General features: G+C 43.2%; 1 protein-coding gene across 8 annotated transcripts; it reads left to right on the top strand.

Annotated features, from left to right (window-relative positions):
- Positions 1–35849: 35849 nt before the first annotated feature.
- slc20a2 (solute carrier family 20 member 2) lies at positions 35850–121507 on the top strand. Of its 8 annotated transcripts, none has more exons than XM_068030336.1 (11): positions 35850–36058; positions 82941–83515; positions 93329–93469; positions 95724–95809; positions 95914–96010; positions 98969–99088; positions 99180–99377; positions 101745–102333; positions 112203–112388; positions 114504–114588; positions 118503–121507. In XM_068030336.1, exons 2-11 carry the CDS (start codon positions 83227–83229, stop codon positions 118665–118667), a joined length of 1956 nt encoding a protein of 651 aa, XP_067886437.1. In that variant the 5' UTR covers positions 35850–36058; positions 82941–83226; the 3' UTR covers positions 118668–121507. The 8 variants fall into 8 exon arrangements, with proteins under 8 accessions (XP_067886437.1, XP_067886440.1, XP_067886436.1 ...); XM_068030339.1 differs by lacking the exons at positions 35850–36058; positions 114504–114588 and adding exons at positions 77377–77579; positions 116351–116435; XM_068030335.1 differs by lacking the exon at positions 35850–36058 and adding an exon at positions 77378–77579.
- The last annotated feature ends 22672 nt before the right edge of the window (positions 121508–144179 follow it).

Genomic DNA, 144179 nt, shown 5'->3' with positions numbered 1-144179 from the left:
GATTGTGGCAGACTAGTCTTTATGGCTTAGATATATACTAGTCAGAGCCTTTGGTCATTGAGCTAGGTTACATAGAGTAAATTTCACCAATGCCTGCTCCAGGTGAAGAATCTCACCTGGGGGGAGCACACGTCAAGGAATACATGTGTGTGATTCCCAACATTTGAGAGAAAATCATGGGAGGATGACACCAGTGAAAATTCCTGAAATCTGCTTCCAGGAGACAAGACTCTTGCAATAGGAGTGTACACTTGTAAAATGTAGCCTTTGTTATGAGATTATGATCTTCTCACCCACAAGATGGAGCAATAATGAGCAGACAACTTCAGAATTTACAAAGTCTGAAAATGTAGTTCCTCCAAATACCTTTTTGCTTTGACAATCCTATCTTCTCTGGAAAATATCTTTATTGCTTCAATTATTTCAGTGTTGATTTACTACAAGACTATTATGAAAGAGAGTAAGGCTGGTGGGTCACAAAGAAATGTGTGGTGCCAGACTGCCTTATAACTAACTGTTTATCTTTAATCTAATCCAACATTTTACAGATCACTGTGTAACCTTCTCCATTACTTCAGATTGAGATTCAATTTCATTAGATAATCAAAACAGGGTTAATAACAGAAGTTTTGGTTTAAAAAAGGGATTAAACTATTAAAAGTAGGAATGCACTCCTGATTTCAGGCTGTAGTATCCTTGTACGTATACAGCACTATTTACATTACACATGATTATGTACTGACTCCTGAACCGTTCTGTCTAAATGGGAATATGATATTGCTATCATAGAGACATGGCTGAGGGAAGGGCAGGACTGGCAGTTCAATATTCCAATATGACCAGAAGCAGCAGCGACGTTGAGAGGAGCTGGGGTATAAAAGGAGCGGCGAGCGAGGCCCGAGACCTGTGGTAGTGGTGAGAGGAGTCGGGGTACAAAAGGAGCAGAGAGCAAAGAGCGAGGCCCGAGACCAGAAGCAGTGGCGGCGGTGAGAATGCTTTGTTCTGTTCTGTGGAAGTACTTGACCAGCAAAAAATCGAAGTGTGACGTCACAGGAGGGCTAGTAAGTGATTGGGTATTTCTTTCCTCCTTCCATGTCTCGTGTTTTTTCTTTTTTTTTGGTTTTGACCAAGTAATTTGAATCGGGCGACGTCGTTACAGGTTAAGAGTACACTTAAATATTTTTTTTCCGAAAATACTGTGATCCTAATTAATTAATTTAAATCGAATAGAGATGGCTGGGCAGGCGATGTGTTGCAGCTGTAGTGTGTGGGAGCTGATGGACGCCAGTCCAATCCACAGTGACCACATCTGCAGCAAGTGGCTGCTCGAGGAACTTCGGCTCAGAGTTGATGAGCTGGGGTCCGAGCTGCAGACACTGCGACACATCAGGGAGGGGGAGTTACCTGGATACTGTTTCAGGAGACAGTCACACCCCTTAGATTAACTATATCCAATTTGGTCCATGGTCAGGGACAGGAGGGTGTGACTGCAAGTGAGGCAGGTATGGGGATTCAGAATTTAGCTTTGGAGGAGCCTCAGCCAGTGCCCTTATCCAATAGGTATGAGGTTCTTGCTCCCAGTGTGGATGAGGGCACAGGCTGCAAGGAGGATGAGCGAACTGACCATGGTTCAGAGTGCCATTCAAGTGGGGGTAGAGAAGAGAAATGTAGTTGTAGTAGGGGATAGCATAGTTAGGGGAATAGATACTGTTCTCGGCAATAAAGATAGAGAGTCCCGAAGGCTCTGTTGCCTACCTGGTGCCAAGGTTAAGGACATCTCTTCTGGGTTGGAGAGGAACTTGGAGTGGGAGGGGAAGGATCCAGTTGTCGTGGTCCAGAGGGTGCCAACGACATAGGTTGGACTAGGAAAGAGGTTCTGCTGAGGGACTTTGAGCAGCTCGGGGCCAAATTAAAAAGCAGAACCACAAAAGTAATAATCTCCGGATTACTACCTGAGCCACGTGCTAATTGGCACAGGGTAAATAAAATTAGAGGTAAGTGTATGGCTCAAAGATTGGTGTGGGAGAAATGGTTTCCGATTCATGGGACACTGGCACCCGTACTAGGGAAAGAGAGCTGTTCCGTTGGGATCGGCTTCACTTGAACCATGCTGGAACCAGTGTCCTGGCAAGTCGTGTAACGAGGGTTGTAGATGAGGCTTTAAATTAAATAGTGGGGGGGAGAGTTCAATTGAAGGGAAATTTTAAAAAGTCGAATAGTAAAGGGAGAGCAGAGGTACAGAGTAGTGAAGGAACATTCATTAATCAGAGTGACAGGAAGGGACAGAGAATACAAGCACAAGAGTACAGCAGAAATTAGAACCAGAGGGGAAAAATGGTAAAAAGTCAAAGCTTAAGGCACCTTATCTGAAGGCATGTAGTATTTGTAACCATATAGATGAGCTGACGGCACAGATAGCTATCAAATCATATTCATTTGTTTCTATCACAGAGACATGGTTGCAGGGTGACCAGGACTGGAATCTCAATGTTCAAGGATATTCAATGTTCTGGAAGAATAGGCAGAAAGGAAAAGGAGGTGGGGTAGCTTTGTTAAAGGAAGGGATCAGTGCAGTTGTGAGTAATGATATAGGCGTAATAGATCATGATGTAGAATCAGTTTGGGTGGAAATAAGGAATAACAAGGGGAAGAAATCATGGGTGGGAGTGGTCTATAGGCCCCCAAGCAGTTGCCTCTGTAGGACAAAATATTAATCAGGAAATAATGGAGGCGTGTTAAAAAAAAAAATTATCATGGGTGATTTTAATCTGCATGTAGACTGGACAAGTCAAATTGGCAAGGGTAGCATGGAAGATGAATTTGTAGAGTGCATGAGGGATTGTTACTTGGAGCAATATGTTGCAGAACCTACCCGGGAACAGGCTATTCTAGATTTGGTATTGTGTAATGAGGTAGGATTAATAAGAGATCTCCTAGTTAAGGATCCGGTAGGGGGAAGCAATCAAAACATGGTAGAATTTCAAATTCAGTTTGAGGGTGAGCAACTCGGGTCTCAAACCAGTGTCTTCAACTTTAAACAAAGGTCAATTACAGAAGTGTGAAGAAAGAGTTGTCTAAAGTGGGCTGGGAAGATGGACTACAGGGGAAGTCAGTAGAGGAGCAGTGGCAGACTTTTAAGCAGATATTTCATAACACTCAGCAAACATTTATTCCAGTCAAAAGGAAGGACTCGAAGAGAACAATTAACCACCTGTGGATAACAAAGGAAGTTAAGGAGAGTATCAAATCAAAAACAAAGGCGTACAATGGGGCAAAAACGAGTGGCAGGCCAGAGGATTGGTCTGGTTTTAGAAACCAGCAGCAGATGACCAAAAATCTGATGGAGAAAATTGATTATGACAGTGAGTTGGCAAGAAATATAAAAACAAACAGTAAGAGCTTCTATGGGTATATTTAAAAAGAAGCGAGTAGCTAAAGTAAGTGTGGGTCCCTTAAAGGATGAGAATGGAGAATTAATAGGGAACAGGGAAAGGGCAGATAATTTAAACCAATATTTTGCATCAGTCTTCACGATGGAGGACACTACAAACATCCCAACAATAATAGATGAACAAAGTGTAAATGGGAGGGAGGAACTTGTAACAATCTCTATCACGAGGGAAAAGGTGCTGGACAAACTGGGACTAAAGACAGACAAGTCGCCAGGACCTGATGACCTGCATCCAAGGGTTTTAAAAGAAGTGGCTGCAGAGATAGTGGAGGCATTGGTCATAATATACCAAAACTCACTGGATTCCAGTATGGTACCAGTGGATTGGAAAACCGCTAATGTGACATCCCTATTCAAGAAAGGAGGGAGACAGAAAGCAGGAAACTAGACCAGTTAGCTTAACATCTGTCATTGGGGAAAATGCTTGAGTCAATTTATTAAGGAAGAAATAGCAGGACATAGAAAAACATAATGCAATCAGAGTCAACATGGTTTTATGAAAGGGAAATCATGTTTGACAAATTTGTTAGTGTTCTTTGAGGATATAACAAGCAGAGTGGATAAAGGGGAACCGGTAGCTGTTGTGTATTTGGATTTTCAGAAGGCGTTTGATAAGGTGTCACATAAAAGGTTATTGCACAAAATAGGAGCTCAGGGTGTTGGGGGTAACTGGTTGGCTTGGATTGAGGATTGGCTAACACACAGAAGGCAGAGAGTCGGGATCAATGGGTCTTTTTCAGGTTGGAAAGCCATAACTAGTGGGGTGCCACAAGGATCGGTCAGAGGGTCTCGGCTATTTGCTATCTAATATTAATGACTTAGAGGGAGGGACAGAGTGCAGTGTATCCAAATTTGCTGACTATACAAAAATAGGTGGGAAGGCATGTTGTGATGAGGACACAAAGAATCTGCAAAGGGATATGGATAGGTTAAGTGAGTGGGCAAAAATTTGGCAGATGGTGTTCAATGTGGGAAAGTGTGAGGTAATCCACTTTGGTAGGAAGAATAAAAAGGCAGATTATTATTTAGATGGAGAAAGACTACAAAATACTGCAGTACAGAGGGATCTGGGTGTTCTTGTGCATGAAACACAAAAGGTTAGCATGCAGGTGCAGCAAGTAATTAGGAAGGCAAATGGAATTTTGGCCTTTATTGCTAGTGGGTTAGTTTAAAAATAGGGAAGTCCTGTTACAACTGTACAGGGTGTAGGTGAGGCCGCATCTGGAGTATTGAGTACAGTTTTGGTCCCTGTATATAAAGAAGGATATACTAGCATTGGAGGAGGTTCAGAAAAGGTTCACTGGGCTGACTCCTGGAATGAAGGAACTGTCTTATCAAGAATGGCTAAACAGATTCGGGCTTCATTCATTGGAGTTTAGAAGAATGAAAGGTGATCTTATAGAAACATAAAGATTTTAAGGTGCTTGACTGAAGATGTTTCCACTAGTGGGGGAATCTCGAACTAGGGGACATAATTAAAGAATAAGGGGGCACACATTTAAAACTGAGATGCAAAGGAATTTCTTCTCTGAGGGTGGTGAATCTCTGGAATTCTCTGCCTCAGAGTTGTGGAGGCTACGTCACTAAATGTATTTAAGGAGGAGGTAGGTAGATTTTTGAAATCTCAGGGAGTTGAGGGTTAGGCAGAGCAGGCCTGAAAGAGAAGTTGAGGACTGGGACCGTTCAGCCATGATCTTATTGAATGGTGGGGCAGGCTTGAGGGCTGAATGGCCTACTCCTGCTCCTGTTTCTTATGTTCTTATTCCAGGATATAGAATTTTCAAGTGTGATGGGAGGGGTTTAAAAGAGGTGGCATTGCATTATTGATCAAAGAGCCAATTACTGCAGTAAGGAGGGATGATATCTTAGATGGTTCCTCAAATGAGGCCATATGGGTAGAACTTAAAAACAAAAAGGGAACCATCACTGGGCTGGGAGTTTACTACAGGCCTCCAAATAGTCAGGGAGAGATAGAGGAGCAGATATGTAGGCAAATTTTGGAGAGGTGTGGTAATAGTAGGGGATTTCAACTTCACCAATGTTAACTAGGATAGTCTTAGTGCAAAAGACTTAAAAGGGGTGGAATTCCTAAAGTGCATAGGGGAGAGCTTTTTGAACCAGCACGTAGAAAGCCCTATAAGAGAAGGGGCGGTACTGGACCTAATCCTAGGGAATGAAGCCAGCAAGAGGTAGAAGTGTCAGTGGGGGAACATTTCGGGGATAGTGACCATAACTCTGTCAGATTTAAGGTAGTTATGGAAAAGGACAAAGATGGATTGGAAATAAAGGTACTGAATTGGGGGAAGGCCAATTTAGATATGATAAAACAGGATCTGGCCAAAGTGGACCGGGAGCAGCTACTTGCAGGAAAGTCTACATCAGACCAGTGGGAGTCATTCAAAAAGGAAATAGTGAAAGTTCAGGGCCAACACGCTCCCATAAAGGTGAAGGGTAGGACCAACAAGTCCAGGGAACTCTGGATGTCAGGTGATATAGAGGATTGGATAAGGGGGAAAAAAAACTAGGCTTATGGCAGATTCAGCGGACTGAAAACAGCAGAGGCCCTAGCGGAATCTAGAAAATGTAGGGGTTACTTAAAGTAATCAGGAGAATGAAGAGGGGGCACAAAAAAACACTGGCGGGTAAGATAAAGGAAAATCCCAAGGCATTTTATAAGTATATTAAGGGCAAGAGGATAACCAGGGAAAGAGTAGGGCCCATTAGGGACCAAAGTGGAAATCTGTGTGGAGCCGGAAGATATAGGTGAGGTTTTAAATGAATACTTTTCATCTGCGTTCACTGTGGAGACGGACGATGTAGGTGTAGAGATCAGGGAGGGGGATTGTGATATACTTGAACAAATTAGCATTGAAAGGGAGGAGGTATTAGTGGTTTTAGTGGGCTTAAAAATGGATAAATCCCCAGGCCCAGATGAGATGTATCCCAGGCTGTTGAGAGGCAAAGGAGGAAATAGCAGGGGCTCTGACACACATTTTCAAATTCTATCTGGCCACAGGAGAGGTGCCAGAGGACTGGAGGACAGCAAACGTGGTACCATTATTCAAGAAGGGTCGCAGGGATAAACCAGGTAATTATAGGCTGGTGAGTCTAACATCAGTGGTAGGGAAACCATTGGAAAAAATTCTGAGACAGGATTAATCTCCACTTGGAGAGGCACGGATTAATCAAGGATAGTCAGCATGGCTTTGTCGGGGAGATCATGCTTGACAAACTTGATTGAATTTTTTGAGAAGGTGTCTAGATGTGTAGATGAGGGTAAAGCAGTTGATGTAGCCTACATGGACTTCAGGAAGGCTTTTGATAAGGTTCCGCATGGGAGATTGGTTAAGAAGGTACGAGCCCATGGGATCCAGGGCAATTTGGCAAAGTGGATCCAAAATTGGCTTAGTGGCAGGAGGCAGAGGGTAGTGGTTGAGGGTTGTTTTTGTGATTGGAAGCATGTGACCAGTGTACCGCAAGGATCAGTGCTGGAACCCTTGCTGTTTGTAGTGTACATAAATGATTTAGACATGAATATAGGAGGTATGATCAGTAAGTTCGCACATGACACAAAATTTGGCGGTGTCGTAAATAGTGAGGAGGAAAGCCTTAGATTACAGGACGATATAGATGGGCTGGTAAGATGGGCAGAGCAGTGGCAAATGGAATTTAATCCTGAGAAGTGTGAGGTGATGCATTTTGGGAGGACTAACAAGGCAAGGGAATATACAATGGATGGTAGGACCCTAGGAAGTACAGAGGGTCAGAGGGATCTTGGTGTTCTTGTCCATAGATCACTGAAGGCAGCAGCACACGTAGATAAGGTGGTTAGGAAGGCATATGAGATACTTGCCTTTATTAGCCAAGGCAAATAATATAAGAGCAGGGAGGTTATGATAGAGCTGTATAAAATGCTAGTTAGGCAACAGCTGGAGTACTGTGTGCAGTTCTGGGCACCACACTAGAGGAAGGATGTGATTGCACCGGAGAGGGTGCAGAGAAGATTCACCAGGATGTTGCCTGGGCTGGAGCATTTCAGCTACGAAGAGAGACTGGATAGGGTAGTGTTGCTTTCCTTAGAGCAGAGAAGGCTGAGGGGAGACCTGATAGAGGTATACAAAATTATCAGGGGCGTAGATAGGAAGAAACTTTTTTTTCCTTAGCGGACGTGTCAATAATCAGGGGGCATAGATTTAAGGTAAGGGACAGGAGGTTTAGAGGGGATTTGAGTAAAAATATTTTCACCCAAAGGGTGATTGGAATCTGGAACACACTGCCTGAAGGGGTAGTAGAGGCAGGGAACCCTCACAATATTTAAGAAGTATTTCGATGAGCATTTGAAACGCCATAGCATACAAGGCTACGGGCCTTTTCTAAACTTTCTGATAAGACAGTAAAAATTTAAAGGAAATATGTTTTTAATTGCCCTTGAATTCTAAAGTAAACAAAGGAAGGTGCTAATTAATGTCTCAATTTCCTCCTGTTGTCATGTTCCTTACATTCGTACTGCTGGCTGAAGCAGCCATTTTTACTGAAGTTCCGCCTCCTGTGACATCATGGTGCCAATATAGTTACATCACAAATGCAGAATTCCTTCCACAATCCATTGCTCTATTTATGACATCACTGGATGGAAGTTGCTGTGTCACAGTCTACTTCCATGTAGCCTCTAAACAGCAGTTTTAAAGCACAAAACACATTAACCAAGAGAGGAGGGAGCAGAACAGGTATGGGTACAGTGATCTATCTACTTTAGCATCAACTAGACTATGGGTAATTCAATTGACTATACTCCATTGTTAAGGCACAAAGGGGAACAATTGCTGCTGTTCAGTGAAAGCAAAGAAGTGCTGTAAAGATCTTTAAGCACCAGATCACCAGAGTCTTCAATTTCTTTCCCAGGCTACAAATATTGTTTATGCATTTTGATCCGAATACAATTGATGATCAGTCACTATCATACAAGTTGGTAACTGTAACAGTCCTCTGTTTCTCCAGCCTCATTTCCTCGATGGGAAACCTTCTTGGTTTTTCCCTCTACCTTTCCCCATGGGTGGGGTGGGAGGTTGGGGGGATGGTGGGTGCACAATTTACAACATCACCTTGCTATAACCCAGCCCTTCAGGATCATTGTAGCATATGTAATGAATGCATAGTCGCTGAAATCAACAAACTGCAGAGGCTTTGCACCCTCCCCCTTCCCATAGCCATGAAGATGAAACTTTATTTTAAGATAGCTGAGTGTTTAACACGCACAGGAAACCAATGCAATATTTAAGTTCCTTAAGTGACTGGAAAATTGTAGAATTCTGTTTGCTTAATTCAAAGTGAACAATGCCTTGCATTATGTGGTGCCTTTAGGCACTTTATAGAGACATAATCAAAAATGGTGAATGAAGCAAGAAAGAAGGGGTGCAACACAACTAGCAATTTAATTGTATCTTCTGGCTACAAAAACTTTTATAAATTTGTTCTATGTTTTAAAAATGTAAAATTTAGTGATTAGGAAGATAAGGGAGACCTCAGTTTAGTCAGTCTAACTAGTGTGTGTAAAAAAAAAAAAAAAAAAAAAATGCTGGAGGCAAAACTTTCTTACACACATGCAGTAAGGATGATATAAATGTGACTTGTTAAAAGAGCCGCATGATGTGGCAATAGTATTCTGTTGCATGCTTGGGCAGTTTGTCATGTAAACATTTGGCCCTCTGTTGTAATTGATATGAATCTGATCCCAAACCCCTTAGGGGTCAGAACACCTCCAGATGTTTACCCCCTGGGCTGGTCTTCATAGATTTATTGGTCAGTCTGTAGCTTCAGGTTGGATTTTTTTTTAGAATGCCAGCAGCTGTCCCATGATGTCAGTCATGATGACCTATTTTATGGCAATCGGAATGCTTACGCAGTTTAAGGAACAATATAGGGGTACAGGCATACTGTAGAATGTGGGGCTCTTTAACTTAATCCACCCTGCGGGAATCTAATGGGATTAGTTGGCCATCTGATTTGCACTGCACTTATTTTACACCCTGCCTGATTTTCATCCTGTCTATTTTTCATCCTGTCTGTTTTGCTACCAGCCTATTTTACACCCTGTTTCCTGATTTCAACAGAAAGTAAAATCAAACTGGTTCTAAAACATGTGGCCAACCATATCCTAATGGTTAAAATGACCCCTAATAAGTCAGATTGCAGCTTTATTAAAAGATATAATGAGATTTTTCCTGTTTTGGGTATCACCAGGAAAGGGCAAGGGTGGGAAGGAACGGGCAGTTGGGGCAGGAGGTAGTTGAAGGAGAACAAAGGGTTAATGGGTAGGAAGGAATAGGCGGCTAGCATGCTCAGTTTAGAAGTTGGTAGAAGAGGGAGGCAGTAAGCTTAGTGTTGGGAAATTACAGAACGAGTGGGGCTAGTACAGGGGATAGAGCAGAGGTGGGGGTGGGTGTGGTAGGGACAAGGCTGAGCACTAAGGTGTGGGATGGGACTAGGGCTGGAGCTGAGGTTCAAAGTCCCATTCCACCCATAGCACATCACAAAAGCTGGTTCCAGGCACTAAGCTGGGAAGCAACAAGATCTTAAAGTGGTTGTAGTGCTGACAATAAAAGATAGTGAAGGGGACAGGACATGTGATGAGGCTTTTTTTAATATAAAAAAGAGCATATGGGATCCTTGTCTTCTAAAATGTTATAAAACACTGGTTAGGCCTCAGCTGGAGTATCATGTTAAATTCAGGGCAGCACACTTTAGGAAGGATCCCATGACCTTGGAGATGGTGCACAGGAGATTTATTAAACTGATATCACAAATGATAATACTGTGGGTTCTTGGCTGTTTGTTGACATGTTAGGAAGCATGGAAGAGGAGGGGAATTGGCTCCTGGGCGGGAGCTGATGTGAGATGCTGGGTTGGCAGACTCCTTTGGAGAAGAAGTCTGAGGCCGGGCATGAAACCTGGCTGAGAAATGCAGTTCACACAGGAGAAGGCTTTGTGACGAGGCCGCAAAGTGAAGTAAGAAGTCAGCAAGAAAGACATTTAATTGCTGGTAGGGCAATTTAGCTTTGTAAAGGAAAATGGAGCACAGTTGGGAAACTTGAGTCTCCCTGCTATCTAGTGATCAAAGCCTGGAAATACAATGTGACAAACAACAGTTTACACAGGAAATGGCCATCATAAATATTGACAATATTAAAATCATAACCGTAGACATGAGTAGCTAAAAATTGTGACAACAGGGAGTAAGGTTTCTGCACAGTATGCCATAGGGAAGATTTTAATTGATTTTTTTTTTCTTTTTGTTAAGATATGACTTGTACAATTTGAAAGTCTGCCATATCATGACACAAATTTTCATCTTCGCACTCCTGGCACCAGGAACATATTGCGGGAAGCTGGGAGCATATCAGCATGCATTTTTTAATCTAATAACCTCTTCCTCCACCACACCACCCTGCCCGCGCCCCCACCCCCCAACATTTAAGTACCAAGCATGTTGGGGGAAAATCTTGCCTATGATTTGTATTGTAAACTTCTCTGAAGCATCTTGAGGTAATTGTTCTGCTTGAAAATCGCTGCAGACCACATTTTTGTTGTTATTTTTATTACAGTTCCTTTTGCTCTGGTTAGTGTTTTTAAAAATTTCCTCTTCGGATATGGGCAATGCTGGCAAGGCTGTATTCGATGCCCATCCTTAGTTAAAAAGGAAGAAGTGAAAGACTTGTATTTATATAGTGCCTTTTACATCCTCAAGATGTCCCAATGTACTTTCCAACCATTGAAGTACTTTGTGTAGTCACTGTCGGAAACGTGGCTATTAATCTGCGCACATCAAGGTCTCATGAACAGCAAAGACTGACCAGATAATGTTTTAGTGATGTTGGTTGAGGGATAAATATTGGCTGAGATATTGGAGCGAACTCCTCTCCTCTTCAAATAGTGCCAAGCGGTCTTTGAAAAAATTGGGCCTTGGTTTAACATCTCATCCAAAAGACACTATCTCCACTAGTGAAACACTCCTTTAGTGCTGCACCGAAGTGTCAGTTTCAATTTTGTGATCAGGTTTCTGGAGTGGAACTTGAACCCATGACCCTTATACTCCGAGGGAAGAATGCTACCACAGAGCATGGCTGACAGTGACAACCAGTTGCCCTGATGTGGCTCTTCTGCTTGAAGCACTGCTTTTTTTAAATTATTTCCAAAATTTACTTTATTCATAAACTGTGAAAAAAAAACTTTAAAAAAAACTACAAAAGTTCCAAAAAGCGCAAAGTCAAAACAATACAAAGTGCAAAAGAGATCAGTTTCCTTCCATACAGGAGTGAGTTGCCTCACAACCCTTTCATTTCATTTTACGTGCCATGTACATTTTACAGCAAAATAAATATTTTCTGGATACTTGAAGCACTGCAGTCCTTGTGCACACACAGTAGTGTTAAATTGGGAATTCCAAGGTTTTGATCCAGGATTGTGTATGATTTTGAAGGGGAACTTCAAGGTGATGGTGTTCTTATTACTTTGCTGCTCTTGTCCTGGTTAATCTTGTCGCTGCTGCTGTCTTTTCTTTTATAAGTTTCTTTTGTAACTAAACCTTTGAGGATGATTGGCCCATCATAGAATTTCTAATTCCCTGAAGATTTTATTCAGATTTCTTGAGAAGCAGTTGCAGTTAACCTTGTGGAAACAGGTCTGTTTTTTTTAAATTAACAATATTCAGAGGTACAATATTAGGACTCTTTTTCTACAAAGTGGAACTTAACCTGCTGGGAGCCTGTTTCAGGAATTCAGGTGTAGTGGTTAGGACACCCTGCAGGGTTTTTGTCCATTTAATTTTATCCTACTGGAATTTGTAAATGAATTCCTAGTATGTGCTCCTGGATAGGCAAAGCCCAAACTTGTAAAAATCTCAGCTGATGTGAGGAAAGAATCATAGAATGGTTACAGCACAGAAGGACGTGTCTGTGCTGGCTCTCTGCAAGAGAAACTCACCTAGTCCCACTGCCCCGCACTTTCCCTGTAGCCCTGAAAATTCTTTCTCTTCAGGTGCTCATCCAATTCCCTTCTGAAAGTCACAAGTGAATCTGCCTCCACCACACCCTCGGGCAGTGCGTTCCAGATCCTGACCCCTCGCTGCACAAAAAAAGATTTTCCTCATGTCGCCGTTTTTTTTTTTTAGTTTTAGAGATACAGCACTGAAACAGGCCCTTCGGCCCACTGAGTCTGTGCCAACCATCAACCACCCATTTATACTAATCCTACACTAATCCCATATTCCTACCACATCCCCACCTGTCCCTATATTTCCCTACCACCTACCTATACTAGGGGCAATTTATAATGGCCAATTAACCTACCAACCTGCAAGTCTTTGGCATGTGGGAGGAAACCGGAGCACCCGGAGGAAACCCACGCAAGACACAGGGAGAACTTGCAAACTCCACACAGGCAGTACCCAGAATTGAACCCGGGTCACTGGAGCTGTGAGGCTGCGGTGCTAACCACTGCGCCACTGTGCCGCGGTTCTTTTACCAATTATCTTAAATCAGTGTCCTCTGGTTCTCCACCCTTCCACCAATGGGAACAGTTTCTCTCTACTCTGTCCAGACCCCTCATGGCTTTGAACACCTCTATCAAATCTCTTCTCAACCTTCTCTTCCCTTGGGAGAACAACCCCAGCTTCACCAATCGATCCATGTTGACTGGTTCCAGGGATGAGGGATTTCATTCTCGTGAATCTTTTTTGGCACACTCTCAAGTCTTCAGATCCTTCCTAAAGTGCAATGCCCAGAATTGGACACATACACCAACTGAGTGAACCAGTGTTTTATAAAAGTTCATCATTAACTCCTTACTTTTGTACTGTTTGTTTATAAAACACAGGATCCCGTTTGCCTTTTTAACCACTTTCTCAACCTTTCTTCAACGATTTGTGCACATAAATCCCCAGGTGTCTCTGTTCCTGTACCCCTTTCTACGGTTGTATTGTTACGAACGACCACTCCTGTCAAAGTCCCCAATCAAAATATACGATTCTGATTGTGGTGAGACCAACACACTGTTAATTCAATCCCGTCATTCCACAGATCGGCTAACATATCATTTAAAAAAACTTCCCAAATTAAAGAAAGACCCAGTCAAATTGTACCATCTATTTAACCACCCCCCCCCCCCCCCCCACCCACCCCCCCAAATGAGGCTAACTAAATCAGGTGTCTTTAAATCAATAAATTAGCTCTTTAATTAGAAGAATTAAATTCTTAAACATTATGAAGATATAAGCAACATTTAAAATAGAAAAAATTAGAGTCCTTGCAAATTTACATTCCAGTGCTGCTTGAAGTCCTCACAGAATGTTGCTTTCCTTCTCCAGCAAATTTCAAAAAATAAAGACTTGCAAACACTTTCAACAGAATCAATCTGACTTTAGAGTTTTTGAAGGATAAAAGATTGTCACAGTCTAACTTCCCTTTCTTCAATTTAAATTACCAGAGATCTCTATTTTGGCTTGATATTTTAGAATTTTGAGAGATAATTAAACAGACTAAAATCCTCTTCCTTCAGTTTAAATGGTTGAGAGCACTTTTTCAGGTGTGCTCATCACAGCTCTGTGTCCATGTGTTAGAACAAACTGTCTTCCTAACAGCCAGTTCAAAACTGAATTGTAACAAATGTATCGCATCAGGCTCACTGCCAGTGGCTGTTTCTATGTTAACGAGAATGCACCCTTGAATCGCAGTCTTCAAATGGCTGTTTCTAAGGCAACAAAAATGCACCTTCCTATAACTCCTAAGGCTTGCCGAGTCTTAAAGCAATACTGATCCCTTGCAAGCCATAAAGGCAAACCGCATATTCCGGAAAAAAAAAACTACAGGACCTTGACAGTATCCTTTATTTTATATTGCCTCTCCTTATTCTTCCTACCGAAATGTATCACTTCACACTTCTCTGCATTAAATTTCAGTTGCCACGTGTCCCTACATTCCACCAGCCTATGTCCTCTTGCAGTTTACCACGATCCTCCTCACAGTTCACAATACTTCCCAGTTTTGCATCAGCTGCAAATTTTGAAATTGTACTCTGTACACCCAAGTCTAAGTTATTAATATATATTAAGAAAAGCATTGGTCCTAGTATCGACCCTTGGGGAACCCCACAGTATACCTTCCTCCAGTCCAAAACATATAATATTTTACCACTATATTCATGCTGCCACTGTCCCTTTTACTCCATGGGCTTCAACTTTGCTGACAAGCCTGTTATGTGGCACTTTATCAAATACCTTTTGGAAGTCCATGTACACCATATCAATCACATTCTCCTCAACAATCCTCTCTGTTCATCAAAAATCTAAATCAAGTTAGTTAAACACAATTTAACAAATCTGTGCTGGCATTACTTATTTAATCCACATTTGTCCAAGTGACTGTAAATATTGTCTCAGATTATCGTTTCTAAAAGCTTTCCCACCACCGGGGTTAAACTGACCGTCCTGCAGTTGCTGGGTTTATCCTTGCACCCTTTTTTTTTTTTGAACGAGGGTGTGACATTTGCAGTTCTCCAGTCCACTGATACCACCCCTCTATCTAAGGAAGATTATGGCCAGTGCCTCCGTAATTTCCAACCCTACTTCTCCCAGTGTCCTTGGATGCATCACATCCCTTCCTGGTGACTTGTCAACTTTACGCTAACCTTTCTAATACCTCCCCTTTCCCAATTGTTAGCCCATCCAGTATCTCAATTACCTCCTGTTTCACTGATTTTGGCAGCATCTTCTTCCTTGGTAAAGACAGATGGATATTACTCACTTACTACCTCAGCTATGCCTTCTGCCTCCATGTGCAGATACCCTTTTTGGTTCCTAATTGGATCCACCACTCCTCTTACAAGAACACAAGAAATAGAAATAGGAGCAGAAGTAGACCATATGGCCCATTGAGTCTGCTCCACCATTCTATACGATCATGGCTGATCTTGGGCTTCAATTCCACTTTCCTGCCTGCTCCCCATATCCCTTGATTCCTTGCGAGACCAAAAATCTATCTACCCCAGCCTTAAATGTATTCAAAGATGGAGCATCCACAACCCTCGGGTAGAGAATTCCAAAGATTCACAACCCTTTGAGTGAAGTAATTTCTCCTCATCTCAGCCCTGAATGATTGGCCCCTTATCCTGAGACTGTGTCCTTGTGTTCTAGACTCCCTGACCAGTGGGAACAATCAGCTTCTATCCCTTTCAGAATCTTGTTTGTTTCAATTAGATCGCCTCTCATTCTTCTAAACTCCAGAGAATATAGGCCCAATTTCCTCAGCCTCTCATCATAGGACTATCCCTCATCCTTGGGACCAATTTAGTCAATCTTTGCTGCACTGCCTCCAAATGCAAATATATCTTTTCTTAAATGTGGAGACCAAAACTGCACACAGTATTCTAGGTGCTGTCTCACCAAAGCCCTGTACAATTTTAGTAAGACTTCTTTATTCCTGTACTCCAATTTCTTTGCAATAAAGGCCAACATGCTATTTGCCCTCCTAATAGCCTGCTGCACCTGCATGTTATCTTTGTGCATTTCTTGTACGAGTATCCCCAAGTCTCTCTGAACATCAACACTTACCGGTTTCACACCTTTTTAAAAAAAAAAAAATATATTCTGCTTTTCTATTTTTATAACCAAAGTAAACAACTTCACACTTCCTGACATACTCCATTAGCCATCTTGTTGCCCACTCACTTAACCTGTCTATATCTCTTTGCAGTCCCTCTACATCCTCTCCGCAGCTTACCTTTCCACCGAGCTTTGTATTATTAGCAAACTTAGATACGTTACTCTCTGTCTCTTCATCCAAGTCATTAATATAGAGTATAAATAGCTGAGGCCCCAGCACTGATCTTTGCAGCACCCCACTATTCACTGCCTGCCAACTTGAAAATGCCCCATTTATGCTTCCTGTCTGTTAACCAATCCTCTATCCACGCTAATATATTACCTCCAATACCATGAGCCCTTATCTTACCTATTCTTTTTATGTGGCACCTTATCGAATATCTTCTGAAAATCCAGGTATACTGGTTCCCCTTTATCTACCCTACTAGTTACATCCTCGAAAAACTGTAATAAATTTGTCAAACAGGATCTCCCTTTTGTAAAACCATGCTGACTTGTTCTAATCATACTATGCTTTTTCCAAATGCAATGTTAAGACTTCCTTAATAGTTTCCAGCATCTTCCCAACAACTGATGTTAGGCTAACTGGCCTGTAGTTCCCTGTTTTCTCCCTACCTCCTTTCCTGAAAAGTGGCATAACATTTGCCAACTTCCAATCTGACAGGACCATTCCTGAATCTAAGGAATTCTGGAAAATCATAGGCAGTGCATCCAATATCTCTGCAACTGTCTCTTTTAGAACCCTAGGATGTAGGCCATCTGGTCCCAGAGACTTGTCAGATTTTAGTCCCTCAAGTTTCTCCAATACTTTTTTCTCGACTGATATCAATATCCTTAATTTCCTCAATCTTTTTAGCCCTAGGTTACTGCCTATTTCTGGTATGGAACTTGTGTCTTCTACTGCGAAGACAGACACAAAATATTTGTTCAATGCCTCTGCCATTTCCTCATTCCCCAAGATGGCTTCCTCTCGCGCTCGGACCAATGTTTACTTTAGCTATTCTCTTTTTATGTACTTAAAACAGGTTGTAAGACCTTTTATAATATTACTGGCTAGTTTACTCTCATTCTATTTTTTCCCTTTTTATCAACTTGTTGGCCTTTTGCTGGTTTCTAAAACACCCCCAATCCTCAGACTTGCTATTTTTTTGCAACATTGTGAGCTTCCTCTTTTAATTTAATACTCTCCTTAACTTCCTGAGTGAGCCACAAATGGGTCTTCCTGGATGAGTTTTTGTTTTTGAATGGAATGTACTTTTGTTGAACCCTTTGAATTGTTTATTTAAATGTTTCCCACTGCTCATTTACTGCCATACCTTCCAGTCTATTTCCCCAATTAACCTTAGCCAGTTCTCCCCCTCATACCTTCGTAATTGGCTTTGTTTAGGTTTAAGATTAGTGTTTGTGATAGAAATGTGTCACTTTCAAACTTAACATGAAATTCAATGGTATTATGATCACTATTCCCAGTGAATCTTTTACTATGACATTGCTTATTAACTCCACTTTATTACACAATGAGATCTAAGATCGCTTTATCCCTAGTTGGTTCTACAATATATTGCTCCAAGAAACTGTCACAAAAGCATTGCACAAATTCATCTTCTAGACCACTGTTGCCAATTTGATTGTCCCAGTCTATATGCAGATTAAAGCCCTCCACAATTAATACATTACCTTTTTTACATGCTCCAATAATTTCCTGTTTAATGTTCTGACCAATAACATAACTACTGTTGGGCCTGTAAATTACTCCCACTAATGTTTTCTGACTCCTGCTATTCCTAATTTCCACCCAAACTGATTTTACTTCATGATCTTCTGAGGCCAGATCCCTTCTTAATGTCCTTATGCCATCCTTTACTATCAGGGCTACCCCTCCTCCTTTGCCATTCTGTCTGTCTCTCTGAAATATTGTGTACCCTGGAATATTTATTTCCCAACCTTGATCTCCTTGTAATCATGTCTCAGTAATGGCAATTAGATCTAGATCATTTACCTCTATTCATGCCACGGGTTCATCTATCTTATTACAGATCCTTCATTCATTCAGATAAAGGAACTTCAATTTCATTTTTTTACCTGTATGTCCTGCAATTACCTTATTTGTCAATGTACAATTTTTGTTAAACTCTGTCCCTTCCTGTCCCATACTGTTGGGAGTTACCCACATCACTATCCTGCTCCGTTACCCTGACCCCTCTCTTTGGATTTCTATATTTCCCTTTACACAAACTCTTGCACCCCCCCCCCCCCCACCCCGCACTCTGTTAAAGCCCCGTCCACAGCCCTAGTTATGTGATTGGCCAGATCACTGGTTCCAGCCGGTTCAATTGAAGCCCATCCCAACAGAATAGCTCCATCTTCTGAGTACTGATGCCAGTGCCCCAAGAATTGAAACCCCACCAAGCTTTGAGCTACGCATTTAGTTCTCTAATCTGCTTGACCCTGTGCCAAATTTGCGGCTGGCTCAGATAACAATCCAGAGATGATTACCTTTGATGTTCTGTGTTTTAGTTTGGATCCTAACTCCTCAAATTCTCTAAGCAGAACATCATTTCTGTTCTACCTACGTCATTGGTTCCCACATGGACCACGACCCATTCCAGGTTCCTCTCCAGTTGCGAGGAGATGTCCTTTAACCCCGGCACCAGGCAGTCAACACAGCCATCAAAGCTCCTGGTCGAGGCTACAGAGAACAGTATACTGACTATACTGTCTCCTATCACTATCACATTCCTCTTCACTCTCCCCACTGGAATGGCATCTTTCACCATGGTGCCATCTACCTTGCAGTCCTTTTCTTCATCCACACACGTAGCAAAGACCTTGTAAGTGTTGGACAAGGTCAGGGGCTGAGGCTCCTCCATCACTACATGCTAATTCTCCCTACCTGCCTCACTCACAGTCATACCCTCCTGTCCCTGACCATTGGCCATCTCTAATGTTCTCTCTACTCTAAGGGATGTAACTGCCTCCTGGAACAGAGTGTCCAGGTAACTCTCTCCCCCTCCCTGATGCTCCGCAATGTCTGCAACTCAGTCTCCAACTCAGCAATTCTGAGCTGAAACCATGAAAGCTGCAGACATGGTTGTGCATTCCACAGATTCCCACATGCTGCAGTTGCAGCACACCACCGGCCCTGCCATCTCTCTACAGTCCTTTTTTAGTCAATTAATGATTCAACCTGAAGTAATGGAAAGTTGCACTCCCCTACCTTAGAGTCAGAGGAAGAAGACTCACCAACTGCTGGAGGCTGAAAGATAGGAAAAGGAACCCCTCTTTCCCCCTCTGCACCGAATTCCCACATGCACCAAATTTCCAAATTCACTCGGGCAACTTCTCTTCTCAACTGCGTCCCTTCATTGCGTTCGGCTAAGAAACTGTTCTGCTTTATATAAGAACTCTGATGACTCACTAGCTAGCTCAGCTTTCTGCTACAACAGTTAACACCTATTGAACCTAACTACTTCCAACTGATTGACATATAACTGCCAGTGCTGGCTGCTGCTTGTTGAAGGCTATTTACCTAACCAGTAGATTTAAGGCCTGACTCTTATTCTGACATTTAAACTGTACAAAAACTTACCAGACCTTATCACGTGCACCAGATTTCCAAATTCACTCTGGCAAATGTCTCAATCAGGCAACGGTCTCTTCTCAACTGCGTCCCCTCACTGACTCACTGTTACTACTGTCATGCAGGCCCCCACCTGCCAAGAATGAGCCACATTAATTTTGCCACATGGACATTAAATTTCAAATTGTTTCTGGGAAGAAGAGAAGGCATATTACAAGGGCTGCCAGACTGGCTGGAAAAAAATTTTTTTTGCATATTAACAGACAGTACTTGAAAGGCCAAAGGGGCTAATTCCCACTCCAATTTAACCCACAATGGACCTTTGGTCACCAGGTATTGTGTGTAGAGGTGACATTCCAAGGTCTGCTAGGACAAGATCATCCACAAGGGACAAGACTGGTTAGGTGAGCTGGTCACATGTCTAACTGGATGTTGCAGGTTTTTTTTGTACTTGCCACAGAGAATTTGAACTCAAAGCTCTTGGCTCCTGGATGGTGAAGATCTCTCCTGGCTGGCTCGTCGCAGCCTCTCTTGTCTGCTCCCATCTCTTTCTCACAGAACTCCAAAAACCCACTAGAGAAACATGAACCCCAAGAGTGAAAAGTCTCCGACTGTGAACAGGTTTAAGGAGAATATGGATTCCCAACGAAAAGCAAGTTCAAGCTTCGAAAGGATTCGACAGTTCGAAGAACCATAACAAACTCTTCAGATATTGCCTCAAACCTTTCCACTTTTATCTTCTGCCCTTTTATGTCTCTATTTGCACATGCATATCGTGTATGCATGCTAGCATGGGTGCATCGTGTATCCGTAGGCGTCAACCAAATTAGAGTTTAAGTTTAATAAATTTCACCTTTCTTCTTTTAACCTAAGAGAGCCTGTTTGTGCTCATTTCTACACCTTATTGGAAAGCAGTGAACAAGGATTTACACTTAAAAAAAACTTTAAAAAAAAACCCTGTTACAGTAAGACCAGGTGAAGGCTGAAAGGGAACCCTAGACCTTTCCACTTTATCTATCTTCTGCTCTTTTCTGTTTCTATTTGCATGTGCGCATCACATATGCATGCTAGCGTGGGCCCTTCGTGTATCTGTAGGCGTCAATCGAATTAGCGTTTTAAGTTTAATAAATTTCACCTTTCTTCTTTAAACCTAAGAAAGCCTGTTGGTACTCATTTCTTTACCTTATAATTGGAAAGTGGTGAACAAGGATTCACCAAGGGAGAGCTAAAAACAGTGTGTGTAAAAAATAAAACCCTGTTACAGTAAGACCGAGTGAAGGCTGAAAGGGACCCCTAGACAGCTTTCTCACCTGGTTGTAACACTACCTTTTTACTATTTATATGCCGATTAAAGACTTGGATTCCCTTTTATGGTAGCCGCCAGTCTCTTCTCGTAATCTCTTTGTCTCTCTTTCTTTTTTTTCTCTTCCCCCACCCTCCGCCCCGAACTTTCTATATGCAACCTGGTTCTCACTTGAATTATCAACCTAGCATCTGTCATATGCACTCTTTTTTTTTTTTTTTTTTTTTTGTTTCATCTTACTCTGTCTTTTTCGTCATCCAGGGAGCTCTGACTTTGGTATCCCTTCCTTTCGCTCTTGTGGGAATGTACCTCAAGTGTACCAGAGCCATCTCCTCGTTAAAGGCAGCCTATTGTTCTGTTACAGTTTTGCCTGCTAATCTTTAATTCCAGTTTACCTGGGACAAATCTGTTCTCATCCCACTGAAATTGGCCCTCCTCCTAACCTAAACCTAATGATACTGCGATCACTGTTCCCTAAATGTTCCCCCTACTGACACTTGATCCACTTATCCCACCTAATTCCCCAGAAGCCGGTCCAGTAATTCCTCCTTCCTCATTAGTCTGGAAACGTACTGATTATCATAATTGTTCTGAACACATTTCAGAAACACTTCTCCCTTTCTGCCTTACCAGTCTATATTAGGATAATTAAAGCCTCCCACTATCACTACTGTATTGTTTTTGTACCTCTCTGTAATTTCCCTATAAATTTGTTCCTCTGCATCTTTCCTACTATTTGACCTATAGAATACACCCAGTAGTGTGATGGTAGTACCTCTATTGTTTCTTAACTCTAAACAAATAGATTCTGTCTCTCCCCAGCACTATAATATTGAGAGGTAGGATAGTGGTGCAGGATTCAATTTTCCTATTGTATTCACTTATAATCTTGATAGTGATCTAGACAGCAATTTTAATCATTATGTCGCTTATTGCATGTTTTGTTTTATTGTATTATAAGCAGAATCATGTTCCACTTGCAGTGCCATAATATACAATGAGATTCACTAAACCTGTTTCATTCCTGTTAGTTGGAACAATCTTCTATTCACTCCAATGAATGCCAGTTCAGAATTTATCTGCACAACAAAACTCTTGAGGGCATGGGAACACACAAACCCTCTTTGACACTGTGGCGAAGGGATTCCAGTAGTTTTTCTAACATTTTAATATGTTTTTACATTGTTACATACGCACGCACACACAAACACCTCCCAGTCAATGAACAGTGATTAGGAACATTGACAATTCCACTCCCTTCCTTCCACCAGCCCAAGGACTCTAAGGCCAATTGTAGAGCCACTGGTGCTTTTCTGGGCTATGTCGACCTACTCCTCACACAGTAGGAATCAAGCATGAGCCTTTCCCAGTCTTCATGACTCAGATCCACATCAAGTAGTGCACTTAATTATATAGATTAGTGCAGCACCCTCATTATTTTGTTCCTCTCCAGATGCCCTATTTAGGACTTGGAGGATCAACATAACTAATTGCTTTCTGGAATTCTTTATACCAAATAAAATTAATAGAATTTTTTTTAACCAGTTAACATTCATTGTCAGGATGTGGTTTGAAATGTAGTACAGAACTTTGATACTTGCAAGTAAATGCAGCAAGGATCATGCATTTGATCAGAGTGTGGGTGCTCTGTGACACTGCCAGGGTCTTCCCTTGGCCAGGAATGCTAAGGGTATGGTAGCTGGGTGCGAAGTTACCTGGCCAAAGCCAGCAGGGTGCTAATTCACACATGCTAATTAGGGTCCAATGACATCATCAGGTCTTGATAGCAATTTTAAGTTTGGCCTGAGTGGGGAAGCCAACCTGGTGGATCAATGAGCTGAAGAGGCTTCCAGGTAAGTTTTTACACTTCTCTGGGCCCCACAAGGAATATTTAGGCCTCTTCTGCCCTGGACTCTTTCCCTGCCCACTTCCCTCACTACCATGAAATCCACCAAAGCCCCTTCCCCACACTCCTCTGACTGCTAGTGAGCAGTCAAGGGCTGCATGATTTTTCAAAGACCAGCAGCCACTTCTCAACAACTTACTACCAGGAAGTGGGGCCATGTCAGCCAAAATCCAAATTCAATCCAGTCTTCATCTGAAATCCACACCGGTAATTCATAGTCAGCAACAGCAATGTGCATTCACAGAGCAAAACAAATTCCAGTGAGTAGGATCCTGGCAGCTCTGCCATCTGCAGGAATCATTGGGTGATGATTGGAAGCTCAGTGTGGCTGTGAATGAGGCTGCTTTAACAGTAGAGACCAGGACACTTCCTGGTGTGACTGGTTCAGTGCCACGTCTTATGCTGTTTATCTCTAGTAAGTGAGAGGAGCATCAACGCTGTTATGTGGCTAATATTTTACTGAAGCTCAAGGAGAAAAGTATCTTGTTTGAATACCCATTTGGCGGAATGGGAGAGGGGGAGGGGGGGGGGGGAAGAGAGACCAAGCTGAGTGGGGACAGGGACAGAGAACAAAATCCTGTTGAAGGGGTGATGAGAACCTACTTAGGAAACTGGGTAAGACCTGTTGCAGTGAAGGGTGTGAACAGAGAATAAGAGAGAGAGAGATATGCCTTAGGTACTGGGACTTGCCCACTAATAATGTCATACAGCTTTGCAAGCAGCAAAAAGCTGTTGCAAACATTATATGTTACAGCAAGATATAAGCAATGGGTATACCTTGGAAGTGGTGATCAAATACCTCATTGACACTGAGGTAAGTTGCTGATGCACCATCTCCCTTCCCCCTTATCTACACAAGCTCCCAACTTTGCCCCCGCCAATCGCCTCCAGAAGGCTCAGATTTCTCAGCAGGACCAGGGGAAGTGAGATAGTTGGAATCATGATAATTAAAACAAAAATAGCAAAATAGCCTAAATTATGTCATTACCTTACCTCAGAAGAGAGGTTATGCCTTGGGCCAAAACGATAGGCTGCTAGAAACAGTGACGTTCAATTTATTTTATTTTATTCTGAAGTACTTCTTGAAATAGCAGAGTTGAAAAAAATCCAATTCTACTGAATTACCAAACTGTTGTTGTAGGACACTGGTGTATATTTGTTTAGCTTTGGAGTTGTTGCCAGCCTTATGGGTCATCGCAAGGACCACAGGGTATCATCCTATTTGGCCCTCATTGTGTTAGTCATGCCCACAAAGCTGACTGACCAATTCAAGACTAAACAAACAAAAACATCAGCTTTCCATGATTGTAGCTCAGTAATTAAATGCAATTAGAAGCTGGATATATTTTTCTAAGTTTGGGCTATTTTCGAAAGGACTGCTGAATTAAATAAAGATAGCTGTGACATCATGCAGCTTCTCATTTTAAACTTAAATCAGATGCTTAGCAAAGCACCCAAAAAAAAAGGCAGACAGCAGCACATAACATCAGGCAGAGAAGAAGCAAACCACTGTCGTCACAAATGTATTTTAGAGCACTAATCTGCCTCTGTGGAAAGTTGGTGAGCAAAAGTTGAATTAAGATAGCATTCTTCCCAAACCACACACTGCTATTTTCTTCTCTCAAAATGGATCAGGGACTATAAACTGCATGGATGATAACACTGTGCTTCAAAAAAGTTCTCACCTTCTTAGAAACCCACATTGTGAATAGGGTGTGCACTAAATTGCAATATATGAATGAAAAATTGTAAGGAGGGAAAGGGTGTGCCGAATTCTGCATTTCCATAAGGAGCACCGAGACAAACGCTTACCAGCTGTTGGTTGTGTACCTGAATCTTATTTGAATGTTGACACGGATGCTCCGGGCTGATTATTCTCCTCTTCATACCCAGGGTACACTTATCCTTGTCTCCTTTGTGCTAGGCATTTGCTTCTGGTGGTTTCCATAAGACCCTGCAGCAAGAAAGGAAAAATGCATCTATATAGCACCTTTTGCATCCTCAAGACATCCCAAAGTGCTTTACAGTCAATGCAGTACTTCTGTTGTAATATAGACAAACACAGTAGCCAGACAGGTCCCACAAAAGGCAATGAGATAAATGACCAGATAATCTCATTTGGCAATATTGATTGAGGGATAAATATTGGCAAGGACACTGGGCGAATTCTTTGAATAGTACTGTGGGATCTTTTACATCCAACTGAAAGGACAGATGGGGACCTTAGTTTACCATTTCAACACTCCCACTGTACTGAAGTGTCAGCCTACATTATCTGCTCAAGTCTCTGGAGTGGGGCTTGTACCGATAACATACTGACTCAAAGGCAAGAGCTCTACAGAGCCACAGTTGACATGAGAATTAAGTGAAATGATGATGAGATGTGAGTGATGGCACACCTTCCGCTTCATTTTCCTAGGTCTCTGCTTTGCAAATGGAACAGCACTGACAGCATTTGGGCCTTCTCTGATTGGCAGATCTGAGGTGTAGGTAATGAGCACAGGAGGTAATGAACTCCACTCACTTCCTTCAAGTAAAAGGTGTTGCTATGAGTACCCACATGGGTCCTAGTTATGCCTGTCTTTTTGTGGGATATGTTGAGCATTCTATGTTCCAGTCCTACTCAGGCCCCCTCCCCCAACTCTTTTTCTGGTACATTGATGACTGTATCGGTGCCGTTTCCTGCTCCCGCCCCGAACTGGAAAACTTTATCCACTTTGCTTCCAATTTCCACCCTTCTCTCACCTTTTACATGGTCCATCTCTGACACTTCCCTTCCCTACCTCAACTTCTCTGTCTCCATCTCTGGGGATAGGTTGTCTACTAATATCCATTATAAGCCCACTGACTCCCACAGCTACCTCGACTTCACTTCCTCACCCCTGCCTCCTGTAAGGACTCCATTCCATTCTCCCAGCTTCTCCGTCTCCGACGCATCTGCTCTGATGATGCTACCTTCCATGACAGCACTTCTGATATGTCTTCCTTTTTCCTCAACCGAGGATCCCCCGCCCCACCCCCCCCCACTGTATTGTTGACAGGGCCCTCAACCGTGTCCGGCCCATTTCCCGCACCTCTACGCTCACCCCTTCCCCTCCCTCCCAGAACCGTGACAGGGTTCCCTTTGACCTCACTTTCCACCCCATCAGCCTCCATATCTAAAGGATCATCCTCCGCCACCTCCAGCGTGATGCCACTACCAAATGCACCTTCCCCTCCCCTGTCAACATTTTGAAGGGATTGTTCCCTCTGCGACACCCTGGTCCACTCCTCCATTACCCCCACCACCTCATCCCCTTCCCATGGCACCTTCCCCTGCAATTGCAGGAGGTGTAATACCTGCCCATTTACCTCCTCTCTCCTCACTATCCAAGGCCCCAAACACTCCTTTCAGGTGAAGCAACGATTTACTTGTACTTCTTTCAGTGTAGTGTACAGTATTCGCTGCTCACAATGTGGTCTCCTCTACATTGGGGAGACCAAGGGCAGACTGGGTGACTGTTTTGCAGAACACCTCCACTCAGTCTGCAAGCAGGACCCTGAGCTTCCGGTTGCTTGCCATTTAAACACCCCACCCCCCCCCACCCCTTGCTCTCATGCTCACGTCGAGGAACAGCATCTCATTTATCGATTAGGCACACTACAGCCTGCCGGACTGAACATTGAGTTCAATAATTTCAGAGCATGACCGGCCCCCCATTTTACTTTTTTATTTTTAGTTTTTTTTTACATTTTCTTACATTTTTTTGTATGTTTATTTTATTTCATCTTAGTTTGTTCCATTTGCTTACCCACTTTTTTTCATGTTTGTACTTGCTGCTGTTCAGTCTTCAGTCCATTAACATCCTATCTGTACTAATGCTTTGTCTTTCAACACACCATTAACATATTGTTTGCCTTTGCTCCATGACCTTCTGGTCAGCTAATCTGCGGCCTTGTCCAATCTACACCTTCTCATTTGTTATCTCTTGCCCCACCCCCGCTTTACTTGCTTATAACCTTTGACATTTCTAATATTTGCCAGTTCCGAAGAAAGGTCACTGACCCGAAACGTTAACTTTGCTTCTCTCTCCATAGATGCTGCCAGACCTGCTGAGTATTTCCAGCATTTCTTGTTTTTATTTCAGATTTCCAGCATCTGCAGTATTTTGCTTTTATTATTATGAAATGGTAAGAACATTTTTTGTCAGAAGCAGCGACCTGGGGCCGGGGGCGAAATTGGGTTCAGTCGTGCCCACTTTTAGGCCCCTTAAGACTGCAACATGGCACATTCCCACACTTGTGATATGAAATGCCAGGTGTTGAAGTACTTTTTGCTGACTTTCTGTCTTCTGCACAAACCAGTTGTTCCAGCACCAGCAGGCCTTCCTAGTAATGCTCAATTCCAAGAGAAAAATGAGCAAAGTCCATGCAGTGCAGGAAAACCTGCTAGAAGAGGCATGAGGAGGATAGGGAAAAGTGCTCTCAGAAGGAGGCCACATTTTCCCAGGATGTTCAGGGAGCAATTATCGACCAGAACTTAAGCAATGTCCAATGTTTGAGATGTCTGCATTTCACTAAAGGAGGCCATCACTGAAATCTGTCACCTGCTGTCGCCACAACTTCAGCCTCAAAGCAGGGCAAGGTCCGCATTGCCAGTGACTATGACATTTTATGCGCCTGGATCCTTCTAGGCTGGAGATATTGGTAACATCGCACAGTTTGCAGTGCACTGTTGCATAAGGGAGGTCATTGATGTTGTCTATGCAAAGAGGGAAACTTCATTTCATTCCCTCTTGGCAGAGAGAAACAGGTGGAGCAAGCACAAGCGTTTGTAAGGATTTCAGGCTTCCCTATGGTGCAGGGTGCCATTGACTGCACACACATTGCATTGTGTGTGCCTCATGTCAACTCTGCCATGTACCTGAACATGGTTCACACTCCCTCAATGTGCAGCTGGTGTGTTACCATAAGTTGCGCATCATGAAGGTCAATGCCCAGTATCCTGCAGCGGTCCTCTGTGACAGCTGTACTTGAGCCACTACAACCTACCAAAGGGTAGCTACTGGGTGACGAGGGCTATCCGCTGATGACATGGCTTATAATTCTGGTGCGCAATCCACATTACGTGTGCAGCATGCATACAAAGAAAGTCAAGCTGCCACAAGGAATTTGACAGAGTAGATCACTGACGCAACAATTCCATTGCCTGGATTACTCTGGAGGAGCCCGGCTCAGCAGATCTCAAGATTTGTGCTGGTATGCTGCATGCTGCACACCCTTACCGTCATGAGGGAACAGCCCTTGCACCTCTGACCAGATGAGAAGCTGAGCTGCAGGAGCACAAAGACGAGGAGGAAGAAGAAGGGAAGCTGCAATCTAGACAACCCCTTTCTGCTGAATTGTACATGAAGACCTAATTCAAGTGCGATACCAGTAACCTGATCTCCAATTCCCCATTCACCGACAGGCCCACACTCCTTAGCTTCACTGTCACTGACCATCACAGTGTTCTCTTGGCCACAATGCAAAAATAAAAACCAACACAAATACACATTCCAATCCAAATTCATAAAGTAAATGTGCCATATTGCATATAAAAATAAACTAATCATCCTTGTGCATTCCCTTAGAGCCTGTCTTCCATATAACATTGTCTGTCCTAATGTTCCTATTAGATGTGACCCTACTGGCTGCAGCGTGGCTGGCGGAAGGTTGCTGACTTTCAGTGGAGGAGGCTGAAAATGGCCTTGAACAATGATCCTGAGCAGCTCTGGGCTTAGAAGGCCCAGTTTTAGAATGCACCATTTTGGCATTAGCAGCAGAAGCTTGGCCTGGCTGGGGTTTACCAGTAATGGCAAGGGCATAGCTGGGAGCACAAATGCTGTGTCCTGAGAGAGGGCAAGTAGGTGTGTGCTTAATGGAGCCCCTGCCACTCCCCAGGACCAGTGGCTTGGCAATCCTAGTAATTTGTTGGAAGACAGGTTGCTGAACTGCTGTGACGCCCTGAAAGCCCATTTGAACACTGGTATCCAAAGCCATGATGGCAGCAGTCTGAACTTCCACTGCAGCACTCCGATGTTGGGTGGCTGTTGCTTGTGCTGCAATGGAAGTTGAATAGCTAACAGTGTATGCAAGGTGTACGATATGGGGGTGAGGCTTGAAACAGTGAGATTGAAGTGAAGCATATGAATATTGGGTAGGTGAGTGATGGAGGCATGATGAATTTCACAGTGGCTGAGACTAGAGTTGCAGCTGGTAGGATATGACATTTGAGTTGGTTACCATGTTGGAAAAGATGAGCTCCAAACTCTGCACAAAGCCCTATGTCAAATTGGTGCTGGACTCTTTGGTGCTCCATGACATGGCAGGGTTCACAATATACCAAGCATTTCAGTGTGTATACCCATTAGCATTTTTCTGCACCCTTTTCAACCTGTCTGACCTTGTCCTCTGCCGAGCTGACACCTGCACTATCCTTGCCCCCTACCCTCGCGGCAGCGCTCATGCCCAGTGTTACAATACATGCAGATCCTGCCTCTTAAATTACACACAATGTCAGTATCTGAGCTGGTGGCTGCAAGTGTGAAATCGAGTGATGTGTGTCTTCATTATCGCTATCTTTCTGCTGTTCCGCTACTGCCTGGGCAGACTGCAGTTCTTGGGTGTCTGAAATGAAAAAAGGAGAAGGATTGGGCTGTGGTGCAGGGAGAGGAGAAAGTAGGAAGTACAGGCTTACACCATCTGCAGCTTGTAAGTCGGGAGTGAGTTAAGGACAAAGAAGGCAAGTGGGATTAGGTGTCGAGATACTGTCATCTTCAATGGATTCAGTCCTGTTGGTGCTTACGGCTTCAGCAATGGCCCTTCCTGTAATGGTCAGTGCTATCTCCTCCATGGGGGCAAGAACCTGCTGGTGTGTCTTCCTCCTTCCGGTTAATTCTTAATACCTCCAGTTGTGTGTCACCTTCTCCTGCAAGGAAAGGGTAAGTGTCTCAGTGAATGCTATGCAATATGCTTGGGTTATAGAATCATAGGTTTATGGCACATTATGTCTCTGTCATGGCTGAATAGCTAGCAGTGTGTGCAAGGTGTATGATATGGGTGTGAGGCTTGCAACAGTGAGGTTGAAGTGAAGCATATGAATGTTAGGTAGGCAAGTGATGGGGGTGCGATGAATTTCAGTGGCTGAGTCTAGAGTTGCAGTTGGCAGGATATGACATTTTAAGATGCATTCACTGATCTTGACAATTCATGTGATGTCATTAGATTTCTTGCACTGCATCCAGGTCCTTGGGGCTAAATTCCTGGCATTGACCACCACGGCTCTCTGTTCCCACAGCCTTCTCATCATATGTCTGGAGCAACTCCTAACCCCCTGAAGACACAGGACATCTCCCCTCCTTTCCATCTCCTCCTTCAAGACCTCCAGTGCAGTGAACGTAAATGTGGGTGTCTGCTCTCTCCCATGGTCAGCCACTTTTCACTCTTTTCCAGGTCAGATTCAATTGCAGAATGATTCTCAGCATCTGCTCCAACTACAATGCAACTCTAATTTAAGAGGTGCAGGCTAGATTTAAGTGGCGCAGGTTACTTAAGAACATAACATAAGAAAAAGGAGCAGGAGTAGGCTATTCGGCCCCTCAAACCTACTCCACCATTTCATAAAATCATGACTGATCTGATTGTGGCCTTAACTCCACTTTCCTGCCTGCCCCCCGTAACTCTTGAATCCCTTATAGATCAAAAATCAGTCGAACTCAGCCTTCAATATATTGTGACCCATCAGCCTTCAAAATATTGTGATCCAGCCTCCATTACTCTCTGGGGAAGAGAATTCCAAACATGAACGACCCTCTGACTTACTTTCAAACTCTGCCCCCTAGTTCTAGATTCCCCCATGAGGAAAAACATCCTCTCAGCATCTACCCTTTCAAGCCCCCTCAGAATCTTATGATTCAATAAGATCACCTCTCATTCTTCTAAACACCAATGAGTATAGGCCTAACCTGTTCAACCTTGCCTCATAAGGCAACCCCTTCATCCCAGGAATCAGCCTAGTGAACCTTCTCTGAACTGCTTCCAATGCAAGTACATCCCTCCTTAAGTAAGAAGACCAATACTGTACGCAGTACTTCAGGTCCGGTCTCACCAATGCCCTGTACAGTTGTAGCAAGACCTCCCTACTTTTATACTCCATTCCCCTTGCAATAAATGACAACATTCCATTTGCCTTCCTAATTATTTGCTGTACCTGCATGCTAACGTTTTGTGATGCATTTACAAGGGTACCCAGATCCTTTTGTACTGCAGCATTCTGCAGTCTCTCTCCATGTAAATAATATTCTGCTTTTCTATTCTTCCCACCAATGTGGGCAACCTCACATTTTACCACATTATACTCCATCTGCCAAATTTTGCTCATTCACTTAACCCATCTATATCTAGTCACTTGGTAGTACAGCACTTGAGTATTGCTGAAAAAAGAGACATGCTGTCGAAGCTTTTCTTCTTGCGCTCATCAGGACAGAAGCAAGAATGCCAAATTTCAACAATTTATACTGCATGAGAATAGGGTGTTATTGGTTTGAAAGTCAACTCTGATCGAGGCTTTGCCATGGAGAAGGCACCAGGGAACCTTTGTCCCCCATGCTTTTGCTTAATTTAAAAAAAGCACAACGGCTGGACACGTTCCTTTTGCCCACAGAGGACAGGGAGTTGTGTATAAATATATGTAGATTCTAGCAAGCATCCACGAACAGGATGCCACCATCAAGCCAAAAAGACGTTCTGCCTACCACACAAATGAGTAATGTGGTATATGAATTCCGGTGCCGATGCAATGCTATATCGGTAGGCCATTATCCCACTGGCTGGCAGATCATATGAAACTGCACGTCCCTTCAGCTGGTCGCAATAGGCAGAGTACTGACAGTACTCAACCAGCCATACTTGCAAAACTCAACACAATGTCTAACGTTAGATGTGATTTTGCGATTGGCCAGCACTTACTGAGCAATCCCAAGTGTGCTAAGAATTACACTAATAGCCAATTTAAGATTATCAGTTGGGCTCACAATGTGGCTCACTTATGCTTGCTAGAAGCTACCCTGCTTGTTACATCCTCAAAAAAACTCTAAATTTGTCAAATTTCCCTTTCATAAAACCATGTTGACTCTGCCTGATTGCACTATGATTTTCTAAATGTCTTGCTACTACTTCCTGAATAATGGATTCTAGCATTTTCCCAATGACCGATGTTAGACTAGCTGCCCCACCCCACCCCACCCCAATCTTTCTTGAATAGAGGTGTTATATTTGCAATTTTCCAATCCACAGGGACCTTTCCTAAATCTAGGGAATTTTGGAAGATTACAACCAATGCATCCACTCTCTGCAGCCATTCCTTTTAAGACCCTAGGATGCAGGCCATCAGGTCCAGGGGACTTGTCCCATTAGTTTTCTTAGTACTTTTTCTCTAGTGATTGTTTAAAAAGTTCCTCCCGTTTTCCCTCTTGATTTTCTGCTAGATTGGGATGCTTTTTGTGTCTTCTACTTGAAGACAGATAGAAAATACTTGTTCAAGGTATCTGCCATTTCCTTGTTTCTCATTATTAATTCCCCAGTCTGATCCTCCTAAGGGACTTTAGCTACTGTCTTTTTTATATATGTAGAAGCTTTTACTGTATGTTTTGATATTTCTTGCTAGTTTACTTTCGTACTCTAATTTCTCCCTTTTTTTTGTCATTCCCTGCCGGTTTCTAAAATTTTCCCAATCTTCTGGCCTACTGCTAATCTTTGCAGCATTGTATGCCTTTTCTTTCAATTTGATACCATCGTTGAGAGTTATGAAATATCTCCTTGAATGTCTGCCACTGTGTCTCTACTGTTTTACCTTTTAACTTATTTTCCCTGTCCAACTCTGTCTTTATACCATTGGAATTACCTTTATTTAAGTTTAAGTCACTAGTTTCAGGCCTAAGCCTCTCAGACTGAATGTGAAATTCATCATGTTATGATCACTCTTGCCTAGAGATCCTTTACTATGAGGTCATTTATTAATCCTGTCTCATTGCACATTACCAGGTCTAAATTAGCCTGTTCCTGGGTTGGTTCCAGAATGTATTGTTGTAAAAAAAAAAAAAAACTGTCCCTAATACACTTTATGAACTCTTCCTTCAGGCTACCTTTGCCAATTTGATTAGTCCAATCTATATGAAGATTAAAATTGGCCATGATTATTGCAGTAACTTTCCTAGAAGTCCCCATTATTGATTTTATATTCTGTCCTACAGTTTAGCTACTGTTGGAGGGCCTATAAACTACTCCCATCAGTGACTTAGCTTTAAGTAGTGCAAGTTACTAATGGTAGTGGGCCCATGCTGATGCATGTAAACAATGAAAAGCACTGTCAATGCTGGCTGCACCCAGAAATCATTATAATGAGCAGGCAGTGCAAACATGCCTCCGTTACATTGAATGGGCATGGATTGATCGCAATCTCCACTCCTGTTTTCAGAGATTATTCACTTTAATCCTTGGGATACAAACATTTTAATTGGGAGCAGGAGTAGGCCACTCAGCCCCTCGAGGCTGCTGAAGCTGGTAGACATACCGCTGATGCAGCTAGCTTGGTCTTATAAAAGCAATAGATCTTCTCCTCCGCTCTCTTACCCCCCCACCCCCACCCCGCAACCAGCCACCTCAACCTGACCTCTGCCGGGAAGCTCCCGCCAATGCAAATGACCTGAATCTGGAAAAATTAGTATGTTTGGATGTTAGGAAGCTGTTTTTGGGTATGGTCTGCTTACCTACCTGCACAGGCAAGTGGGTGGAGATAGAAAATTTGTCTTAGGAATTTTCTGTGATAGGCTTTTTAGGTTAAAGATGTATAATTGGGAGTTTCATCATTTCTTTGATCAGAATTATAGGCATATGGACAGGGAGAATTATTAATGGTTTGTGTAATTTTGTTTTGCTTTGCTATTAATTGCACTGTTAGAGAAGTAAGTGGGGATGTGAGGTTCAATGTTGACTGCTACTGGGAAATACTGGCAAGAAAAATTTGACAGTATCGGTGACAGAGGCAAGGGTAGATGTGAAGGAATAATGTTGACATTGCAGAATCCGGGTCCTTTTAACGATGGGGATTAACTACTTTTCGAGTTACACAAGGCAGTATAATGAAGGGATAGGTGATTTAAAAATGTATTTAAATGCAATGATGATGGGGAGAATCTCTTTAGAAGATTGAAGATTATTAATCTAAGTATAGATGCAGATGGTCAAATATTCAATACTGCATGATAGTTCCCGTGTTGTTGGGACCACAGAAATGCCATCTGTGAATGAAAACAGATTTGAATAATGCAGACTGCAAGGTTAGATTGACATGAAACATTGGGCTTGTTTTTGTTGGACAGAGGAGATTGAGATGATTTAACAGAAATGTTTTAAAATTATGGAGAGATGGGACAGAGTAGATTGAGAGAGACTATTTCCAGTAGTTGAACAGCCTAAAGTAAGGGGACATAGACTTAAGATTAATAGGTTTAGGGCAGAGAGCAGGAGAAATTTTATTTTACCGAGGATTGTAAGTCTGTTGAATCCACTACCAGAGTTAGTGATTGAAGCAGAGACCAGGTCAATATATAACAATTGGTTAGATGTTGGCAGAGAAATTTCACAACTTTCTCTTCTTAGAACTGTGACCCAACTTATTCACTTTCTCGAGGTTATTTAAATTGAGCAGAGTCCATGACGAGGGTAAAGTATGGACCATGGTTTGTGGAAGGGATACAGTTGAATGGCCTTTTCTGGGCCCATAGGTTTTGTTTGTGACTGAAGTTTGTACTTTGATACATCTGGGGGAATGGTCAATAAATGCATAACATCAGAAGACACCAGAGTGCATCAAGAAGCACTTGTGGAGAGAATAGATAATGCTTCAGATGAGGACCCTACACTACAGATGCTGACTGACCTGCTGAATGTTTTCTTTTCTCCCAGCATCTGCAGTTTTTTTTGTTTTTTGTATGAAGAGCTATGGTAATACCGTACTTCCTAACTATAACTATGGATGACATTCTGCATGAAAGGAGCCTGAATTCCCCTTCAGAATAGTTTAGTTTCCACCAAGACCTGTAAGCTTTCTACATCCATCTACTGGTCTGCAATACCCAGGTCACCTAGTTCAGTTCATCATTTTTTGTGAGCAGATGGTGCTGTTATGGTTGAACTGATCTTGATATTTATAGTACCATACAGTTGGAGCTGCTGTTGGTGCTTATGGTATGTTTGGAGCTGGTCCTGGAGAGAGAAGCAGAATTACTGTTTCAGGTCAGTGACCCCTCATCAGAACGGACCTGAAACGTTAACTCTGCTTCTCTCTCCACTGATGCTGCCAGACCTGTTGAGTATTTCCAGCATTTTTTGTTTGTATTTCAGATTTCCAGCATCTGCAGTATTTTATTTTTATTAAGTAAATGCTGGTGTTTGTTACTGGAGATGGCGTTTAAGGATACAACAACAAAAAACTTGCATTTATATAGTGCCTTTAATGTAGTATACTGTCCCGAGGCACTGTTGAGAGCTGATGGTATGACTGGGACTGGTGTTTCTGGTACGGGTGGCGCTAATGTTGGTGTGGATGTTGATGGTTGGGGCTGGTGCTGTAGTTTGAGATACAGTTGCTGCTGATGTTTAATATTGTGAATACCATACAGTTGGAGCTGCTGTTGGTGTTTATGTTTCGGATGGTGTTTAAGGTCCAGGTAGTGCCGGTAATTCTGGCATTGGTGTTTATGGTATGAGTGGTTTGTTCAGTTCAGCGTGTAATGTGTATGTGGGCGGTATGCGGTTTCCTTTCTTTCGGTAATAAGCAGTGTGTGACCCCGGTGTCTCCCTCGTTTCCATCCACAGGGGACTCAGTGACCGCTCCGCCTCCTCTCCAGCTGCTATAAAGCCAGACACAGCCGCTCCCTCCGCTCGCACTTGGGTTAACATGGCGGTTTAGACCATTTTCAAGTCCGGCATCTTGAGTGCAAGTTTGTGAAAAGCAGCAGCAGCCCCGGAGCGCCGGCATTCTCCCTTCCCAATTCAGGGAACCGGCACATTCCTACCGGAGCAACCCCCTCCCCGCTCACTCGACGCCGGCTTCTCACTGATAGTGACCGGAACCACTCATCCTGGTAAGCGACCGAGGCTCCCGGCACCGTTAAGTTTTTTTTTAAAAAAAGATATAATGAAACTTTTATTTTTGTTTTCGTTCCTCGGGTTAAATTCTCCCGGTTGAGGATTCCTTTCCCTTTCATGGCGGGATTCTGGTGTCGGTCCGGCTGCCTCTCTGCCCCAGTGAGTCACTTCCCCTCTCCTTTCTGCTCCATTTTCTGTGTAAAGTCAGGCTTGGGAGATGGCCGAGTGTCCCAGATCCTTCTGCTTCCTTTGTAAGGTGCGGGGAGTGTGTGTTGGGGGGTGTCGGCGCCGCCGCCGCCGCGACAGGAGCCACATGGTGGTGGGGCGGAGAAGGCGAGCGGTTCACCTGCCCGTGTGCGCTGAGCCCGCTCTGCAATTTTAAATGGGCTGGCGGGCGGGCGGGGGGCACACAGGGGGGTGGCGGTTGGCAGGGGCACCTTTCACCGGCCTGAGTCTCCAGCTGACTGCGCCACCGGGCGAAGTGTGGATAACCGGGGTGCTCTCGGATTTGACACGTTTTCTTATCCATTCACAGCAATCGGTGACTCTCTTTCCCCGGTCCCCCCCCTCCCCTCCCCTCCCCTCCCCTCCCCAACACGGCCCCCCACACAGAGTTGGTGCCGGTTCTCGAGTGGCGCTGGGTTTTTCTCCAGACCGTCCGGCACAGCGGGCCCGGGGGAGGAGGAGGAGGGGGGGGGAGGGGCAAGCAGTCAAGGGACTGAAGGGTGAGTACAGTGACAGGGCCCAGCCCTGATCTCCGGCTCTCTCTCTCTCCATCCCGTGCTGCTCCTACACAGCTTTTTTTTAAAATCCCGACCCCATTCCCGTATTGTGCCATTTAAGTGTAACATCTTCAGGATGTACTCCCGGATTCAGAAGACAAAAGTTTGCTAAAACGGAATGTTGAGGCAGTGGAATCGTGCTGTGTACCTGTATCTAGTCTGGCACCTGCTGTGATTTGTGCGGTGACATTTAAGACCTGCCCTTGGGGTACACCTCAGATGCCGTTGATGAGAACTGGGCCCAACCTTAAAGTAGATTGTAGTTGGCTGGAGTGCTCTGGACTCAATGTTGTGAGAAGGTGTTTTAAATGCTGCTTGTGCAGTTCTGTAGCTTGAGTTGTAGAATTCCACCAAGTTGATCTGTCAAAATTAAATTAGTTGACTCTTGTGCTATGGTTATTAAGTGCTTCTTTGAATACTTCCCACTGATTGTACATTTACCCATTTAGTGTGCAGCTTAGTTTACTGTGGTCAATTCATCTCCCACTCCTTAAAAGTTGCTGTAAAAAGAAAGACTTGCATTAATCTTGCACCTTTCATGACCACTGAACGTCTCAAGCCAATGAATTTTTGAAGTATAGTCACTGTTGCAATATAGGAAATACAGTGGCCAATTTGTTCACAGCAAACTCTCAAACAGCAATGTGATGATGACTAGATCATCTGTTTTTGTGATGTTGATTGAGGGATAAATATTGACCAGGACACTGGGGATAACTCCCCTACTCCTCATTGTCATAGTGCCATGAGATCTTTTACTGCCAGTCGAGCAGGCAGATGGGGCCTGTGCTTAACGTCTTATCTGAAAGACGACACCTCCAACAATGCAGCACTCCCTCAGTACTGCACTGGTGTGTCATGTTTGATTTCTGTGTTTAAGTCCTGGAGGAGGACTTAAACCCAGAACCTTGTGACTCAGGCAAGAGTGCTACCAATAGAATAACTGTACTTAAATTAAAAACAGTTTGTGACTCTCTCATTCTCAAATCCCATATCAAATCCAATCATATGATCATCACTATTTGCAGGATGCTCTCTTACCATCAGATTAACTAATTCTGGTTTGCTCTTCAACACTAAATCCAATATGGCTTGTTCCTTTGTCAATTCTAAAACATATAGTTCCTGAATACATTCTTGAATTCATAATTTTGACAGCTCAAATAGTAAAAGTAAATTTCTCCTATTATAACCACTTTGTTTTTGCTACACAAGGTTTTGGTCACCTGCCCTGATATCTCCTTGTGCAGCTTGGCACCCAATTTTGTTAACCTTTTTGTGAACGGCCTTGGTCTCCTTTACAGTATAAATAAAGGAGACCACTCCTTTATTTAAAGAAGGATGTAAATGCATTGGAAGCAGTTCAGAGAAAGTTTACTGGACTAAAACCTGGAATGGGCAGGTTGTCTTATGAGGAAAGGTTTGACAAGCTAGGCTTGTATCTGCTGCAGTTTAGAAGAGTAAGAGGTGACTTGATTGAAACATACAAGATCCTGATGGGCCTTGACAGGGTGGATGTGAAAAGGATGTTTCGCCTTGTGGGAGAATCTAGAACTAGGGGCTGTCCATTTAAGACAGACGAGAATTTTTTTTTCTCTGAGGGTCAGGAGTCTTTGGAACTCTCTTCCTCAAAAGGCGGTAGGAGCAGAGTCTTTGAATATTTTTAAGGCAGAGGTAGATAGATTCTTGATAAGCAATGGGGTGAAAGGTTATCGGGGGTAGGCGGGAATGTGGAGTTGAAGTTACAATCAGATCAGCCATGATTTTGTTGAATGGTGGAGCGGGCTCGAGGGGCTGAGTGGCCTCTCCTAATTCTTGTGTTCGTTTGTTTGTATGATGTTAAAGGTGTTATATAAATGAAATGTGGTAGTGGTGATAGTAGTAGATGCTTCTCTGATCTGTTTATATACCTCACCACTACATCACTCAAGTCTCTGGGCAACTACCAGATTGTGCACCATTTGCCATTCCTTAACTCTATCCGTGTTGTTACTGTCACCCTTTGAAATCCCATCCTTCCACTGTGGTAATTGCCTTTTATCAATATTGCTGCTACTCCTTTCCCAGTTTTCCTGTCTTATCTAAAAATTCTATGGCATGGAATATTTAGCTCCCAATCACACCCAGTTTGTAGCCAGGTCTCTGTCTACAATATACTCTTTAAGCTGTATTTATGATTTATTTTATTTCTTGTGCTTCATGTATTTATGCACCGAACTGTTATCTGGCTAACTGCCCCCATATATCCTACTGACTTTTACTATCTTGGAGGTTTTGCTTTATGGAGATTTAGTTCCTTGCACAACCTCACCTTGCTCTTATGTCATTGGTTCCCATGTGAACCATGACCTCTCACTGTTCACCTTCTGATTCCTGCACCTCTTGTAATTGCTTCCTGATATCATGAAGCATGGCACATGGGAAGCATATTCAGGACTCTGCATCATATCTGCAAAAGAAGCTATCAAACTCCACAATCATCCACAAAAATACTGTGAATGTTGGAAATCTGAAATAAAATCTGGAAATGCTCAGCAGATCTGACAGCATCCGTGGAAAGAGAAACAAAGTTAATGTTTCAGGCCAATGACTTTCATCAGACCTGGGAAAAGTTTGAGATGTGATGGATTTTAAGCCAGTAAAACAGGGAGAACTTGCAAACCCCACACAGGCAGTACCCAGAACCGAACCCGGGTCGCTGAAGCTGTGAGGTTGCAGTGCTAGCCACTGTGCCGCCGATTATGTGTATGTGTTTAAAAAAAAAAGCACAATTTTAGCATATCAAAGTGTGATACAGATGTGCCTATTACAGAATACAAAGAGTGCATTTAATTACTGTAGATATCAACTAATTGATCTTGAACCTATTTGATCCCTAGGTCTCATAACTTTTTCTGTTCAGTGTAAATAAGATTCTTTCTCCAAACAGCAACAAATGGCAGGTTTAAAGTACTATTAAATTCAATGGTAATGACTATTTATAAAAGGCATTAACACTTTTTCTGCATTTGAACTTGGGGCACAGGAATGTAATTCTGAATAAAATATGAAAAGACTCAACAAACAGGTAAGGAAGCTTATTGTGACAGACTAAGCTGTGATTGTGGAGCTTACATGCTCTCTGCAGACAGGTTTGAGATCTATGCATGCAAAGCCAACATAGTGACGCATGAAAATGAATTATGGTTTACTTTATCTGGATAGTGGCATTGTTGGATTATTGCCCATCTCTGGCTGCTCTGAGCAGGCTGCCTTGCTGAACTGCTGGTAGTGGTTTGATGTAACGTAGTAGCTTGCTAGGCTGCTTCAGAGGTCAGTTAAGAGTCAACCATGTTGGCGTGGGTCTGGAGTTGCATATATAGACAGTAAGGATGGCAGGTTTTCGCCCCAGAAAGAGGTTTTTACTTTTACTGATGCCAGCGTTTTTCCAGATTTAACAAAAATTTCAATTCTCAAACTGCCATTGTGGATTAGAACTTGTGTTCTCTGGTTTTTGTTTAGGCCTCTGGATTACTAGTCCAGTAACATAACTGCTATGTTACAATGCCCTTTATAATTCATTTAAAAGTAAATGGCATCTGGAAAAGCAAAATGTGTAAGAAAACTGTTTGTTCCTGGGATTTACCAAAGGCTTAAGTGGGTTGAGGGTAGTCCTACTACTTTGGAGTTGTGGAAGGTTTATCACTTCACTAAGTTCAAATCCACTCATGTTCCTTGATGGCTTGCTTGACTGTGATCTCAACACCAGGATAGAGCCTGGGACCTTCCTGGTCTGTGCAAGTTGTGACTACAGATATACTGGAGCATTGGATGAACTGTGTAATGCTGCAGTGCAAAAAGAAAATTACAATTTGCTAGTGGTGCCTACAAAACCTCCCTGCTGGAAGCATGATGTGTCTTGCTGTATAATGTCTCATGTCTTGTGATGTAGATTTATCCCCATCCTAATTCCTCGTGTAGTACAGAGCTGCTTTAGAAATGATTTTATAAAACATGTAGTTGTACGCACTTGATATCTTTTTGGGGGTTGGGGGAGGTGGTTGGAGAACCTTTTTGGTGTAGCAGAATGGCCCCCAGCAGTGTGGGTAGAAGGGAAGTGGTGGCCAAACCAACTTGAACCACTGACTTTTTCTGCTGCTTGGCTCAATAGGAGTATTGTGTGGATGGCTTTTTGTTGAACACAATTATTTTCAAGAAAAATGGATGATTTTCGGAGAAATTGATAACCGGAGCTCTCTGCTCAAAAGGCTGTGGATGCTGGGTCAGTTGAAACTTAAGATCAAGATTGATAGATTTTTGTTGGCAAATGAGTCCAGGGATATGGAGCAAAAGTGGGCAAATGGAGCCAAAATACAGATCAGCCATGATCTAACAACTGGAGCCTGGCCGAAGGTGAGATCACTGGGGAATGGCATCTTTGGCTTGGGTGGCTTAAGAATAAAAAGCTATGCTGGCAACTTTTCCCTACTCTAACCCACGTTGGTAATGCAGGTTCTACTGCCACATAATGCTGCTATTCAATGTGATGGTACAGTTTATGGTGACTCTTGCATTCTCGCGCTACTATACACCATTACTGGTATAGGAAGCAGTGGGACTTTTGTGACAGTTGGGTTGATTTTGTCCAGCCACAGCTGACATCATGGGTTTCCTTTTAAGGTTCGATTTAGGATATATTTTCCATAATACATGGAAACAGAATTGTGCATTGATTTCAAAACTATGGTGTTGTGAAGTGAGGTTGCATCTGGAGACCGTGACATCCTGGCTCCTGCTGAGTGCAAGTTTGTTTCTATATAGTCCTTGAGCGAGTCCAGATGTCCAAGTACATCAAATGGCCCCTGAAGTCTGCTCATTTAGTCAATAAGATCATGGCTGATCTGATTGTAGCCTTGACTCCACTTTCCTGCCAGCCAGCATGCCCCGCCCTGCCCCCATAACCCTTGACTCCCTTGTAGATCAAAAGTCTGTCTAACTTGGCTTTGAATATATTCAATGACCCAGCCTCCCCTCCTTTTGGGGGAAGAGAATTCCAAAGATTAATGACCCTCAGAAGAACTTCCTCATCTGTCTTAAATGAGCGACTCCTTATTTTGAAACTGTCTCCTAGTTCTAGATTCCATCATGAGGAAAAACATATTGTCAGCATCTATCAAGCCCCCTCAGAATCTTATGTTTCAATAAGATCACCTCTCATTCTACTAAATTCCAATGAGTATAGGCCCAACTTGCTCAACCTTTCCTCATAAAGACAATTCCTTAATCCCAGGAGCCTTCTCTGAACTGCTTCCAATGTAAGTATATCCTTCCTTAAGCAAGGAGACCAATACTGTGCACAGTACTCTAGGTGCAGTCTCACCAATGCCCTTGTACAGTTGGAGCAAAACTTCCCTAATTTTATACTCCATTCCCCTTGCAATAAATAACATTCCATTTGCCTTCCTAATTACTTGCTGTACCTGCATGCTAACTCTTTGTGATGTATGTGCAAAGGCACCCAGATCTCTTTTGTACTGCAGCATTCTGCAATGTGTCTCCATGTAAAGAATATTCTGCTCTTCTATTCTTCTGCCAAAGTGGGCAACCTTACATTTTCACACATTATACTTCATCTGCCAAATTTTAGCCCACTCAATTAAGCTATCTATATCCCTTTTGTTACGAGAGTCCATATTTCTTGTTGAAACTTGGAATCTATATTTTTAAAAACTAAAAACAATTAATGGGCATTGAAACATCTGGAGATAGCCAAACTTTATAGATGCTTTTTTTTTAAAAAGAGGAAGGTCAGCAAAAGGTTCCTGGTTTTGACCAGTAAACAAACACTGGAAACCACAGAGGGTTTTGACCTAAGAGTTACCCTTTTGTTGTGACGAGAGGATTTGTGATTGCCATAAGACTTTCTTGGAAAAGGAGTTTCACTTTAAAATGTTAAAAGATGCTGGTTTTGAACTAATGGTAGGCAGTTGGAATCTGCATATGGACCTGCCGGGAGATCAGAAGAAGAACAGACAAGTATTACCTCTCTTTGAAGAATTTTGCCAGCGAAAAGCAGAAGCCTGTATGAAGTAGTACTGTTGTCTCTTGCATTTTTGAAGAAACCCCGAATATTTGCAGAAACCTTGCATCTTTAAAAGGGCCTTTGTATTGAATGTGGGTGCGAACTGACCTGTTGCTGCACACCTGATGGAAGACCTTTGTGAAGCTTCTGCAGTTGAATTTCTTTGAACGCCTATCCAACACAGACTTTTCATCAGCCTCACCTGGAAAGACTTCGAGAGACATCCAAATATTCGAAAAGGACTTCCTTCCAGGTCATTGCAGTCTTAAGTTTCTTTTTTATTCCTCTTTTGAAACAGCTGTAAACAAAAATCCCCCCCCCAGTTAACCACTTTTTGGATGTGTGTGCATGAGGGCTAGGATAAAACGGGGCTTTAATATTTCAATTCGTGTATATACCTCATTGGTTAAGACTTGGTTTTATAATTGGATAATTTTGTTGTTTATTAAAGAAACCTGGTTGGTGTACTTTATTCTGGGGACCAATAGAGTATCTAATTGGCTGCTTTGGTAAGTAGGAAAATTTATTGATATACTGTGACCTGTGGAGAAGGGAGACTGAATTATCAGTGCACTCCTCCTACCTTGGTCATCACACTTTGCAAACACTCTCCTCCTCACAACTTGCTTTCCTATCTATCTTTTTGTGTCATCTGCAAATTTGGCTACAATACACTCAATCCCTTTGTCCAAGTCATTAATATCGATCGTAAATAGTTGAGGCCCTAGCTCTGATTCCCTGTGGCACTCCACTAGTTACTACACTCCACTGAAAATAACCCATTTATCTGTGTTTCCTGTTAGTTAGCCAATCCTTTATCTATGCTAATATATTATCCCAAACACCATGAGTTTTTATTTTGTGTAGTAACCTTTTATGTGGCACCTTTTATTGAATGCCTTTTTGAAATCCAAATGCACTTCAACTGCTGGTCCCCCTTTATCCCCCCCCCGTATGTAACATATCAAAGAACGCTAATACATTTGTCAAACACTGTTTCACTTTCATTAAAACCATGTTGACTCTGCCTGATTGCATTATGATTTTCTAAATGTCTTGCTACTACTTCCTTTAATAATGGACACAGAAAGTGCTGGGAATATTCAGCAGGTCAGGCAGCTTCTGTGGAGAGACAGAAGCAGATTTAACGTTTCAGGTCTGCGACCTTTCATCAGAACCTGTTCTGATGAAGGGTGACAGACCTGAAACGTTAACTCTGCTTCTGTCTCCACAGATGTTGTCTGACCTGGTGAGCATTTCCAACACTTTTGTTTTTATTTCAGATTTCCAGCCTCTGCAGTATTTTGCTTTTATCCTTAATAATGGATTTTAGCATATTCCCAACAACAGATGCCAAGCTAAGTGGCATATAGTGCCCTGCTTTCTGTTGTGCCCTCTTCCCACCCCCCCCCCCCCCCGGACAATTGCATATATAACACCTCTATTCAAATCTGCTGGGACCTTTCCAGAATCTAGGGAATTTTGGAAGATTACAACCAATGCATCCACTATCTGTACAGCCGCTTCTTTTAAAACCCGAGGAGGCAGGTCCAGGGGACTTGTCAGCCTTTAGTCCCATTAGTTTTCCTAGGACTTTTTCTCTAGTGATTTGTTTTAAGTTCCTCTCTCCCTTTTGTCTCTTGATTTTCTGCTATATTGGGATGCTGTTTGTGTCGTCTATTGTGACGACAGATACAAAATACTTGTTTAAAATCTCTGCCATTTCCTTGTTTCCCATTATTAATCTCCAGTCTCATCCTCTAAGGGACCAACACTTTAGCTACTATTTCTTTTTATATATTTGTAGAAGCTTTTACTGCCTTTTTATATTTTTTGCTAGTTTACTCTTTTTTTTTTAATATCTCCCTCTCTTTATTTAGTCATCCTCTGCTGCTTTCTAAAAATGTTCCCAATCTTCCAGCTTACCACTAATCTTTGCAGCATTGTATGCCTTTTCTTTCAATTTGATACCATCCTTAACTTCCTTAGTTAGCCACAGATAATGCATCCTTCTCAGCCATTCTTTTTCTCAATGGATTTTGAGAGTTTTGAAATATTTCCTTAAATGGCTGCCACTGCTTCTCTACCATCTTAACGTTTTAAACTTATTTTCCCAGTCCACTTTAGCCAACTCTGTCTTCATACCCTTGTAATTACCTTTATTTGACTTTAAGACGTTAGTTTCAGACCCAAACCTCTCCCCCTCAAACAATGTGAAATTCATTGTTATGATCACTCTTGCCTAGAGGATCATATAATAGGAGGTCATTTATTAATCCTATCTCATTACCAGGTCTAAAATAGCCTGCTCCCAGGTTGGTTCCAGAACATATTGTACGAAGAAACTGCCCCTAATGCACTCTGTGAACTCATCGTCCAGACTACCTTTGCCAATTTGATTAGTCCAATTTATATGAAGATTAAAATCACCCACGATTATTAAGTACCTTTCCTAGAAGACCTCTATTTCTGAATTTTTATGTTCTGTCCTACAGTAGAGCTACTGTTATGGGGGCCTATAAACTACTTCCACCAGTAATTTATTTCCTTAGCTACTTCTTATCACCACACAAACTGATTCTACATCTTTTTCTGAGCCAAAATCATTTCTCACTACTGTACTAATTTCATCTTTTATTAACAGAGCTACCCCACTCTTTTTCTCCCTGTCCTTCCAAAATGTCAAATACCCTTGAATATCTAGCTCCCAGCATTGAACACCATGCAACCACGTCTCTGTAATGGCTATCTTATCATATACCAATTTATTTCTATTTGTGCTATCAATTCATTCATCTTGTTATGACTGCTGTGTGCACTCAGATAAAGAGCCTTTAATTTGGTCTCTTTACCATTTTTCCCTCGTCTGACATTTGTTATTTGCTGGTGCACTCTTATGTTTGTATGCTCTGTCCCTTCCTGTCACACTCCTGGTTATCATCATCATTTATCCATATCGCTACCCTGCACTATTGCCTTTTCCTTTTTCATTAACTTTCTAAATTCTACCCCCCCCCCCCCCCTCCTCACTATTTAAGTGCCTTTGAGAAGGTGGCAGTGTGCCTTCTTGATTCATTACAGGAGTGAATCCATTGTACTCTCCCAATGCTGTTAGGTAAGGAGTTCCAGGATTCTGATGCAGTGACAATGAAGGAACAGTGATTTGTGTTCATCAGGATGGTCTGTCACTTGGAGGGGAATTTGGGGATGATGGTGTTTCCATGCACCTGCTGCCCTTGTCATTCTAGCTGGTAGAGGTTGCAGGTTTGGGAGATGCTGCTGAAGTGAAATAAAAACAAAAAGTGCTGGAAATACTCAGCAGGTCTGGCCACATCTGTGGAGAGAGAAGCAAAGTTCATGTTTCAGCTCTGTGACCTTTCATCAGAACTGGCAAAGGTTAGAAAAGATTTAGGTTTTAAGCAAGTGAAGGGGGGGAGGGGGAGAGAACAAAGGGGAAGGTGTTTGATAGGGCAGTGGGAGATTAAATAACAAAGCTGTTAATAATGAGCAACTCTGACCATGTGAAAAGCAGACACATGGTTAAAAATAAAATATTTAAAAAAAAAAAATGGGCCAGTCATGCCCTGAAGTTATTGAACTGCTTTTACCACTCTCTCTCTGGACTAATGCTTTGTCTTTCACCACAAGCATTAACACACTCTTTGCCTTTGTCCCAGGACAGCTTTGTTATATAATTTCTCATGCCCTATCAAAAATTTTACAGCTGAAGAAGTGAGTTGTTGCCAATGCTTCTTCGGCCTTTGAGATTTTAAACAGCTCAATAAAGATCACTTCAAAACTACCTGTTTCTAGCATAATCATCCCTACTACTTGTCGTCTTTGCTCATAGCACTGCTACCGAATCCCATTATCAACTTTGATTTCTCCAAGCCCATATGTCATATGGTTGCCAGACCTGTGCACAAAACCTGGTGCAGGAGTGGCTCCCAAAGGTTGCAAACCGAATAACCCCAAATTAGAATCATTAGCTGGGAATGTTCCTCCCACTGCGCTGATGTAACTTCTCTGGAAATGTGGCAGGAACACCATTTGTGCACGTAAATTGAGTTTGTGGCACACTTCTGGGTGGACTTTTGGCAGTGGGGCAGGAGTGTTCCAAGGATATTCAACTCCATTGTTTTCCTGATGAAGCTTTCTTTCACAATCAGTTCTCTCCCAGATTTCAACAGGATGAGAAAATCTTTGGTTACGGGTGGGGGACATTGTCTGTAAAGTGTTTGTTACAATACCAACCTTTACCAGCTCAGGCAGTGTCAGGGCATACAGGCTACAGCTCTTCAACTAGTTAACTTGATGCTGACAGTTGATTTTGAAAATAACTCAATCAATGTTTCATGCTTTGACTGGCAAGATGAAAGAAGGTGTTTGCTGCTATCTTGCACTGTGCCAGTAGCTGGAGATAGTTTACTGACAAATTTATTGCCAGTTTGTCCATATTTAAGATAATTGGCAAAACAGCTATAGGAGCCATGAGAATTTTTTTAATGCAGTGTGTATTGGATAAGCAGAAATTTCCTCCAATTAAATATTGGGAAGACTGAAGCCATTGTTTTTCAGACCATACTCCAAACCCCATTCCCTAGCTACTGACTCCATCCCTCTCCCTGGCAACAATCTGAGATTAAGCTAGTATGTTTGCAACCTTGGTGTCACATTTGATGGAGATAAGCTTTTGACCTCATGGGTGCCTTCACTAAGACCACCTATTTCTATCTCCGTAATATTGCCCAACCTCGCCCCATCTCAGCTCATCTGCTGCTGAAACTCTCATTCATGCCTTTGTTACCTCCTAAATGTGACTATTCCAACACATGGTCTTCCACATTCTACCCTCCGTAAACGTGAGGTCATCCAAAACTCTGCTGCCCTTATTTTAACTTGTACCAAGTCCTGTTCCCCTATCACACGAGTGCTCGCTAATCTGTTCTTGCTTCCATTCAAGCAACATCTTGATTTCAAATTCTCATTCTTGATCTCCAATCCCTCCACGGTCTTGCCCCCTCCTTATCTCTGTAATCTCCTCCAGCCCCACAGCCTTCCAAGATGCGCTCCTCTATTTCTGGCCTCTTATGCATCCCTGATTTTAATCACTCCACCATTGGCCATGCCTTCAGGTGCCTAGGGCCCAAGATCTAAATACCCACTTACACCTCTGCCTCAATTTCCTCCTCGCCCAACTGTAACCTTTGGAAGAGGGCTTCTAACTGGTTTAGATGGTCCCTCGAGATGTCACTGTACACTAACTGATCATCCAGGTACACTACACAATTGGGCAGGCCAGCCACTACCTGGTTCATCCACCTTTTGGAAGGTGGCTGGGGCATTTCTTAATCCAAAGGTCATCACTCGGCACTGGAATAAGCTGTTGGGGTGACGAAAGCCGAGATCACTTTAGCTCAGGTGGCTAAGGGGACCTGCCAGTATCCTTTTTAACAAGATTATTCTGGTTATGTAGGTGGCGTTTCCTACTCTATCGATACAGTCTTCCAATCGGGGAATTGGATAGGAGTCTGCTCTGCTCTGGTCACTGCATTAATCTTTCTGTAATCAGCGTAGAGCCTTGTTGAGCCATCGAGTTTGAGAACCAGCACAACTGGGGAATGCCACCTGCTCAGACTGGGCTCAGTCAGCTTGTGCTCCAGCATATACTGAATTTCTTCCCAAACCTGGGTCAGTTTCCTGGGATCTTGGCAATAGGGATTTTGTTTTATGGGAGGGGTCTCTCCTACATCCACATCATTGTGCACTCTGGTTTGTCCCTGCAGATTGCTTTAAATGCTGTGAACAGCCTTGTTGGGTTTTCTTTCAGTTCTGCATTTAAGTAGGAGAGTACAGTGTCTAATTTCAGAGTTGGCTAACCGGATGGTAGAGGGTTTGATTTGGGAATTCTCCAGGCCTCCTCCTAACACTCCCTCACTGCCCCTTTCTTCCTCCTCTTTTTCCTGACAGACCTGTATTTGTTTGTCCCCTTCCTGCTGTGATACTGTCATAATATATTGATGTGGCACAGCCTTTGCTTTTTCCTATGATCTGGGGTGTCAATTATGTAATTCACCAGGCTAATTCTCTTTACTACGCTATATGGGCCACTGAACCAGACTTTGTGGTTCACCCTGTTTTGGTAGCAGCACTAACACATGGTCTCCGGGCTGAAATGTTTTGGCCTTGGCACGTTTATCCACCTGCCTTTTCGTAGGTGTTCCTGAGCCACTGCATAGGCTCTCATGAGCCATTCTCTGAACATGGGAGATGTACTCTTAACAGGGAAGGTTCATCTGTGTCCTAAAAACCTCTCCTTGATTAGTTTAAGAAGACCTCTCTCCTCGTGTCCGTAAACTAATTCAAAGGGACTAAAGCCAGTGGTCTCATTAGGTAAGTCTCTGGTACAAACAGAAGAAATCCCAGCTTTGTGCCCCAGTCATGGAGCTACTCATAGCAGTATGCCCTGATCATTATCATTAGGGTTTGGTGGTACTGCTCCAAAACCCCTTGTGACTGAATAGTAGGCTGAGGACTTTGGCTGGGTTATGCCCAGATTACCCATGACTTTTTGAAAAATACTGGACATCAAATTTGTGCCCTGATCCGACTGGATCTCAGCAGGCAGCCCATATCTGGTGAAGAATTGGATTAGCCCCTCCACCACTACCTCGGCAGAGATAGTTTTTGAAGGGATGGAAATAGAGTAGCCACATCCAGAACGGTGAGAAGATACTGGTAGCCCCATTTTGTTTACAGCAGGGGCTCCACACAATCCACCAGCACTCTGTAGAATGGTTCCCCAAAAGCAGGTATGGGAATTGTGGGGGTATAGGTTTTATTGCAGGTTGAGGCTTCCCCACAGCCTGGCACGTGTCGCAAGTCTTTCAGAACTCCTCCACATCCTTATGGAATTGTGGCCAGTAAAAATGCTGTTTTCCTGATATCGACATGTCCAGTCATTGAAATCTCATGGACTGTTCTCAATATTTCCCTACAGTACCTGGGCAGCTCCACTACCTGGTAAACCACTCTTTGTCCGCAGGTCTGTGAGGAGGTCTCCACTTTCTCATCAGCACCTCATTCTTTAAATAGTGGAACTCCCTTTGCTTCAGCTTCAGTTTGGGCAGTCTGTGCTAACTTTCTTTTTAAACTCTGGGTTGGCTTGCTGAGTCTCGACCAAGGAAGACCTGTTTAACCCATCCTTTGGGTTCTCTAACTTCCCAAAGAAGGTTTCAGGTAACCAGGCAGTAGGATCATCTGTCTGCAGTGCCAGTTCAGCCTCCTCTGATGGAGCTTGTTTGGTTATGGACAGGGTCACCACACAATCAGGGAAAATGCCGGGGCTCTTCTCCTGCAACTGCTGTTTCCCTGACTTCTTTTGTTCTCTCTAAAACGACTGGGGAAGCTACCACCTTTGGCCCCGCCAGATCATTACCCAGGAGCAGGATGACTCCATCCACAGGTAAACTAGGGACAATCCCTATGGTTACCAGTCCTGAAACATAAAGTCATGCTCCAGGTGCACTCGGTATAAAGGTATAGGCCTATGCTTTCCTCCGATACTGTTTACTAGCACTCTAGCATTCAATGCAGTCTCTGGGGGAAAGACCATGCCTTTTCCCAGCAGAAGGGATTGGGTGACCCCTGTATCCTTAAGTATGACAATGGGCTTGCTTGCTTCACTTGAGGGGTATGGAGTCACTTTTCCTTGACACAATCCTGGTAATTCTCAAGGATTTTAAGTTTTTTCCCCCCCCACACTGTCAGCAGTAGGTTTACTGGGTCTTACTGCTGCAGTTAAAGCCACAGCCTGCTCTGCTGTGCTTTTCTATCCGGGCCCCTTTTCCTGCACTTGTCTGTTGTGTCCTGATTAATCCTACAGGTTTTCCCCATAACTTCCAGCAATTAGCTCGAAGGTGACCTGCCTGATTGCAATAGAAACACACAGGTTTTCAGGCGTCACTCCTGCTCTCAGCACCGTCCTTTTTGGCCTGAGGAGGACCCCGTGTGTTCCTAGCTTTCCCTTTATGCCCACGACTGCTCAGGTTCCTATCACCCTCCCACCTTGTATCCTATGGGTTTTTGGGGGTGACTGGGGAAGGGTTTCCCTTGTGGTAAGGGCTTGTGAACAAGCATAAATTCATCAGCCAGGGTTGCTGCCTGCCTGGCTCTTTGAACCTTTTTGTCTCTCTGTGGGCTTTAATGGGAAGAGGGAGAGAGTATTTTGAACTCCTCAAAGGATCACCGCTCTGAGGTTTTCATATGTGGGCTGTATCTTGAGTGCCTGTATCCATTGGTCAAAAGCAAGCTGCTTAACTCTTTCAAACTCGGTAAGTTCGTTCAGGTTGCTTCCGGAGGGTTTGAAATTTTTGGCAGTATGCCTCCGGTACTAGCTCATATGCGCCGAAGATAGCATTTTTAGTCATCTTGTAATCTGAGCCTCATCAGGCAACAAATAAACCTCATGGATCTTTCCTGTTAGTTTCCTTTGCAGTAACAGTGTCCAGCTCTCTGCCGGTTCTTTGCAAGCTTTTCAAAAGAGACGAAAAATGCCTCCACATCTCCCTATTGAACTTTGGTATCAGCACTTCGTCCTGAGCTAGGGGTAACTCCCTCACTAGCAGTGTCTTTGCTGGTTGTATTGGGTCTTCCCCTAGTTAGAGCTGCCTTAACTCCTTTTTCCTCCTCTTCCTTCTGGAAAGCTCTCTTTCCCTTTCCTGATTCTCGTGCTCTCTCTCCTCTTTCCCCTTCTGGAATTCTAATTCTAGTCTCCTCTGTTCTAGTTGTACCTTAGGTAAATTACTTTCGTCTGTTTGAGTCTTCAGGTTCAAGTGCAAAATGGTTGGCCACTTGTTTTAGGATTTTGGGTTTCCTAGCTTTTTGGATGGATAGTAATCCCTAACTGCCCAGGTAAATTGCTCAATTTTTCAATAGATGGGGCGTTTTAACCTGTCCCGAGTTACTTCACTCTGTTCTAGGAAGGTACTGGCCTCGAATGTGGACATTTTAGTACTCTAGAGCTGAAAACCTGTATTGAAGTTTTTAAATTATTGCTAGAGCTCAGTTTGGTTTCCTGCTTCCAATTTCCTGTTTGTCTTTATCTTTTGAGTTTAATCTAAACGTGAATCCCCAAATTTCTGTTAAGTGAGGAGGGTTGAATGGGCTTCCCTTTTTTTCCTCTCCTTGTTAGACCACAATATGTTTAATTTTTTTTTTTTAAGTATTTGTACTGGCCAGTTCACTAGGTGTGTGTTTACTTACCTGCTATGACCCCTTGGATCGGTTCATTTTGAGTTTAACAAAGAAAAAGGTCAACTTTATTGTCAGTTATACAGCACAGAAACAGGCCCATTGTACTTAACCAAACTAAGTAAAATAATAAACTATGCGCCAACTTTCTCACACTCTCGCGCACCCACGTTAGAGTGGGGAAGAGTAGATTGGTCGAGTTAGAGCCCATAGGGGGAAAAAAAGGGCTTCTAGCTGAATTTGGTGGTTCTGAGGCTTTTAGTTTGAAGAGATAGATGAGGATGATTTCCTCCAAAGGGGTTTCTGATTGTAGCCAGAGTGCGCGGCGGTGGTCAGTCAGCAGGCAGAGTTCGAAACTTGCAAGCTGCAATAGAGAGGCTTCTACTTAAGTCTGCACGTGTCTGAGCCCAGATGCTTCACTGCCTGCTGCAGAGAAACACCAGCTTAAAGAGCACAGATGTGGTGGGGGGGGGGCTTGTCAGATGGCAGTCACCCAGTGATTCAAGCATGATAGTTAGCAGTGTTTTTCTTATTGCTAAAGAGAATAGGCAGTTCCCTTAATCTTCCTGGGTCTTGGTTCTTGCTGGGATGAGCAGCCATTTCATCATCTCCTCACAGGCCTTGCAATGTAGGATACAGTGTAGCATATTAGGTGGCTATGTTCAGCTGCTAACAAAGCTGTCTTTTTTTAAAATCTGTTCCTTTTTAAAATTTCTTTGTAAAAAAAAAATATATAAATTCAGGTCTCCATCAGTGGATTACAGAAAATTATTCAACAAAGCATGTTGACGTGGCACCTGCGTCACCACAGCCAAAGAACAAATATTTTATATATAATGGAAAGTATATGAATACCAGCTACAGTTTATCTCATCATCTCGCCTTTTTCCTTGCCAGGTAGTGGGTAGTGTTAAATAGTGGAAGGCTTTATAGGCAAACTGTCTTACAGGCCACAACGTGAAATTCCTTCCATGACAATAACCATTTTTATACCGAGCACGAAGGTAGTTTGTCTTGCATGGTGGGAGGGTTTTATAGGCTTTTATAGGCATCCATACTTTCTGGATGTGGGAAACACTCACCAGAATTCAGAACTGGAGCTCCAGTCTTCACTCTTGCTATGTGGACCTTGGTTCAAACCCTGCACACTCTGACTCTGAGATGGACCTGGTCTGACTTGAATGCAGTTACAAACATCCCTCATTCTGTTTTTTCCTCTGATTTAAACTGTTTTATGACCCTGAGCTTATATTAATGTGGTCTGGTTTATCAAAAATAAGTGTCGTGGAAACATCGTACTGTAGAACTAGAATGGGTTTTGCATCAAGATGGGACTGTTGCCCCTTAACTGGCCTGTAATGCACCAAGCGGAGAGTTGGGTAGATAGTACATATTCCTTTTCAAGAAAAATGGACATTTTTGAAATGGTGCGCTTCATGTTTAAAGAACAATGATCTGGATTTTCTGAGAATTTTTGATTTTTTTTTTGATCTAATTGCTTTTGTGTCATAATAAAAGCAAAATACTGCAAATGCTGGAAATCTGAAATAAAACCAGAAATGCTGGAAATAAAGCTGGTCTGGCAGCATCTGTGGAGAGAGAAGCAGAGTTAACATTTCAGGTCAGTGACCCTTCTTCAGAACTGGCAAATATTAGAAATGTGAAAGGTTATAAGCAAGCAAGGGGTGGGGCAAGAGATAACAAATGAGGTGGTGTAGATAGGACCAGGTCATAGAATAGCTGACCAGAAGGTCATGGAGCAAAGGCAAACAATATGTTGATGGCTTTTGTGTCTTGTTGACTTGACTGTGGCAAAGATGGAGTGACCTAGGAAAACTGAAGTATGTGGAGATTGTGATCGTGCTGCTTAGGCAAATGTTGCAGCTCTTGCAGGAATAACATTTGCCTAGCTTTTCCGACTGTGCAATAAAACATTGTTTTGAAAACTTGGTTTTGTTTCACTTTGCGATGACTGACTGACTATCTGGATCGGGGAAAGTTTTTTAAAATTTTAAATTGTTTTGGTTTGAGAGGTGTAATGCAGATGCAGACATAATCATGTGGACTATAGTTGGTGTCTTTGCTTTCTTGTACTAAGACAGTGACAAGACTACATTTAATGCCCATTCCTTGTTGCCCTCAGAAGGTCCTGACTTCCTAAGCCATTGCAGAGGACACTGAGTCTGCCATGTAGTGTTAGTCTACAGTTCCATATAGATCATACTGCAGAGTGGTGTGGGGTGTGGTGGTAAGCAGGTTCCCTTCACTGGAGGATGTTGGTGAGCCAGTTGGGTATTCACAACTATCCATTTACTTTCATGATTATTTTTCTGGTACTGGTCCATAGTACCTGGGTCTTTTTGTTGATTTTACCTTAAATCTGTGTCCACTGGATACTGAACTTTCTGTTACTGAAAGACAGTTTCTCTTTGGTTATTCAGTTAAAACCCTTCAAGATTTTGAACACTTCTATCAAGTCTCATAACCTTCTCTGATCTAAGGAGAATGGCTCCAGTTTTCCTTGTTGCTGGTGCCATTCTAGTAAACCTATCTGCATCCTTTCTAAGGCCTTGTGATCCTTCCTTAAAAAGTCTGCCCAGAATTGGCCATCTGGGGCCTAACCAGTGTTTAACCAGAGCCTCACCATAACTTCCTTGCTTTTCTACTTTATGGATCTATTTATAAAGCAGGATCCTGTATGCCTTTTTAATGGCCTTACTATCTTCTTCCATCTTCAAACATTTCTGTATGCATACCCCCAGGTGTGTCTGTTCCTCAACCCCCTTTAAAATTGTACCCTGAGTTTATGTTGTCTCTGCTCATTCTTCCTACAAAAATGAATCACTTCACACTTTGTTTAAATTTTATCTGCCATGTGTCTGTCTATTTCACAAGTCTCTGTCCTTCCAAAGTCTATTGCTATCCTCTTTGTTTACTACTTTTTCTGAGTTCTTTGTCATCTGCGATAGTGGATGGTAGCATCATGGTGATGTTGCTGGACTAGTAATCCAGAGGCCTGGGTTAATGCTCTGGATTCATGAGATCAAATCCCACCACAGCAGCTGGGGGAGTTTAATTCAATTAATCTGGAATAAAATGCTAGTCTCAATCACGAAACTATTAGATTGTCATATAAACCCATCTGGTTTACCTAATGTCCTTCAGTGGTGAAAATATGCCTTGCTCACCTGATCCGGCCCACACGTGACTCCAGATCTCCAGCACTGTGGTTGACTAACAACTGGCCATTTCAGTGGGCAGTTAAGTCAAACTACTGCAGAAAAATGCACAGTGGGTGTACCTACACCACATGGACTGCAGCCATTCAAGAAGGTGGATCACCAGCACCACTACCCTCTCGAGGGCAATTAGGGATGGTGAATACATACTGGCCTTGCCAGCAGCACTCTCGTCCCAAGAATGTATTTTTAAAAAAAAAATCAAGTTCGCTTGGGATGGGTAATAACTGTCAAGTTGCTCACATCGCAAGAACAAATATTGAAAAGAAAGTTGTTCCCCTGTTAACTGTTCCTCTGGTATTGTCCTAGGCCCAACCATCATAAGGTTGCTTCATCAATGACCTTCCCTCCATCATAAGGTCAGAAGTGGGGATGTTCGCTGATTGCAGTGTTCAGTTCCATTTGCAACTCCTCAGGTACTGAAGCAGTCGGTACCCACATGCAGCAAGACTTGGACAATGTTCAGCCTTGGGCTCCAATGTTGGAAATATGTCAAATGCTAAGCAATGACCATCTCCAACAAGAGAGAATCTCTCCACCTCCTTGATATTTTAATGGCATTACCATTGCTGAATCCCCCAACATCATCATCCTGGGGGTCACCATTGGCCAGAATCTTAACTGGACCAGCCACATAAATACTATGGCTACAAGAATAGGTCAGAGGCTGGGTACTGTTAGGACCAAGGCAGGAGCAATGCACTGTCAATTCAGTCCCATCACTCCACAGGTCGCAGCATATTATTTAAGTTTTCCCACCCAACTGGAAAACAGCTAAATCAAACACCTTAGTAACCCCCGGAATAAAACAGACCAATCCAGGTATCTTTAGACAACAACAAATTAACTATTTATTTTAAAAAAAACGAAATCTTAAACTGTTATGGTAAACCCATGTCTAAAGACCTTATAACTTTTAACCTAACTTCCCCCATTCACATACATATACTCAAAAATCATGGTTAACCAGTTTCTTTTTAAAAAAAAATGGTTTAAAAATTAGCTGTTTCTTAAGTCTTTGTGGGTTATGTTCCTGGTGGATGAGGTATTCTAATTTGAAAATAATCAAATGTCACTCTAAGTCTCATGCGGATTTGATGAAATAGTCTGTTCTTGATAGGTGTTCAGAACACTTTGGCTGCAGCAGGCATCAGCCAGTTCTCTCAACAATGAGCACAGTAATAGGCCAACTTGAATTTTAAAACCGACAGAGTCTCAGTCGAAACTTTACTTAAAATTCCAGCAAATGCAATCAGTCAAGAGCGATTCAATCCTGAAGCAAATATTTCCTGGCTTGAAAGTAAAGAAAAATAGTTTTGCTCTTCAGCAATACAAATGGTCTATTTAAAAAAAAAAAAGGGCTTTTTCTTTCCTCAAGCTATTAACTCTGCCTGTAGTTCAGAGTGCTGAGAACAGTGGAGGCACTAGAGGAGTATAGAAAGTGTAGGCGGGTACTTAAAGTAATTAGGAGAGTGAAGAGGGGACATGAAAAAACACTGGTGGGCAAGATAAAGGAAAATACTAAGGTGTTTTATAAGTATATTAAGGGCAAGAGGATAACCAGGGAGAGAGTAGGGCCCATTAGAGACCAAAGTGGCAATCTGTGTATGGAGCCAGAGGACATAGGTGAGATCTTAAATGATTACATTTCATCTGTGTTCACTATGGAGAAGGACGATGTAGGTGTAGAGATCAGAGAGGGGGATTATAATATAATTGAACATATTAGCATTGAAAGGGAGGAAGTATTAGCTGTTTAGTGGGCTTAAAAGTGGATAAATCCCCAGGCATCGATGAGATGTATCCCAGGCTGATATGTGAGGCAAGGGAGGAGATTGCAGAGACTCTGACACAGATTTTCAAATCCTCTCTGGCCACAAGAAAGGTACCAGAGGATTGGAGGACAATGAATGTGGTACCATTATTTAAGAAGGGTAGCAGGGATAAACCAGGTAATTACAGGCCGGTAAGTCTAACATCAGTGGTTGGGAAACTATTGGGAGAAATTCTGAGGGACAGGATTAATATCCACTTGGACAGGTAGAGATTAATCAGGGATAGTCAGCATGGCTTTGTCAGGGGGACATCGTGTCTAACTAACTTGATTGAATTTTTCGAGGTAGTGACGAAATATGTAGATGAGGGTAAAGCAGTTGATGTAGTCTACATAGACCTCAGTAAGGCTTTTGATAATGTCCCGCATGGAAGATTAGTTAAAAAGGTAAGAGCCCATGGGATCCAGGGCAGTTTGGCGATTTGGATCCAAAATTGGCTTAGTGGCAGGAGGTAGAGGGTAATGGTCGAGGGTTGTTTTTGCGAGTGGGAGCCTGTGACCAGTGGTGTACCGCAGGGATCGGTGCTGGGACCCTTGCTGTTTGTAATCTATGTTAATGATTTAGACGTGAATATAGGAGGTATGATCAGTAAGTTCACAGATGTCACGAAAATTGGTGGTGTTGTAAATATTGAGGAGGAAAGCCTTAGATTACAGGACGATATAAATGGGCTGGTAAGATGGGCGGAGCAGTGGCAAATGGAATTTAATCCTGAGAAGTGTGAGGTGATGCATTTTGGGAGAACTAACCAGGCAAGGGAATATACAATGGATGGTAGGACCCTAGGAAGTACAGAGGGTCAGAGGGACCTTGGTGTACTTGTCCATAGATCACTGAAAGCAGCAGCACAGGTAGATGAGGTGGTTAGGAAGGCATATGGCTTACTTGCCTTTATTAGCCGAGGCATAGAATATAAGAGCAGGGAGGCTATGATGGAGCTGTATAAAATACTAGTTAGGCCACAGCTGGAGTATGTGTACAGTTCTGGGCACCACACTATGGGAAGGATGTGATTGCACTGGAGAGGGTGCAGAGGAGATTCACCAGGATGTTGCCTGGGCTGGAGCATTTCAGCTATGAAGAGAGACTGAAAAAGCTAAGGTTGTTTTCCTTGGAGCAGTGAAGGCTGAGGGGGAGATTTGATTGAGGTGTACAAAATTATGAGGGGCATTGATAGGTTAGATAGGAAGAAACTTTTTCCCTTAGCGGAGGGTCAATAACCAGGCAGCATATATTTAAGGTAAGGTGCAGGAGGTTTAGAGGGGATTTGAGAAGAAAATTTTCACCCAGAGTTGGAATCTGGAACACACTGCCTAAAGAGGTGGTAGAGGCAGGAACCCTCACAACCTTTAAGAAATATTTAGATAAGCACTTGAAATGCCATAGCATACAAGGCTATGGGCCAAGTGCTAGAAAATGGAATTAGAATAGTTAGGTGCTTGATGGCCAGCACAGACACGATGGGCCGAAGGGACTGTTTCTGTGCTGTATAACTCTATGACTCTAAATACAGTAAAGGGTGGCTACCCAAACCTGACCAGACCCGGTGACGTGTCTGGTTCAGGTTGGGTCTCTCTCTTCTGGGTCCAGCATTTGGGTTGGGTCAGGCTGGATGTGGACAGTGCTGCCTTGCTCCAGGAAGTAATTTTTAAATGAACCTTCAGGACGTCAAGGCGGGAAACATGTAGTCCGGACTCCGCACTCTGCAGTAAAGCCTGGCTACCTGACCAAACCCAACTAACTGTGTCGGGGCTGGGTCGGGCATTAAAATTTTTTTTTAATGTGCTTGGGCCCAGGTTGGCTGCTGTCGGGTCGCGTTTTAATTTTATCCCCGAGCCAGGCTTTCATAGGCAGCTCTTCTCTTCAGTAGCATACTTTCCTGGAGAGTCTCAAAACCAGTTCAGACCAGTTTTTACACAGTTGAGTGGAAACGTTAGACCATGTGACCCCTCCCTCTGTAGCTGGCACACTGTGCCTCAGAAATCCAGAAGCTTCTCTCTGTCTTAAAGGCACACCGTTTTAATCTGAGAAGAAAATAGATATGGTTCCAGAACACACATTTGTAGCAAGTAACACCACCTGACTCCCAAAGCCTTTCCATCATCTACAAGGTACAGGTCAGGAGTGTGATACATTATTCCTCACTTGCCTGGATGAGTACAGCTCCAGAAATGCTCAAGAGGCTCGACACCATCCAGGACAAAGCAGCCCACTTGATCGGGACCCTATCCACCACCTTAAACATTCACTCCCTCCACAGTGAGCACCATCTACACGATGCACTGCAGCAACTCGCCAAAGCTTCTTTGATAGCACCTTTGCAAACCTGCAACCTCTAGCACCTAGAAGAGCAAGGGAACACCCCACCACCTGCAAGACCCTCTTGCCACGCACCGTGCTGACTTGGAACAATATTTCTCCATTCCTTCATCATAGCTGTGTCAAAATCCTGGAAGTCCCTCCTTAACAGCACGCTGGGTGCACCTACACCACTCGGACTGCAGTGTTTCAAGAAGGTGTCTCGCCACTACTTTCTCAAGGGAAATTGGGGATTGGCAATAAATGTTGGCCTTGCCAGTGACACCCACGTTCTGAGAATGAATTATTAAGTAAAGTTGCAAAATTGAAGCTGGCAACTATGTAAAATCCAAATCGACTTGGGTGAGGGGCAATTATTAATTGTCGAGAACTAATGTCGGAATTGTGCCAATTCTTCTTGGGGAAGATAAATTTTGGTTATATTGTTGGAGTAGGATGGTTCAGCGTTTCCTATCTAAATTAAACTGTTTCAAAAGAAGTGTCTCCAGAGGGAGTAACGTCAGTGGAAACTGCACTTGCCAGCAAGGATCACTGTGCCACTGATTTTTACCGAGTCACCCAAACTGAGCTCATGAAGTGATCTGCCCTGGTCAAAAATGTACCTTCCTGATTTGGTAGCAAAGATCCAGAGTGGGCTCTCATATATATAAACCAGGAGGTTTCTGCTTTCTGGAGTGCCTCCATGATCAGTTTACTAGGTGATTTGTAATTAACAAGCTCTCCATGTTCACATCCCTGATTTTGTGTAGTGGTGAGTCTCTGCCAATTACTAGCGATCTCATTACCAAATAACAATGTGAAGAAATGGAAACCGCCACCTTTAAAACTGGAACATTTTGGATCAAAACCCTTTTACCAGGGGTGTTCTGACACTTTGCTCCGTGACCTTTTGGTCAGCTATGTGGCCTGGTCCAATCTAGACCTCCTTTGTTATCTCTTGCCCCACCCCCACCTCACTTGCTTATAACCTGTGACTTTTCTAATATTTGTCAGTTCCGAAGAAGGGTCACTGACCCGAAACGTTAACTCTGCTTCTCTTTTCACAGATGCTGCCAGACCTGCTGAGTGGTTCCAGCATTTCTTGTTTTTATTTCAGATTTCCAGCATCCGCAGTATTTTGCTTTTATTTTAGTGTTCTGACACAAGTTTATACTTCAAATGTTCACTTTTTTTTTCTGTACGGTTGTTGACAGTCCTGCTGTGTATTTCCAGCATTTTCAGTATTTCATATCATCTCCATCACAAAAACCACCTACTTCCACCTCCATTCAATCACTTGTTTTGACCCTTGCCTCAAGCCATCTGCTGCTGAAACCCTCACCCACGCTTTTGTTACCTCACAGTCTAGTGTTCCAATGCTGTCTTCTTAGCCAGCCTTCCATCTTCTACCCTCCATGAACTTGAGCTCATCCAAAAATTCTGCTGCCAATACCCCAAGACCCATTCACCCATCACCCATTAGCTCACTGATCAGTGTTAGCTCCCACCAACACCTCAAATTAAAAAAATTATCCTTGGGATCAAATCACTCAGTGGCCTCGACCCTCCTTTTTATCTCTATCACTATAACCTCCTCCAACTCTACAACCTTCTGAGAATGCTGCATTTCTCCAATTCTGACGTCTCTTGTGCATCCTCTACCCCCTTCACGCTGCCATTAGCAGCTGTGTCTTCAACCTGTCTCCTTCTTAAACTCTGAAATTCGCTCCCTAAATCTCTTTTTTGATTCTGTCATGCTCGCCTCTTAAAATCCACCTTCTTTTGACCAAGCTATTGGTTGTCACGTCTTTTATGGCTCAGTGTCAAATTTGTTGTCTGATATTTGTACTCCTGTGAAGCATCTTGAGACATTTTACTAGGTTAAAAAGGTGCCATATAAATGCAAGTTGTTTGTTTCATTTTGAAATTTGTATAGATGAGATTGCGTTAAATTAGATATTGGCAATTTGCAGAACAGTGTTAAAATTCAGTACTTATGAAGTGATTTCAGTATTCTTCCTGAAGAAATGTTTGATGTTTAATTGTGTTTTTTTTAAGCTTGCATAAAACCAAGAAAAACTTAAATCCCGCACATAGTGTTCATATATAGCACTGAAGTCGTAAAGCTTCCTACCAGCTTTGAGCCATGTTACACTTGTACTGACAGCCAATACCCACAGCAGGATTATTCTCCATTTATCGTAACCTCGTTGAATTTTTAACTCGCTTGATTTAACAAATTGAGCCACTGTACATGGGATTGTTTTTTTAAATACGTTTTACATAGAAACATAGAAAATAGGAGCAGGAGTAGGCCATTTGGCCCTTCGAGCCTGCTCTGCCATTCATTATGATCATGGCTGATTATCCAACTCCGTAATCTGTTCCTGCTTTCCCCCCATACCCTTTGATCCCTTTTGACCCAAGAGCTATATCTAATTCTTTCTTGAAAACATACAATGTTTTTTGGCCTCAACTGCTTTCTGTGGTAGCGAATTCCATAGGCTCACCACTCTCTGGGTGAACAAATTTCTCCACATCTCAGTCCCAAAAGGTTTACCCCGTATCCTTAGACTATGACCCCTGGTTCTGGACTCCCTCACCATCAGGAACATCCTTCCTGCATCTACCCTGTCAAATCCTGTTTGAATTTTCTAGATTTCTATGAGATTCTCCACCACCCCCCCCCCCCCCCCCCCCCGTGACTCTTCTGAACTCCAGTGAATGTAACCCTAACCGACTCAATCTCTCTCCTCATACGTCAGTCTCGCCATCTCAGGAATCAGTCTGGTAAACCTTTGCTGCACTCCCTCTAGCAAGAACATTCTTCCTCAGATAAGGAGACCAAAAGTGCACACAATATTCCAGGTGTGGCCTCACCAAGGCCCTGTATAATTGCAGTAAGACATCCCTGCTTCTATACTCGAATCCTCTCGCTATGAAGGCCAACATACCATTTACCTTTTTTACTGCCTGTTGCACCTGCATGCTTGCCTTCAGCGACTGGTGTACGAGAACACCCAGGTCTCGTTGCATATTCCCCTCTCTCAGTTTATAGCCGTTCAGATAATCTGCCTTCCTGCTTTTGCTACCAAAGTGGATAACCTCACATTTATCCACATTATACTGCATCTGCCATGCCTTTGCCCACTCACTCAACTTTGTCCAAATCACCCTGAAGCCTCTCTGCATCCTCCTCACAACTCACCCTCCCACCCAGTTTTGTGTCATCTGAAAATTTGGAGGTATTACATTTAGTTCCCTCATCTAAATCATTAATGTATTTTGTGAATAGCTGGGGTCCCAGTACCGATCCCTGAGGTACCCCACTAGTTGCTGCCTGCCATTTGGAAAAAGACCCATTTATCCCTGCTCTTTGTTTCCTGTCTACCAACCATTTTCTATCCATTGCAATACACTACCCCCAATCCCATGCGCTTTAATTTTACACGCTAATCTCTTATGTGGGACTTTGTCCAAAGACTTCTGAAAGTCCAAATAAACCACATCCTTTGGCTCCCCCTCATCAACTCTACTAGTTATATCCTCAAAGAATTCTAGTAGATTTGTCAAGCATAGAGTCATAGAGAGGTACAGCACTGAAACAGGCCCTTCGGCCCACCGAGTCTGTGCCGACCATCAACCTCCCACTTATATTAATCCTACATTAATCCCATATTCCCTACCACATCCCCACAATTCTCCTACCACCTACCTACACTAGGGGCAATTTACCATGGCCAATTTACCTATCAACCAGCAAGTCTTTTTTCTAAATAGCTCTCCACTGCTATGATTCCAATCAATGCTAAGATGTGATTGGACTTATCGGGGTTTGGCATTCCTTCCAGGAATTTGTCTCATTTATGTTTCATGTGGCTGTTTATTCGAAGAAAGGCTCAAAAATACTCCTTCAAGCAAATGAGACTGTACCTGCCAGTTTTAGGGCAGGAGGCATGGATGGGAGAGGTAGCAATTTTCTGGTGTTGAGTCGGCCGGCTACTGATTGTCTTCAGCTCCTGGAAAAAATCTACAGTGGTTTTTAAAAAAATTTCTTCTGCCCTTTTAATCTGAAATTTCCTATTGCGGAATACTGAATCACAAAGTCGTCTCAATACAATTAGCATTTATATAGCAGCTTTTTAATGCAGTAGAATGTCTCTAGGCACTTCACCAGACAACGAATGAGACAATAAATTTACACCATCCCAAAATTTGAGTCTTTAGGACAGGTGGCCAAAAACTTGGTCAGAGGTAGGCTTTAAGGAGAGAGGGAGGGAATTCCAGAAGTGCTGGGGCTTCACCACAGGGTGGTGCTGTTAGCTACAAGAGTCTCCTGCACTGCTGCTTTGACCTGATTAGGTTTAACTTTTGTTTTTCCCCCCAAGCCTTCTCTTGTCACCAGTATGCTTTTTGGGTTGTAGCTGTCGCACAAATTGAGATTTCAGTTTCAGCTTTCTGTCTATGACTCTGCTCCAGCAACACATTTGCTTGGGTAGTCAATACTTTTCCAACCAGCATGTTTGTGCTCTAATTTTTCCAAGATTGTGACTCCTTATTCTGTGAGGGGAAATAGGATAGATATGGAAAAGCTATCCAATCCTTTTCGTGCATTTTTAAAACCACAACAATTTATATTAGTGTATATTATTGTAATAAGATCGATGGCAAACAAAATTTGACATCTGTCTGCTCACTCCTCAATCTTCTATACTTGAGAGAATACTTTTATTGATTCTGTTTTGCTTTTCTTGTCCATTTTTAAGCAGGATTGCTGGTTTTGAATGCTGACTTGTTTGTATGCTGTATAGCTCCTCCCTCTATTACTGAAAAATTGAAACATTTCAAAATGACATATGTACTTTTCCTTTCATCTTGGTGCAAATGTTCAATTTTTACATTTTTTATTAAACTCTAACCATGGGATTCATCTGATGTGACTATTTCCCCACACTCTCTTGTCTCAAACTTGTAAGGCTTTCAGTTATGTAGTAATGGGTTAGGCTTTTCTTCTACCAGGCAGGGTTTGTACTATATATATATATATATATATATATATATATATATATATATATATATATATATATTGATTTTTGTTCCTCTGACATTGATGGCAATCAATCTTCGTTAAAAATGTTGGATATGCTCAAAAATAAAAGCTTAATTAAGGCACACTATTGATGGCGTACTGCACTGCCAGAGCTGTCATCTTTTGGGTGAGATGTTAAACTGCCTAACTGATCAGGCAGATGTCAAAGATCCCACAACACTATTTGAAGTGTAGGGGAGTGAATTCTCTGTGTCCTGACCAATATTTATCCCTCAATCAACATTGCTAAAATAGATTACCTGGATATTTAACTCCTTGCTGTGTCCAGGTTCGTTGCTATGTTTCCTATATTACAACAGTGACTACACTTCAAAAATAACTTCTAGGAGCTTTGAGGTGTCCAGAAGTTCTGAAAGGTGCTTTTATATGTACTTTTTTTTTTCTTGTATTGGAACTTGTGTTGAATTTTCACTCTAATTATCAACTGGACAAGACTCTGCTTTCTCTGTCTCTTTCTCTCACCCTCTACCCCAGTAATCTGGAGCTTTCTGTGGAAGCACCTTGAACATTGACATTAAAGGTATGCTTGTGAAATCTGACCACCAATGATGAGCTAATCATTGCCCGACCAGTTTGAAATGTAACTTTCTCCAGGAGCCTAAGACTGTAATTGTCTTAGCACAATTTCTAACACATTGATTTTGTTTGTTAATAAAAGACTGCCATTCATAAAATGGTTACAACACCGAAGGAGGCCATTCGGCCTGTCGAGCCTGTGCCAGCTCGCTGCAAGGCCATTTTCGCTAGTCCCTTTCTCTGTCGTCCTGCAAATTTTTTTTAACCTTCAGTTGTTGTTTATCCAATTCTCTTCTGAAAACCACAATTGAATCTTCATGCTCGCACACTCGCTCACACTCTTTCTCTCCCCCGCCCCCGCCCCCACCCCGTCTACACCCCTCTATCAAATCTTCCTCAGTTTTCTCCTCTTGATGGAGAACAATCCCAGCATCTCCAATGTATCCATGTAACTGAAGTTCCTCATCCCTGAAACCATTCACATAAATCTTTTCTGCAACCCCTGTAAAGCCTTCACATCCTTCTTAAAGTGTGGTGCCCAGAATTGGACGCAATACTGCAGTTGAGGCTGAACCAGTGTTTTACAAAGATTGTTCATGACTTCCTTGCTTCCTGTGGTTTTGTAAATCAATGTGAATCCCGTATGCCTTTTTAACTGCTGTCAGAATCTACCCTGCCACCTTCAATGATTTTGTGCATGCATACCCCCAAGTCTCTCTCTTCCTGAATCACCTTTTAGAATTGTATCCTTTTTATTTTCGCACTTCTCAGCATTAAATTTCATCTGCCACCTGTCTGCCTATTCCACCAGCCTGTCTATATATCCTCTTGAAGTCTATCGCTGTCATCCTCACAGTTCACTATACTTCCCTGTTTTGTCATCTGTAGATTTTGAAATTGGGCCCTGTACACCCAAGTCCAAATTAGTAATAAATACGAAGAAAAGCAGTGACCCTGGTACTGACCTCTGGGGAACCCCACTATATAACCTCCTGTAGTCTGAAAGACAATTTTTACCACCACTGCTCTGTTTCCGATCACTTAGCCAATTTTGTATCCAAGCTGCCGCTTTCCATTTTGTTCCATAGGCTTGGCAGCAAAGTTTGAAGCCAATTTATGTGGCATGTTATCAAATGCCTTTTGGAAGTCCATTATACAAGACATTAACAGCATTACCCTCATCAGCCAATTATATATAGATGGTGGTGTAGTAGTAATGTCACTGAGCTAGTAATCCAGAGGCCCAGGCTAATTCCCTGGGACATGGGTTCAAATCCCACTGTGGCAGCTGGTGGAATTTAAAATCAAATTAATTCATTTTAAAAATATGGAATTGAAAGCTAACCTCTGCAATGTTGCCATCAAACTATCATCGATTTGTTGTTAAAAACCCATCTGGGTCACTCATTTCCTTTTTAGGGAAGGAAATTTGTTGTGACCCACATGTGACTCCAGACCCACAGCAATGTGGTTGACTCTTAACTGTCCTTTGAAATGGCCTAGCAAGCCATTCCGTTTCAAGGGCAGTTAGGGATGGGCATCAAATGCGGGCCTTGCCAGTGATGACCACGTCCCATGAAAGAATAAAGAAAAAAAAATCAAGTTAGTTAAACCTGATTTGCCTTTATCAAATCTATGCTGGTTTTCCTTAATTAATCCACACTTGTTTGTGACTTTAATGTTGTCCCAGTTTATCATATCTAAAATTGTTCCTACCACTGAACTTCAATTGACTGGCCTATAGTTGCTGGATTTCTCCTTCCACCCTTTTTTTTTTGAACAGGGCATCATTTGCAATTCCACAGTCCTCTGGCAGCACCCCTGTATCTAAGGAGGTTTGGAATATTATGGTCAGTACCTCTGCAATTTCCACCCTTAGTTCCCTCAGCATCCCATCCAGTCCTTGTAACTTTTTAATTACAGCCAGCCTTCCTAGTATCTCCTTTTTTTTAATCAACATTTTAGCTCATCGGATATCTCAACTACCTCATCTTCAGTATGACTTTGGCAGCCTCCTCATCTTCCTTGGTAAAGACAGATGCAAAGTATTCATTTACTACCTCCGCCATGACCTCTGTCTCCATGCACAGGTCTCCTTTTTTGGTCCTTAATCAGCCCCACTTCTCTTGCTACCCATTTACTCTTTATATGCCTATAGAGGACTTTTGGATTCCCTTTTATGTTAGCTGCCAGGCTCTTGGGCAAAGTGTGAATATTTCTTCTTTACTTTTTCACTTCCCCTCTGAACTTTCTATATTCAACCTTGTTCTCACTTGTATTATTAACATCTCTCGTACGTCCCCTTTTCCTGCTTCATCTTGTTGTCTTTAGTCATCCAGGGAACTCTGAGTTTGTTTGTCCTACCTTTTCCCGCTCATGGGAATGTACCCTGACTATTCCCAAACCATTTCTTTTAAAGGTAGCCCGTTGTTCCGTATTGCCTGCCAATCTTTGATTCCAGTTTACCTGGGACAGATCTGTTCTCAACCCACTGAAATTGGCCATCCTCCAATTAAGTATTTTTACTCTAGATTGCTCTTGTCCTTTTCCATAACTAATCTAAACCTTTATGGTGCTATGATCGTTGTTACCCTACTGACACTTGATCCGCTTGACCCACCTCATTCCCCAGCACCAGATCCAGCAATGCTCCTTCCTCATTTAGTCTGGAAACATAATGATCAAGGAAGTTCTCCTAAACACGCTTCAGAAACTCTTTTCCTCCCCCCCACCCTTTACACTATTACTGTCGCAGTCCATATTAAAGGATAATTAAAGTCCCCCATTACTATATAATTCTTGCACCTCTCTGTAATTTCTCTGCGCATTTGCTCTTCTATATCTTTCCCACCAATTGGCCTATAGGGTGCATTCCTGTATTCAGGAATATTTAGTACCCAATCCTACCTTTTCTCCAGCTAAGTCTCCATAATTAGTCGCATGGGAATATGTTGTGACAGCTGAATCTGCAGCATACCAACATTATTTACCACACTTCATGCATTTAGACCCATGTACTGTCAACCTAATTTACACCTTTTTTTATTCTCGGTTGGTTTAACTCCACCTAATACCTTTTTACTGTTTCTCCCAATCCTTTGTGATATTGTTTCTTTCTAATGCTGCACCCTGATGCCCATCCCCCTACCAAACGAGTTGAAATCGTCTCCAAAAAAATTAACAAATCGCCCAGTGAGGACATTAGTTCCAGCTCTGCGGTGCTATTTGTCTGTTCAATTACCACACTATCTCTCTCCTCCTCCTTCTCAACTTGTCTGCAGCCTTTTACACAATTGATCACACCATCCTCCAATGGTGAGGGCTGCAAATGGGACTCTGCTCTTTGCAACTCGAGCAATTTCAAGATCTGCAAACTGTTGCTATTAATCTAAATTTTTTCTGGGTCGTAGCTGCAAGATGTACTTTTGACTTACAGTAGCAATTGGTGGATTGTCCCAGATGGGGTTTGGCGTCTTTGATAATGAGAGGGGAAGCCGTGGTTGTCTTACACAGGAGAAGGGTATAATCATCATCAGAAATGATAAATGGGCTATAATTGTTTCCTTGCTTTGCACTACATTTGGGTGATGGCTACTTGACCTGTTGAAAATACGACCCAAAAGATGCCAAACCTCTTGCTTATTTCCTGAAGTTTTAGAACTGGTCTGTAAACGTTTAATGTAGCTCTTTTTTTAAAGAAGTGTTTGAACGCCTGGTGGGAATACTGACTATTCCATTAAAATGTGTAGGCTTCACCCAGAGTAACTCCCATCATCTGCTTTTCGTATGAAATGTTCATCTGTCGAGTTTTTTTTCCCACATGTTCTACAAATGTCCTGTCTGCTGGTTCTGTTGAACATTTGAGATATACAGCATTGTTTAAAGAGTGAGTTCATTTGGATAAAGTTCCTTCCCTCTGAGCAGCACAAAAAGATTGAAAGGTCATTTCATCTCATTGTGTGTGGAAAATAGCTGCCATGTTTGCCTACAGAAGCAGATTAATTTGTGCTTCACACTCTTCTCAAAAGGTACAAATGCAGCCATGAACAGCTAAATGGGGCCCTCCCTTATTCTCCCTCTCCTCCATCAACACTGCAGGTTTGAGGAAGGTATTATTTTGCAACATGAGGAAGGCTTCTTCTATAACAGTTTCTCACCAATGCACAAGGTATTTTTTCTTCATTTTTGTTTTCTTTTGGGAGAGGCGGTTCAGTGAATCTCTCTGTTCATTGTGTTCTGCCCATCAGGCAGGATCCAACCCTAATCCCACATGAGATGTTTGAACCACTTAATGGGGAGGAATAACTGAGGTGGTTTCCTGTTGCCTTCTGCATGGGTTTTTTTTAAATCTTTGGATCACCTTCTCCTAGGTAGGCTGTATTCAAAGCCAAAGACCCCCACCTGCTGTTAAGAAGAGAGTTCCAGGATTTTGACTCCGTGACTGTGAAGGAAAGTTCCAAGACAGGATGGTGTGTGGCTTGGAGGGGAACTTGCAGGTGGTGGGGTTCCCATGCATCTGCTGCCCTTGTCCTTCAAGGTAGAGGTCGCAGGTTTGGAAGGTGCTGTCGAAGGAGCCTTGGCGAGTTGCTGTAGTGCATCTTTAGATGGTACACACTGCTGCCACTGTGTGTCGGTGGTGGAGGGAGTGAATGTGGATGGGGGTACCAATCAAGCGGGCTGCTTTGTCCTGGATGGTGTCGAGTGTTATTGGAGCTGCACCCATCCAGGCAAGTGGATGGTTATTCCATCACACTCCTGACTTGTAGATGGTGAACAGGCATGGGGGAGTAAGGAGAGTTACTTGCCACAGGATTCCCAGTCTCTGACCTGCTCTTGTAGCTACAGTATTTATGTGGCTGGTCCTGTCCAGTTCCCATTCAATGGTAACCCCAGGATGTTGATAGTGGGGGATTCAGTGAGGGTAATGCCATTGATCATCAAGGGGAGATGGTTGGATTCTCTCTTGTTTGAGATGGTCATTGCAAAGAGAGCGAGTTTGGACCAAGGTTGTAATGAGGTCAGGAACTGAGTGGCTCTGGCAGAACCCAAACTGAGCGTCAGTGAGCGCTGAACAAATGCTGCTTGATAGCACCGTTGATGATCCCCTTCTATCGCTTTGCTGATAGTGAGTAGATTGATTAGGTGCTAATTGGCCGGGTTGGATTTGTCCTGCTTTTTGTGGACAGGACATACCTGGGCAATTTTCCATGTTGCCGGGTAGGTGCCAGTTTTATTTTTGCTGTACTGGAACAGCTTGGCTAGGGGCGTGGCTGGTTCTGGAGCATAAGTCTTCAATGCTATTGCTGGAATGTCCCACACCAGATAGCCCCGATGAGCAAGTGCTGAGTTGACGTCCAGCGGAGATAAATGTGCCTGAAGAGTGTCGGTGGCCCCTCTTCCCCTTTCACCATTGTAAAGGGCAGGTGGGGGTCTTTAGCTTTGGTTACAGCTTACCTAGGAGAAGATGCTCCAAAGATTAAAAAACTGTGCAGAAGGCAACAGGAAACCACCTCAATTATTCCTCCCTATTAAGTGGCTCAAGCATCTCATGTGAGACTAGGGTTGGAACCTGCCTGATGGGCAGAACGCAATGAACAGAGAGATTCACTGAACCTCCTCTCCCAAAAGAAAAAGAAATGAACGAAAAATACCTCGTGCATTGGTGAGAAACTGTTATAGAAGAAGCCTTCTATCATGTTGCAAAATAATACCTTCCTCAAACCTGCAGTGTTGATAGAGGAGAGGGAGAATAAGGGAGGGTTCCGTTTAGATCTGCATGGCTGCATTTGTACCTTGCACCTTGTGCATTTGCACCTTGTGATGAAGCACAAATTAATCTGTAAACTGAGATGTTGTAAATAGCTCTAGCTCCAGCCTGGAAGGAGATAGATGCATAAATTAATGGCCATGGGCACCTTTTCACAATCACAGGCAATGCAGTCCTCTCCCTCCTGGAGGATGCAGTAGCAGTGGGTGGCAGATTTCAGTGAGGATGTCCTTACTGAAGCGCAGGCATCTCACACACTGTTCCTTGCTGGGATCCCAGATAGAAGAAACTGTTCGCTGAACACACTGGGCGAATGTGGCCTCCTGCTCAGTGCCCTTCTTCCCCATCCCCTGCCCCTCCCCCTCTTCCAGCAGCATGCCCTACTCTGTGTGGCCTCTGTTCGGCTTCTGTTCATTTTCCAGATATGCTGCATTCCAAGTGGAATGCTTACTACTGCACCTAATGTCTGGGAGCAGCTGGTTTGTGCACAAGACTTGAAGTCGGGACCAAGTCCTTTGGCACCTACCACACCACTCCCTCTAGACTTTGGCATTTTTTAGAGCTTTTTAAAGTTGCCAAACACTTGTACAATCGTAGCAACAGGCAGTCAGAATTAGCAATTAACCTAGAAGTAGTTGATTCCTTTAAATAGTGCTGGTGAGGTTCCTTCCTGCTGCTGATTAAATGTTCAGCCATGTGTGATTACGAGGGTGTTAGGTGGAGACAAAAGGTCTCACAGTTCTGAAACATTAATTGTTTTTCTCTTCACAGATGCAGCCTGACTTGCTGAGTATTTCCAGCATTTTCTGTTTTGTTTTAGATTTCCAGCATCTGCAGTATTTTGCTTTTGTTAACTGGACAGTTGAGCCCCAAAAATGAGTGCAACGGATCCAAATGTTGTGCCGCTTAACTCCAGGTAGACCTGGGTGTTAAATGCTCGCTTTTGGATTATCTTGCACAGTTGCTTTTGTAAACTGACTTTGTCCCAAATAAATAGAATGGCTGTAATCAGCTTTGTGAGGTTCTGTGGATTGGATTAGGTAAAGAAATACACTTTTTTTGCCTCTGAGTCAGAAGGTCATGGGTTCAAGTCCTGCTCCAGAGTCTTGAGTGCACAGTCCAGGCTGATACTCCCATCCAGTACTGATGCTGCATTGTTAGAGGTGCCATCTCACCCTGTCTGCTCTCAGGTGGACAGCAAAGATCTCATGGCAGCATTCACAGCAGAGCTGGAGAGTCCTCTCTGGTCATTTAGCTGATTATTGTTTGTGGAACCTTCCTGTGTGAAATGTGGTGATTACACTTCCTGCATTACAACAGTGACTATACTTCAAAAGTAATTAATTGGCTGTGAAGTGCCCTGTGCTGAGCAGATGTTATGAAAGGCACTATACAAATGCAAGTACTTTCCTATCCATGCATGTTTATGGATACAGCTGTCACCAAGTGTTTTAGGAATTTCTATGCACCAGCCAAATCCTGCCACCAACCTTGTAGTTTTTTTTATTTACAATACATCAATATGAAATCCCCAATCTGCATGAAGATTTTAAAATACTGTTACACTACACACCTTAACTGCCCCAGAAGTCCCCTTGCTTATTAAGGAGCAGTAGATTGAGCCAACAAACTGGTTGATGTGAGGGGTCGATACCTGGGAGATTGTTTTTTTAAATTGGATGTATAGGGTTATACTATATAATTTTGGCCTGTTCCAATTAACTACTTTTATGCTACTGGAATCCAGCTATGATTTTTTAAAATTAATTAACCTTTGAGCATGTGTGGGCTTTCACTGCAAGTAATTCTGCCCAAGACTTTCCAGAATGACCATTAATGAGTAAAATCTATTTCTTGTCAACTCATTTTAATTTCTTAAAATTTTAAATAGCACTTTCTATCATATTTTCAGAACTGCAATAAAGTACTTTTGAACTGCAGTCATCTGTTATGTAGGGGATACAGCAATCAATATTCTCACAGCAAAGACTCACAAATAGCAATGAGATAAATGCCCTGTTAATCGGTTTCTAGCAGCATTGGTTGTGGGAGGAATGTTTCCTAAGATACTGGGAGAACTCTCCTGCTTGCCATTGGCAGCCCTGGGATTTTTTTTTTTACCCCTTGTGAACAAACGGGGGCTGCAAATTTAACATTTCAGTCAAAAGACTACACCTCTAAATGTAGCACTGAAGTGCCACATTAGATTGTGGCACTTGAAGTCAGACTTACTCTAATCTTCTAACTCTGACAATTAAAGAGCATAACATTAAAAAAGAGAAGCAGGAGTCGGCCATTTTCCCCCTTGAACCTGCTCGGCCATTCAATAAGATCACGGCTGACCTTTTTATCTCAGTGCAGGAAGGTGCAGCTATCTCCATAAAGTAGTGCCATGGGATCTTGTGCATCCAACTGAGAGAGCAGACAGGGCCTCTGTTTAACATCATATCTGAAAGATGGCACCTTCAACACAGTCTCATTCCTGCATTGGAGTGTCATCTTGATTTTTGTCCTCTAGTCACTGGAATGAGACTTGACCTAACGTGACTCAGAGGAGGGATTGCTACCAGAGAGCCATGATTGATGCCCAAGACAGCTTGCATTTACGTAGCCGCTTTCATAACCACAGGATGACCCAGACTGCTTCACAACTAACTGGAGTGCTACCAACTGAACTAAGCTGACACCATGATTTTTGTAAATGCATTTTTGGATCAGTGCAATATTCTATGCACCATGTCAAATGTAGCAAGCAACATTCTTCCATTATGGCTTGCACATCTTCATTACAAGGACCAAACTAAATGAGGAAACTATAACTGTGCCTGGGTCTTTTGTTGTTTGTTTTGGGGTTTTTCATAGGCCTGATTCTGTGGCTTTTTAAAAATGAAACTCTCTCTCCTTTTGATCCATTATCTTACCCATACAGTGTTCCAATTTATTGGGGGTGGAGAGAAGAAATATGGACATTTTAATTCAATGGAGGAGTTGAATGGTTTAGGTTTTTTTTCATCTTGAATCATCTGCATAAATGTGGTCCTTCTGTCTCTGCCAGTCTGACATTTTTGTAGCAAAGTTTGTAAACCCACTTTTATCTATTCTTGACAGTATGAGTAATAATGCTAAATGAAAATAAGAGGCTATTGGAGACTAACCAATCTAAGTACCATACTCTTTGTTCCACATCAGTAAAGCAGTTCCTTCCAATGGCACATACCATGTCCATAGCATGTCCCTTCCTACTTTTGTTTTTTTAAATGCTTGTTTTTTATCTCTCTCATTCCTTTTTCTTTCATCGCTCTTCTGCTTCCACGCAATAAGATTGATTCTAAATCATGGTAGGAAGTGTTTAAATTCTGACAGTATGGAAACGTATTGCATTTATATAACTCCAAAATTGGTGGCCTCTGCCCTCTTGAGAGCATCATCGAATTCTAGCACAGGAGGCCATTCAGCCCATCGTGCTGTTGTGGATTCTTTGAAAGAGCTTTCCAATTATTCCCACTCCCCTGTTCTTTTCCTATAGTTCTATATTTTTTTTATGTTTCAACTATATTTCCAAATTCCTTCTGAAAGTTCCTACTGAATGATTCCACCTCCCTTCTGGGCAGTGCATTCTGGATCATCGCAGCATACGGTTATGAACGCTGGACTTTAACATGATGTTTTTAAAATTGTGATTTTTCTTTTAAAGTTTAAAATGGATTCTGGAAGGTCAAGTGACCTTACATCCACTCTGCTGAAGGACAAGACCGATCAAGGACTTTTTTTGAAAGACGGCAGTGTTAATGCCTGAAAACAATGGGTTTCACCCTCCCAGACTTTCGGGTTGTAAAACAAGGAGTCTGTGATTCTGAAGATGCAAACGTACCAAGCTACTGTTAACACCTGTGAACAATGGAAGGCCCAGATGGCTCTGTGAAACCAGACTTCTGGACTTGGCTCATTGTCCTGTTCCAATCTGCAATTGACTTGTATCCAAATAAATTTAACAGATTTTCTGAAGGCAGATAGGCTGTAAGAGAGCGACCCCGTGATTGCGGCCTCAAGACAGGCTGCAAGAAGAAAACCCAACGGTTGCAGGCTATTAGGAAGACTACCAGCAGTTACAGTCTTGAGAGAGACAGAGGGGGGGACATGTGCTCTCAGAAGCCTGAAACAGCAAAAGGCTGCAAAGACTTGAATCTGTTTTGAAAGTTGAAGCTTGCAGAGAAGTAGGATCACCAGGAATCACCTCATTGCCTGACGTTCGGGTCGGAAGTACTTGGAGAAAGTGAGCGAAGAGAGCATTGGTTTTTGTAAAGGTCTGGGAGATCCAACCCATTGCAACTGGGAGGAGTTTGGTACTTTTAACCACAAAGATTTTGCCATAAGTGTGATGTGAGGTTTTCAAGTATTTTAATAAGTAAAGAAAATACTTTTTCTTTGTAATTTGGGTTATCAGCTACTTACAAAGTACTGTTAATGGATTTTTTTTTAGTTTGGTTATAATTGAAATCTTGGTGAGTAATTCTTTAAATTGGTCTGGGGGTTCATGTCGTATTTTAACATTAACAGTCTCACTGAGGTAGTAACACATGCTATTTTTAAAAATCTTCCCTCTGGTTCTTTTGCCAGTTAGCTTTAAATCTGTGTCCTCTGGTAATTGACCCTCGAGCCCTATATGACTGCATGTGTTAAATACCTAGTATAGTTAAAAACATGTATATCAAATCACATTAGGTTTATAGGGAGGTACATTAAACCTGTGTTTAATTGGTTGACATCCTTCCATCTGCAAAAGATGACAGACGCACAGCACATAATCCATTTAGGTGGGGTGTCTTCTCTTGATGCACCTTTTGCTGATGGCTGTGAAGGCCAATCCTTGAAAGGCAGGTTCTGCCATGAGTGCCACATATGAAGCTGTCAAGTGACTGAGTTGTTGTTTTTGACATTGGCACCTGTTGCCAAGCTGCTGTAGCAACTGGTCATTGTGGTAGTGCACACCAGTCCACAGGATGTGTTGCCATTTCCCTCTTTCACCAGCTCGTGACTCCCAGGTGCGATAGTCGATATTTAGGGCCTTGATGTCACGCTTGCAAGCATCCTTGAAGCGGAGCTTTGGGCGCCCCACTAGTCGTCTGGCCCCGGCTACCTCGCCATACAGAAAGTCTTTGGGTATGCGACCGTCTTCCATCCCGCGGACATGTCTGGCCCACTAAAGCTGCCTCTGTTTGATTAGTGGCAACGCACTTGGGAGCTCTGCCTTTGAGAGGACTGCCACATTTATGATTTTTATCCTGCCAGGATATACCTGCAATGTACCACAGACAACCAAGGTGGAAATTATTGAGCTGCTTTTTCTAGTAACTGTGAGGGCCCATGTTTCACAGTTGTACAGCAAAGTGCTGAACGCAGGCCTTATGAACCATTAGCATGGTTCTAAGGGTCAACTTGGTGTTTAGTAGAAAAAAATAAAATGGCATGCCAGTCAATTGGTTTATGTAGGGATCTGAACCATACTAATTTACTGAATATAGGAAAGGGAAGATGCTATTGAAAAGCAGCTAATTCTGAACATTCTAAATTTTTTTTTGATTTCTGATTAACCAAAGAGGGCAGACTTGAGTTGTTGAACCTGGCTGCAAGGTAAATTCTTGCAATTGAGGTGAAAACGTAATGTGAAGGTGTGAAGTAGAAAGCCACAGCACTTGAGGGTAAATAATTATTTAAGGGATTTTCAAATAGTGAATATGTAATGGCTGTTGTAGGTGCTCAACCATTCAGGCAGATTTCTTGGGTCTTTACTTGATGGAGTTACCAGAATTAATATTCCCAAAGCTCCTCTGTCATTTCTTTCCTGGGCCCCTTCATGTAGATGAGGATTGATGGGATATGAACAACAGATCTTTACAAGAATAAACTTTTTTTTGAATTACATTTTAATCACTCTTGATATTAACATACCTGAGCCCTCTTTTTCTCTCCTGTCCTCTCTCCCTTGCTATTTCTGTTCTGTCTCTCATCTGTCCTCTCTTTTATGTTCTGTCACAGCTCTCCACACACACTCTCTCTGTCCTCTCGCTTTAAAAGTATTTTTTCAGATTCGTATCTGAAGTGAAGCAGGTCAGCAGGATACCTGTAGTAGCTGCCTGAATCCTACCATTTACTACTTCGGGGTTTTTGTGTACAAGTTGCAGTGCTTATCTATAATGGTAGTGCAGGGTTAGAAATCCAATTTTAATTTGGAAGCGCTTGGTATACAAGGGATGATTCACTGCTCCTGTGTATAGTCCTAGGCTTGGAGCAGTGCCCAGCACTCTGCCTCGGCGAGTGGCATCTACATGTGCAACACATGCCTGTTGGGGAAATGCCAAAGACCTCCCACGGATCTCTCTCCTCCCGTTTTGCTGTCATGTGCCGTGGCACCAGGTGACACTCCCAGCGCTTGGATTATAAAAGTGCAGAGCTGTACTCTTAACCTCTACCAGCAGCCGTGCTGTGAAGTTCAAGAATCTGTTTGGGAAAGGGGGAGAAAACAGTGCGCTAAAACTCTGGGCTGGTGTATCCCGTCCTCAACGCAACTTGCTGAGCTGGACGCCGCAGACTGCATTGGTCTTTGGAGTGAGGAGATAAGGCAGCTACACCAGACTATTTTTAGTTTCGTTGCTGGAGGTGTGTTTACTTCTAATGGATAACTTTTTAAATGTGTGTATGTATCTTAGCCTTTTTATTTCTCTATTTGAAGATTATAATTTTTTTTTAAAAAAATGCTGACTTTGAGTTTCCTCACTGCTTTATTGAGAGTCTACCGCTATTTTTCAATCAATGACAGCTTGGTCTGTTTGCAAACTCAGTGCTAAGCGCAAAGGCATGGTTAATTTAATACTATTTGTCCATTTTTAAACTGCTTTTGCGGTGAGGGGTGGGTTGCATGACGCAAAAAGAACAGTTTTTCTGCTTCGAGGAATTAGAACAAATGCAGAATTGCAGCACATTTTGAGCAGGAAGGAGACAGGATGCATGGTTTAGAAACTCAGGGCTCACCCCGGACCCAATTCTGGGGGCTGCAGTCTGGTGTTAACGCCAAGTGGAGGGATATCCCGAGGGGGTTGGGGGGTGGAGAAGATCAGCTTGTGCATTGACCCAGTGACAACTGGCTGTTGGTGTCGGTCAGTCATTTCTCTTGCACCTCAACGCTTGGATGGGACTATTTAAATTGATCATCCGTAAAGGGATATGGGAGGAATACACAAATTTATCACAAGTCTTTCAACATTCTCCAGGACGTTTATCTCCAAAAGTAGATTTTGGATAAAACTGAAAATAACTGGCACAGATCAAGCGTAGTCTGTTAGTTTAATATGATTTAAGAATTCTTGGGGCTCCTGGGCACAACAGACATCCTGGGTCTTAATACAACACCCCCCCCCCCCCCCTCCCCCAATCCATTAGTACTCAAACCTGTCGTAAACTGCATGAAGAAATAGGCCTGTAGAAAACTACACTAATGTTAAAAGTGTACTGTATCACAATATGGCTGCTCTCAAATGAAACTGGCTCAGGAGTTGTATGTAGTTTCTGTGAGTTTGAGCTGGAACCCTGCGCCTTGTAGCCCCCATGTATTAATCCACCCCTGGTGTAGGGCATTAAGTAAATGATCAGAATATGACAGTAATAGAATTTGAATGGCTTGGGAGCTGTGGAATTATAACACCTTTCTGTTTATTGGTATCAAGTCTGCACTATCTTTGCAAAAAGGACAACAAATACCTGGAATTCACAAGAGTCTATAATTTTTCAATGCCATTTACTGGAATCTGGAGCAAGCCTCTATTACATCTTTTATTTCCATTTAAATAAAAGTTATAATCAAAGTTTTTTTTTAGTGTTGTATAATTGTATTAATTGTAGGAGAATGTGGGGATATGTAAAAGGTTTTGTTTAACATCCAGCCAGTGAGTGCAAGCCATCATTGTGTTGTGTTTTTAACTATGGCTCAATGGTAACACTCACGCCTCTGAGCCAGAAGGTTGTGGATGTTTATTGTGTGTTCATGGGATGTGGGTATCGCTGACAAGGCCAGCATTTATTTCTCATCCCTAATTGCACTCTAAGGTGGTGATGAGCCACCTGCTTGAACTACTACAGTCCATGTGGTGTAGGTATGCTCACTATTTTTTGTTGGGGAGTTTCATGATTTTGGTCCAGTGACATTGAAGGTATATTTCCAATTTTGGATGGCTTGGGAGGCGAACTTGCAGCTGGTGGTGGAGTTCTAGGCTGTGGGTTTGGGTGGTGCTGCAGTGCATCCAGTAGATGGTATGTGCTGCTGCTACGGTGCACTGGTGTTGGAATGGCATCTCACCCTCCACCTTAAACAGTCAAGCAGGCCCTCCTACTCCAAAGACTTGAGCACATAATCCACGCTGGCACTTCAGTGCAGTACTGAGGGAGTGCTGCTCTTTCAGCTGAGCTGTTAAACTGGAGCCTGACTTTCCCTCCGATGGATGTAAACGATCCAGCGGCACTATACCATAGAAGAGCAGCAGAGTTCTCCCCAGTTTCCTGGCTAGCAATTATCCATCTCGACCAATTACTGATCAGATAATCTGTTTTAATCTAATTGCTGTTTCTGTGACCTTCCAGTATGTAAATCGGCTGCCTTAGTGACTGCAATTTACAAGTACTTGATTGGCTGGCTGTAAAGTGCTTTGGGACTCCCTTAAGTCATGAAAGGCGCCATATAAACAAGTTCTTTTGGCAACTGGCACGTGCTGAAAAGTTCTTGGGTAGTGAGATGCAAACACCCTTTTAAGGGCTGTGACTGTTGTGCAGTGTACTCCAGCCAAACTTTTGAAAAGAGCTAGGCAACCCATGTAAATAGATAATTACGCTAGCAAATCAATCTACATTGTCCTGTCAGTCCTGCGCAGGAGGTGTTGCCAAACAATCTTCTCAGCAACTCAGCGCACAGTAAGTTTGTCTTTTTTGGTTCCCTTTATGACAAGTGCTTCTATTTCTAGCAATTTTTAAATTTTTTTTCGATGTCTCCATTGTCTCAATCTGTACGCATTTGTTATCTCTGAGTGTGCATCTCTCTCTTTCTTGGTCTCCCCTCCCCCCTCCCTGTCCATCTGTTGGATCGGAATGCTGGTAGTAGTTACTTCTGTGGAAGTTTGATGCACTGTCCTCATTTGAAGTTTTTGGGACACTGACACTTGTGAATGATCAATTGACAACAGCAAACAGTTTATGGCTTAAGGCTGTTCCCAATTTAAAAACAATTGCAAATCCCTTTTCCTGAAATCACTGCCTATTTTTTTTTTTACAGCAAGTGGTTCAGTTGTATGATGCATTTAAGACCTGCTTGTAGATATGCTGGTTCTCTACTGTACAACATCTAGAGCCAAATGTTGAGTCCTATTTGAGTGGAATAGTTTGCAATCCCTTGTTCACTTCGACTGGCCTGCTGAGCTCTCGCTGCTGCTTATAGACTGCAGATCACTTTTAAGCTTTTTGCTGCTTCATTTTGATGCCTTTTGTTGTTTATTTGCTAACTGTGGACTCCTGCTGTGAAAGGAGTTGATGAAGTCGACATAAACTCTATAGTTGTGCACTGCACTGTGTTTTGTACAGACAACAAACCAAAACCAACTTCTAGTTATAATGTAGTAAAACATCACAAAGTGCTCCACTGGACACCAAATTTGGACACCAAGCCGCATAGACGGACAGATGTGACAAAGACTTGGTCAAAGAGGTAGGTTTTCAGTGGTATCAAAGGTGGAGAGGTTTAGGGAAGGAATAGCAGAACTTCATGCCTAGGCAGTTTAAAGCATGGCCCTCAATAGTGGAACACTTATAATCGGTGATGCTTTGGAGGCCAGAATTGGGGAAACACGGAGCTTTTGAAAGTTTGTAGGGCTGGAGGAGGTTAGAGATAGGGAGGGGCAAAGCCACAGAGGGACTTGAAAAACCAGTATGCGAGTTTTAACATTGAGCTGTAGTCAGCGAGCACAGGGGTGTTGCGTGAATGGGACTTGGTGTGAGTTAGAATATGGGTAGCAGTGTTTTGGATGAGCTCTTTTATGGAAGATCGACCTGTGTTGTGGTGTGCTGTATTTTATAGACCTGTATCGCAGTACACAGGCGAGTCCCAACTTTGTTTCAGAAGTCCTAATTAGATTGAAGTTCTGTTTCCTGATGCTGTCCCGAACCCTTCTCGTCTCTGCCCACTTATGCTGGTGCTTAAAAGCGATCATTCTGCTGAGAATTGTTGGCAAGGAAAAAAAGCCTTCCTCTCTGTTTGGCCCCACACTCTCTGTTTGCCCCCCTCTGGCAGTGTATGAGTGACATCTGTTCACCTGCTTTGGCATTCAGCAACCAGCAGCGCAGCTCTGACTTGACCTACAATATCAGCCCGATGGAGTAATCAATCTCTTTAAGTTCTCCTTTTCGGATTCTGGAACCATTCCTTGTTATAATTGTTGCACATTGAGATGCACCAGCATGGAGGGCATGTCCTCACAGTTCCTTGAAATGCTTCTTCTATTGCACAACAGATACATGCTCAGTGTCGAAGTGACACCAAGTACCCCTTTTGTTGTCTTGTCAAATCCAAAACTCCATGTGGAATATGTGTTACAAAGTCTGAAGGAGTAACAGTGATGGTTTTGTGCTGTGCAAAAAATAAAATTTTAATATCCAGAATAAATCCATATCCAAATCCACAAAGGCGGATTCTATGGGAGGTTTGGCAATCTTCCAGAAATGCTTGAAGTTGCTTCTCTGACTTAGACACAAACCAGTGTAGAAATAGTTGTTCGTGGTTCTGAATTTTGAACCTCTGCCAAAGGCTACCATGTGAAAAGCAGCATGGTTAGATAACTACAGTTCTCCTCGTTCTCAATGGCCATATTCTGAACTAGATCAAAGTCCATTTTAATTTTGTCATTGAGACTTAGAGTATTAAAAAGCTTGTGTATTAATTTGGAGCTTGATTATTGTTTACTTCTGATAAACCTACCATAAAAGTAATGAATGGTCCATTAATTTGAACGAAACAATGTCAATAACAGCAGCAAGTGAGAATCTAGTGATAAAACGTTTTGAATTATCAGATAGTGTAAGTGGATGAATGAAGACTAGATTTCAGATGTTGCTGCCCTTTCGTGGCTCATTTGGTTTTTAAAGCCCGAATTCTTGCTGTAATCTGCAAATGGGATTCTGGAGTGTTGCTTTCTGTTTGTGAATGTAGCTTCAGTCCAAGCAGCATTCATTGGCTGGATTTCACCTATAGTTTGCAGAAATCCTGAATCAGCCCATCACTTTCTTTCTTAAAATCTGCTAATTAGGTAGAAGTCACCGCTTTACCATAAATGGTTTAAATCTGAATCTCTGTCGCCCCTTTTTTATCATCTTGATTTACATTTTAGTTTTACTGGGGTTGGATTTTTGCTGTTTTTTAAAATCTTGCTGTGAAATTGGCTGCTGCATTTCCCTACATTGAAACAGTGATTGCACTTCAAAAAGTACTACATTGGCTGTGAAATGCTTTGGGACATTGTGAAAGACACATTAGAAATGGAAAATTGTTCAATTTTTTTCTATTATAGTTTGAATTAAAAGTAAACAAAATTCAAAGTTTACAATTTTGCCAAGTGCACCCATGCCAAGACTACCGGCTCTTTGCAAGATTAAGTTACTTGTTCGGAAATGCTGCAGCTTTTGATGCTTTGGAACAGGCTCGAGGAACTTCATTACTTACTCCTGTTCCCATGTACTTAGGCTGTCCCAAAAGATTAAACAATGTCTGTCTTGGGTTTGGAGGTGGGTGGTGGTTGCGGGGGAGGGTGCAGAATGGTAAACAGCCTTGCTGTACCTCAAATGTAGCTGCCCTGTGTGGCTGTCTTTATCGTGGGAAAGTGTTCATGTAACTCGCTGCTTTAATGCAAAAGGCGTGAATTTGCTTGTCCTTTTTAATTCCAACCACACAAAGTATTTTGCTGATACTTTCTTTTAATGTTTTTACAGGAAGTGACCATCTCTGCCTGCCAAGCTGGACGTTTAGCTATGGAATGCATTCAACTGCTGATGCCTCCATGCCTAAGAAACTGTGTTAACACTACCCAGAGAAGCATTAGTTAGCAGTGCAACATCTCTGAACACTACCAAGCACTTTCCCAGAAGAAAACTACAGTTTACAGAAGCTTGGCCTGGTGTGTGTGTTATTGTGTATGTATGTGAAAGTGAGTGTGAGTTTGTCTGTCAGTGATTCTTCCCATTCCCTTTTCTGTGCACATACTTGAAAAAACACAAAATGATGCTGGAGAATTATATGTGGATGGTGATAGTGGGCTTCATAATAGCCTTTATCCTTGCTTTCTCTGTGGGGGCGAATGACGTGGCCAATTCTTTCGGTACTGCTGTGGGCTCTGGCGTTGTGACACTACGCCAGGCCTGCATCCTGGCTTCCATTTTTGAAACAACCGGGTCTGTACTGCTGGGAGCAAAGGTTGGAGAAACTATCCGGAAGGGGATCATAGATGTTAACCTGTACAACGGGAGTGAGGAAGTTCTCATGGCTGGCGAAGTCAGTGCAATGGTTGGTAAGTAGCCTACATTTTGTGATTGTAGATGCTAGTTGGATGTTTTTGGAGCTTGTAAAGAAACTTTTTCTTTTACATTTGTAAGTGACCAAAGAGAGAAAATTCTCCTATTACTTTAAAATTAGACTTGATCTGGGAACGTAAAATAATCTGAACTGACACTGAGGTGAGTCCAATAACTTCTCTAATTTAGAGATCACTGCTGTCTGCTGAAATGCCCACATTAAGAATCTGCATTGTATATTATGAGACTGCATAAGTTCCTGTCTGCTTTTGTCTATTTAAATTAATGGGGCAAGAAAAGGCAATAGAGTTCTGCAACCTGCTCTCTCTGACAGGCGATTAACAATTGCACTGTCACCAACTCAGCACCTTACACATTGCGAAGAAACGGAGCTGCAGGTAAATCTGTCACAAAGATAAAACGTTGAAAGTGTTTCCTAGACCAATGAAACAATGAAGTGCAAACTCCCTCAAGATGCCTGCATGCGTTCATTCTCCATTGTTGAACCCTGCCCTGCCTCTGTTCAGATGCGTAGCAGGATGTATCAGTCATTTACGGCACAGAAGGAGGCCGTTTGACCCATCGTGTCCATGCTGGCTCGCCATGGAGCTATGTAGTCACTCCCACTCTCCCGCTCTATCCCTGTAGCCCTGCAAGTCTATTTCCTTCAAGTGGCCATCCAATTTCCTTTTTTTGAAGTTATTGATTGTCTCCGTTTCCATCACCCTTGTGGGCAGCAAGTTCCAGGTCGTTATGACCTGTCGCATAAAAAAAAAGTTCTTCCTCGTATTCCCCCTGCATCTCTTGTGCAAAACCTTCAGTCTGTGTCCCCTAGTCTTTGTACCATTAGGTAATGGGAACAGTTTATCCTTGTCTAACTTATCTAAGTCTGTCATAATCTTGAAAGAATTCTGTTGTATTGTCTCCCTTCAATCTCCCCTTTGTTCTAAGGAGAACAATCCTAGTTTTTCCAACTTATCCCTGTAACTAAAATCCCCCACCCCCAAAATCATTGTAGTGAATCTCCTCTGCACCTCTCAAGGACCCTAACATCTTTCCTAAAGTGTGGTGACCAAAAATGGACACACTACTCCAGTTGGGGCCTCACCAAAGCTTTATAAAGGTTCAGAATAACTTCCCTGCTTTTGTACTCAATGCCTCTACTTATAAAGCCTAACTTCCCATACTCTTTACTAATCGCTCTTGCTCTCCTTCCACCTTCAAGGACCTATGTGCCCCAGGTCCCTCTGTTCCAGCACACTCCAATTTAGGACTGTGCTAACCTCACGCTTGTCTGTATTAAATTCCATCTTCCACCTGTCTGCCCATTCTGCTGGCCTATCTAATGTCCTGTTGTAGGCGCTTTATATCATCATCCTCACTGTTTGCCACACCTCTTGGTGTCATCAGCAAATTTTGAGATTGTACTCTGTATTCCAAGATAGCAAAAAAAATGAGTGGTCCCAGCACTGACCCTTGGGGAACACCACTGTCTACCATCCTCCAGTCTGCAAAACAACCATTTACTATGACTTGCTGTTTCCTGTCCTTAAGCCATTTTTTAAAAATCCAATTAGACACTGACCTTCCTATTCCATGTGGGTAAATGTTCCAAGTGAGTGCTTCTGGTGAGGGACTTCATCCCTTGCCAGTGCATGTAGGAAAATCACAGGCAATGAGTCCACCATTTTCTGATAATCTAGTACCTATTTAACAAAGTGTTCATCCATTTTAAAGGAGTTGATTGACATTTCATTTAGCTGTGTCTGCTGGAATTCTAATCCACATTGTTTACAACTATTAGAGCAATTTTCACTTGACATTTTGCACTTCATCGGTCGGGGCATAGAGTATAAAAATTGGCAAGTCATGTTGCAGCTGTACAGAACCTTAGTTATGCCGCACCTAGAATATTGCATGCAATTCTGGTCGCCACACTACCAGAAGGACGTGGAGGCTTTGGAGAGGGTACAGAGGAAGTTTACCAGGATGTTGCCTGGTCTGGAGGGCATTAGCTATGAGGAGAGGTTGGATAAACTCGGATTGTTTTCATTGGAACGACGGAGGTGGAGGGGCGACATGATAGAGGTTTACAAAGTTATGAGCGGCATGGACAGAGTAGATAGTCATAAGCTTTTTCCCAGGGTGGAAGAGTCAGTTATTAGGGGACGTAGGTTTAAGGTGCGAGGGGCAAAGTTTAGAGGGGATATGCAAGGCAAGTTTTTTACACAGAGGGTGGTGAGTGCCTGGAACTTGCTGCCAGGGGAGGTGGTGGAAACAGATACGATAGCGACGTTTAGGAGACATCTTGACAAATACATGAATAGGAAGGGAATAGAGGGATATGGGCCCCGGAAGTGCAGAAGGTGTTAGTTTAGGCAGGCATCAAGATCGGCGCAGGCTTGGAGGGCTGAATGGCCTGTTCCTGTGCTGTACTGTTCTTTGTTCTAGGATTAGTCTGCTGGTTACATCTACACGATCCATATCTTTCAGCATTTTATCAGACTTGCTTTGCATCTACCCTTAACTCTTTGGTTTCAACTGGAGAGAGAAAAATTTTTTAGTTAAAATCTATTTAGCCTTCACCCTTGTTCTTAGCTTAACTTCCAGTGCATTGATATGGTAATATGAAGCTCATGGTGCTGGACTAGTAAACCAGAGACTTAAATTCAGATCCCACCATGGCAAATTGTGAAATTGAATTCAAATAATCCAGATGCCACCAGAATAAATCTCAACTAGTTCACTAATGTTCTTTCTGGAAGGGAACCTGTTGTGAGTACTGGTCTGCGCTCTGCATGTGACTTCAGTCCTACACTGTGGTTAACCCTAAATGGCCTGTCAGTTGTCAAAATAATTGCATAAGAAAGTGATCCACCAACTTGGAGCAATAAGAGATGGACAATAAAGTCCAGGGTGTCCACATCCAAAGAACAAAATAAAAGCAAAATACTGCGGATGCTGGAAATCTGAAACAAAAACAAGAAATGCTGGAACCACTCAGCAGGTCTGGCAGCATCTGTGGAAAGAGAAGCAGAGTTAACGTTTCGGGTCAGTGACCCTTCTTCGGAAGAAGGGTCCGAAGAAGGGTCACTGACCCGAAACGTTAACTCTGCTTCTCTTTCCAAAGAACAAAACATTGTTTTGAAGGAAGGGTGTACAATAAGAATTATACATAAAATAACAGTTTTGGATACAGTATGAGTAATTTGAGATATATGTGGTAAATGTAGTATACTTGGGAGGAACGGGTAAATTTGGACCTATGGTTTCCAAATCTTTCCACCACTGGGAGTTTCCTCATCTCCTGTCTAGATCTGTTTTAGATTAATAAAATAATGGAGTTGTTGACTAATCATATCAATCATGCAACTACCAGCATGGTAAAAGGTGAACTAGATGGACTATGGTTTTCTGTTTTATCAATTCCTTTGTTCCTAATTGTTTCTGCAAGGTTAAAATAGCCTGTTTTGACTTTAAAATCCAATGTTGTTGCAGAGATATCCCTAACCAGATATAAATAGTGACTATACCCAATTCCTGCTTGCCTCCATGCTTTATTAATGAATTTCCATTCATTACCTATTTGTATAACAATAGCAACTTGCATTTATATCGTGCCTTTTAGTGAAATATCCAAGGCACTGCTCAGGAGTGATTTATCAAACAAAATTTGATACTGAACCATGTGAGGATGTATGGTCAAAGAGGTGGATTTTCAGAGGAATCTTCAAGAAGGAGAGAGAGATTCAGGGAGGGGATTAGAGAGCTTAGAGCCTCAGTAGCTTGTTGTCACCTCCTGCTTTTTATTCTCTACCCAACTTTAGTTACGTTTGCCATTAGGTCTAAATTATCCTTCAAAGCCGTTAGTACACTTTTTTGTTTACATTTCTTTAGTTGATGTACCCATGACTTTAGTGATGGCACCGAGAGGAATCTGCTGCAAACTTTTTCGAACCGTTCTGCTTTTACATTCACTGTCCTTGTGCAATTATCATTCCTTTTCTATAATTTGGTCAAGTTTCTCATTTTTAAAGACTGTTTTGACTTGCAGTCATATTTGATCTCTGTAGAAATTTTTGTTCAGCTGACAGACCATTACTGCATTTGGCAGTAGTTGTAGCTGTTCAGCTAATTTATGTTTTAATGCCACTGTATTGTAAAAGATCCTTTTTATCCATATGTCAAAAATCTTTTAAAGACATAGGGCTATAAATGGGATCACCTGCCTGCACCAGTTCAGATTGAGGTGAACAGCATGCAAGCTTTGTGTACCCACCTCATCTGAATGTTTGTGGCATTTGCCCGTGTATCCCTAACCCTGCTGTCTGCTATTGAACACTGCCTGCAGCCCCTGTGCACAGCAGGAGGACACAGCAGTGTTTTTTGAAGACCGTGTGGAATAGCCAGGGATGATCATGTGGTACAGGAAGGGAAAGGGAGTTAAAGGGAAGCTGCACAAAAATATTGCTGCAATGTAAATTATTACAAACTGAATGCCAGAGTTGTGGCGCTGGAGGCATTCGTGGTATAGGTGGACAGGGCGAGAGAATCAGAGTCTGTGGGGGGCCAGGAGACTCTCCGGGATGACCTTCAGAAGGAAGTGGGAGCAGGTGACCAGGGAGCTCAAGTCCTAGAGTATGGACCAGAGGACCTGGTAGCAGTGCCACAAGTAGTCTAATGTCCTCATATGGGTGGTCAATGTCAGTGAAAGCATCTTCACATAACATCACCTACCTGACACAGCACCAACCTCTCCATGCTGCTCAATGCACCACACCTCTATCACTCACCCAGTACCAGTCCCTGACACTCTGTGCTTATGCCTAACATCCAGATACTTCACCTCCCTCTCATACACCTACTAATGCTGCCAGCCTCTCACCTATCTCAATACCTCCACATACCTAATTATTCAGCTATGGCAGACACATCACCCAAATACAATGCTGCACACACTGACATTTTGCCCCCTCTATTGCAGGATAAGTGGCACATAATAAAGGGAGCAGAGCAGAACTAGCAGGGACAAGGATGCCTGTATCTCCTGAGCCCTATGGAGGAGTCGGCTCTTTAGATCGTGGGGCCGGTTGTAACATGGCCTGTGGCATCTGATGTTGAGAACATTGAGGGTGAATGCATCTTTTGCCTTCCTTTCTAAACTCCCAGCTTACTTTCATCCTGCGATCTGACTTTGGTGATGGTGTGAGCTGGACCTCTCGCTTCCCCGTTTCCTTCTTGCCAACCTTTCCCATCTGAGTTCCAGCTTTCAGACACCCAAGGAGGAGGCAAGAAAGCAGCAGCACAGCACTGACGAGGCCTCATCACTCTAGCTGACACTTGCAGCCAGTAACTCTGATACTGGCACTGCAGAAACCTTGGAGGCTAGTATAGAATTGGGATCAGCATGTGGTGAATCATCTCGGCACAAGTGGCCTGCAGCCAGCCTAGTGGTAAAGGATAATGCATTAGCCAGCTCACCGAAGGGCAAGCTGACAGGTAAGGATGTCTGGGCAGCATACAGGAGAGCCCTGAATGAACATGCAGTGGAGATGCTGGGTGCATTGGTTTGCCTGCTAGACAGCCTCCCCTCACTAGCATGGAGCATGTTGGAGTTGCACTCCAACTTGGCAGAGGGCATCATGTGGAGCTTTCCCTTTCCGCAGCCTCTGCTCCATCTCAGCCGTGCAGCAGATCCAGAAGTACTGCGACTCCTGCCCGGCCCAACCTATTGCAGTCTTCGTAGGCACAAGTCACACAACCTTCTGCACCCCGCCCTTGAGGAAGCAGCAATGCTGTCTGGCAATACAGGCACTTACCAAAACACTTGGGTACTTCTACTTTGCAATAAAGTTCCAAAATTTTAATTTGCCTGTTATCAGGGTGCCTGGATCTTTTAAATATAGCTACCACAGGGCCCACTTTGTAGCTTCTCACTTGTTTTTGTTGAGTGAATAATGCAGATACTGCCTGCACATTTGTTGCCTAAAGTTGGGAATCGGGCATTGCATGAGCTGTTTGGGCTACGTGATATCAGGATCATGCCGAAACAGACCCTTCCAGTGCACGCGGGGGATGTATTTGCATGCACCCTTACCCTGGCAGAATGCCACGTGGCAAATGGACAGTGGAGCGAGGGACACCACAAAAGTGTCTGGCAAGGGAGTTTCTTGCCCACATTGTGTGAAGCTCGTTTTGTAATAAATAATCCTTACTACGTTTGAAGTAGAGTTGGAGAAGGTGTTGGGGTACCATCTCCCCTGTCTGATGCAATGTGCTATGCGCACTACAGCAGTACAAGGATTTTGTTATTAGTTTGAATCTACAGCACAGTAACAGGCCACTTACCCCAACTACTCTATGCCCTTCATACGAGCCTTTTTCGACTCTACCCACCCTGCCCCCATATCCCCTTTATTCCCTTTGTCCTCCTGTATGCTCCACATGGACCTTCTCCCTCCTGTACACATCAAGTTTCCCCTTAAATACATCAGTGTTATTTGCTTCAACCACTCCATGTGGCAGCGAATTCCACATTCTCACCAATCTGTGTAAATAACTTTCTCCTACATTCTCAATTTGGTCTATTATCTGTTGTGTACCTTTTTTTATGTTAATGCCATCTTGTTCTGGACTCGGCCACAAGTGGAAATAGTTCTCCACATCCCCCCTGTTGAACTCCTTCATAATTTTAAAGACTTCCTGTTAGGTCTCCTCTTAATCATCGTTTCTCCAGAGAAAAGAGCTTCAGCCTGCTCAATATTTCTTGATAGTTGCATCCTCTCAATGCTGGTGACATCTTTGCAAGAGTTTTCTACAAAATATTCTTTTCTAGAGGTGTCCAAACCTCAAGCTTACTTGCTGCTTTTATTAATGCCAATCCATGCTCAACTGGGATTGTCGCCCCAGTGTCTAGATTAAAGAAAAATGGTCAAGTGGGAAAAGCCACATCCACGTTGTAGAGGTTGGGTATTCTGAAATGAGTGGCTCACCTCGAGTCTCTTCACTGTTTTTAGAAGGCTCAAGTCAGAGGTGTCATTGAGTAATTTACGACACAAGGAGGCCACTCAGCCCATCAAGTCCATGCTGGCTTTCCAGAGCAATCCAGTCAGTTCCACTCCCCGCTCAATTTCCCTGTAGCCCCACAAGTTTATTTCCTTCGTGTCCATCCCAGTTTCCTTTTGAAATCATTGTTTCCACTTCCACTATCCTCGTGAGCAGCGAGTTCCAGGTCATTACCACTCGCTGTGTAAAGTTCTTCCTCGCATTCTCCCTGCATCTCTTTCCCAAAACCTTCAATCTGTGTCCATTAGTCCTTCTGCCATCAGTTAATGGGAGCAGTTTTTCTTTTGTCTAATTTATCTAAGCCAGTCATTATCATGTACACTTTATCAAATCTCACTCCTGAAACCAGCACTAATGTGTTTTATTCAAATCTGACCTTGCTCAAGAAACTTAGAATCAAGGATGAGTACAATGTGAATGGCACCATTATAGTATTTGCTTCACCTATTAAAATTTGGTGTTACGAAATAGGTTTCACAAAAACACAGATATAACAAAGTCATTCATGAACCTTCTAGTACAGACACTTCCTCAATGTCTTTTCTCTTCTGGCCTTTCACCTTTGCGAGTTGGGTCCTAACCTGGCCTTGGTTGAAAGGTGTCTCTGTCTGTAATGGTTCTATGTGAAATGAATTGGGCATTTCAGCATTATGTGGAGTTAAATTTTATGTCGACACTTTGAGTAAACCTGGGTAGTTTAGTCTTGAGTTTGTAAGATTGAGGGGTGATCTAAGCAAAGTGTTTATAGAGAAACTGGTAGGGGAATCCAGAACCAGGAGGCACAATCTTAAAATTAGAGCTGGACTGTTCAGGAGTTTAATTGGGCAGCGCTCTCTCGCTGTCTCTCTCAGGGTAGTGACCAGATGGAATGCTCCTTGACTTGTGGGGTGCTGGGTCAGTTGGAGCCTAGAAAGAGATTTTTTGTTGCATAAGGGTATCGAGGGATATGAAGCAAAGGCAGGTAAATGAAGTTGATGTAGACATCAACCATAATCGAATGGCGGATTAAGCTTGAAGGGTTGAATGGCACACTGTTTCAGTCCGGACCCTAGTGAACTGGGCCTGCAGCATCAACTGCCCCTACTTAGAACATCTGTCAGGCCACAAGGTGGTTAGGGTGGGGGAGATTCAGGATCAAATTGGGTCTGTGTGCTTCTGACTGTGTAAGCTAATGGTAGCCCCTGAACAGTTGCTGTGAAAACTTTCACAAAGTAGGTGAAATGCTCTTACTGCATAGCTCTGTGGAGAGCCGACATGGACTCGATGGGCTGAATGGTCTCCTTCTGTGATGTGAATGACTCTGACTCTAACTTTCCTCTGATGTCTTTTTTTATATGTGGGAGGGCTGGAGAAACTGTCACTTTCCATCTATCATCTTACACCAGGAGCACTTTTCTCTCCCCTCTGCACAAGCAGAGAGAGACTCCCTAGCTTTCTTCGTCACTGCAACTGATTAAGACAGAACTGTGGGTGGAGTCCTGCACCAGCTAAACATGTCCTACTGAGTTTTTCATTTTAGCTCAGTTTTTTTTTTAAGAAATGTTCTTGTGTATTTTTTTTTCTGGCCTAGATGCAGTGTTCCATTCTTCTGACCCAGAAATGGTTTAGAGTACACAAAACCAATACATGTCCCAATTGACCAAGGTGGTGGAGTTTTAATTTTAATTATAAAACCTGTTCGTTTTGTGGCCCCTGACAGCTGTTCAGATCTGTTTAAGTTCCCTGTCCCCTACACTATCTGTCTAATGGCTTTAGGACCCTTATTTCAAGTGGGGCCAGTTTTTGACAGATGAGATTTGATGTCAATTCAGAAATCGCTTATCCTAGGGGTAGGAGGAGGGTGAGGCTCGGTGTTTTAATTCCCAAGCTTTGTTTAAATGCCACAAGATGACTTCCCACCCTTGGTGGGTAGGAAGCAGCACAAATCTAGGTGGCTCAGAGACAACCACTTGGCAGGCCAAGTCCACGGGATTGTCTATTGCTTATTTTGTTCCTGGCCCCACAAGGAATTTTTTTAAAAAATTGAAACATAACCTTCCGGTGGTGCAAATCTGGCATGTTGGTAGCCAGCAGCTCCAGGGCAAAGTAAGTGTGCTGGGGGATTTTAACTGCCCAGTTTTTGCAGGGCAGTAGGCTTTAAAATCACTCTTTTGTGTTTCTGAAGTAATTTCTGTTATTCCGAGTAGTACTGTTGCAATGGGGGTTCAGAGCACCAACCTTCCTTCAGCATAAGCAAGAAATTCCTGCTCTCAATGTTTTTCATTAAGTTTCTGCCTGTTGAAAGAGCAGCATTAAAAATCCAGAAATGGGCAAAGGTCTCTGGATAAGACAATTCATGTTCTAGGCAGCTAAGGAGTTAAGTTATGTAAACCAGCTTCTCTGGGTATGGAAACCCAAATCCGGACACTGGGTTCAGATCAGTAGTTGCAGAGTAAATGCATCCTTCCTAATGGGAAAAGTAAATAAAGATATTGCATTTATATAGCACCTTTCATGAACTCCAGACACCTTGAAGCACTTTACAGCCAATAAAGTATTTTTTGGAGTGTAATTACTGTTGAAATTGAGGGGAAACAGCAGATGATTAATGCACAGCAAAGTCCAACAAACTAATGTGATAATGATCAGATGATCTGTTCTAGTGATGTTGGTTGAGGGATAAGTATTAACAAGGACACCATGTTGAAATGATTTGATGGTGCACGTTAATTCCTCAAACTTGAGTGTTTTTTTTTATTATTTAGGTTCTGCTGTCTGGCAACTTATTGCTTCGTTTTTGAAGCTTCCAATATCAGGCACACATTGCATAGTTGGAGCCACCATCGGTTTCTCGCTTGTTTCATTCGGTGCTCACAGTGTCCGATGGATTCAGCTCATCAAGATTGGTAATTGACCTTTCCCGTGTGTGTTATTGTATGCATGAGTAATGACTGGTAACAGATACAGACCACTTTTTCTTCCTTACTTCAGTATTTTCTTCTCTGACGTCATTTGGTGCAAATGTACGTTGAAACTGCCACATTCTGCATTTCTCGCTCATCAGTGAACTCCCAATCATTATAGATTAGCAAGTACACGTTGAAAAGTTTTGCACACTTTTTGTTATGAAATTCTATGTAATATTGGCACAGGAACAGGCCATTTGGCCCAACAGGTCCATGCAAGTTTTTATGCTCCACGCAAGCCTCTTCCCACCTTACTTCATCTTAACCTGTCAACATGTCTTTCTATTCCTTTATCCCTCATGCACTTACCTAGCTTACACTTAAATGCATCATTCATTTCAGCTATTCCATGTGGTAGTAAGTTCACATCTTCGCCACTCTGGGTTTTAAAAAAAAAAATCCTCCCAAATTACTTACTGGATTTATTTGTGACTATCTTGTAATTATGTTTTGGAAACCTCCACAATTGGAAACATTTTCTCAATGTCTACCCTATTGAACCCTTCATTAATTTTAAACGCCTCCATCAGGTCACCTCTTGGTCTGCTCTTTTCTAGTGAAAAGGCCCCCAGCCAGTTAATTCTTTCAGACCCAGTCAGTTCAGTCAATCAATATGTCTGTGTCCTGTAAGTCCATCTGTCGCCCATTTTGCTGCACACATGAATTCAAGTCTTTAATTTGAAGTTGCTGAACATTTAATTACCATTTTTTTTTGAGATGCATTGTTTATGATCATTTTGGGGATTGCCCGTGTTCCAGATTTAAGGAGGCCTTCAAGAAGTGAGAAATTGAGTGGTTTAGGTAGGGAATTCCACAATCTAGGTCCTAGACAGCTGAAAGCATGGCTGCTAATGGTGGGTTGGGGGGGTGTGGGTGGTGGGTATACATGCAGAGTTGGGGGTGGGGTTGTCTGGCTGGAGGAGGTAGGGAGGGGCAAGGCCATGAGATTTTAAAGTGAGTCTGTGGCGTTGGTGGTTGGTAACTACTGCAGGACAGTGAGGCGAGAGGTGATGGGCAAACCGGACCTGGTGTGAGGTAGGATCAATTTCGAGTTTTGGAAGCTGGCCAAGAGAACATTGAAAGGTGGTGACTGACTTTGTTGTGAGATGGAGTGCAAGCGATTGCCATTTCTTGTACTTCCAGACTGCATCTTTGTTGACTGGCGATTTCTTTTGTGCTGTTCTGTTGAGTGGGAATGGTGCAGAGATTTTATGTACACCGAAGTCGTGATTGTATTCAAACAGCCCAGCCAAAGTCACGCCCAGAAATAGAGGGCATTCTTTCTGCCTTGTGCCAAACTATTCAGGTTTGGCTCTGACGCGTAGTGTCAGGCAGTTTGTCACTCTGTTTCCTGTTTGGATGCAGCCCTGTGGTATAAAGGAGGATGTGTAGTTATACAGACATAAAGGCCTGATGGCAGAAATCGCTTTTTGGTACAGCCTGTCCTGCTGACATTTAACCTTGGCTGTGCCCTGACCCCATTTAGGCAAAGATTAAACAGCTACCAATCCTTCACTTGTTTTGTTTCTTGTTTACCTTCCCAATGGGAAGCAAACAACATTTAAGTTTTGTTTTTGCTTGCGGCATGTTTTCCCAAAGGCTGGCTTGAATTACACTGAAATGAAGACATTACAATAGGCTGTTTGACCCAACTAGCTCAATTTCTGTTTATCGCTCTGTTCCTATATTCCTTTTATTCCCCATTCCTTCCGTCACTTACCTAACCTGTTCTTAATAGTGTCGAGGGTGCATTTGTTCCTGCTAGAATTGCTGGGAGTCTCTACTCCAGCGAGGGGCCTGGACAATTCTTGGAGTCTGTTCCCATCGCAACACAAGGAGAGACTGGGCTGGATCTCCCTTTTTGTTTTGTGTGGTTTATTGGTTGCTGCAGAGCCTCTTATTGCCATTTAACCCCAAGGCTATCTCGCTGTGGGTTGTGGGACGGCTAGCCAACTGGAAGCAGCTAAGGACGTGCAGCATTGCTGTGGGGTAAACGGTCACCTAGCAGCACATGTTCATGTGTGGCTTCATCACACCTGTGTCAAATTCAAACCTCGGCCCAAATCTTTTGTCTTGCAGTTGAGTTCTTTTTGGGTTGAATTTGTGCCCTTCCCCCCCCCACCCCCGCTACCGAGTGTTTCTAAGACTTTGTTTTTTTTAATCTTGTTTTGCCATGTGGATTTTGTCTTTGTAGTTGCCTCCTGGTTCATTTCCCCACTTCTATCTGGGGCCATGTCTGGTGTGCTCTTCATCCTAATTCGATTCTTTATCTTGAAAAAGGTAAGTGTTTTTTTTTAAGAGTAATCTTGTGAATTGTGATGCCTTTTTATTGCCCTCCTCCACCCACTGATTTTCTATGACTAATTACATCGTCATTTCTGTAGGATGATCCAGTGCCGAATGGCCTGCGTGCACTCCCACTGTTTTATGCTGCTACTGTAGGGATCAATACCTTCTCAATCTTGTACACGGGAGCTCCACGTAAGTACCTCTTGGAAATTGGTTGTGGGGCTATTGAGGATGAAATTAATCTATGCCAATAGTGGATCAACAGTCCCGTTTTACACCCCGCCTGTAGGAAAAGAAAATGTGGTGGGCTGTAAAATGGGCTAGCGATTCGCCATCATCCATTGTGCATCAACAGCAAAGATCAATTTCAACCCGACTGCATTTCACCATTTGTTAACTAACTGGTGGAAACAGTAAATCAAAACAATTGGATCAAAGGTGACCTCCCAAGCTATAGCCAACAGATGGTTTTATCATCATCAATCCTGTTGTGTTTATAATAGCTGGCTATTAAAAATAGGACCCAGAGTCAAGTCTTGCTTCATTCTGGCTATGATCTACATTCTAATTCCAGGATAGCTGTAACTAAGCAACACTTGTCACAGTGAAACATTGTGTAAATTAATGACCTTGGATTTATCAGAAGTAGCTGAGTCTGGTGTCTAAAAGAAACTGCGCAGCCTCTTAAATTTGCATCATTCCCGTTTATAATTTAAGCTAATTTTAAAAAAAAATTGTACCTTTCCAGGTCTGCTTATCTGCTAATCTATCCATTGCCAAAATTGGAATCGTTGCTACCAATTTGTCCAAATATACTGTAATGTGCTGAAATTTGATAACGTGGGCTGAGAAATTCCTCTGGGCGAAGCATCGCAGATAAATTTTCCACCTATGAATTTTTTCTAACTATATTTCGCTTTTAATGTAACAATTGAATGCCGATTTAGGTTAGTAGCACTCTGTCCTTTCATATCTTGGGACCCCGCCACCCTCTTGCGTGCACCCCAATTTAAGTCTGTGGTGGGATGGTCTGCAGATGGCCTTCCCACTCCGTGGCCAATTGAGGCCCTTAAGTGGTAATTAATTCCCAATTTCAGGCCTCTTCCCACCACTGCTGGTATTAACCCAGCGACAGGCAGGCCTGTTGCTACGTGGGAGCATGACGTGCAAACCTGTGCAGGGTTGCTTGTTTCTTGGGGGTGGGAGCCCCTTGTTCAAATGCACTCTGCCTGATGGAGGGAGCCGGCATTGGGGAGGGCTCACTAGAGCCCTTGCTGCCGACACCCACCATCTCCCAACCCCCCCCCCCCCCCCCCCGTCGTCATTTGCCTCTGGCCTGGGTTGCTCCATGATTTTGGGCCTCTGGTGGGTGCCATTCTGGCAACAGCCACCACCTCCCTGGTGGCACTGCAGGGCAAAGGATTGGCTGGCAGCTCTCTGCTGGTGGGACTTCCCATCCCTGGGGTCCTGATCCCAGGAAAGGCCTGTCGGCCTCTCCAGTGCTTGATTTAGCTCTTGATACGGTGGGCCTTCCCCAAAGGAGGCAACGCGGGTCTCTCTCTAGCTTTCCAGCCAGCAGCTGAGGCCCCCATCGCCTGCATAAAATTCCACCCCCCCCCCCCCCCCTCCTTGAGTCTGAGCTGAAGTCCAGCCTAGACTGATGGATGAATGTCTTCCCTCCTCCTATCTTGGGTATAAATGGGCTGGAGGTCATGCTTAAACTGTACAAGTGGCGTGGGGTGACACCATCTGCAAAGAGCAATTTTAAAATACAGGAGAGAAATACTGGCGGTTACACGACTGATGTATGTGGAGTCGATGGGCTGGATTTTGTTTTCCCGCCCGCCCCCAACATCGGATTCTATGATGTGGGAGGTGTGGGGGTGTGGAAGATTTGAGTGGTAGCTGCCGCTACGGACTCCAATGCCAGGATTGCCGGGACTGATCTTCCCGGCAGCTGGGATGCTCCATGGCGGCCCCTCCACTGTTCTGCAATGGGACCAGAGTTTACGTATTTAAATTACATCTTTGCATTAATTAAAATGTAATCTGCAGCGATCTTGTCTCAGTTCCCGATCATCAGCACAACGTGTGGCACTCCCGCGCCTTCACTTTCCCGTTCAGGGAAAGCTGCTGTCACCGAGGTGGGGAAAGGGTGAACTTTGCACTATGCGCATGTACTGTATGCTGTGTAGTGGGATGGGGGAGGGGGGGGGTCGGCAGGTGGGGAGAGAGAGAAAGCAGTCAACTCTGCATTATGTTGTGCTGTATGCAGGGCTGACAGCCTTTTTAAAAATGGCACCAGCACCTGTTCCTTCAGGTGATGCCATGAATGGTGTTGCAGAGGCCACCCCCGCCATGCGATTAGGGGCCAGGAAGCGACCGCTGCGCATATGAAAAGTGCCCACCAGACGCAAGATCGCGGCAGCATGGGGCCCGTGCGTGGTAGCTGCCATTTCCTGCTCCCAGCGGTGGGAGAACAAGATCCAGCCCAGTGTTTTGATGGTTGACTTCAGATTCCCTAAGTGTGCTGGTACTGGGAGTTTTTCACGTTCTGTCTGAGTCTGTTGTACTTGATAGAGATTTATTGATACAATAATGAAGTTGTTGATTTGTATCATGTGACTACCAGGATGTTAAAAGGTGAACTAGATGTGTTCCCAAAGTATGAATGAGAGTGTAAAACAGTTATGCAAAAATTACAAGCTTTCTTCCCCTCCCACCCCAAGAAAAAATTCAATACTAAAGGAAATGAGGTTGGATGTTTTTTTTGTCTGAAGAACGATGTGTTTTTCCTCTGATTAATAGCCTCCATTTTGTACCAATTCCAACTTTGCAATTGAACAATACAAAAATCTCTTTGAAACTGGAACTCTCTTTTGTCCCCCCCCCCACCCCACAAAGGCTGTGGAAATTTTTTGTTGGGTAAGGCATGAAGGGATGTAGATTGAAAGCGGGGTAAATGGAGTTGAGGTGCAGATCAGCCCTGATTTTAATAGAGTGGCAGACAGGCCAGAATGTCTCTCCGGCCTGCTCTTGTTCCTCTGAACTGGAATGCAAACTGTGTGCTAAAAGGTTTTAAAGTTAAATTGCTGAGCGCACACACTAGAAACTGAGCTGACTAATGGGGTTGCATTTTTCCTCTTGTAGTACTAGGATTGGATACTCTCCCCTTCTGGGCAATAGCACTGATCACCCTTGGTGGAGCGCTGCTGTGTGCAGTCATTGTGTGGCTGTTGGTATGTCCTTGGATGAAGAGGAAAATAGAAAGTAAGTCCCTGCTGCTAAATAAGTCGTGAGAGCTCTAGGTATTAGAAACTGAACCCTGGCCTGAGTTAGAACTGGCCCATCTATCTTCCAGGTAAACTGAAGCGAAGTGCGCTGTTCAGGATATCAGATGAAAGCCTTGATAAAAGCCAAGATGAGACGCCAGTGTTTAAAGAGCTGCCAGGTGCAAAGGCGGCAGACGAGTCTGTGGTGCCGCTCACTAGCGAAGCCGGTGAGGAAGCTGGTGGAGTCCCAGACAACCATGTTGCTGGATCAACGGGAGTTTCAAACGGTGAGTCATGGTGCACTGTTGACATGCTCCTGCTCCTTTAGTCAACTGGCGATAACAAGCTGACAGTCTCCCCCTATCGAGGCATTTTGCATTTAGTGTTGGCAGTGCAGGTTCGAATCGCCTTCTTTGGTTGTATCTGTTGTCTGTGCTCCTTTTTTTCTGTTCGGCTCATTGCTGACTTGATATTCATGGTAAATTAGAAAGCTGTAATCCATAGTGACTTGGCCTATGATGCATTTACACTCGGGTGATTTGAACTGACGACCTTGACATGCTTTGATTTTCTGTGATTCTGATATTCCTGCTGTCCCTTGCAGCAGATGATAAAATCACTCCATGGCTTTGCCCCTCCCTATTTAACTACCTCCAGCCCTGAGCCTCCTTTTATACTGCTTCCAAACTCTAACACTGGTATTTCTGTGCAATTTCCTCTCCAGAATTGGCAGTCCTGCCTTCAGCTGCCTTGGTCCTACGCTCTGGAATTCCCTTCATAAACTGCTCTTTTTCATTTCCCTCTCCTCCTCCTCCTCTTCCTCCTTTTCAAGACCCTCCTTAAAATCAAGCGTTTGGGTCATTCTCCACTCCCCAATCTCCTTTTTTAGCTTGGCATCTATTTTCCTCACGTCACTGCTTTGAGATAATTTTCTGTGCCTAAACTGCTGTATAATGACGACTCCATTGTGCACCATTGTAATCTGGATAACTTCTCTTGACCCATTAATGTTCCTATGCAAAAAGAAACATGCACCCAGCGTCATGATGTATCAGGCAAGAGAAATGCCTTTTCTCATCTTATAACTCGTACACTTTGTTTAGATTGTAGGAGGAGGTCAGAATTTTGTGTACACTTGGTTTACAAGAAGCATGCCAGATTATTCTAACGCTTGTGCAAAATCCAACTCCTGATTTGCCCAGATTGATTTCAGGCCTGAACAGTGATTTTATTTATTTTTTTACCCCACCCCCTGCAACCAATTCAGTTTTCCAGCACAAACTCCTGTTCATCCATTGAGCACCATTTTAATTCAAATAAAGGAGGTTTATCCCACCCAGGTTGCCTAACTGATGCACAGGGGATAGCCAAAGGGATTCCATGTATATGATTTAATATAGAAATACAGCATATTAAAACTATAGGGAAAACTGCATATGTTTTTGTAGTTTATAACTACTCTCTTCAATCTCTGTCTACCGGCCAAAGTAGTTGTGGAGGAAACCAGTGTGGGAAGCTGGAACTAGCCAGACTGGCAGTGACTAATTTTACTTCCCTTTCCTTCTGGTATAAACAAGGTGGTTTCATGAGCTCGTTGGGTTGGCTGAAATCTGACAGACAAAGGGTGTAGCAGCTGCTGCTTTTGGTTCGAGCCAAAGTGTGCAACTCGATGATGCCTGTCGTATCTCCATGTAGAGGCTGCGCTGGAAAGAAGCTGCCGTTTTACCCCTCACCCTCTGTCACGCTGCTGTGAATTTAATGGCTCTGCAGGGATCTAATCCTTCTGAGCTGAATGGAATGCCTCTTTTGAGAACTATCTAGTAGATTAGTATTTGGGGCAGTTTCAAGTCTTGTAAATAGATGCGTTTGAGTACCAGGTATTTATTTTTAAATCACCACTCTTCTGCTTATTCCTCAAACCTTTTAATATCCCTCCTAGTCTAATCCCACTCCACCTCACTGCCCATAGCCTTTAATATTTTTTTAAAGAAACTATCTAATTTCCTTTTGCAAGTATTTTTGGGCACTGCTTCAACAACTGTTTTGTGGCAGGAATTTCACATTTGAATTGCCCTCTGTGTGAAGCATTTTTTTTTTAACCTTTCCCTTTTCCTTTCTGTGATGTATGTTGCGTATGTGCCCTCTTGTTGCTAGCTCACCGAAACAATCTTATTATTTACTTTATTGGATCCTTCCATGACCTTGAAGGCCTCTGTTGGGTCACCCTTTCACCTTTTGTTGCTCCATCATGGGATTAGAAGTTTTAACTTCTCAACCTGTGAGTGTCCGAAGACGATCCCAACTCCACGGTTTGGGCCATGATACTGTGCATTACTGATTTTGGTTGAACTGGGATCCACTAACTTGGAATGGGCTGGAGCTCAAATGGGCTACCTGCCTGGTGCTGACAGCTTTTTTTTTTCTATTGTTGGGGATGTTGGTGTCGCTAATAAGGCTGTTCATTTATTGTCCTTCCCTAGTTGCCCTGAGAAAGTGGTCTTGAACCCCAGCAGTTGTTTTTGCCGTGATTTGGCACTGTGCATTTATCCACTAGGAAAAGATACTACCATTTATGGCATTGCTGACTTTTGTGAGTTTGCCTTCGTTTGGCATGATCTTGTTCCAAAATTGAAATCTGAACTCTATTTCTACAGGTAGAGCTGCGTCTCTCACAAATGGCAACCTGAAATCTCCATTTTCGAATGGTGCATTTAATTTCGAAGGACACACAAGGAGTGATGGTCACGTGTACCACACAGTCCACAAAGACTCCGGCCTGTACAAAGATCTCTTGAACCGAATACACCTGGACAAGGTCACCGATGATCGGACACAGCCTGAGAATTCCTACAGGCTTCTCCGTCGCAACAACAGCTACACATGTTACACTGCCGCCATCTGCGGCATGCCTGTCCAGCCGGCCTTCAAGTCCTCAGACTTTGTGGGGATGGAGGACAGTGAGAAGCTTGTGGGTGAAATGGCCTCCTACTCCAAGAAGCGGCTGCGCTACGACAGCTACTCTAGCTACTGCAATGCAGTGGCCGAGGCAGAGATCGAGGCGGAGGAAGGAGGGGTGGAGCTGAAGCTGGCCAGTGAGCTGAGTGATCCCCTGCCGCCGCCGGAAAATGCCATGGACGAAGACAAAGAGGAGGAGGAGAAGCCCCAGGTCCATCTGCTCTTTCACTTCCTGCAGATCCTCACTGCTTGCTTTGGATCATTCGCACATGGTGGGAATGATGTTAGGTAAGCTCATGCACAAAATCATGGCTCGAATTCGTTTTCACTGAATGGTATGTTCCTCAACAGCTGAACATATTAGGACAACAACTTATCTTGCGTGTCAGTTGTGATTCAGTCAGTAGCACTTTTGCCTCCTGAGTCAGGGCTTCAAGTCCCGCCCCAGAGGCTTGAGCACATAATCACACTTCAGTGCAGTATTAAGGGAGGGAGGGCTTAAAATTCGTCCCCATTATGTCTCTCATATCCACTTTTGTTTGAAGCTTGCCAAACATTTCCTTCAAATCCTTAAATGGTCTGACAATGCTGATGTAGATCTGTCCATTCTCCCAGCTTGCCTTTACAACAGGTTGTTCTGTGTATGCCTCTTAATTCATTTAAATAATGTTGCTCCAGTGTCATCAAATGAAAGTGCCCCTTTTTAAATAGCATAACTAATAGAAAATTAAATCAAAAAGCACCAGAAACTTGTCAAGTTAAATATGATCCCTGTCTACCATGCACTCCTGTGCCTAACTCAGATGTACCTTCAGATGACTTTATACTAATTCTCCAGGGCCACCTAGGCATCATTCTGTGTATGAGGTAAAGTTTGGCATGCAGTTAGTAAATGGTGTCCTATTGACCCCTTCTTTGTACTTCCGATTTTGTTTTTGTACATAGAATTCAAAGGTTAACTTTTCAAGATGCCTCTGGCAAAGGTCCACAAGAACTAACCATATATATTTGTGCATTCCTGTCCTGAACCCAAACTTTGGCCCATGGACTGGTCGTGTAGGCTGAGTTTAACTGAACAGATTTTATAAGAACACAGACGTAACCTTTTGGCTGCAAGCCTGCTTTGATCCAGTAAGTAATCTTTAGATAAAATCAGGTGCCAAGCCGCGTGGAATGCCAAAGGTTTGCTGAGGATCAAGGAAGCAGTAACAGCCAGTTGTGAAACTTCCAGCACTTTGTTAAACAAAATGGTGGTTTACATTTTTTCCTCTTTGTTTGGCTTAAAAGCTTCAAAAATCAATGGCTCATCTTTCCTGGTAAGAACCCATCTAAAGAAGGCATTCCTGTTTATGTAGCAATTACATTGAATCTACAGCATGGAAACTGTCCAGTCAGCCCAACTGGTTTACGTCAGTGTTTTATACTCCATACCAGCCTCCTCCCACTCCAATTACCTCTTCCCACCATGTCCCCATATCCTTCTCTCCCCTTCTCCCACATGCATTGTGTGTTTTTAAAGTGCACGTCATAATGTAGGAAAATGCAGCAGCCAATTTCTATACTCAATATATCACAAACAGCAATGAGGTAAATGACCCAATATCTGGATGACCGATAAATGTTGGCCAGGTCATCAGGAGAACTGCACTGCTCTTTTTTTTGACTAGAGCCATGGGATCTTTTGCATTTACCTGAGAGGACAGAGGGCCTCTGTTTAATATCTCAGCCGAAAGATGGCGCCTCTGACAGTGCAGCAGTCCTCCAGTACTGCACTGGTCTACATGGCGTCTGAAATGTAGAAGGTAATCAATGGTCACATACAGCTGCAGTTGCTATTCAGCTTGTTGGCTTTTTTTCCTCTGTTAAAACCAATAGTTTTGTTTGCAGATTTAACAGCTACAGATAAGTTATTTTCTCTCTCCCTTTACGATCCATTAATGCCCATCTGCTATCCTGAAGATGCAGAGTTCTTTGTGTGTGAAGCCGGATGGTGAGTTCCTCGTGAGATTATTTTAGGGAAGGGTAGAGCATTACAGCCAAGCCCAGTTTAATTTTTGGCTGACATACAAGACCACCGAGCGCTGTTAGAAAAAAAATGGGGAGAGAGAACCCCAGCTTGTTTTTCTATTGTCAATTGTTGATGTTGTCTCTTCTGGGTTCGAGCCCACTGATTATAGACGGGAGCACATAATCTAGGCTGACCCCAGTACAGTGCTAAGGGGGTGCTGCACTGTTGAAGGTACTGTACCTTTTTGATGATCATTAAGCCACAGCCTGATTTGCCCCCTCAGGTGGATGTAAAAGATCCCATGCCGCTGTTAGAGGAGAGAAGGGGTGTTCTGATGTCATGCCTAATGTTTTCTCAGCTAATATTTAATCCCTCAACTAACATCACAATAACAGATCATCTGTTTGTGGGAACTTGCTGTGTCCAAATTGGCTGCTGTGTTTCCTACATTACAACAGTGGTTACATTTCAGAAGCACTTAATTAGCTGTGAAGCCCTTTTGAGACATCCTGAGATCACAAAGATGCTAATATAAATGGAAGTTCTGTTCTTTTTTTCTTTGCTCCCTGTATTCTAAAACTACTGAATTTCCCAGTATTCAGGTGGCTTGGCATTTAAGATGGCTTGTCCTACATTATGATGAGAGGTGCAGGCTGATTCCCTGGATTTTGTACATATAGGAAATGTCCATAAATGTACAGGTGGCTGTGGCAGTACAGTCCTTTGGAACAGCAGGATGCTATGGCATAATAGAGGCCTGGCTGCAGGTAACTGTGAAAAAAGTCCAGGGGAAGAGTATAAAAAGTAACAAAGCAAATTGGAAGTGCTAATTATGGATTTATTGGTCACTTCAGCCCCTGTTGTTCACACACAAGAGTTCTTCCTCAAGGTCATTTGACAGCCACCGACTATTTAAAAATAGACCAAACGTGTGTGTCCCTGGCAGAGTTTGATGCTGACTTTCATTGGACACTTCCTCCATAAATGTTTTATCTGCTTCATCTGAGCAGATCAGAAGTATGCGGTTGTCTTAACAGGATTGCACAAGTGCAACTTATTGACTCTTCGTAAGCACCCTTGAATTTTAGCTTCGAGTTAAGAGTTCAGCAAGCTTGTGGACTCTGCTATAGTATGGGACTGTTTTATATAAGACCAACTGCATTAGTCATAGAATTACATAGAATTCACTGCACAGAAACAGGCCATTTAGTCCAACTGGTTAATTTTGGTATGTATACCCCATACAAGCTGCCTCCTACTCTTATTTACCTCTTCCCGCCTGGCCCTGTGTTCCTGTATTCGCTTCTCCCTCATCTATGCATCAAGCTTCCCCTTAAATGTACCAATGCTATCTGCTTCAGCCACTACACATGGCAGCAAGTTCCACATTCTCACCACTACGTCACAAAATTCTTCCTAAATTCTCTTATTTGATGCGTTAGTGACTTTCTTATATTTATGTTCCACTTCTAGCAAAGTGGAAATAATCTATCCACACTATCAAACCCCTATTTTGAACACCTCCATCCAATCGCTCTCGTCCTACAGAAAATAGCCCCAGCCTGGTCAATCTCTTGATAGTTGTATCAGCTCCCTGATTAGCTCCTCAAATTTTTACTTGACTTCCTGCAGTGCTTCAATATCCTTTTGTAGTATGGAGACCAGAATTGCACGCAGTAATCCTTGTAGTTCAGTCCACATAGGAGGATCACCCACTCTGATCCTTTATTGCTGACTTTCTGAATTGGGAGACTTGTAACTGTAAAATTATTTATTTACTCTTTTTAAGTTTGTAAAACTGAGGCTGCTATATTTGGACATGCAAAGAAACTCGATCGGAGGGCGAAATTGGATCTACAACAAGTTGAGTAAATACAGCAAGGACATGACTACTTTTCACACGACTAACATCACCCTGCAGTACATTGGGTGTAACTATGAGATAAATACACTGCATGTCAATCAGCACTTGTTAATATTGGAGTTATGGCCCTTTGTTAGAACTGAGGACTGAGCTGAGCGAGGTTTAAGGTCGCTTGTCATTGATCTGAATTCTGTAAGCAGTGAGTACAGCTGCTTTGTACTTGAAGCCTGCTTGGCTCCTAATGACTGTTTTATAAAAGCTGCCTTGCTGCATGTTTTACATAAATTAAATCTTGCTGTTTAATTCTCTCACGGGTGGGGGACTGGTGGAGAGATGGAATCGAATCGCTCTGAATCAGTGACCACCTGAAATGGAGAGTTTGTTCCTTTAGAAAGGCGGGAGGGGAATAGAAAGGGGAGACAAACAACAGCTATTCTTGATCACAAGAGTGAGTTAACTGGTCAGAATGACTGCAACTTACTGAATATAAAATGTTTGAAGCAATGGAAAGACCTTGGCTCAGTGATATTGCTCTCCCCTTAAATCAGAAGGCTATGGGTTTTAAGCCCAACTCCTGAAACTTGAGCAAATCATGCAGGATAGGACCATTCATCAGATGAGGGTAGGACTTGAATCCACAACCTTCAGCCTCAGAAAATCCTATCACATTTGCAGTTCTCTGTTTTTTGCAAGCTCGGAGAGTAGCAGCACTTATTACAACCTCTTAAAGCCTGTCTTCTGATGACTGTAATGATGCTGAACTAGATCTGCTGCACTTCTAGGAAAGGCAGGGTGTGAGAAGTGCTGTGGGTGGTTAAATTTAGAATTGATCGTAGTCCATTTGGAGTGCCTGTTGTCAACTCTGTTTTACTGGCGCAATGTGACAGTTACGAAGTGTGCAATATAAGGTGCCGACTTTCTCTCTCGCGCGCGCGCGCTCTCTCTCTCTCCCTCTCTCCTCGCGCTCTCTCTCTCTCTCTCTCTCTCTCTCTTCCTCTGTCCTCGCAAGCTCTCTCCTCACGCAGGGGGCATTCTCCCCGTGTCCTGGTCAACATTTTTCCCTCAACCATTGTCACTTAAGCACAGATTGACTGATTATTTACCACTTTGTTGTTTGCGGGACTTACTCTGAGCAAAACTCGCTGTTACGTTGCTCTACACTACAACAGTGACTACACTTCCAAAAATATTTTGTTGGCTGCCGAGTACTTTGGGACATCCTGAGCTTGTGAAAGCCTCTATTTAAATGCAAGTTCTTTCTTTGGTTATATAGCAAGGATAGTTTCCCACTGTACGTGCTGGCACCTTGGCAGCTGCAGAAGGCAGCATGGTACTTAGACCCATAGCTGTACATATGACACCACTTGTGTCGCTGTCGCCCTTGTGGAGAGTCACTTGACATTCTTCTCCCTGGCCTGTGGTCCTCTCAGCTGCTTACTGCCAGAGTGAAATGACAGCTGCCATCTGGCTTTCTCTTCCCAATGTAGTCCACTCTTCGTCCCAAGTTGCTTAATTCCAATGATCTGACATGTTGCATTGTGGTTATGTTACTGGACAAGTAATCCAGAGAATGGGGATGCCAGTTTGAGAATTTGAATGTTTTTTCAAAGATCTGGAAATAAATAAAAAGCTGGTATAAGTGATGGTGACAAAGTTTTGGGATTGTCATTGAAAAAAAATCTAAAATGGTTCACTAATGTCCTTTTTTAGGAAAGAAAACCCCAGTCTGGCTGATTTGTGAATCCAGTTAAAGGCCAACTCGGGTCTGCAAATGAAACCCAACCTGAGCCCGACAGAACCACGCCCAACCCGAGTCCTTTCATTTTATTTACCCGACCCGACCATCAGTTAACCTAGCTTCCGTTTTTTACTTTGTTGCTTATCTGCAAATGCTTTTTTAAAAAACTGTAACTAAACAACCTTTCAAGTCCAAAAAGTACATTAACATTCGAGCCACATACCGGAGGCGGTGATGCCGTGTGTCCGACCTGACCCGGACCCGGCGCATATCATTTGGTTCGGGTCAGGTAACCATGCTGTAATTCCAGTCCCACGCAATGCGTTTGGCTCTAAATTGCCCTCTGAAGTGATCTGGCAAGCTGCTCGGTTGTGAGGGAAACTGGGGGTGGGTAACAAATGGCAGCCTTGTCAGTGATGCCCTCATCCTACGAATGAATAAATAAATTTTGTTGCTGAATTTGCACTTTGATGTTGCTTAATTCAAGTTATTGGATAATTGATTTTTTTAAAAAACTACTTTGGGTTATGATCAACAGACTGATCATTTATCCAGTATTATTGTACCAAATGACCAGGCTGTAAAGGGAGTTGAAAGCTCAAGTTCAATCATTGGTAGGTTTATAGAATCATAGAATGGTTACAGCACAGGAGGTGGCTACTCAGCCTATCGTGTCCGTACTAGCTCTCTGCAAGAGCAGCTCTGCTAGTTCCACTCCCTGCCCTTTTCCTTTGGAGCACTGCAATGTTTTTTTTTCTCTACAGGTGTTTAAGGTTTGTACTGATTTCAGTGAAGAATAAGACTGGGATCATTAATTTTGCATTCTCCCCAGAGGAGTTTTTAAAATTATAAATAACAATAGCACCTCCCTTCTCCCTTTTGAACCAGAGATGGTAGTGCTGTTGCTTTCTTTAAATTGTTGTGGAAAAGGGAGTCATCTTTTGATGAGCTTTTTCAGGATTTGTTTCCTACTGAGTGTTTTAAAGTTCCCAAGATTATTGACCAGAATGGAGGCACATCTCCCTGTTGCCTGGTGTCAGAATTTCTTTCCATCATTGGTTAATGATGTGTACAGGAGGGGTTGGGCCCCATTATTGCAGTACTTCGGTCCATTAATCATCACCCCCCCCCCCCCCCCACCCTGTACCAATCCGCTTTCCCCCACGCAACAAATTTTAAATCCTGTTACTCAGCTTGATTTAAGAGGTCCTGGGTGGGAAACGGTAAGGGCGTGTCCACCTTGCTGCAGCTGGTGTTGTGTAGGCCAGGACCACATCCTACCCTTTTTTTTTTAATAGCTGAGAAATCAGGCAAGAAAAATTAACCTATTTTTATATATTTTAAAATATATAAAAACTTGGAGCTTAAATGTAGAATGAAGGGGTTGTGCCAAGAATGTGGTTACACAGTTTGCTGATCTCTTCAGGAGCTCTGGGCATGTCTGGCAGCTGTATTAAGCATTTGTTTTTTTAAATTCATTTCATAGGATGTGGGCATCGCTGGCATGGCCAGCATTTATTGCCCATCCGTAATCGCCCTTGAAGGTGGGGATGAGCTGCCTTCTTGAACCACTGCATTCCATCTGAGGTGTAGGTGCGCCAACAGTGCTATTAGGGAAGGAATTCCAGGATTGTGACCCAGCAAACAGTGAAGGAACAGTGATATAGTTCCAAGTCAGAATGGTGTGTGGTTTGGAGGGGAACTTGCAGGTGGTGGTGTTCCCATGCGTCTGCTGTCCTTGTCCTTCTAGGTGGAAGAGGTCACAGGTTTGGAAGGTGCTGTCGAAGGAAGCTTGGTGAGTTGCTGCAGTGCATCTTGTAGATAGTAAACACTGCTGCCACTGTGTTGGTGGTGGAGGGAGTGAATGTTTAAGATAGTGGATGGGGTGCCAATCAAGCGGTCTGCTTTGTCCTGGATGGTGTCGAGCTTCCTGAGTGTTGGAGCTGTACCCATCCAAGCAAGTGGGAGAGTATTCTATCATACTCCTGACTTGCACCTTGTAGATGGTGGGCAGGCTTTGGGGAGTCAAGGGGTGAGTTACTTGCTGCAGGATTCCCAGCCTCTGACCTCTTTTATGTCTTAATGGTCCACAAGCCCCATTGGTCACTGTGAAGCTGTGAAATACTTGTTAACTATCGTATGTCATGGTGCCTGCTGCAGTCACAGCTCAGTTTAAAAATAGCTTGTACCATAGCAATGACTTGAATGAACTGGTTTTGCACTGTGGCTTAGCAAATACCAGGCATCTCCTTCTGGAGCCCCTGCTTTGATTGGCCAGGCTCGTCAATTGGTAAATCTGAAATCTCTGGAAATGTGGATTGAACACTTTGTAAGGATTGCCCACCTCCAGGGCTCCCATTGTAATACACAGAAATGGCTGACTAAACTGACAAATTGTACACCTTGATCTGGATCTGGACATATTTTAGTTACCAGAGATTTGTTTTGCCATATTTGCTGTGGTTTGCAGTAATGTGAGCACTGCAAAAATGCAACCACTGTACTGGCATTTAACTTCATAGAAAAAACATCCCAAGGCTCGTCACAGAAATGTAATTCCATGAGCAATGTGAAATCAAAGAAATGGTTTGTTTTTATAACATTTTTTACGTGTTTTTGAACAAATGCGGCAGGATAGTGGTAATGTTACTGGACTAATAATCCAGAGAATGTAAGCTCAAATCTGGAGTTAAAAAAACTGGTATCAGTAAAAGTGACCATGAAACTGTTGAATTGTTTAAAAATCCATCTGGCTTATTAACGTGCTTTAGGAAAGGAATCCTGCTGTCCTTACCTGGTCTGGCCGACATGAAAGGCCAGTTCCACAACAAAGTAGCTGACTCTTAACTGCCCTCTGAAGTGACCCAACAAGCCACTCAATTTAGGGATGGGCAATAAATGGCAGCAACATTTGTGTCTTGAGAATGAAACAATGGGCCAGAATTTGCTGTCAAAATAACAGTGAGGCGAATGACGCTTGCCATTATTTATGCATAAATGACACAGCAACTTCAGGTGAGGTGCAGATGTATGGTTAAAATTAAATACCCAAAAATTGCTGTCTGAGATGTGCTGCTCCACTATTAGCTTCACAAAAACAGCATTTTTCTGCCTGCCCCTTCATTGACATGCATTGACTGACTGGTATGAAGTTGCCATTTTTGTGCTGTAGTTGCAAACTAACCTGAATTATTATCTGCAGCTGGTTTCGCAGTTAGTATCGCAAGTACCCTTTTAAAGATGTAGTAATTGTTAATTACTGCCATTCAAGCTCTCTGGACTGAAACTTAACTATTGCAAATGAGGAGTCTCATTTCTCTCAGCTTTTAAATTTGTTTTTTTTCTGGGAGCTTTAAAAAATGTTGTTTTTCAATGTCCTCCCCTTACTCCTCTCTCTCTCTCCACTCTCCGCCCCCTGCTCCCACTTCTCATGCTCTGTGCTCTCAATCAAATATTCCTTTCCCTCATTCTCTCACTCTGGCTCTATCTCTATACCTAATTTGGCATTGAATTCAGTCACTTTAATTCGCTCTACTTCTCAGTCCTCTGGCTGTTTATTTCCAAATTCCTCAATCTCATTTGGTTACGGAGTTAACCTTTTTTGGTTGCCTGTCACACACGCAAATTCGTGAAGCGTTCCATATTTTTGCGTGTGGCCAAATCCAACCGTTAGTTTTGTAACTTCTGGCATCTTGCATTATGTAATAAAAGTGTTTTGAAAGATTAAAAAAAAAACAGGTTTCAAATGCCCTGTTTCCTCACTGTGCCGTTATCAGCTCACACTTGCCGTAACTTTGCGGATAAAGATTTTTTGGAGCTGAAGGGTGCAGGGGCTGATACCATTAGATGCCCTGTTACAGCAAATTCTGACTCCATAATGTGTTTGGGATGTCTCAAAACACTCCGTTGTTTCATAAGTGAATACAGCAGCAAATTTGCACGTCGCAAACAACGAGATGAGTGACCAGATTTTTTTTTTTTTAGTGTGGATTCAGAGATGGAAATGTGTTGACCAGGAGATCTCCCCTGTGCTTTTTTGAATGGGGATCTTTTTATGTTCTTCTAAGTAGGCACGTATCTGAAAGACAGCACCTTTTGACACTACAGCACTCCTTCAGTACTGCACTGAAAAGTTGCCTAGATTATGTGCTCAAGTCCCTGGAGTAGGACTTGAATCCGGGAACTACTGATTCCAAGGCAGATGTACTATCACTGACCTAAACTGAACGAGCTATTAAACAAACTGTGACACTGGTTGTATTCTCCCCTATCTGTCTGTCTCTCCTCAGGAGTTAGGGATGGCAGAGTGAGGGGAGCCTTGAGGAAATGCACATCCTCCACTCTTTCCTGTCTGAGGATGAGGCAGTAGGTAGTAACAACCGGCCTCTCTCTGCAGAGTGCATCTTGCAGCGGCTATTCCTGCTGGGGAGTGTGTATTTGCTGAATTGCCTCTGAAAACTTTAATATATTTTTATGAGTGTTGCAGTATTTTTTTTCTGGTCTTTGTTTCTCTCTGGTCTTGAGCTTCCCTTTCTTTTTGTTTTTAGCAATGCAATTGGCCCCCTTGTTGCTCTTTGGTTGATCTACCAGGAAGGAGCTGTGCTGCAGAATGCCTCCACGCCAATCTGGTTGCTGCTATATGGTGGACTGGGCATCTGTGCTGGTCTCTGGGTCTGGGGGAGGCGAGTCATTCAGACACTGGGCAAAGATCTCACTCCTATCACCCCATCTAGGTGAGTGTCGTCCAACTGCATCGAGAACACTTGCATGTCATGTCGCATTTGATATTGCACTGACTAACATAATAGGTGGCTATGTGAAAAAGGCTTGCCCTATTGCACGGTGTAGGTGGAATCATTTGATCAAATGTCTATTATTTTCTCTCAAAAGCCCTTCTCCTCCCCTGCCCCCCCCCCCACAAAAAAGTGAATTTGTGCCCTTCCAAATTGAAGCGGTAACTTATTTTGTATTTTTGATATTCTCCTCTTGCTTGTTTCTTTCTTGTGTTTTCCTCCACCCCATTCTCTGCATCAAATGAACCATTTAAATAGACAAGAAACGGTCAGCATGAAATTTTCACCAGTTGTATTTGTTGCACATACTGATGTGTACCACAACACTTTTTTCTTGCTGTAACCAAAACTCCTTACGGCATGTGCTGGTGTTGTTGGCAACTCCCTAGTTTAATTTGGATTGGTGAATCTAACACTAGATTTACCAACCCATTTAAAGGCATCTCAAGAATTATTTATGACCTCAGCTATGCAAGGGCATAGCCTCAAGCGCCCAATAGTTCCCCCTTAAAGTAATATGCCATTTCAAGGAATATTTGTAGTGACTTCACTGACAGCAGTGGTTCTAGAATACGACCCACCATCACCTTGAGGCAATTAGGATGGGCAATGAATGCCAGCCTTTTCCGCATCCTGAGAATAACCGAGAAGGAACCAACTGCCAAGCAACCGCTGCACAAGTCTAACGGACCCTCCTAGTTAGGAGTCATTTAAGCCCTGCAGTTGGTCCATAAAATCATGATGCAGAAATCCTTCCTCCCTAAAATATACTTCACTGTGCCACATTTTGTCCAGATGATGTTTTGCCATATGCCCCTGCATTTTGTTTTTCCTGAATACCATGAGCTAGTTGCCCAGTTCAACATCACTGAAGTGTGTCTTTATATTCTGTATAATGAATGCAGTGGATATGACCCAGCCTATATGCTGCAGTGCTTTGCCCTTGTGCTTAGTTTATGGATGCAGCTCTCACCAATTTTGCTTATGTATCCTAAGCTCTCCACTGATGGAATGAGGAGGCATGCTGTCTGGGTGTGACCTATCCAAGCAAACCACTTCAGCTTTCAGGAGGTCTGTGGACGAGCTGACCAGATCTTTGTGCTTCTTGGTGCATCTGTATGTCGCTCATTCAGAGAGGCACAATGGCTTAGATCCTGAGATTACTGTTCCTCTGTCCTTTTAATGTGGCCTCTTCAGAGAGAGTAAACGACCTACTCCCTCTACCCACTGCCACTACTGAACCATTATTTGCGCTCATTTTTTACATTTATTCTCAAGCATCAGGAATCTGAGTTGAGGAGGCACTAGTCCTTTCTTTGCCTCCTGTGCTCTATTACTGTTCCCAGATTTACTCTTTTTTTTTCTTAAATTGTTAAACTGTGCTGATGTGCACAAAGTAGACATGAAAGCCTTGAATATGGACTGTTGCACAATGCTTTGCACAAATGTTCGTGACTGAGCTTTGTTACTTGGGGGTAATGAATTGGGGGGGGTGATGGGAGAGAACAGAAAGTTCTAGATTTCTAGAAGCAGCCATGGTGTGCGATGGGATAGTATGTTGCACCATATAGACTGTGCACTAGTATCTCCCGTATGTGATAGCTGTATGAATTTTTTGTTTGTGTGTCGGGAGTGGGCTGGGGAGAAGAGGTCACCCTTCCATATGGTGAGTCGCATTCACAGAGCCTTGTGTATGTTACATGACATCAATTTAGTGCTGAGTTTATATATTAATGCTACTAGCTCAGGCTGTGATTACATGGAACTTATTCTGTTTGCCTGAGCTAAACCTAATACGTGCAATAAATTTACTCAACTGATGCCAGCAATAACTCTTTCAGCACAAACATGAATGTATCATGCCTTGATTTTGATGTTGTAATGACTTAAATTTTAAAAATTGATTTAAAAAAAAAACTCCACATACAGCCACTGGATGATTGCCCTTGATGTTTGTCCAGAGTAATGGTAAGACTCTTGCATGCTGCCTGAGGCTTCATGATATTAATCTTGAGACTCGAATGACTGTGAAGTGTTGTTTTGTGCTTCCTGCAGTGGATTCACTATTGAGTTGGCTTCGGCGTTCACAGTTGTGGTTGCTTCCAATGTTGGACTTCCTATCAGTACCACACACTGCAAGGTATGCGTATGCCCTGTGACTGCGACAAAAGCAGCTCAGTCTGTACTTCTGAGGCTTGGCTCACATCAGTTCCTGGTGGCATGACTCATTCTGAAACAGGAAAACGGAGAGACAAACTAAGTATCGTTCTGCACCAAACTTGGTGCCAGGCCTGGTTGCAAAGAGCATTTTTTTGTGATAAAACAAAATGTGGACTTGAACCCAAAGGGAATGGACTGGTATTCAGCTGCTAACTTATCCTGAAGTAGCTGAACAAAGTAAAACCCTACTTGAGCTTTTGCCACTTTTTTTTTTTGAAAGTGAGTTAGATGTAACCAGTCTTGCTCTTCCTGTTCACTGTGCTGGGGAAGGAGAGGAGGAAGGTTGGGAAGCACCAACAGAGTGGAGGGTTGAAGGCTACAGGTGAGACGTATTTTCCATCAGACAATGACTTTTGTCTTCTGCCTTGAGTACGAGATTTACTATAGAGGAGATCTCCCGTGTTCCATTCTGGCCTCTTTCCCATCTCCAATTGGCACCACGCCTTCAGCTGTCTAGGCCCCAAGTTCTGAAATTCCCTCTCCCTCTCTCACACATGTCCTTTTTAAGACACTCCTTTAAAACCTCCCTTTCTGTCCGAGCTTTTGATCATCTATCCTTGTATCGTGTCGGGTTGGAGGAGGTGAGAAAGATAGGGAGAGATGACACCATGGAGGGATTTGAACACATGGATGAGATTTTTAAACTCAAGGCATTGCTGGATCTTGTAAATGTCAAAAGTCCCCGTACATTTATAATTGGTTACAGACCCAATCTGCCCTGGGCCGGAGAGGGGATATCATTAGCCAGGTTGGCTGTTGTTGATTGCTATCTTAGTGGTCCCTGCAGGCTAGTATGGATGAGGACATGTTTGGACTCAGCTGTGATGCTCTCCCTGTTGTAATAAACTGCTTATGCATGAAACAAAAACCTGTTGGGGGTGGTACCAACAGGCAGTTGCTGCCTATTGAACTGTTTCATCAGGAGTAAGCAGCAGAGGGTGAAGTTTTATATATTTAAAAAAAAAAGTGCAAGGATATAGAGAGAGTGGGGGAGTAGGGCTAACTGGATTGCTCCGAAAGAACTGGCGCAGACTTGATGGGCTGAATGGCTCCTTCTGTGCTGTACTATATATAACTTAGAATAATATTGTACCTTTCACGACTTTAGGATGTCCCAGTGTGCTTTACAGCCAATGAAGTACTTTCAAAGTTTAGTCACTGTTGTAATGTAGGAAATGCAGCAGTCAGTTTGTGCGCAATAAGGTCCCACAAACTGCAGTGTGATAATGATCAGGTCATCTGTTTTGTGAATGTTATATCTCTAGCTAGTTTTAAAAACCTTAAAGAACGTGAGCCATGTCCAGGCTGAAACAAACTGACAACTTTTAGGAAACCAATCTCTTGTGCTTGCCTTACACCAGGCAGACAAACTGCACTGAATAGGCAAAAAGGCTAAGGCTCAAACTGTGCTCCCTTTATGGCTGGAAATAAATCATTCAAAAATGCTTTTTGTAGCACTCGATGGCCTTAATTTCTTGTTTAGCTGATGGTCTTTGCACTATTTTAGTTCACGATGAGCTCTTGTGCCACTGTGTACTGATTTGTAGCACCTTCTTTAGGGCAAGGATTGGTGTTTAGTGGAACCCTCGTCACTCACTCAGTTCCATATTGCATGTTTGTGATGGGATGTTTTTCACGTGCTTTTCTTACTACAAACTTTTATATTTTCTGTTTCTTCACAGTGGATTTTGCATTGAAGTAATGAGTGCGCTAACTGTACTTGTAGCCTCAAATGTGGGCATTCCAATAAGTTCCACTCATTGCAAGGTATTCATGTGTCGTGTTAATGCAGCGATTGTGTCACTACCACCTTTAGCATACCAGACAAATGAACTAAAGCCATGCTGACTGTTGCAGTTTGCCTTCTTGTATGTAGCGTGCAAGGAGCTTCCCTCCAAACTAAAAGTTAATTGGAGAAAGTAAGTTTTGATTGTTTTAAGTGCGTATTTTTATAGATGAGTGTTTGATCTTCCACATGTCAAGCATGGACAAAGTGAAATATGGGGGATAGTCAGACCAGGGCGCACAGATCTTATTCAGCCCCTATTATATTCTGTCCTTTTGTATACATTTAAATGATGGATTCCCACATCCCACTTGCAGTGGGAATTGCCACTGTGAACTTTTTCACATAATTACACCCTCCCGCCAGGAGAGTGTTATTACATTGTGACATGTTTACCTGGGCAGTTTGCATTATAAATGATGTTGACAGAGTAAAATTTTTAATATTACAGTTTATGTACATGTGGCTCTTCAGACTTCGGGAGCTGGGGGGTGGAGTTCATTTTCTGACTTTTGTTGGTGCCAGGAGGAGTTGCCCACTGCAACTACATATTGGAAACTTGTGGGCCCAGTCTGTGGCCAAGGTTCCCCGTAGCCAGCGCTAACTCAGAACTGCTCCCTAGGTTTGAGATCTCATTGAATGGTGAGCTTGGCCACTTAGTTGAGGCCACTGTTCTGTCGAGTGCTGCTACAAGTGGGCTGAGGGGTGGTGAAACAGGAAAAGAGAGAGAAAGAAAGGGATTGTGCAGACAAACCTTTTTATAAGTCTCAAATTTTAGATTTTTTTTAAAAGTAGTGTTCAAATAACATTTTAAGTTAGTTGAGGATAAGCAAGATCCTGAAATCTGGAGATTTTTTGCAATCATTTTTCCACACTAGATTTTTTTTTTTTTCTCTTCTTGGACCAGAATGATTGATTTTTTTTTTCTGGCCTTGTTCATTTCTGCTGCCCCCACCAAAAAACAAGTAATTGCAGATCACCTGTAGAAAACGCGGGCCTGGGCCTTCAGCCTTGGGGAGAGGTGCAAGCAAGGGCTGACATCGTGGAGTACAGTGAGGATACTAGCAGCTGTTGGGGACAAGAAACAGAATTAAAGATGACATCCTGCCTGTACCTGATTGGGTACTTGGAATGCATCATCTACATAGTCTGATGGTGAATTATTAGCTTGTACTCAGTCTATACAGAGGGACTCTTGCTTATTTTTTACATTATATGTTGGGGAGAGAGGAAGGACCCCTTCAGAGGATAATCGGGGTTCTATTGTGTTTTGAAGGCAAACTGCATCAGTTAATTCATTTTGCTAGAAGTCTTTAACATGCTCAATCCAACCATCTTAACATTTTTTTGTTTTTTCTATCTGTTGCATCACTAAATAAATCTTAGTTTATCAACTAACTTGTTTTTTTTTAAAAGAGTAGACCAATAACGTCCAAATCTGAGCTACTGATGCGAGTTCAAGTGGATAATGTCACCGATCCTGCACTCCCAGGGCAGGCAAGCCTTCCTCAAAGGAAGCACGAGTCAAAGACTCTGTGCACACTCCTAGTGAGGAGCCTTACTCTGAGGGACCATAGGTCTGAAAGTCAGGATTAAAGTGTTTTAGACCCATCTCTGACTTTGGCTCTTCCCCAGCACAGCTTCCCTGTAACGAGTGCAGTATCGGAGAACTTGCACAGCTCTGTAGTGCCTTTGAAAGCTACGTAATTGGTGCAGTTTTACACTTTTTAAAATGTGTGATTTTAAGATGTAACTTTTAGTATTCATGGTTGAGTCAGAAGCAAGCTGAACTGTCATGGTGCAGTGTCTGTATAACTACAATGCATGGAATGCAAGATCCACGCTGTTGAGTACATACAAAAGGTATCTGCAACCTGTATGGTTTTGCCAATTGATTTATTTTTGACAAGGTCCAGGCAATTTAGTATCGGTCTACTCTTATTGTTTTTTCTCTTTTTATTTTTTTAAATTCCTTTCCACAAAACCCCACCACCACTGCCATGTTGATTCTTCCTAATATGTCTTTTTGTTTTTACTTCCTTCCCCAGGTTGGATCTGTGGTAGCTGTGGGATGGATCCGATCACGCAAAGCCGTGGACTGGCACTTATTTCGTAATATCTTCCTGGCCTGGTTTGTGACCGTCCCAGTCTCTGGTCTCTTCAGTGCTGCTGTTATGGCACTGTTTGTATATGGAATACTGCCATACGTTTAAATTTTATTGTGATTTAAAAAAAATATATATTTTTAACCAGCAGCATGGAGGTGTCCTTTTTCTTCCTCCTGCTGCCCCTGACTTTTACTTCTCCCCACCACCCACCCCCGCCGCCCGGCCCTCCAAGAGCTGGTTAATGCCTTTTTCTTTCTCTCCCCTGTTTCAAGAGGAATTAAACAGCTATGAATTAATTTACATTTCCATCTTCTCCATTCGCTCACACGCTGTAAATAACACTACATGCACTCATTAGGTGACTTGGTAGCATGTAATGGCAAAGCTCCATTACATGGTGCATCTGTGTACGAGTGAGTAATGCTGCCCAAGTCACGGTGTTTGTGGAATGGATGGTACCACTTGGAAGATTTGCCCACTTTGTAGTACTGATGTGTGTGAAGATGCTGTACATATTGTATTATTATTCACTAGAAAGGTTTTTTTGTATGGATCTGGGGGATAAAAAGGGGAATTAAAAACAAAAAGTATGTATATATAATATGCTGTGGTTTACCAAAATCGTCCTTCTGATGCAAAACGAGGTACAAAAACCCCTGCTCTGTCATTCAGCATTTTATTTTGCAAGGCACTGTTACCTGTAACTGGGCCTTGACCCATTCTACCCTGCATGCGACAAACACCATAATCAGAATCAGGAGAGATTCAATGTGATGGGTTTCATGGAAACTTGATGTCATATTATAAGCTTGACATTTGTATTATATTGTAATTTCTATTGTAAATACTTTCTAAAGAAGAGATCTAGGTTTGTGTGTTTCTTTTTAAATTGGGACATATTTCACTCACTCATTTTAGACTTTGAAAAAAATATTGAATGTACCAAAGATTCAAGAATAAAGATTTGACAGTATTTCCACTTTGGTTGGTTTATTGAAATGCCTTTTTGTAATTCAGGGTCCTTCTCCAGTTCTTGGCTATTTACGTGACATTTATTCGTTTTTTTTTACTGGAAACCGATTTCTTGGATTCCTTTCAACCAAAAAGGGTAGTATTCTATTTAGAAGTTGACAACAAGATGGCATTCAGCCAAATATTGAGGTGGCTTTGGGTTAATTGGCAGTTCTGCTAGATGATGCCTTTTCATAATGTTGTTCATGTGCACATTTGGTCTACAGTGCTGTGTACCCCATGTACAAATGGCATTCGTTTCCATGGGAGGGGGTGGGGGTTCTCCCCACAACCAGGTGGAAGATCAACCGAAACACTGGAGAATCGGTGCTGAATCTCTGGATTTCCACAGATCCAAGTTCCATCGGACAATTGAAAACTCCTGCAGAAATTCAGCCCCACAGAATGTGTAATCAAACAGTTGGTTATGGTTGTCTCAGATAAAAGTTAACCGAGTAATTTTTTTTTTCCCGAACCAGCTTCATGCTGCATGCAGTTAAATCATAGTCCTTTTTCTGTGGTATTTCAAGATTGTATAAATTTGAGAACTGTTTTGGGGGATGGGGAGGGAAATGAGCTATTGGGGACTTTTACTTCCACACATCAGATGCAAGAAGACCAGTGAGATTTTTTTATTTAATGACATTAATCAATCATTGATCTTGTTGCTCGCTCGGTACAGATCAGCCCATTACTGGGATATATGTTGTATGTTATAGATTCCCATCACGTCTTCTGTCTTGCAGTGTTTTATTACAGATCCAAGCTTGGTCCATCTCTAACTGTTTGCAATTATGGGCTTGCAAGATTAGGATATTCCTTGACTCTCATTGTCCTTGGATGTGTAGATTCCGAAGGCATTCATTAGAATAAATGAGCAAGCAGTTAACAAAGAGGTGATTGTGTGAAGCTTTCCCTTTGAAGCTGACTGCGTAGAAGTTCCGATTGGGCAAGTTCATGTATTAACGCTTATGCTGCCACTACGCTTCTGTGTCAGCTGTTTTTGATAACTGTTAATCCCATATCTTTTAAATGCCTTTTGTTATAATTGAGTGCAATGAGAAATGTAGTACTAAGTGTGTTAAGTGTTTGTATGTGAACTTTGCAAATTGCAGTTTCTACCCTGGCAATTTCCAAAACCATTATGTTAAAATGGGTTCTAAAAACTGCAGAACTCCTGCCCTTGGCTATAACTAGGTGTTTTTCCTCTTGTTCCTGAAAATTGCTTGTACTACAAATGCTGTATCTGTCTTGATAGAAAACCTAACACTCAAACTGCAGGCCCACCCATTTTTAAAAAATGAAGAGCAGCTTTTTGCTGTGCTGGGTTTCTTCATTGGTTCAGTGACTCAGGTGGTCTTGAGCTCGACTGAGGAAGTGTTGCACTGTCGGAAATGCTGTCTTTCAGATAAGACGTTAAACTGAGGTTCCATCTGCCTCTTGGTGGATGTAAAGGATCCCATGACACTATTTGAAGAAGCAGCATGGAATTCTACAGTGTGTCTTGGTCAATATTTATCCTTCAGATCAACATTACAGAAACAACTAGAGTAATTTATCCCTTTGTGAGATCTTGCTGTGTGCAAAATGGCTGCTGCATTTCCCTATATTACAACAGTGACCAGACTTAAATTCTTTGGGATGTCCTGAGGTCATGTAAAGTTCTTCGTACAATAGTTCATAATTTGCTTCCCAGACATTAAGTGGTTACCCTGACCAGTGTATTAAAATCCCATTTGGGTAATCAGTTCCCCAAGCTACAGGTTGAAATCCCTCCATTGTGGTGCAACTTGGTGTCTTCCAGAAATCTATTCACTATATATGTATTATTTTTGATTACTTGTATCAGATTGACAATAACTGACTTGTTTTGTTCTCCCAGTGGGGAGGAAAAATCTTTTTAATGAACTTTATTAAAATAGTCTTACTATAAAGTTTGTTTTGACTGTTTATTTACCACAAGGCATCAACAGCCTGTAACATTTTAACTGAAGCAGTAAAAACATTGCCAATTAATGTTAGTTGTTAGCAGGACAATTACAACTGATTAACCAAATGAGCACTCGTGTTCACAATGTGAATGCATCAGGGCTGGCATACCACCAGTACCAGCTAACCCTTTTAAAACAGGGCAATGTACAGGATCCTGTAGAGCCTCCACCCTGTTTTCTCCATTCCAAAAAGTGGTAAATATGTTGCTTCCGGACTCTTGTTCAGATTAGAACTGATCATTGTACAGAAGCAGAAAAAATGGAAAGTGGTACAAAGACCGAGTTACTTGAACAGAGTCTGAATGTAGAATTACATAGAATACAGAAACAGGACATTCAGCCCAACCAGTCCTTGCTGGCCTTTATGCTCCACTTGAGCCTCCTCTTATCCTTCCTCATCTAACTAGCAGCATAACCCTCTATTCACATTTATTTATTTTATTTTTATTTAGAGATACAGCACTGAAACAGGCCCTTTGGCCCACTGATTCTATGCTGACCAACAACCACCCATTTATACCAATCCTACATTAATCCCATATTCCCTACCACATCCCCACCTTCCCTCAATTCTCCTACTACCTACCTACACTAGGGGCAATTTACAATGGCCAATTTACCTATCAACCTGCAAGGCTTTGACGGTGGGAGGAAACCGGAGCACCTAGTGGAAACCCACGCAGTCACAGGGAGAACTTGCAAACTCCCCACACACAGTACCCAGAACTGAACCTGGGTCGCTGGAGCTCAAATGCATCTATACTATTTGCCTCAACTACTCCCTGTGGCAGCGAATTCTATCTTCTCACCATTCTTTCGGTAAATAGGTTTACTCTGAATTTGCCTATTTAATTTCATTTCTTGGTGACTGATGGCCTTGAGTTTAGCTCTTCCTCACAAGTGGGCTGAATGTTCTTAGTGGTGAAGTCCTGTTGCCGGTGCTGAAAACAGAAGTTGACCCCACTTCGGGCAGCATATTGGCAGCAGTCACTTAAAAGTCCACCTCTAATTGAGGACAGTAGACCACCCACCCACCCCCACCCAGCAAGAGCTGCCAGCCTAATCAGAGGGCCGACAGCTTGGCAGCCTCAGCAACACCACTGTTAGCAATGGCCAGTGCTGAGGCTGCATCACCAGGGAGAGGGCCTCTCAATGGTGGGGCACCTTCAAAGAGAGGTGAGGGGAAGCCAAAACCAGGGAGGCACAGGCCTCAGCGTTTTGTTCTGTGCAGTGAGGAGGAAACCGTGGTGCACCAGCAGCACCATTGCAGCTGGGGGGCCCCTTTGTGGGCCATGGAGTAGAGGCCTGCTACCTGTCCCAAACCCGACAGGGCCCAACGACATGTTTCAGACTCTGGTCAGGCAACACGTCAGGTCCGGTTGGGCTGGACACACACTAAGTGCTCTGTTGGTAAGTATTAAAAAAACTTACCTGAGCTGGGAGTCCAGGACGAAACTGAGTATGTGCATGCGCCTCAGCTTCTTGCAGATTCAGCGTCAGGAAGGTAAGTAAAGGGATGGTCAGGTCGGGCTCGGGGCAAAATCGGAGGGACTCTGGTCGGGCTCGGGTCTGCTTTGGTTTGGTCGGGTTCTTTTTTTCCCATCCTAAAGCAGGCCTCTACCATGGAGCACCCATCAAGGAGGGGTCACCTCAGAACCTGTTGGGAGGCCACCAAAGTTTACCTAGCAGTCTCCCCACGCAGTGGAGGGCCTACTAACGCAGACAAAATGCCTGCGGGGGTGGAAATTGGCCCTTAATTGGCCACTGAGTGGGCGGCCACGCTGCCAAGGTTCCTGCAGCTGGCAATATGCCATAATGGTGGGAAGACGGGTGCCATTCCCTGTCATGTCAGCTCTCCTGCCTCCTAGCCTATCTCCAAGGGGCTGGGAAAATTTCAGCCCTCTATAAACCTTTCATAATTTTAAAGACCCCTATTAGGCCACCCCTCAGCCTTCTCTTTTCTGTTCATCCTTTGCTGATGAATATAATCTCGCATTTCTGGTGCCATCTTTGTAAATCTTTTTTGCACCCTCTCTTGTAATATGGTGAACACAACTTTACACAGTACTCCAAGTGTGGTCTAACCAAGGTTTGATGCATATTTAGCATAACTTCTCTACATTTCAATTCTGTCCCTCTGTAAATAAACCCTAGTGCTTGGTTTCCTTTTTTTTAATGGTCTTATTAACCCGTGTTGCTACTTTTAGTAATTTGTGTATTTGTACTCCCAGATTGTTTGCTCCTTATATATTCTTATTTTCCAAGTAATTTGTAATCTTATTTTCTTACCAAAATGTGTTAAAATTCATTTACCAATTATACATCCATTCTGTAAGTTCATTAATGTTGTAATTTGTTGCAGTCCTCCGTATTGACTATCCACCACCCCTCCCGCCCCCCCCCCCCCCCCCCCATTCACCCCATCCACAAATTTAGAAATTGTGGTTTTAATTCTAAAGTCTATATCGTTAATATACATTTTGAACAAATGTCTCAGCACTGGTTCTTACAACCCAACTTTCCACCTTCTACCACTGAATAGTTACCCTTTATACCTGCTCTCTGCTTTCTTGCAGCAAGCTAGCGAGCCATTCTGCTCCTTGTATCTTGACTCTGCACGCTCTGGCTTTATTAATCTATTATCTGGCATCGACATTATCCTTGTCTGCTCTGTAACCTCTGCCAAGAGTGAAATGAAGTTGATAAGCATGACTTTACCTTTTAAATTCTATGCTGACTATTCACAACTATATTTTTGGTTTCTAGATGTTTTTCTAATTTCTCATTTAGTAGGGATTCCATTGTTTTTCCTGTCAACGATGTTAAACTGACTGGTCTATAGTTCCATGGACATGGTCTATCGCCCTTCTTAAATATTGGTATAACGTTAGCTATCAACCAGTCCTCTGGCACTACAACTTTCTCTAATGAATATTAAGCACGTGCAATAGTGGGAGTGTTTTATGGAGGTGAGGGGGATCTCGGCTGCTGGCTGGAGAAGCAGCGAGAGACCCGCATTGCCTCCTTTATTGAAGGCCTGCCGTATTCTGAAGCACTCAAGTATTTAAGAGGCCACTGGTGGGCCTTTCCTGGCTTTAGGACCTCGGCACAAAGACCCGCCGGCCAATCCGAGGGCGGTAGCGCCACCTGCAAGGTGGTGGCTGCTACCGGAACAGCACTCGACCTGAGGCGTAGAATCATGGAATAATCCAGGTCACAGGAAAGTGGTGGTGTACAGGGGTCAACAGCAAGGGCAGAGGGTGGCCCCCTGCTTCCTCATGCTGTAAACCTCAAACAGGCATTCTGCCTTTGAATGAGGGACTCCCCCAACCTGCCCCCCCAGGAGACTGCAAGCAACCCTGCACAGGTTTATGTGTCCGCCCGCCACTGGATTAATAGCAGCGATGGGAAGCAACCCTTAATTGGGTCATAATTGTTTCTTAAGGGCCTCAATTATTGGGACAGGAAGGCCAGCCATGGGACTTCCCACCATGGGCTTAATTGGGGTGGAGGTAGGAAGGTGGCGGGGTCCCCACCTGCCACTACCCCAGCTGATTAAATGCCCTCCAAGTTCCGCCTCCAAACTTGCCACGGGGAGAGCATAAAATACTGCCCAGTACCTCTGCTATCACCTCTCTAGATTCTTTTAGAATCCGTGAGTGCAATTTGTCCAGACCAGGACTTTTATTCTGAGTTTCATTAATTTATTTAATGTTTTTCCTCTTTTAAATGCGGTTATATCATTTCTAGTCTCATCTTCTGACTGACGTCGTGCCCACCCGATCCATCTCCCTGGTAAATACTGTGGAACTGACAGTGGCGTATGATGCAGTATAGAAGCACAGTCTGCTTTTCAAGCGCTCCACCCTTTTACCTTGCAGAACAATGATCCATCTTCTCAACTCCATGCTTAGCAACTGATGCTTCTGTGTGTGCAGTGGCACTCAAAAGAGCAGCTATTGGACACTGAACAGCTGACTCCCACAGGGTTCGGTCCTGCCACCCTTGTTATTCAACATTAACACCACTGAACTGTGTGAAAGAGAGTCCCACAAGTTCATATATGTTGATGACATTGCTAAGCCAGGCAAAAAAAGAATCTGTCCACCACTGAGGATACCTTGACTATTGATTTATGGAAGCCTACTTGTGTCGATAGTGGCCAGCTGAACCGACAGAAGACCGCTACTTTGGCATTCCACCTCAACACCCAACAAGCAAACTGAGCCATGAAAGCCTCCTTTTGTGTGGCAGAAGTAAAGCATGCCAAAATGCCTCCTCTTTAGGAATCATGCTTGATTGCACCCTGGTGTATAGATCACATCTCCAGAATGCTGGGAAGAAACTAAAGAGTAGAGTAAACCTGATCCAGAAACATGGCAGATTCACATGGGAAGCAGATGTGCAAACCCTCCAAATGGCATCACTTTCCCTGGTGTGCTGGACAGCAGAGTAGTGCTCTCTGGCATAGCTATCAAGTCTTCACGTCAAGTACGTGAATATCCAGCTGAACACTTACTATGAGAATTATCATCGGTGTCTGTTTATCGACACCAACACCCTGTATGGTAGTCTCCAGAGAATACAACCAATATATCAGCAAAGACATGCCAATCTAGACCAATTTGACCAACCCACCTCAAATCAAGAAGGCCGTTTTGGACCAAAGTCCTTCAGCGATCTCCCCTCAGCCTTGATGACCGATGCTGTAATACTCAGAATAACTACATATACTAAATGGATTCCTTTTATAGAGGACTCCACAGTCTGAAGGATCAAACCTTCCTCGTGTCAGCAGACAACCATCAGCCACTTCAGAACTGGTTTTAGTAATGCTGTGACCTCTATAGATGGAAGATTAAAGTATCTCCATTATGTGACTGGCGCTCCTAATCAGACTCTGGAACACATCATTGAACACCGCCCTCAGTGGAAATTCACAGGCAGCCGACAAGATACCCACACTGTTCCACTGGAAGCTTTGTTCTGGATATCTGTCTTGGATATTGATATTTGATTTCCCTTTTGCTACTACCATACAAAAGAATAAGAATATTGAAGTAAAATCTTTATGCGTCTGTAAAAATTTCACCATTTTGTTTTATGTTATTTGATAATTTAATTTCATAGTTTCTCTTTGCCTTCGTAATTGATTTTTTGACCTAGCCTTGAACTCGCTCTTTCCCTAATTTCTCTCCTAGCTCCCCTTATGCCCCCTCTGCTTTCATCTTGTCCCCTCCTGCTCCCTCAACCCAATTCCCACTAAACTGCTGACCACCCAACTTCCCTTCCTGGACCCCATGTTAGCTAATATTGTTAACAGTTATCTCTCCTCAGGTAATGCTCCCCTGTCCTTCAAATCTGCCATCATCAACTCTCTCTCAAAAAAAAACGTGGCCCTTGACCCCTCTGTCCTTACAACTACTATCCCATCTCCAGCTTCCCTTTCCTCTCCAAAGTCCTAGAATGGCGGCACAGTGGCGCAGTGGTTAGCACTGCAGCCTCACAGCTCCAGGGACCCGGGTTCGATTCTGGGTACTGCCTGTGTGGAGTTTGCAAGTTCTCCCTGTGTGTGCGTGGGTTTTCTCCGGGTGCTCCGGTTTCCTCCCACAAGCCAAAAGACTTGCAGGTTGATAGGTAAATTGGCCATTATAAATTGTCACTAGTATAGGTAGGTGGTAGGGAAATATAGGAACAGGTGGGGATGTTTGGTAGGAATAGGGGATTAGTGTAGGATGAGTATAAATGGGTGGTTGATGTTCGGCACAGACTCGGTGGGCCGAAGGGCCTGTTTCAGTGCTGTATCTCTAATCTAATCTAATCTAATGTGCTATCTCCTCCCAAATCTGTGCCCATCTTTCCTGGAACTCCATGTTTGAACTGACTACAGAACAGGCTATTTTAGGTCTAATATTATGTAATGAGAAAGGGCTAATTAATAATCTTGTTGTGAAAGAATCCTTAGGGATGAGTGACCATAATATGATAGAATTTTACATTATGTTTGAAAGTGAGGTAGTTCAATCTGAAGCCAGGGTGTTAAATTTGAACAAAGGAAATTATGAAGATATGAGAGGCAAATTGGCTGAGGTGGATTGGAAAATACATTAAAAGGTATGATAGCGCATAGGCAATGGATAGTCTTTAAAGAAATATTACATAGTTTACAGCAACTATACATTTCTTCAAGGCACAAAAACTGCAAAAGTAAAGGCAGTCAACCATGGATAACAAAGGAAGGATTGTATAAGATTAAAAGAAAAGGCATATAAAGTTACCAGAAATAGTAATAAATCTAAGGATTGGGAGGATTTTGGAATACAGCAAAGGAGGACAAAGAAACTGATAAAGGGAGAATAGAATGTAACCTAGCAAAAAATATAAAAACGGACTGTAAAAGCTTCTACAGCGACGTAAAAAGGAAACGTTTGACTAAGGCAAATGTGGGCTCATTACAGGCAGAGTCAGGAGAATTTATAATGGGGAATAGAGAAATGGCAGAGAAGCTAAATGATTACTTAATGTCTGTCTTCACTGAGGAAGTTAGAAGAAATCTTCCAGAATTAGAGATCCAAGGGATTAGGGGGAATGAGGGATTGAAGGAAATTAGTATTAGTAAGAAGGTTGTTTTGGAGAAATGAGTGGGGCTGAAGGTTGATAAGTCCCCAGGATCTAATATTCTACATCCCAGAGAGTTGAAAGAAGTAGCTATGGAGATAGTGGACGCATTGGTGATCATCTTCCAAAATTCTATAGAGTCTGGAGCAGTTCCTGCAGATTGGAAGGTTGCAAATGTCGCCTCACTATTTAAGAAGGGAGGGAGAGAGAAAACAGGGAATTACAGACCTGTTAGCCTTACATCAGTGTTTGGAAAATGCTAGAATCTATTCTAAAGGATGCGATAAATGAACACTTGGGTAATAATCTGATTGGGCAGAGTCAACATGGATTTATAAATGGGAAATGTTTGATGATCTGTTGGAGTTGTTTGAGGAGGTTACTAACAGAATTGAGAAAGAGGAGTCAGTGCATGTAGTATACTTGGATTTTCAGAAGGCTTTTGATAAAGTCCCCCACAGGAGTTTGGTTAGCAAAATTAAAGCAATGCTGAGGACGTCGTGGATAGCGTGTTTAGAGGTAGTCACACCGCAGGTAATGGCTGCACAGGCAGAAAAGGGATGGGTGACCACCAGATGGAGCAGTAGGAGCAGGCAGGTCGTGCAGGAGTCCCCTGTGGCCATCCCCCTCTCAAACAGATATACCGCTTTGGATATTGTTTGGGGGATGACCTCCCAGGGGAAAGCAGCAACAGCCAAGTTCGTGGCACCACGGAGGGCTCTGCTGCACAGCAGGGGAGGAAAAGGGGTGGAAGAGCTATAGTGATAGGGGATTCTATCGTAAAGGGTGCAGATAGGCGTTTCTGTGGCCGCAAATGAGACTCCAGGATGGTATGTTGCCTCCTTGGTGCTAGGGTCAAGGATGTCTCGGAGCGGCTGCAGGACATTCTGAAAGGGGAGGGTGAGCATCTAGAGGTCGTGGTCCATATTGGTACTAACGACATAGGCAGGAAGAGAGATGAGGTCCTGCAAAGTGAATATAGGGAGTTAGGCAGAAGGTTAAAAAGCAGGACCTCTAGGGTTGTAATCTCGGGATTACTCCCTGTGCCACACGCCAGTGAGGGTAGGAATAGGAGGATTAGGCAAATGAATGTGTGGCTGAAGAGCTGGTGTAGGTGGAAGGGCTTCAGCTACTTGGATAATTGGGATCTCTTCTGGTGCAGAGGTGACCTGTAGAAGAGGGACGGGGTGTATCCGAACTGGAAGGGGATCAATATCCTTGCGGGGAGGTTTGCTAGTACTACTCGGGATGGTTTAAACTAGTCTTGCAGTGGGGGTGGGACCCAAAGTAGTAGTCTCTCCGATGAGATAGTTGAAGCAAATGGAGAGGTTAAAGCAAGCAAGTCCAGTAGGCAGGCCGGGCAGGGGCAGGACAGGGAGCGTGGAAGGTCTGGTAGGCCAAACTGCATTTACTTTAATGCAAGAAACCTTACAGGTAAGGCAGATGAACTCAGAGCATGGATCGGTACATGGGATTGTGATATTATAGCTATTATAGAAACATGGTTGAGGGATGGGCAGGACTGGCAGCTCAATGTTCCGAGGTACCGATGCTTCTGGCGTGACAGAGGTGGAGGTAAGAGAGGAGGGGGAGTTGCACTATTGATTAGGGAGGACATCACGGCAGTACTTAGAGAGGATATCCCGGGGGGAACGAGGCTATATGGGTAGAACTTAGAAGTAAGAAAGGGGTGATCACTTTAATGGGATTATACTATTGGCCCCCCCAATAGTCAGAGGGAATTGGAGGAGCATATATGTAGGGAAATCACAGATAGGTGTAGGAATTATAGGGTTGTGATAGTAGGTGATTTTAACTTCCCTAATATTGACTGGGACTGCCTTAGTGCTAAGGGATCAGATGGGGAAGAATTTGTTAAGTGTGTTCAGGATAGTTTTCTGAAGCAGTATGTGGAGGGCCCTACGACAGAAGGGGCTACACTTGACCTCCTCTTAGGAAATGAGGCTGGGCAGGTGGTTAATGTGATAGTGGGGGAGCACTTTGGGACCAGTGACCATAACACTATTAGCTTCAAGATAGTTATGGAAAAGGATAGGACTGGTCCTCCAGTTGAAGTCCTAAATTGGGGGAAGGCTAATTTCGATGGCATCAGACAGGAACTCTCAAAAGTTGAATGGGAGAGGCTGTTTACAGGTAAAGGGACGTCTGGCAAGTGGGAGGCTTTTAAAAGTGAACTAGGAAGAGTTCAGGGCCGGCATGTTCCTGTTAGATGGAAGGGCAAGGCTAGCAAGTTTAGGGAACCTTGGTTGACGAGGGATATTGAGGGTCTGGTCAGGACAAAGAAGGAGGCATATATCAGGTATAGGCAACTGGGATCAAGCGAGTCCCTTGAGGAGTATAGGGGATGTAGGACTACACTTAAGAAGGAAATTAGGAGGGCGAAAAGGGGCCATGAGATTTCCCTGGCAGATAAGATAAAGGGGAATCCTAAACGATTCTATAAGTATATTAAGAGTAAAAGGGTAGCTAGGGAGAGAGTAGGTCCCCTTAAGGATCAGTGTGGTAATCTATGTGTGGAGCCATTGGAAATGAGCGAGGTCTTAAATAAATACTTCTCGTCTGTATTTACCGTGGAGAAGGTCATGGAAGCTAGTGAGTTCAAGGGAGGGAACAGTGACCTCCTGGAGCATGTCAACATTACAAAGGAGGAGGTGTTGGAGGTTTTGAAGCACATTAAGGTGGATAAATCCCCAAGGCCTGACCAGGTGTATCCTAGGATGCTATGGGAAGCAAGGGAGGAGACTGCTGGGGCCCTGGCTGAGATTTTTGTATCATCGTTAGCCACGGGTGAGGTACCGGAAGACTTGAGGATTAATATTGTGCCTTAATTTAAGAAGGGCAGCAGGGATAAGCCAGAGAACTACAGGCCAGTGAGCCTTACCATCAGTGGTGGGAAAGTTATTGGAAGGGATTCTGAGAGACAGGATTTAGGAGAGGTATGGTCTGATTAGGGATAGTCAGCATGGCTTTGTGCATGGGAAATCATGTCTCACGAATTTGATTGAGTTTTTTGAGGAGGTGACCAAGAAGATTGACGAGGGTAGGGCGATGGACGTTGTCTACGTGGACTTTAGCAAGACCTTTGACAAGGTCCTGCATGGTAGGCTGGTCCAGAAGGTTCAAACACATGGGATCCAGGGTGAGCTAGCCAATTGGATACAAAATTGGCTTGGTGATAGGAGCCAGAGGGTGGTAGTGGTGGGTTGTTTTTCAGATTGGAGGCCGGTGACCAGTTGTGTGCCGCAGGGATCGGTGCTGGGCCCTCTGTTGTTTGTCATATATATTAATGACTTGGATGTGAATGTAGGGGGCATGATTAGTAAGTTTGCAGATGACACCAAAATTGGCGGTATAGTGAAGAAGGTTGTTTAAGGTTACAACAGGATGTAGGTAAACTGGGAAAGTGGGCAAGGGATGGGCAAATGGAATTTAATGCAGACAAGTGCGATGTGATGCATTTTGGGAAGTTAAACCAAGGCAGGACATATACAGTGAATGGCAGGGCCCTGGGGAGTGTTGTTGAGCAGAGAGACCTTGGGGTGCAACTACATAGTTCCCTGAAAGTGGCAACACAGGTAGACAGGATGGTGAAGAAGGCATATGGCATGCTTGCCTTCATCGGCCGAGGCATTGAGTACAAGAGTTGGGACGTTATGTTACAGTTGTACATAACGTTGGTTAGGCCTCATTTGGAGTACTGTGTGCAGTTCTGGTCGCCGCACTACAGGAAAGATGTGATTAAGCTAGAGAGGGTGCAGAAAAGATTCACAAGGATGTTGCCTGGTTTGGAGGGCTTGAGTTATAAAGAGAGATTGGATAGGCTGGGTCTGTTTTCCCTGGAGCGAAGGAGGCTGAGAGGGGACGTGATAGAGGTATATAAAATTATGAGGCATAGATAGGGTAGATAGCCGGAGTCTGTTTCCCATGGTAGGGGTGACTAAACTAGAGGGCATAGATTTAAGGTGAGAGGGAGGAGGTTTAAAGGGGGTCAAAGGGGTAAATTTTTCACACAAAGAATAGTGGGTATCTGGAATGAGCTGCCAGAGGAGGTGGTGGAGGCAGGAACATTATCAACATTTAAGAAGCATCTGGACAGGTCCTTGAGTGAGCAAGGCATAGAGGGATATGGAATTAATGCAGGCAGGTGGGATTAGTATAGATAGGCATTATGGTTGGCATGGACGCGGTGGGCCGAAGGGCCTGTTTCTATGCTGTACGACTCTGGGATAGGAGGTAATATACTGGCATGGATTAAGTGTTGGTTAATAGGCAGAGAGTAGGAATAAACGGGTCATCCTCGCGTTGGCAGGCTGTGATTCGTGAGGTACTCCAAGGATTAGTACTTGGGCCCCAGCTGTTCATAATGCATATCAATGATTTGGATGTGGGGACCAAATGTAGTATTACCAAGTTCGCGGATGACACAAAACTAGGTGGGAATGTTTGTTGTGAGAAAGATACTAAGCGGCTTCAAGGGGATTTGGATGGACCTAGTGAGTGGGCAAGAACGTGACAGCTGGAATATAATGTGGAGAAATGTGTGGTTATCCACTTTGGTAGGAAGAACAGATGTGCAGAGTATTTCTTAAATGGTAAAGAGATTAGAAAGTGTAGATGTATAAAGGGACCTGGGTGTCCTCGTCAATAAGTCACTGAAAGCTAACATGCAGGTGCAGCTTTCTTGTGACTCCTGACATCCTGCATCTGTGCCCAGCTGAGCAGGGCTGTATCTGTCCTCCCTCCTCCGAGAGGCACTGCCCACAACTAGCTCTGCCTCTAGCGCCTCCTCCTGCACACTAGTGCCGTGATCCTCACCCAGTGTCACCCCTACATGTGTGCGAGGACCTGTCAATGTGATGGTATCTGTGCTGGTGAATGGTGCGCTCGTAAGGTGTGACGCTGTTTCTTCATCTGCTTCCTACTCCTCTGTGGTTGTGGAGGGAGAGGGTGCCCTGAGTTGGACACAAGAAGCGATGATGAGCCAGCTGAGAAGAGTAGAAGCCTCTGCAGTGCTGAGGCTGTCCAATGCTTCTCTGCACACAGCCTGCTTTCAGATGAGAAAGAGTGCACTGCACCCCTTAATGGCAACATGCCCTCTGTAGTCACCAGCTCCACCATGAGTTCCCGTCTCACCAGGGCCAATTTCTTCCTTGTTCACAATCCTGGCTATCTCCATCTTTGCCTCCTCCATTGGGGTAATGTGGTGATAAAATGGCACCCCTCCGCCTGTCTAGGCCCGCTCTCAAACATTGTGAGCCTGTTTCTCCTGCAAGGACAAAGGTGAGCAAGATAAAGCCTCTGCCTATGTCCTCTGTCCCTATTCATTGGAAGCTGCATTTCTCAGTGGTGATAGGTCATCAGCAGCATTTTGGCTGTGAGCCATTCTGAGAGTTGCAGCTTCCAATGAATAGGGAATTAAGAGGGCTAAAAGGGGTCATGAAATATCTTTAGCAAACAGGGTTAAGGAAAATCCCAAAGCCTTTTATTCATATATAAGGAGAAAGAGGGTATCTAGAGAAAGGATTGGCCCACTAAAGGACAAAGGAGGAATGTTATGCTTGGACTCAGAGAAAATGGGTGAGATTCTAAACGAGTACTTTGCATCGGTATTCACCGAGGAGAGGGACATGACGGATGTTGAGGTTAGGAACAGATGTTTGATTACTCTAGGTCAAGTCGGCATAAGGAGGGAGGAAGTGTTGGGTATTCTAAAGGGCATTAAGGTGGACAAGTCCCCAGGTCCGGATGGGATCTATCCCAGGTTACTGAGGGAAGCGAGAGAGGAAATAGCTGGGGCCTTAACAGATATCTTTGCAGCATCCTTAAACATGGGTGAGGTCCCGGAGGACTGGAGAATTGCTAATGTTGTCCCCTTGTTTAAGAAGGGTAGCAGGGATAATCCAGGTAATTATAGACCGGTGAGCCTGACGTCAGTGGTAGGGAAGCTGCTGGAGAAGATACTGAGGGATAGGATCTATTCCCATTTGGAAGAAAATGGGCTCATCAGTGATAGGCAACATGGTTTTGTGCAGGGAAGGTCATGTCTTACCAACTTAATAGAATTCTTTGAGGAAGTGATAAAGTTGATTGATGACGGAAGGGCTGTCGATGTCATATACATGGACTTCAGTAAGGCGTTTGATAAGGTTCCCCATGGCAGGCTGATGGAGAAAGTGAAGGCGCTTGGGGTCCAAGGTGTACTAGCTAGATGGATAAAGAACTGGCTGGGCAACAGGAGACAGAGAGTAGCAGTAGAAGGGAGTTTCTCAAATGGAGACGTGTGACCAGTGGTGTTCCACAGGGATCCGTGCTGGGACCACTGTTGTTTGTGATATACATTAATGATTTGGAGGAAAGTATAGGTGGACTGATTAGCAAATTTGCAGACGACACTAAGATTGGTGGAGTAGCAGATAGTGAAGGGGACTGTCAGAGAATACAGCAGAATATAGATAGATTGGAGAGTTGGGCAGAGAAATGGCAGATGGAGTTCAATCAGGGCAAATGCGAGGTGATGCATTTTGGAGGATCCAATTCAAGAGTGAACTATACAGTAAATGGAAAAGTCCTGGGGAAAATTGATGTCCAGAGAGATTTGGGTGTTCAGGTCCACTGTTCCCTGAAGGTGGCAACGCAGGTAAATAGAGTGGTCAAGAAGGCATACGGCATGCTTTCCTTCATTGGACGGGGCATTGAGTACAAGAGTTGGCAGGTCATGTTACAGTTGTATAGGACTTTGGTTCGGCCACATTTGGAATACTGCGTACAGTTCTGGTCGCCACATTATCAAAAGGATGTGGATGCTTTGGAGAGGGTGCAGAGGAGGTTCACCAGGATGTTGCCTGGTATGGAGGGCGCTAGCTATGAAGAGAGGTTGAGTAGATTAGGATTATTTTCATTAGAAAGACGGAGGTTGAGGGGGGACCTGATTGAGGTGTACAAAATCATGAGAGGTATAGACAGGGTGGATAGCAAGAAGCTTTTTCCCAGAGTGGGGGTTTCAATTACTAGAGGACACGAGTTCAAAGTGAAAGGGGAAAAGTTTAGGGGGGATATGCGTGGAAAGTTCTTTACACAGAGGGTGGTGGGCACCTGGAACGCATTGCCAGCGGAGGTGGTAGATGCGGGCACGATGGAGTCTTTTAAGATGTATCTAGACAGATACATGAATGGGCAGGAAGAAAAGAGATACAGAAGCTTAGAAAATAGGCGACATGTTTAGAGAGAGGCTCTGGATCGGCGCAGGCTTGGAGGGCCGAAGGGCCTGTTCCTGTGCTGTAATTATCTTTGTTCTTTGTTCTTTGCGTTAGTGCCCTGGGTACAAATCTCCTCCCATGTTCAGGAGCAGCATGTGCCCTGAGACTGCACAGATGGTATATCTACTAGAGGTTTGGGTGTAGCACTCACCTTACCAGAGCATATGAGGTCATTGAACCTCTTCTGAGACTGAATCCAGGTCCTTCTCACCGTGCTCCAGCCATTAACTGTGGCAGACACCTGCACCCGCCTCCTTGGTCTGGGAGGGTGGCCTCCTATGGCCGGCCTCCTATGGCCAGCCTCCAGGAAGAGGACCTCCTTCCTCTCCCTCATGGCCTCAAGCATGACATCCAGGTCTACATCTGAGAACCAAGGAGCAGGCCTGCCCTGGCTACCAAACCTCCAGCTTTCCTGCAACACTTTGAGAAACTCTGCAGCTTTGGACAGCTCTGTTGCATCTGTTCTGATGATGCAACCTTCCACAACAGCACTTCTGATATGTCTTCCTTTTTCCTCAATTGAGTATTCCCCCCCCCCCCACTTTGCTTGGCAGGATCCTTAACCATATCCGACCCGTTTCCCGAACTTCTGCTCTTACACCTTCCCCTCCCTCCCAGAACTGCAATAAGTTTCCCCTTGTCCTCACTTACCACGCCACCCTATCCTCTGCCGTTTCTGCCACCTCCAGCATGATGCCACCACCAAAAACATCTTCCCCCTCCCCTCCCCTATCAGCATTCTGAAGGGATTGTTCCCTCTGTGACACCCTGGTCCACTCCTCCATCACCCCCAACACCTCATCTCCTTCCCACAGCACCTTCCCATGAATTCACAGGAAGTGTAATACCTGCCCTTTTACCTCCTCTCTCCTATCCATCCAAGGCCCCAAACATTCCTTCCAGGTGAAGCAGCGATTTACTTGTACTACTTTCAATTTAATATACTGTATTCACTGCTCACAATGCGGTATCCTGTACACAGGGAAGACCAAATGCAAATTGGCTGACCGCTTTGCAGATCATCCCCACTCAGTCCGCAAGCGTGACCCCGAGCTTCCGGTTGCTTACCATTTTAATTCTCCACCTTGCTCTCGCACCCACATTTCTGTCCTCAGCCTGCTGCAGCGTTCCAGTGAAGCTCAACGCAAGCTCAAGGAACAGCACCCCAGCCTTCGGGACTCAACATTGAGTCCAATAATTTCAGACCATGGCCCCCATTTTGATTTTTTTTTTACCATGTGCCAATCTTAAAACTTGTTTTTCATGCTTTTGCTTTTGGACAGAAATGTTCATTATTCTGCCATTCACACTTTCTCTGGACAAATAATTTGTCTTTTACTACAACTATTACCACTCCCTTTGCCTTGTATTCCATTACATCTTTGTCATTTTAATCTCTCCTGCCCTCTACCCTATCACAGTCCTTCCATTTTGTTCTTCCTCCCCCTTCCCCCTTTCAACAGCATAAAACCCATCACATTTCTACCTTCCTTCAGTTCTGAAGAAGACTCATATCCGACTCGAAACTTCAGCTCTGGTTCTCTCTCCACAGATGCTGCCAGACCTGCTGAATGTTTCCAGCTCTTTCTGTTTTTATTATCTGCAGCTTTCTTCCTTCTGTCAAATGGCAACCTCAGTAATGGCTGCCATGGTGAGTTTAAATTAGGCCTGCCCCTGCCCCCGCAGCTTCTAATTGGATAACAAACCAGTCTTCATATCAATTATGGGATCATCCAGGGGAAAATCATGACGCTAATCTGTTCCCTCCCTGGGGGTGGGTTCAGGACCAGAAACAGTCCATTGCCCACCCCCAATGTGAAAATTCAGCCCAAAGAGTCTGCAAGGGGATATTGATAGGTTAAGCGAGTTGGCAAAAACTTTTCAGATGGTGCTAATGTGGGAAAATGTGAGGTTATTCACTTTGATAGGGAGAATAGAAAAGCAAGATATTATTTAAATGGAGAGAGGCTATAGAATTCTATAATACAGAGAGATCTGGATGTCATTGAACATGCAACAGAAAAAGTTAGCATGCAGGTAAAGAAAGTAGTAACAAAGGCAGGTGAAATGTTGGCCTTTATTTCAAGGGAGGTTGAGTATTAAAGTAGGGACATCCTGCTACAACTGTACAGGGCGTTGGTGAGACCACACCTAGAGTACTGCATACAGTTTTTGGTCTCTGTCAAGAAAACATGCTATGTCAAATGAGAATTATTAATTCATCGGTTGGAAACTTACATTAAACTTTAAAAAAAGGAAAGCTGGAATATTACAGATAACTTTTAAAAAGACTTAAAAAATGGCCACCACCTTTTGCATTTGAAAACCTTGCACATTCCAAGGCATCAAAGTGGAGACACATGTCTGATTAGCCTGTACCCAAAACAATGGCTTGCCCTATTGACTGAGCTACCTGAGATTGCTTTCATTAGCAAGACATTCAAAGCCATCCTGGGCCATTACCATTGTAAGGGCAAGCCCCTCCAGGGGAAAAAATTTGACACCATGAGGCTTGAGAGATTGAAATTCCTAAACTTGAATCTCATTACCAGGGAAGACACTGATATAGTCATGTGACTATCTGTCCATTTCTGTGAAAGCTGGGAGTTTCTCTTGGACAAGGAGACAAGCCAGAGACTCAATCTGTGGAGAAGCCAGAAGGGCTGTCTCTCCCTCACTCTCTTTCTATCTCTCCAGAAGGCCTGGTGGGGCATACGAAGCCTTGCTGCTAGATCCAAGACAAAGACACCGTGAAGGAAGCCCTCTGCTCAACTATCTCCAAGAACAACTATCAACGCAGAACTTCAGAACCACAAATTCAACCGAAATACCACTGAAGCCACCAGTCACCACAGATTGTATTATTTTTTTTATCTATTTTGGACTCTAATCCAACACAAATCTATTCCTCATCACTCTGTAATCTATTTGTGTGTGTGTGTGAAGGTATAGTGTAATTTTATTATTTTTATTTAGATTGGGTTTAGTTTTTTTAAGTACAATAAACTCACCTCTTCCTTGTTTAAACTCAAGAAAAACTGATTCTTTTATGGTCACAACAAAGGTAAAATGTGAAACACTCACTGAAATGGTAAGCACATCCACTGTTTAAAAAGGAATAAACCCTGTTGCGGTCAAATAAGAGGAAGGACAAGAGGGGGGCCTGTGACCCCTTCTCACCTGATCATAACAGTTTTTATTTTAAGGAGGGATATACTTGCATTGGAGGCAGTTCAGAGAAGATTCACTAGGTTGATTCCTGGGATGAAGGGGTTGTCTTATGAGGAAAGGTTCAACAGTTTGGGCCTATACTTAATGGAGTTTAGAAGAATGAGAGGTGATCTTATTGAAGCATATAAGATTCTGAGGAGGCTTGACAAGGTAGGTGCTGAGAGGTTGTTTCCCCTCATGGGGGAATCTAGAGCTATTGGGCAGAATAAGGGGTCTCCCATTTAAGACAGAGATGAGTAGAAATTTCTTCTCTGAGTGTTGTGAATATTTGGAATTGTCTACATCAGAAAGCATTGGTGGCGGAGTCATTGAATATATTTAAGGCTGAGATAGACAGATTCTTGAACTATAGGAGAGTCAAGGCTTATGGGTAATGAGCAGGAAAGTGTTGAGGCCAAGGTCATATCAGTCATGATCTAATTAATGGCAGAGCAGGCTCGAGGGGCCATATAGCCTCCTCCTTATGTTCACATTTTTTTCAGTCTTTTCAGGCATTTTTGATCGCTGGTCATTTTAATTTTCCACCCACACCCACTCCCACTCCTACCTCTCTGTACTTGGCCTCCTACACTGTTCCAATGAAGCTCAGCATTAACTCACGGAACAGCACCTCATCTTTCAATTAGGCACTTCATAGTTTCCAGACTCAACACTGAGTTCAACAATTTCAGATCATGACCTCTCCTCCCATTTTTTGTTGCTTTTTTCATTTTTGGATGGCAGCTGTTGGTGATGATTCTTTTCCCATTTATACTTCCTCTAAACCTATCTTTTTTTTACTTGTTCCACTCCCTTTTGCCTTGCACTATCATCCCTTTTGTCATTTAATCTCTCCTGCCCTCCACCCTATCACAGATCTTCCCTCTTGTTCATCTCTTCCCACAACTTTCCCTGTCTCTGTTCTTGCTTAAAACCTATTATATCTCTAACTTTTTCCAGTTCTGATAAAAAGTCATCGACCTGAAACATTAACTCTGTTTCTCTCTCCGCAGATATTGCCAGACCTGTTGAGTACTTCCAGCATTATTTTCTATTTCAGATTTCCAGCATCAGCAGTATTTTGCTTTTGTATTTCCTATATAATTGTAGTAAGATGTCTTTACTGTTACCCTCATTACCCTTTGTAATGAAGGCTAACATACCATTTCTTTTTAATTGCTTGCTGCACCTGCATGTTAAAATTCTGTGATTTGTGTACAAGGATACTCAGGTCCCTCTGAATAACAACATTTCCCAGTCTCTTATAATTTAAAAATTATTCTGCTTTTCCAATTACCCTTCCAAATTGGGTAACTTCACACTTCCCATATTATATTCCATCTTCCATGTACTTGCACACACACTTACCTGTCTGTATCCTTTTGCAGTCTCTTTGCATCCTCTGTACAACTTTCTTACCCACCTAAATTTGCACCATGACCAAACCCTTCATCTAAGTCATTGGTACAGATTGTAAACGGCTGAGACCCAAGTACTGATTCTCATGGTACCCCACTAGCTACAGCTGCGAATGACCTATTCATCTCTACTTTCTGTTTCTGTCCATTAACCAATCCTCAATCTATGCTAATATATTACCCCCAATTCCATGATCCCTAACTTTGTTTAGTTTAGTTTAGAGATACAGCACTGAAATAGGCCCTTCAGCCCAGAGTCTGTGCCGACCATTAACCACCCATTTATACTAATCCTAGAGCTGGCGGGCAGCCATAAAGACAGGGCTAAATTGTGGCGAGTCGAAGAGACTTAGTAGTTGGCAGGAAAAAAGACAGAGGCGCAAGGGGAGAGCCAACTGTGCAACAGCCCCAACAAACAAATTTCTCTGCAGCACCTGTGGAAGAGCCTGTCACTCCAGAATTGGCCTTTATAGCCACTCCAGGCGCTGCTTCACAAACCACTGACCACCTCCAGGCGCGTATCCATTGTCTCTCGAGATAAGGAGGCCCAAAAGAAAGAAAAAGAACACTAATCCCATATTCCTACCACATCCCCACCTGTCCCTATATTTCCCTACCACCTACCTATACTAGGGGCAATTTATAATGGCCAATTTACCTACCAACCTGCAAGTCGTTTGGCTGTGGGAGGAAACCGGAGCACCCAGAGAAAACCCACGCAGACACAGGGAGAACTTGCAAACTCCACACAGGCAGTACCCAGAATTGAACCCGGGTCGCTGTAGCTGTGAGGCTGTGGTGCTAACCACTGCGCCACTGTGCCGCCCTAATAACATCTGTGTAATAACATCTTGGGTGGCACCTTATTGAATGCTTTTTGAACATCCACTGGTCCCCACCTATATACCCTATTGTTTTACCTCCTTCCAATCCATGTGGGCCTTTCTAGAATCTGGGGAATTCTGGAAGATCAAAACCAATGTATCTGCTATCTCTATAGTTACCTCTACTAGGATGCAGGTCATCAGATCCAGGGGATTTCTCGACTTTGGGTCCCATTAATTTATCCAGTACTATTTCTTAATAATACTAATTTCTTTAAGTTCCTTATTCTTGTTGGAGCCTTGTTTGGCCACTATCTCTGGAATGATTTTGAGTCTTCAACTGTGAAGACAGATACCATGGCTGGCATTATACAGAGACGACTGAAGTCTCGCCGCTGGGGCTGAATGCAGGAGCTTAGGTGGGACCCAGGGAGGCATATTGCTAGCGGCGGACAATTAAGTAAGTGCAGATAGGGCTGCCATCCCAATTAAGTACAGCGGCCAGCCCCCAAAAACTGCCAGCCCAATCAGAGGGCCAGTAGCTCAGCAGCACCACTGCTAGAGATGGCCAGTGTTGAGGCTGCAGCTGCAAGGAGAGGGTACCTCAATGGCCAAGATGCCCTCGAAGAGTGAGGTTGGGCAGAGTTGGGACCTGGCAGGCAGGCAGGCACCGGTGAATGAGGGCATGTTGCTGAGGGACCGCAGTGCCATTGTCGTTGGGATGGCCATTGCCACTGGAGGGCCCCTCAATGGAGAAGGAATTGCCCCTAAAGGAGGACCTCCCCATCGGAGTCTGCTGAGATGCTGCCTGGTTTCACTGGGCATCCTTCCCAAATGGCGGCGAGCCCCTCCAATGCGGGCAAAAGATGCTCACAGAGATGGGAAGTGCACCTGAATTGGCCACTTAATTGGCTTAATTGTGCTCCTAGTGGGAGCAGATCTGCCACCTTTCCCACCGCTGGCAAAACGGCATGGCAGCAGGAAGACATCAGGCAACACCATATGCCTTCTCATGTCATTTTGACAGCTTTCCTACCTTCCAGCCCACCGCCAAAGGTGTGGTAAAATTCTGGCCAAATTATTTGTCTAATGCCACTACCATTTCCTTATTCCCACTTGTAATTTCTCCTGTTTCTGTTTCTAAGGGACCCATGTTTACTTTGACTAATCTCATCCTTTTTACATACCAATAGAAGTTTTTGCAATCTATTTTATGCCTCTTGCTAGTTTACTGTCATATTCTGCTTTCTCCTTCTTTATTAATTTCTTGGTCCTCCTTTGCAGAATTCCAAAATCCTCCCAATCCTCAGGCTTACTACTCTTTTTGGGAAGCAGTATAAGCCCCCTCCTTTATTCTGATACTATCTTTAACTCCTCTTGTTAGCTGCGGTTGGACCACTTTTCCCATGAGGTTTTTGTTCCTTAAAGGAATGTATATTTGTTGCAAATTATGATTTGTTATGATCCAGGTGGGAGGAGTGCACTATTAATTCAGTCCCACTTCTCCACAGGTCACAGCACATCAATAAATTTTCCCACTTACCAAAACAGCCAATTAGATACTCTATTTGTCCCCCGAATAAAGCACACCAACCAGGTTTCTTTAATAACAACAAAATTAACCATTTATTATAAAACCAAGTCTTAACCAATAATGAAGTAAATATATATATATGAATTGAGATATTAAAGCTCCTTATTTTTCCTTAGCCCTCATGCACATACACATACATCCAAAAACTGGTTAACCAGGAAAAGAAGGATTTTGGTTTACACCTGTTTCATAGGAATAAAAAAACTTAGACTGCCATGATCTCTCCATGATTTCTACCATGATCCCTCATGCACATGCACATACATCCAAAAACCGGCTAACTGGGAAAACTACAGCTTTTTCATAGGAATAAAAGGAATAGAAAAACTTAGACTGCCATGATCTGGAAGGAAGTTCTTTGGTTTGGCGAGGTGTCCCAAAGTTGAATAGTTGAATGCCACTCGAAGACTTTCCAGGCAAGGTTGATGAACAGTCTGTGATGGGTAGGCATTCAAAGAACTTCACTGGTAGAAGGCTTCACATAGGTCTTCCATTGGGGGTATAGCAACAGGTGTCAGTTCTCACAGTTGGTGCAGAAGTTTTCTTTTAAAGATGCAAGATTTCTGCAAATTCAGGGGGTTCTTCGAAAATGCAGGAGGCAACAATACCACTTCATACAAGCTTTTGCTTTTCAAGAGCTAGGATTCTTTACAGAGAGGTAATACTTTTCTGGTTCTTCTTCTGATCTCCAGGCAGGTCAAAATCAAATTCCAATTGCTAGCTTTAGTCCAAACCCACTGGCTTTTAAACAGTTCAAACTGAAAGCAAAACCTTAAACAAGTCACATGTCAAGTCATAAATTCTCTCTTGTCACACAAAGGGTAGCTCTGAGGCCAAACCCCCTGCTGGTTTCCTTGAAATTGCCTGTTTTCCAGTCCTTGTTTACCAATTTAACTTTTGTTGAACTTCCTTTCAAAAACACCCATAAAGTTCAGCTATTTCCAGATGTCTCAATGTCCACTGAAATCCTTTTTAGTTTTAAAAAATATAGAATCCCAAGTTTTCATACAAAAAAATGGAAATCCTCATAACAGAATTAAGTCTTCACATTTTTGCCATTGCTTATCTAAGGTAATATCTTTTAATCTAGTTTCCCAATCTATCTTAGTCAATTCGCCACTCATACCTACATAGTTTGCTTTGTTCTGATTTAAGACCTTGGTTTTGTACTAAATCACTTTCAAATCCCTATAAAATTCTATCATATTATGTTTACTCTTCATACAGCCTCCATTACTGCAAGGTTATTATTTAATCCTTTTTCATTGCATGATACTAGATCTAAAATAGCCTGTTCCCTAGATGTTTCCTCAACATACTGATCTAGAAAACTATCTTGTATGCTTTCCATGAACTCATCCTTCACACTATTACTGCAAATTTGGTTTGCCCAGTCTATATGAAGATTAAGATCGCTCATGATTACTGTATTACCCTTGTTACATGCACCCCTAATCTCATGATTTATATTATGCCTAACCTAACAGCTACTATTAGCGTGCCTATAAACTAAAAGTTTAAAAGCACTGTATAAATATTGTTTGTGACTGCATAAAATCACTGAAGTTGCAACCAGTGTTTTCTGCCCCTTGTTGTTTCTTAGCTCCACCAAACTGACTTCCAAGTTAAGGTCCTTTCTTTCTACTGTCTTTATCCTATCCTTTATTATTAGGT

The sequence above is a fragment of the Heterodontus francisci genome, chromosome 4, assembly GCF_036365525.1.
Source record: "Heterodontus francisci isolate sHetFra1 chromosome 4, sHetFra1.hap1, whole genome shotgun sequence".
Classification (NCBI taxonomy): Eukaryota; Metazoa; Chordata; class Chondrichthyes; order Heterodontiformes; family Heterodontidae; genus Heterodontus; species Heterodontus francisci.
This window is presented reverse-complemented; position numbering and strand designations above follow the sequence as displayed.

Excerpts from the sequence above, each read along its gene's own strand:
- slc20a2 (XM_068030336.1), top strand. The coding sequence starts at position 83,227 with ATGATGCTGGAGAATTATATGTGGATGGTGATAGTGGGCTTCATAATA. Across the intron at positions 93,470-95,723 it reads GATTCAGCTCATCAAGATTG|TTGCCTCCTGGTTCATTTCC; the intron begins GTAATTGACCTT and ends TTGTCTTTGTAG. Across the intron at positions 102,334-112,202 it reads CATGGTGGGAATGATGTTAG|CAATGCAATTGGCCCCCTTG; the intron begins GTAAGCTCATGC and ends TTTTGTTTTTAG.